Raw genomic sequence first — 144,179 nt, 5'->3', positions numbered from 1 at the left:
TATTGAACTACTTACACTGAACTTGCTTATTCTTATCTCTTAATGACTTAGTGGCCCAAAATCTTTCTATACTAACACATCCTCTTGTTCATTGAAAAGAGCATAAACATAACATTAATGTGAGATGCGTTGCCTGGTAACTATTTGAGAATAGTTGTCATAAATAGCTTTCAGTAAACATACATTGTTGGACATTTATAAGCATTAACATTTTACTTAAAACATTTAAAGCATTTAGAGTCACTCACAAGTCCTTCAAGTTTGCTTCCTTAAGGCTTGATAAGCTTTTCCAATGAGAGTTGAACCTATACATATAAGCATACTACTTAGTGTTAACATTAGCCTTCCTTTTAGGCCTACTCAATAAATCAAGCTCACATGCCAAACCATCACATTGTGCCTCCTACCATTCACTTTGAGGGTCGGACACTTAGCCAATATGAAGGGATTGGGTGTCAAAAGAATGCACCCTTTGATCGCCCACACTCCCTACACTTAGAAAAATTTTGGAGCATCAAACTGCAGATTTAATTCCAACAATTCATAACAAAATTTCCAGAACTGATCTCAAGAAAATTTCTTCTACAAACTTGCTTAGAATCAAGTAGCATTACCTTAAAATTTCAGCTCAAATTTCCCCATCGTTTGACCTGAAGATTCAAACTTTCATCATTGGCCCCAATTCAAGAAGCTGCCTGCTTATTCAACAACTTCCAGTTCAAACTTCAAAAATATATAACTCGCATTCCAGGTCTCATCTTAAAAAGTTTCATTCTACAAATTGTTTATAACTGAGTTAACAATATTACCTCAAATTTTTTAGCTCAAAAATCTTCGTGATTCATCTTAGAGCTTCAATTCTTCACTGATGGCCTAGATTCACCTAAGAAACGAACTCTTTGTCTTTATTTTGCTCCTCTGGCCTTAATCCGACAAGTTTTCCCTCCCATTGCACAGCCACAGAAAATGGACACACAGAGCTTTCAAATGCCACTGGAATTACACGAATAGCCCAAGTAGTTTGTTCAAACCAATTAAATGAATTCGACCTTCCTGCTAACCACCACCCAAAATCCTGCATGAAATCTCCTTGGGCCACTTAGCCCACTAATGAAGATTAATGGCTGAAATTTAACAATTTTTTTTCTTTAAATTTGATATCCTAATGTAGTATTTAACAGTTTACTTGATGGGTATAACATTTTTCATTTGAAAGAAAAATTCATAATTTTCCACTTTCTCTATTTTGGGAATTTCAACAAATTTAATTCTACATTTTAATTAACCTCTCTCCTTAGTATAGTTAACTCACATTCAAAATTCTTTACCAATTCGTGTTTGATTTCTCATCTCCAAGCCCATTACGTGAGCTCCATCCTTAGCCAACATTTAGTGAAATTCAGCCGATCAATTCACCCTTCATTTACTTTGCCACCTAGGACATCTACCACATCATGGCTTTCTTCTTTCTTCCATAATTCCTAAGACATGATTTCATCATAGCTCATTAGAAGACATCACATTACCTACTCTTACTTAAAGTAATTAGGGTTTGGGTTTTACATGCGAACCCACCCATTCGCTATCTGGGTTTCACGGAAATCCTTGCTATGGTAGCAGATAGCGATGTTGAGGATCCGTTGTCTTATAAGAAGGCGATGGAGGATGTTGACCAGAATGAATGAGTCAAGGCCATGAATCTTGAGGAGACGATTTATATGGTGCAGCCCGAAGGATTCATAGCCCAAGGTCAAGAGAAAAAGGTTTGCAAACTGAATCGGTCCATTTATAGACTGAAACAGATGTCTCGATCTTGGAATATACGGTTTGATACTGCGATCAAGTCGTATGGCTTTGACCAAAACGTTGATGTACCTTGTGTCTACAAGAAAATCAACAATGCTTCAGTAGTCTTCTTAGTGTTGAACGTAGACGATATCCTATTCATTGGGAATGATGTAGGTCTACTGATTGCAGTTAAGAATTGGCTAGCGATCCAATTCCAAATGAAAGATTTGGGATAGACTCAGTTTGTTCTAGGTATACAGATCTTTCGGGATCGTAAGAACAAAGTGCTAGCACTGTCTCAAGCATCGTACATTGACAAGATGTTACTCAAGTACTCGATGCAGGACTCTAGGAGGGGACTACTGTCGTTTAGGCATGGAGTCACTTTTTTTAAGGACATGTGTCCTAAGACACCTCAAGAGGTTGAGGAGATGAGACGAATCAGTCTAACCCGGGCATTTTAATGTTTCTGACCCGTTTACGAAGGCTCTCATGGCTACAGTATTTGAAGGTTACCTATGGAGCATGGGTCTATAGGATCGCCCGCGGCTGGACTAGGGCAAGTGGAAGATTTTCTTGTACTGGGCTTTTATGCCTTAGTTTATTGTTTTGTACTAGTTTTTTGTATACCCCACTCTGCTTTCAGATAAGTGGGAAATTGTTGGGGTTGATGCCCTAAGGTCTCATGTCCTGTAGTTTGTAAACAGTTTGTACGAAGCTTGTGTTGTTAATATATGATATTTACTTCGCATCTTGTATTTTGCTCAATTATTGTTTTATTTGCTTTACCACAAACCAATAAACATGAAATCCCTGGTTACCTGTATGTGACTCAAGGTGACATACAAGTGGATCATGTCTTGAGTGATAACCAAAATGGTTTGTAGTATATGGATATAAGAGGGAAACCTTATCTTGGCAATGCTACGGATGCGGCCAACTTTGTGGAATTGTCACAAGTGTTGTGACTTGTCACAAATGGTTTGATCCTGATTATTCGTGTTGGGGAGATGCGAGCGAGGGTGTCCTATACAAAGAGTTTGTATAAGACCTGACCATGAAGTGTTAATGTCTCGTTATATAACACCGTTTATGACAGAGACTTCACTTCACTAGGATGACCATAGGTAGCACGACCTCAATCCTGAGTGAGTTGAGAACTCCTGCCATTGAGGGCGATCTTTTGATTTGTATGGGTGTGAGTGGCAAGGTTGCCGATTCAAACCACCATTTTTGGGATTTTTCTGATTTGAGAGTTGGGAACTCAGCTACACAAGATGGAATTCACTTCTTTAAGGGCTGATTCCAGGGCTTGAACGATGTGGCGACACACACGCCTTCTCTTTGCCCGAGAGGTGTTCACACATAGTTGGACTATGTTGTATTGTTCATTAGAGGAATCAGTGATACTTAAGGAACGGAATGTAACTACAGGGGAAAATGGTAATTTGGCCCAGTTGTACTTACGAGCATCTGTGAAGGGTCATCGTACTCATGATTGGTTATATCCGATGGATACAGAAATATATATGTGGTAAGAAGAGTTCAGTTTTTGGTCTAGTGGAATGTCTGACAGTTAATGGATGGTGGATCTCATAACTAAAGAAATTAGTCAGCTATTCATGGACTATTGGAGCTTCGAGCCACAGGTCTATTAGGTCCCCTGGGTAGCTTGGATAAAGTCGAGAACCAGGGTTTGGGTTAATTTGAAATGTTCAAATTGACAAGAGGAAGTTCGATTATATATGATATAATTGGACTAGTTAATTATATATGATATATTTGGCTAAATTTATGAGATACATTATTTTGGAGGAAATTAGATATAAATATGATTTATATCAAGTAGAGGAGAAAATACTATAGTAGATATGTGATATCAAACTATAGGATAAAAATATAATATGATTATATTTATTAATTAATTAGTTGGTTAATTATATGATAATTAATCCAAAAATCATGTTTGAACGTGGGTTAGTAGGAATGAGTCGGTTATTATAACCGATGAATTAAAATGAAAAAAAATTTCATTTTGATCAATCGCCCAAAAGAATTCATGAAGCGCGCATTTGGAGAATTATAAACGATCACTTAAAGAATCGAGAGCCTATACGACAGTCGCCTCGCACCTAAACGATCGCACATTGTCCCCTACACGATCATATAGCTTCTCTAAACAATCGCATAGTGTGCCGATTTTGCTAAACGATCGTTCAGTAAAATCTAAACGATCGTGTAGCTTCTCTAAACAATAAGCAGCGTGTTAAGCGATAGCGCCTTTTTCCCTCCTACTTGCTTATTGCCTACACGATTCGTGTTTCCTTCTTCCTCTACTAAATTCACCAAAGACCACCCTTTGGGTTTTCACTCCGAGAATACTTGGGGCTCTTTAGTGGTGGTGTCGTCCTCGAGGCGTTCATGTTCGTGCTGCTATTGTTGACGTTGCTACTGGGCGTTGGTAGATCACTTGGAGGGTTCCGCTGCGTTAAGTTCCAAAGTGTGAAGATTATCTTCAACTGGTATGGCACTTATTCCCTTGTTATTTTCTTATTCTTAGCATGTCGATAATTAATGTTTGTTTGTATAACTGTATGTTGAATGTATATTGTTGTATTTCGGTCACTGTGAGATCGGAGCGATCTGAACACGCTCATGGAACTCTTTGGTATGAGATCCTTCAGGCTACTTCCCCACTATTGTCTCGGTATACGGTGATGGACAAGTCCATATTTGGAACCACTCCCAAATCACTTAGGAACTTCCTGAGCCAAACTGCTTCTTTTGTTGTTTCCTAAGCAACTACATATTCAACCTCCATAGTGAAATTTGCAATGCATCCTTGCTTGATACTTCTCCATACTATGGCTCCCTCGTTTAGGGTAAATACTAATTCTGATGTGGATTTCCTAGAATCCTTGTCAGTTTGGAAATCAGAGTCGATGTATCCTGTAAGGATCAAATCCTTAGCTCCATACACCAACTTGTAGTCCCTCGTTCTCTTAAAATACTTAAGGATGTTCTTAACCACAGTCCAATGGTCTATTCCTAGATTGGACTGGTACCTACTGTCTATTCTCACTGCATAACAAATGTCTAGCCTAGTATAGTAAAGCATATATTAAGCTGCCCACAGTTGAGGTATAGGGAATATGTCTCATGTCCTCAACATCTTAAGGTGTCTTTAGATACTGTTTCTTAAACAAATGAACCCCGTACCTGAAAGGTAATAAACCCTTCTTAGAATTCTGCATCGAATATCGAGTCAACATTTTGTCGATATAAGTTGCTTGAGACAAAGCCAATATTCTGTTCTTGCGATCCCTAATGATTTGGATCAAGTACAAATTGCATCTCTCCACAATCTTTCATTTGGAATTGGGCTGCCAACCATTCCTTAATGTCGATAAGGTACCCTACATCATTCTCGATGAGTAGGATATCGTCCACATAAAGTACTAAGGAAGCTACTTTATCGTTGATGATTTTCTTGTAGATACAAGGTTCATCAACGTTTTTATCAAAACCAAAAGATTTTATTGTTGTATCAAATCTAATGTTTTAAGATCTAGACGCTTGCTTCAACCCATAATGGATTGATTCATCTTGCAAACTTTTTGCTCCTGACCTTAACTATGAACCCCTCAGGCTGAGATATAAAGATGTTTTCTTCAAGATTTCCATTCAGAAAAGCAGTCTTGACATCCATTTGTCATATCTCATAGTCATAATATGTGACTATGGACAAGAGAATTCTTATAGACTTAAGCACAACAACAGGGGGAAAAGTTTCCTCATAGTCAACCCCTTCCCTCTATGTATAACCTTTTGCTACAAGCTTAGCTTTGAAGATCTGTACCTTTCCAGCTACATCTCTCTTTCTTTTATAGATCCATTTACACCCTATGGGTTTGACCCTTTCAGGTGGATCTACAAGCTCTCATACTGAATTGGAGTACATAGACTCCATTTCAAGTTCCATGGCTTTAACCTATTGGTGCTTGTCTACGTCCTTCATTGCCTGTTTATAGGACAACGAATCCTCAACGCCATCATCTGGTATGACAACCTGAATTTCAGTTAAACCCAAGTAACGGTCAGGTTGTATCATAACCCTCCCACTGCGTCGAGGCACTCTCAACGATTAAGAAGGACGAGACTGACCTGAAGTGCTGGCTTCTTCATTAACTTTTGATGAAGGACCAGCTGCATAAACAACCCTTGTTGATTCTTCAGTAGCTTCACTTAATACTATTTTGCTACGTAGTTTATGATCTCTCATGTGGTCTTCCTCCAAAAATGTAGCATTTGTCAAAATAACATCTTATTTTCTTAAGCGTCATAGAACACACCACCTCTTGTTTCCTTAGGGTAACCAACAAATTGGCATAACCTTGAACGAGGTTCTAACTTCTAAGGATTTATCACTAACACATGTACATGAAAACCTCAAATTCTAAAGTATCGGAAACTCATTTTACTCCCCCTCCATAACTTGAAAGGTGTTTCAGAAATACTCTTCGAGGGAACATTGTTCAAAATGTGAACTGCAGTCTCTACTACATACCCTTAGAACGAGTTAGGCAATTAAGCATAGCTCATCATAGAACGAACTATATCTAATAAGGTTCTATTTCTCCTCTTTGATACACCACTCTACTAAGGTGTATCAAGTGCTAAAAGTTGGGATTGAATTCCATGTTCTATCAAATAGTCCTGAAATTCTAACTCCATGTACTCTCCATTCCAATCAGATCAAAGTGTTTTAATCATTTTACCTAACAGGTTTTCAACTTCAGCCTTATACTCTTTAAACTTTTCAAAGGCTTCAGTCTTATGTTCCATTAGGTATGAGTAATCATACCTCGAATAATGATGTATGAAAGAAATTAAGTATTTGTACCCTCATGTAGTCTTTACATTCATTGGACCACAAAGATCTGGATGTATGAGCTCTAAGGGCTCTTTGGCTCTATAACCTTTTCCACTAAAAGGTCTTTTAGTCATTTTTCCTTCAAGACATGATTCACACGGAGGTAATGAATCATCTTCTAACTTGCTTAGAAATCCATTCTTTACCAATCTCCCAATCCTATCGAGATTTATTTAACCTAATCTCAAATGCCAAAAATACGTATCATTGTTACTTAGAGAAATTCTTCGCCTTTTTGTTTGAGTTTTTGCAGTTTTAAACATCTCATGATTTAAAAGTGCTTTTGATTCAGTTAGTCTTAACACATATAAGTTGTCTTCTAGTTTAGCTGAACAGATAGTCACACCATTTTTCATAATGAATGCTTCATTAGTTGAAAAAGAAACAAAGTATGATTTTTCAATTAAACAGGAAATAGAAACAAGGTTTCTCCTCATTTTAGGAACAATGTATAAGTTTTCTAAAAACAAAAATCTATTTCCAAAAAATAACTTAGCAACTCCTACTGCACGACTTGAAATGGCATCTCTCGTTCCAACCTTAAGCGTCATTTCACCCTCATCGAGCTACTGGAAGAAACTAATTCCCTATAAATAAGAATAGACTTGATTAGTGGCTCCTGAATCAAGTATCCAGATATTGTGGTCATTTTCCACTAAATAGGTTTTTAGGACTAGTAAATCTCATTTATCTTCCTTCTCTTTCTTCTTCTCGGCGAGGTACTTGGGACCATTACATTTCTAGTGACCATCCATATTGCAACAAAAGCACTTGCCCTTGTCGGTCACCTTGGCCTTATCCTGGTCTTTTCCAGTAGCAGGAGTTTTCTCCTTCCCTCCTTTCTTTTTCTGGATCTTCTTAGAACCAGAGGATGAAGAAACATACTTGATTCCCAAGAATGAACCCTTGTGGAAGTTCTTGGAATGGAAAATATTTGCTCTCCTTCTACCGGTCCCTTACCTTTCATAAGGGACTGATAAATCTGTAACTCACTAAGAAGGGTAGTTATGGTGTATTGTATTTTTTTCATAACTGCATTGCTGCGAAATTGAAGGAAAATCTTCAAAAGAGATTTTAAAATAAAGGACACCTAACTCTGCTCGTCGATGACTGCATCGTTCATTTCGGTGACATTGAACTAGACCATCAGGTCGAGAACATGTTCTCTCACTGATTGCCCTTCCTTTATGCATGAATTATAAATGTATTTAAGTGTATGAGGGTCACCTAGTGAGTCTAGGACTACAGGTTGTATAATCTAGGACAAGTGAGAGAAAAACCCATAGATATATGATACCTCACACCCCGCTTCAGATTACCCTTTTAACCTGGAAGAAGATGTGACTGCAGCAGTTACCAACCTTTTTGCTGGCACTTACTACCTAACTAACTTGTTTAACCTATCTTAAACCCTAGTATACATACATTTCATCAACATACTGAATAGATTAACTCAAACCTTAACACACTCTTAATCTTTACTTAGCATGCCTAGTACTCACCTATGTAGGAAAAATGGAGTACGGGGTTTACAATTACCTCCCCTTTAAAGAAATTTCGTCCTCGAAATTTGCTCAGACTTACTTATAATTAGAGTTTCACAACATTCTTTGGTTGTAAAACTTCATAACCTTTCTTCTTTACTACGCTTCCATTGCACTACTCTGATATTATTTTTGTTCATACTAAGCAATACTAGTATGTATGAACAACCTAGTCATAATAGTTTATTATACTTGTTACATCATCTGTGACTCTTCCATTCTCTACTGAGTCATAGCATTCATTTTATTACTAAGGTGGTCCTATTTTCCTTTTCTTGCAATGCCACTGGAACATTCTTTCCTAGTTTTCATACCTTTGAACTAACCTACTAGCTATAAAATCACTTCTTGTGTCGACTAGACTTCTCAACTTAACTAAGGGCATTCTTCCTAAAATGTCCTGTCTATCCATACTTGGAGAAGGTATTCTTTCTACTATAACATTTTCCCAACTATGGCTTATCACACTTTACATATAAGGTTTTCTTAACCGTACTAGTCTTTAGCTCATTAAACTTCAAGCTATTACCTGGACCATTAGCAGACTTGGACCTTTTCCTTTTCACCTTCTGCTAACCACTTTGTTTCTTCTTTTATACTCAACGTATCTTTGGTACCTTCTGAGCTCACTGTTGCTCATCTTTTTCCTTCCTCTTAGGACTAACCTTAACTATGGCTTTCTCGATATCATACCTTTTTCCTAAATTCATTAGAATAAACTCCACATTTACCACAAACCTCTAGGCAAACCTGCTAAACATTCTATCTCTAGTGAAAAGTCTATTCTTACCTATATGACTCCCAACTTCCTTTCCCAAAGTCTCACTTCCTGAGCCACTGAAACCTTATCTTTCACTTACTAGAATCCCTAGTTTATTTTGAATCTCAAAGCTTCTAAAGGTAGGGTCAGGGTCCCCATCGTTTGTCTGTTTGCTCTACCTACCACTTTCGCTCAACATCTTCCTTTTACTTAGGTAGTACACATGCTAGGGACTCACTTAGGACTCAAAATTATACATAGACTTTCCCTTTTTTCCAAAATCTTATGCTTTGATACCAACTTGTCACACCCCGCTCCAGATTACCCTCCTAACCTGGAAGGAGATGTGACTGTAGCAATTTCCAACCCTTTTGTTGGCACTTACTGCCTAACTAACTTGTTTAACCTGTCTTAAACCCTAATATACATACATTTCATCAACATACTGAACAAATTAACTCAAACCTTAACACACTTTTAATATTTACTTAGCATGCCTATTACTCACCTATGTAGAAAAAATGGAGTATGGGGTTTACAATAACCGCATTGCTGTGAAATTGAAGGAAACTCTTCGAAAGAGATTCCAAAATAAAGGACACTTAACTCTGCTCGTCGATGACCGCATTGTTCATTTCGGCGACATTGAACTGGACCATCAGGTCAAGAACATGTTCTCTCACTAATTTTCCTTCCTTTATGCACGAATTATAAACATATTTAAATGTATGAGGGTCACCAAGTGAGTCTGAGACTACGGGTTGTATAATCTAGGGCAAGTGAGAGAAAAACCTATAGATATATGATACCTAAGGTATATGATACCTAGTAAAGACAAACTATGGGTATATGATGTCCTAGTTTATTATATTTCTCTCTAAAAACTCAAAAACTCAACATTATGTGTACAAATGTGTGTAACCACTGAAGTTTTAGTCCAAGTAGGAATTTGTTGGGTTTTATGTATTAAAACTCGTGGTTTATAAACAATAAACTTATTCAGTTATTAATATAGATGTTATTGAGGTTTACTCAATAAAGTTGTTATTGGATGTATGAATTGCTCATTTCATTTTAGAAAGAATCTAAATCCAATAAACTAAGATCCATGGTTATTACATGAGTATTTGGACTTTATGTGGAGACATAAGAGTCAATCAAGTTCGAGTAGATAGCCAAAACGTTCTATAGTATGCGGATAAGGTTGGGTACCTTATTCTGGAGAGACTATTGGATGCGGCCAACTTTGTCACCTAAAAACGACTAGCATGTGTCACCTAAAAAATGACAAGCATATGCAACATAAGAATCTCACGATCCAAACTAATGGAAGAGACCGCAAGATATATTAACACACACCCTTCACCCACTTACTATGAACTACTTCCCTTATTCACCTTGTTGTTGACCCATGCAAACACTTTTCGAATAGAGGTCACTCTCAGGGTGACACGAAGCCAAGCATGAATCTCATAGTGTGAACTCTTAGAGACATAAGAGCTAAGAATAACATATCGTATATATTATTAATCTTCCACTGAAGTGTTCTATTTGTTTTGGATAAATATTTACTTAGGTATATTCTAGCTAATAAACAACCGATGTCTAGGTATTTATCTAAGTATAATGTTCATATTTCAATTTAACCTATGATGTTTAAGTGATAAACCATTTTATTATCTCACATTGCTCATGCATGCTCATAAAACTGGGTTAACAACGCTCAATTACCAACTAAAATCCCCAGGTAGCAAGTGTTCTATAAACCGTCAACTTAAATACCTCTAGCCTTAGATAGGATTTTAGCCCGGTTGAGTTTGTAACCAAAGTTTTACAAGATAACGACCTATTTTAACTATTAAAACAACTTTTTGTTTGTTAACCCTAGGTGAGCTTACATCTTATCTTTGTTATGGATTTTAAATGTCTAATTCATTTTATCACTTTATAAATATAGACATGCTTTCAATCCATAACATTCATCAAGCATTTCACAATTTAATATAACACTTTATATTAAAACATGAAACCTTAACACATGCATACTATATATTATAACCATTTATAACATACTTTCAATGCATGCTACATGCTTCCTATGATGAGATTTTAAATCTACATGGCATACTATATGCACATACAAGATTTATTTAATTATACCATACATTCATAATGCATAAATAATTAAACACACACTGATATGGACCAGTTTTTAATAACAATTAACAACAGCTTCTAACAACCTCTGGACTGCACGAATCGACCCAAATTGGACCCGAACTGGCCAAATCGAACCTCAAAGGCTCGAAATTGGGCTGAACCGATCAAAATAAGGCTGAACTGGACCTCCACAACCCAAATCGACTGAACCGGTTCACCCCAGAACCATTCAAGTCACACGCGCACGTTTCTGGAATGGATGAAGCACAACGTTGCAACTCTTCGAGGAATATCTTCATGTTGTTGGGTTATCTAAAGAACAGCATTTCAACACTCCAAGGGTAGCGTTGCAATGCTGCGAGGCAGTAGCTTCAAAAACGTTTTTCTACTACTGAGCTTGTTTCCTCCTTTCTTCAATTACAACCTAATTTCAACTCTATTGACTCTACAATTACAACCTAATTTCAACTCTATTGACTCTAACAAATTTATAGATACTTAATCATGCATTAAGACCCATAAACAAAGAGCCAATTACAATAATTGCAATAGAATTGAAGATAAATCTAATGTCGAAACTGGAATTATCCATATCAGCACCCGTATTCATACGACTTATGAAAATCACCCACCAAGCTAAATTAACCTGAATTGAGTGCTTAAATCATGCTCTGATACCAATTGTTGGTATTGACAATCAACAAGCAAAAGAAATTTAGATCTTAAGCACTCTAATTTCATTATTTTTAGCGATCAAGCAAGCATGTTCATATTAAGAAAATAGGGTTTCTGAAGTATACATTTGATGAATCCACTTCCAAGCTTCAAATCTAACTAAATTTCCTCCCTTCGGCTACAAGACCACCATTTAATCTTCCTTACTATCCTTTTGGACTATAGATTAAATTGTGGGATCCAAAATGAGAATGAAATTGAGGGAATTTTGGTGAGGTTTTCTAGTTTTGGTGTTAAAATGTTGAAGAACACTTCTTCATAAATTTTTCAGAATTTCATCAATCCATTTAAACATTTTTCAACTGATAAAACTTCTTTTTTTTTATTAATAATCACCATGAAATCATATTGCTTATCAGCTTGACACCAAAACACTAAGAGGATAATGAAATTGGGGGTGGAAGATGAACGGGAAGAAGTGGGAAAAACCCACTTCTTTCCAATTCCATTTTTTTAATTTAAAATGAAATTTCATTTTTAAATTGTTCTTCCCTAATTTTTTTTTAATTAAAATCAATTCTTTCAATTTTCAAAATGAAATTTAATTTTTGTAATATTAAAAAATCAATTTATCAAAATTAATTAATTTAATTTAATTTAATATCAAATATTAGATCAATGAAACACCAATTCCTAACATGAATTCCTATTCATGCGATTAATATTTAAATCAATTTTAAATATTATCTAACTCTCCAATTTCATTTAATTTGATAATTAAACGTTTAATTATATCATATATAATTAATAATTATCTTAATTCGAATTTGAACGTTTCAAATTTTCTCATCAAGCTATTCTAAGGTTTAGTCCGTTTGTGAGCTAGTAGGGGGACCTAATAGACCTACATATCATGGGCACCAACGATACGAGATTAATTGGCTAAACTTTTTTAACTGAATTAATCAACATTCGTTAACTATCGGATCACTCCACTAAAGCTTAGTAGTTGCACTCCCCTCACTATAGATATATTTCTATCCACTCGATATAACCATAATCAGTAAGTCAACTCTTCATAGGCTGTTCGTAATAACGGCTAGGTCAAAAGTTGTTTTACCCCCAATATTACATCTTACTTCTTAAGTCTCATTGATCCTCTAATGAACAATTGGTTTGTGATCTAATCATCAAATGGAGTCCCTCTCGAGCCAATGAGAGGGTGGGGCTCTTTGTTCAGGACCCAGATTCAGCACTTAAGAGAACAACCTTTCTACTATCCTTAAAAGTGAGTAGGAGTGAATTTCGTCTTGCACCCTATGTCCCCTGCTATCTATCCGGTCTTACCCTTGAAATGAGAGGCTTATTGAGTCGACGCTATTGAGTCAACCCTCATCCATGCAAATCTAAGGATAATCCCAAATAAATAAGAGTCCATAGTTAGCTCAGGATTAAGGTCAAGTTACCTAGGTCATCAGTTTGAAATAATCAGTCTTAAATAGTAAAGAACGTTATAAAGTAAGAGTGACTTATTTTTTGGTTTGATCTTATATAAACTCTTTGCACAGGACGATCTCACTCGCATATCTCCACATGAAGGATTCGGGATCACATCGTTTGTACTAAATACAAAGTGGGTCGCATCCAATAGTGTACCCAGAATAAGGTACTCAGCCTTATTCATATACTATATCTGTTTTAAAAAATGTGAAGTTCAATTAATGGATTCTTGACGTTTTAAAAACGTCAAAAATCGTAAAATATACAAGGTAGTGTTGCAACGCTACGTATTTTGATGGAAAATGAAAAACGTGCGCGCCTCATGCACGCAGCGTTGCAACGCTACAGGTTTTGATGGAAAAATTGTGCGCCGCTTAAACAGCATTGCAACGTTCTTTTAGTAGCATCGCGACGCATCAGAAAGATTTAAAAGAAACTCCAATAGTCGATTTGCAGTCTATGCAATTGATTTTTTGCGCAATACACTTGAAATCTTCTTGGTTTTTCACTTCCCTTTGATGCATCTTTGTTATTCCATCAATCTTGAAGAGATTCTTCATTGAGGTAAGTAGATTTGAGGCATGAACTTTTAAAGTTAGGGCTTAATCTTGATTTTCTTGTTTAGACTGGGTTTAAGTCTTGATTTTCTTGGTTTGATTAGGCTTAATCTTGATTTTCTTGTTTAGATTAGGCTTAATCTTGTCTAGATTAGGTTTAATTCTTGATTTTCTTGGTTTGAGGCATGAAGTTTCAAAGTTAGGGCTTGATTTTCTTGGTTTGAGGCATGAACTTTCAAAGTTAGGGCTTGATTTTTTTGGTTTGAGGCTTGAACTTTCAAAGTTAGGGTTTAATCTCTCATGTATATTCTTGAATCTCATAATAAACTCTTGTTTCATATTGTTCTTGAATGAGATTGAATTTTAGAGAACTTGCCAAAGTTAGGGCTTTAATTTTAGAGAACTTGCCACTTTTCTTTAATTAAATGCTTGCCAAAGTTAGATATCTCAATGTGTCTAATTTTTTAGGGCTTTATGAACTAAGTAATGCTTTGCCAAACTTGGGTTCAATTTTTAGTTATTGGAATTAATATATGTTTAGCACATTAGAGCACATGCACACCTTGGGTTCAATTTTTTTGGTTTGATTACACCTTGGATTCAATTTTTTTAGATGTGTTTGTCTTTGTTCTTTGATTTTCCTTGAGGTTTTCTGATTTGTCTGAATTTCTTGAGGTTGGAATCTTGTAGAGCTAGAAATGACAAGTTGTATGTATTGGGAACTTGTTTGTTTTCCATAACTTTTTTTTTTTTTTTGAAGTTGATCATTGTTTTTCATCTTTTCTTGCTAGATTTACAATCATGGATAAATCATAGATGCACAAGAGTAGATTATCCAAAGATTATGAATTGGGTGTAGAAAACTTCATTAAATTTGGATTCTCTAATAAAAATAGCTCCTATATTCGTTTTCCTTGTTTGAAATGTGGGAATTGTGAAAAGCATAGTAGGAAGGATATTAGAGATCATTTATATGTCATTGGGATTGATGAAAGTTATAAATTTTGGTTTTGCATGGGGAAAAACTTCCTAACTCATCATTTTGTTTTTATCAATTTCCATTAGCAATAAAAATAATAATTATATTTTATTAACTAGTGATCATTGGGCACTACTTGCTATAAATGTATACAATGATACTGTGTCTTACCTAGGCTCAATGGCAACATCACGGGTAGATATACGATATATAACTGAAACGTAAGTTAACCTTTTTCATTTGTAGTGTTTGTTTTAAAATGTACTTTATTTTAGAATAATTTGTGATTATTTCTTGACAAATAGGGCAATTGCGATGTTTCAATCTCAAAAGAATATTATAAAAAACCAGAAGTAAACCTTATGGAGAACAGTAAAGGCAAGTATAAATTAACAATGACTACTTATTCATCATATTAAGTAGACATCTAGTGCTTAAGGATTACTTCATTCTTATTTATTGGTTTTTTCTCTGTGGTGTCCTCTACAAGTTAGAAGCACCAAATGTGGATACTACATCATGAGGTATATGAGGGATATTGTGACCAAAATAAGCATTGTCTTCTCAGATTTGGTATGTTATCATTATTTTAACATTTCAAATAGCATAGAGAAAAATAGAATTCATTATAATATTTGGCTTTTATGTTTATAGATTGATACAAGGAAACCATACTCACAAATCGAGTTAGATGAGGTGCGGATGGAGTTAACATTGCCAAGTTTGGTGGTTTTTTGTTGATATATAAGTTTGTCAATGCGTGTATATATTGTTTATTTGTTTGATGAATGTATGTCATATATATACCAAATGTGGTTGTTGGACCAAAATACAGGAGCAATTATAAGTAAAAACTCTAACATTGTAGATTTTTCTTAAAAATCACAAGAAAATTTCTTAACCTTTTTTAAATGTCAAGTTCACAAAATTTCTTGACCTTTTTTCCTTGTCAAGAATGCCCATATTCTTGACATTTCAAAAATGTCAAGTGTCTGTGTTTCTTAACGTTTTTTAAATGTCAAGTTCACAAAATTTCTTGACCTTTTTTCCTTGTCAAGAATGCGTATATTCTTGACATTTCAAACATGTCAAGTGTATGTGCTTCTTGACGTTTTTAAATGTCAAGTGACACTTTTCTTGACCTTTTTAAAACGTCAAGAAAATCGACATTCTTGACACTGGCTTCCTTGACATTTTTAAAAACGTCAACAAAAGTCATTCTTGACATTTAAAAAACATCAAGAAACATTGTTTTTGTAGTAGTGTTAGAGGATCCATTGACTTTTAAACAAATAATGAAAGATGTGGATAAAGATCAGTGGATAAAATCCATGGACCTCGAAATGGTGTCAATGTACTTCAATTCAGTCTAGGAACTTCAATGTACTTGGTTGCAAATGGATCTACAAAAGAAAACGAGACCAAGCAGGTAAGGTATAGACCTACAAAACTAGACTCGTGAAAAAAGGGTTTACCCAAAGAGAATGGGTAGACTACGAAGAAACCTTCTCTCCAGTTATCATGATTAAGTCTATTAGAATACTCTTGTCCATTGCAGTCTTTTATGATTATGAAATTTGAAAAACGGATGTCAAGACAACTTTTCTAAATGGCTATTTTGAAGAAAGTCTCTATATGTCTCAACAAGAGTGGTTTATTGAACAGAGTCAAGAACAAAAAGTTTACAAGCTTAAAAGATCTATTTATGGGATAAAACAAGCATCTTGATCCTAGAATATGAGATTTAACACTGCGATCAAATCTTATGGCTTTAAACAGAACGTTGATGAACTTTGTGTTTACAAGAAGATTATCAACAAAACTGTAGCTTTTCTGGTTCTATTTATTGATGATATTCTACTCATTGGAAATGAAGTAGAATTTCTAGTTCATATTAAGTAGAGGTGGAATAGGTTCGGTTCGATTCGGTTTGATGGCCAAACCGAACCGAACTGCTTTTATTTATATATGAAACCGAACCGAACCGGTTCTATTCGATTCGGTTCGGTTTCATGAATCGGTTTCAGTTTTTTTGCCTTTTTTTTAAAACTTTTTTATTTGTTTCTTCTTCCTTTTATTTTCCTTCTTCCTTCCAAGTTCCACTCTCTTTTATTTTCCTTCTTCATTTTTTTTAAATTTGTATATTCTCTTTTTTTATTTTACCAATTTTTCACATAATTTAAATTACCTTTTATTTTCCTTGTTCCTTTTTTTGAAATTTTTATATTCTCTTTTTTTTTATACTCTAAACATAATTTAAATATCAATCCAGTAATCCACAATAAGAACATGTCCAAAGTACATAATACACAAATTTCTTAAATATCAATCCACAATAACTCATAAAAACATATCAATCTAAATGACTACAATAAAAAGTTAAAAACTAAAAGTTCTCCAAAGTACACATAGCACAAATTTCTTAAATATCAATCCACATTCACAATAATTCATAAAAACATATCAATCCACAATAACTCATAAAAACATATCGATACACAATAACTCATAAAAACATACCAATCCAAATGACTACAATAAAAAGTTAAAAACTAAAAAGTTCTCCAAAGTAGAAGTACACAATACACAAGTCACATAAAAGCAAATAACAAGCTAAAACACTAGTGCTGAATTCCAAAAGTCCAATCAATACAAACAAATTTGTTCGCTTGTCAATCATGATTCTCCTTCTCCTTGTTTTTTGCATTTGCCGCTCCGTTCAATCTCGTTAGTAGTTACTATAATAAATATATGAATAAATATGTTAAAATATATATATATAAATATGTTTAGAATATACGAACCTTCTTCTTCATCTTCAATTTCCTCCAAGTATTGTCATAAACCAGTGCTAATTTGTTCAGAACGTGACCAATTTTGTGCACATACAAGTGCCTCAACAGTGGTTGGAGATAATGAGGTACGAAAAGGATCAATTACTCTCCCACTAGTGTTAAATGCAGACTCAGAAGCAATTATGGCGGAACTGCTAAAAGATCTCGTGCAATTTTGCTAAGAATCTTATATCTAGAAGAATTCCCCTTCCACCAATCTAAGATATCAAAGTTATCTTCACGTTTAACACGAGGCTCCAGTAAGTAAATATCAACTTCTGAATCCACATTTTGCGAATCATCTTCATCCAAATCTTCAAAATCAAAACGGAAAATCTCTAAAGCACTTTCACTTAAAGTTCTAAATGGAGAACTTTTAATGGTATATGAAGATTGACCCTTATTAGCAACTGATAGTGACAAATTGTATTCATTGAACAATGCTCTCAAAACACCTTCTAACTTACTTCCCATGGCTTTTGCCACATCAACATCAAATAATTGATTTAGGCAATTCAAAAGAAATTTCATCTTATAACGAGGGTCCAAAACGAAGTCAACATATAAGAATAAATTTGTTCTATCTTTTTTTCCCCAATACTTATCAAACTTTTCTTGCATTTTCATTTCCATTGATTGCAAAAGCACATCATTAGGACCAGTTGCACTTGAATATTTTCTGATACAATTCTAAACAATGCTAATCTCATGGGAGATTGTATTGGAAGTAACATACAAAGACCCTGAAAGCCTAACAGTTACTTCATAGAACACTGACAAGAATTTGGTAAATATTCTCACAATTTCCCCAATCCTTGGTGGTTGGTTTTTCCTCCTCATTCATGTAGACTGTGTCATAGTCTTCTAACCTCTCAAATGCCTTTTAGAATTTTACAGCGGCCTCAAGCATCAAATAGGTAGAATTCCATCTAGTTGGAATATCAAGACACAACATACTTTTACTATCTATGTTCTCCTCTATGATACACTTCTTAAATGTGACAAGTCTAGCAGGAGAAAATCTAACAAACCTCACAGCATCTCGAATTCGAACCAATGAATCATTAATATCTTTTAGGCCATCGCATACAATTAAGTTCAATATATGTGCACAATATCGAACATGTAAGAAATCACCATCTAACACTAACCCATGCTTAAAACACTTCTTCAAATAAGCAATGGCAGTATCATTTGACGAAGCATTATCAACTGTCAATGTCATAACCTTTTCAATACCCCACTGTTTTAGACATTTCTTAACCTCTTTTCCTATCGTCTCTCCTCTATGATTCTCAATTTAGGTGAAATTCATAATTCTCTTATGTAATTTCCAATCTTTATCAATAAAGTGTGCAGTCAAAACCAAATGGTTTATATTTTGGATTGATGACCATGTATCGGTTGTGAGTGACACTCTATATCCTTCTTTCACAAAAATGCCCTTCAACATCTCTTTCGCGCTATCATAAATTCTCAAAATACCCTTACCAATTGTTTTTCAAGAAGGAAGAAAAAATTAGGTTCTATTAACGTCAAAGTCCCATTCACAAACCTCTTCAACCCTTGGTTCTCCACGAATTTAAATGGCAACTCATCTATAATAAACATCTCAGCAAGTAGTCTCCGAGCACTCTCAATAGTAAACATCTTGTAACTAAGGGATGAAAGTGATTGTGAATTATCTCCAATACCCTCATTGTTCTTAAAAACCAATTTAGTTTGTGTTACATCTAACTTAGACTTGTTAATCTAATAAGGATTTTTTTTACAGTAGCATTCAATATGCATTCTCATAGTTGAATTTCCATTCCTTTTAGGATGACATGCATACACCATACCACAATAGTTACATTTAGCATGCAGATCATCATCATTATATTCAGAACATTTAGTAAAGTGATCTCATACTATAGATGAATTTTTCCTCTTTCTTCCACTTGTAGGCTTTGAAACTGTCTCCTCACTTTCGTTATTACGTGGTGGTGATGGTAGTGATGGCATCACAACAACATCATCATTGGAATCGTTGTTCTTGCTCAAGCTCATTGTGATAGACCGATGGTACCCATAAAAGGGAAAATACAGAGCACTTATTACCATCAAACAAAATCATTTACTTAAACTAAAAATTCAAACACAACAATAACAAATTATTTATCTAAAATTTTATTTTATTTACCTAAAATTTCAATATCAATCAGATGCGGACTGGCTCGACGAGCTGCGGCCTGCGGGTGGCGATCTAAGCACGAACAAAATTTTATTTACCTAAAATTTCATTATTAATATGGTACTAAAGTTAAATGAGGGAGAAAATTTTTACATGTACTAGAAGCGAAGTCTTTCCTTTGGTTCACAAAGCGAACGAAAGCAGCGGTCTACGAAAGAAGAACGACGATGGCGAAATTCTTTCCTCTGGTTCACGAAAGAAGAACAGCGAAATTTGTAACAACCAGATCCTTACATACTATGGCCCGACTGCTACGACATACATACTTAGACTTTTCTATCATGAGATGAGTTTTGGCAAAAATCTCAAAGGAACATACCTAAGATTTTATTAATTAGGTAGAAAACTATATAAAAAGTTTATTTTACAAAACACCAGGATCCATAAAACATTAGTGTAGTGATACAAAAATGCATATGCCTATAATAGTGAGTTTGATGGTTAGCCATTTGAGCGACGTCCAGTTCTGCCACCTACGTTGTGTCCTTACCTACAAAGTCTGTAAAAATAGGATGAGTATATAATATACCCAGTAAGTAATTCTCACATAGGGTAGTGACCAAATGCACAATCACATGCAAGATATTCTGAAAACATATGATTGGGACCGAAAATATATAATAACATGTGGTGGTCGGTTATGCTTCTAACGTAAATTTCTCCACCCTGATAGGAAGATGAGGACTTAGGCGGAAACTAACCCATCTGATGATTAGCAGGTCATGCAGTCAGTAAGGCCAGAGTCGCATCCAACATCAACCATTAACATAAACGTAAGATTGGACTAGAAGGGTGCAACCATACATGCCCTAGCATAGCCCTAGAAGCATAATTTTTATCTAATTAAAATTTAATCTTATTTCATCGTTGTGAACAAACATAATGCATGGGGTCCCTTGTCAATAAACGTATTTTAAACATGTAATGCAACATAACAATAACATAATTATGCAACATATTAAAGGTGTACTACCATGAAACACTTAAAGAGAGGGTGAGATAAACTACTTACCTTGGCTGCGATCCTAGTTATTCCTTATTATTCCTTATGGTTTAATCAGTAGAGCTTTCCCCTCTTAAACCAAAAGGAAATTTGGGCAACACTTCCCTCGCGTTTCCTCCTTCTAACTAACAGAATTACTTCACCCTTTTCACATGATTTTTTTACTACTGATTTTTGTTTGAGAATGAGTTTAACTTCCAGCCCAAAGCCTCCTATTTATAGCAGTTTCCAGCTCTTCTCTGTGTGACAACTCATCCTACAAATGGCTTCTTTAAAATTACTTAGGTTTAAGAATTTCTCTTCATAAGACACCTAATTTTGGCTAACGTTTGCCCTTACGTCTTCAACCTTTTTTGATTCAATTTTAGGGTTCTCCATGTATAATCTATAAAATCGTGGCCAAATTCAACGCATAATCCATGCTTCTGTCCAAATCTCGCTCTCTCTATTCTCAGAATCTCGTTCTCTCCAACTTTTTCGCTGGTTTGGCTCTCGCTCTCTCCTGCTTTCTCGTTGAGAATCTCACTCTCTCCATTCTTGCTCTCGCTCTCGCTAGTTTTACTCTTGTGGCTCTCGCTCTCTCCTACTTTCTCATTGAGAATCTCGCTCTCGTTCTCGCTGGTTTTACTCTCGTGGCTTTCGCTTTCTCCCACTTTCTCGCTGAGAATCTCGCTTTCTCCAATCTCGTCAGTGTGGCTCTCTTCTTCTTTCTCTCCAAATTTGCTCTCTCCCAGTTTTCTCTCCAATATTTCTCTCCACTATTTCTCTCCAATCTCGCTTTCACCAGGTTTCTCTCCACCAATCTTGCTAGTTTTCACACGTGGGTTGCCTTCACCGCTTGTGACACGTGGATTCCACTTCCCAACTCTTCAAATTTTAACCGTATAATTAATTCACCTCCAATTTTTTCAATGAGCAGTGCCCAAACAAAAATTTATCTACTGCTCTTTGTCTCCCAAATTAACTAGCGTCCAACTTTCATTAATCCTCCCTGATTTTGCCCCCTTATTCATTATTTTTGGATAATTAATAAATTTCTTATTTTTTTTCAATTCTAAATTTCCACCTGATTTTCCTACTAAACTTATATATTTTTCATTCTTAATTATATATTTTATTTGTTTTCCTACTTTCTAAATTAGGGTTAGGGTATTACATTTACCACCCCTTTAAATAAAATTTCGTCCTGCTTAACATTTGACATTTAATTTCCTGTAGTGTATGCATACAAATTTGGGTTGTTACAAAAGTTGTGCATCCTCTGGTTCACGAAAGAAGAACAGCGAAACTTTCCTCTGGTTAACGAAAGAAGAATGGTGAAACTTTCCTCTAGTCGACGAAAGAAGAACGGCGACAGCGACGGCAAAAAAAAAACCCTAAAAGTTCTAAAGGAAGAAATCGTGCGTACTCGCTTGGTCTACTAGTCGTCTCGACTTCTCGTTCAATTCTCGCTTTAGTTTTAAATTTAGGTTATTTATTATTAAATAAATATTAATATTATATATATATTTATATTTAAACGGTTCGGTTCAGTTTAGAAATCGGTTTTCAAGCTTTGAACTGAACCGAACCGTTTAAATTCGGTTTCAACAGCCCAACGAATTGCATCGAACCGAAAATTTTGGTTTTATTTATAAATCGATTTAGTTCAGTTCGGTTTTGCAATTTGGTTTGGTTTGAGCAGTTTTGTTGTCCACCCCTAATATTAAGAGATGGCTAGCCAAGCAATTCCAAATAAAGGATTTGGAAGAAGCACAGTATGTCCTTGGGATCCAAATAGTTCAGAACCGCAAGAATAGAACATTAGCATTATCTCAGGCATCTTATATAAACAAAATGTTGTCTAGATATAAAATAAAAAATTCCAAGAGAGGTAAGTTACCTTTTAGGCATTAAATTCATTTGCTTAAGGAACAATGTCCTAAGACACCTTAAAAGTTTGAGGTTATAAAATGAATTCCATATGCATCAGCAGTTGGAATTGTCACCAGGTATCAGTCTAATACTGCATATGATCATTGGACTTCCGTTAAAAATATCCTCAAGTATCTTCGGAGAACGAGGGACTATATGCTCATGTATAGTGCTAAGGATTTGATTCTTATAGGATACATTGATTCTAATTTTCAAACCGATGGGGATTCTAGAAAATCAACTTCGGGATTAATATTCACTCTAAATGTAGGAGCTATAGTATGGAGGAGTATAAAGTAAAGTTGTATTGTTGACTCTACGATGGAAGTTGAGTATGTAGCTGCATCTAAAGCAACCAAAGAAGCAGTATGGCTCAAAAAGCTCTTAACTAATTTGTAAGTGGTTTCAAATATGCATTTGTCGTCACCCTCTATTATGACAACAGTGGAGCAGTTGCAAATTCCAAAGAACCAAGAAGCCATAAGTGTGAAAAACACATTGAGCACAAGTACCATCTCATCAAGGAGATCGTACACCATGGAGATGTGATCGTCATGCAGATAGCTTCAGAAGACAACTTAGCTGATCCATTTACAAAGACCCTCTCGGCTAAAGTGTTCGAGGGTCATCTAGTGGGACTAGGACTACGAGATAGATAAATCTAGGGCAAGTGGGAGAAATATTGGGTATCTAATGCTCTAGTTTAGTAGAATTTATTTTGGTTAAAATTAAAATTGAATTGAATTAATTTTAGAATTTTAATTTTAATTTAAAATTGAAAATTAATTCAAATTTAAACAAAATTGGAAGAAAGTGTGGTTTTCCCACTTTTTCCGATTAAGACTTTCACCTCCTCCTTATTTCCAATTAAATGCAACTTTAGGTGTCAAATTTAGGGACAAATAAATTTTATGCTGAAATTGACTAAAAACCTGCAAAGATTGAGCTGAGTGAAGGACATGCATATGATTCTTGGGCTGGAAAAAAAGGTTGAAGAAGTGTCATTCAATGGCAGCAAGAAAACCTGTCTTCCTCTCTAAAAATTCCTTCTATTCAAGCTCATTTTGGTTCCCACAAGCCAATCTAAGGTCCTAAAGAATAGTAAGGAAGATCAAGTGGTAGTCTACATCTATTTGGAGTGAAGAATCAGGCAGGAACTTGACGAATTTGGTGTTCTTCAAATGTATGTATTCTGAAACCCTACTTTGTTTTATGAACATGTTGACTTAAATGCTAAAATTGATGAATTAGAGTGCTTAATGATCCTAATTTCTTCCGATAATTGCATGCCAACTCCATCATTCAAACTATAGGTAATATGAGAGAAAAATAATTAAATGTGATTCAATTATAAGGTGAAATTAAATATGTGATACTTAATTTAATGATTAATTGGAGAATTAATTAATTATTTTATTTAATTAACTTTAACAAAATTTGATTTAATTTAATTAATTGAATTAAAACTATAGGTTATGAGAGAGGGATGTATTAGAATATGATTCTAATGCACATTTAATTAAATACGAGATATTTAATTATTATTATTAGTTCATTTGATTAATTAATAATTATTTGATTTATTTTAATAAATTAAATTTTGATTTAATTTATTTTTTAAATTAAATGAATTTATTATTATTTAATTAAATTTTATTTAATTTATTAATTAAATAAATAATGAATTAAAATTAAAAAAAATAGTTATAACAAACTCCCCAACGTGGGGGAGTTATATGGGAGTGGGTGAGAGATCTTCTCCTAACCACCTCCTCTCTCTCAAAATAGCTCTCTCAATATTACAAAATAGTTTTTTTTATCTCTCTGTCTTTTGGTCTTCTGAGATTTTTTTTTGAATAAAATTCCCTCCAAGGATTTCACCTTCTTCTACCTCACTAGCCTAAGGAAAATACTGGTGAAACCATTTTGGTGGTGTTCACTTGTTTTTGCAGCAAAGGAATCAAGATCGCAAATCTAAAAAGTTGGTGAAGCCCTCTAGAGTCGTCAACGAGAGTAAGGGTTTCTATATTTTATTTCCTCTGCTAATTTGTTATTGAAATCTGAAGATGGTCTGAAATTTTTTCTATTGCGCTTGAGATTTCAGCCCAACAAGGTGGACTCCTAGGGAAGAGTTGATTAAGTATTGAACAAATCATGCATTTAACGATGCATCACCAATAGAGGTTAGATGCATACCTGAAAGAGAAAAGAGGCAAAGTGGATGCATAGTTTGTGGGGATTGATGCCTTAAATCTCATAAGGTCCTATAGTTTGTAATTGTATTGTACAAACATTTTAGTTATTTAATAAAATATGAGATGTTTTATTTGACATTTAGTAGCATTAAACCCAAAAACTAATAAACTAACACCCAAGGATATCATCTGTAGCTTAAACATGTATGTAGAGATATACGAGTGGATCAAGAGATAACCTAAATGGTCTGTAGTATATGGATAAGGCTAGATACCTTATCCTGGTGACACTACGAATATGGTCCGCTTTGTAGATGCTACAATTGTTGTAAAGTGCTACAAATGATCTGATTTTGATCATTCATGTGAAGACATGTGAGCGGGGGTATTCTATACAATGGAGTTTGTATAAGACCAGACCACGAAATGACTAGTCTCATTATATAACGTCGTTTATAATTGAGACTTACATTTCACAAGGATGACCATAGGTGATATGATCTGAATCTTGAGTGAGTTGTGAACTCCTGCCTATGAAGGCGGTTCTTTGATTTGTATGGATGAGAGTGGCCAGATCGCCGACTCAATAAGCTTACCATTTTGGGGATTCGTCTGATTGAGGAGCTGGGAACACAACTACGCAACTCCTTCCCTGACGTTGGAGAAAATAGATAAATTACTCCCTTAAGGGCTGATTCCGCTTGAACAATGTGGCGCCACACCATTTCCTGGCCTGAGAGGGGTTTGGTCATAGTTGGACTATGATTTATTGTTCATTAGAGGGATCAATGGTACTTGAGTTTGATGTAACTATAAGGGAAAAACGATAATTTTGGCCTAGATGTATTTACAAGCAATTTGTGAAGGGTCATCATACTATTGACTAGTCATATCTAATAGACACAAAAATATATCTGTAGTGCAAAGAGTGCATGTATTTTTCTTTACTGAGTGTCCGACAGTTAATGGATGTTGAATAATTTAATTAAAAGAGTTTGATCAATTATTCAAGTATCAAGAGCTTCAAGCTACAGGTCCATGAGGTCCCCTTTGTAACTCAACAAGGAGAATCAATTTTGGATTAATTTGAATTGTTCAAATTATTTGAGGGAATTAATTATATGTGATATAATTAATTTAATTTAATTATATATGATATAATTATTATAATGTATGTGATACATTATAATATAAAGTTTATTTGAGAGGAAATAAATATTTGAATATGATTCAGATATTAATTATATGAATTTATTCATATAATTAAATTTGATATAAATGAGATTTCTATTAAATACCATTGATGAGAGAAGTAAAACTATAGGTTATATTGTATGTGATACAATATTAAACCATAGGTTATATGTTTTATGTCATGTAACCTATAGTTATATATATATATATATAATAGTTCTATTTAAATTAAAATTAATTTATTTTTTATTTTTATTTTATATTTGAACTAAATGGAGGGAAATAACTAAAGGATCCCAAACTAAAAGGAACTGTAAGTGGAAGTAAGATCGTCCCAGATCCCATTTTTCATTGAATATAAATTTTACAGTAAAACAAATAAACAAGATATGCATTTATATGTAAATTACATCATGCTAACAAAAGGTTTTAGAAACCTTACCTTTGAAGACTTTTCTTCAAGATTCCCTCGAACAACACATGAACAACTTGACTTTCTTCAAGAAAATTTCTAACAAGAACGAACACAACCACAAAGACTTCCTCGGTATTCTCAGGTAAAGAACCCAAGAGTGGTGGGCTTTGGCTATTTTGGATTGTGGGAAACTTAGTAGAGAAGAGAAAGAAGATTTGCAAATTGTTCAGCAACCATTCCAAAACACAGAACTCTTCTGTCTCTTTTTTCACCGTCAATCTCGATAATCAGATTATTCGAAGAAGGAGACTCTTTCCTATCTTTCAAAGAACCAAATACCACAACCACCCATTTACGTGGGTGGAGAGAAAATAGACTCCCTCCAGATATCAAAAGAATCAATTTCATTCAACGTTTGATTCAAAGAATTGCGCTTAGCCCCCCTGCTCATGAAACGGCTCCGCTGCAATGGATGACAGAGGGTCCGTAGTACCCAAAGCACTGGAGTGATCCTGTAGCCGGGAAGGGGCCTAGAAGTGCCTACTACTACACCACACTACACTTGGCTCTACACATTTACAAAGCAAACCCCTGCCAAGTCCCTGGCAGAGCTAAGGGGGCTTCAATCTTTATTCCTTATCCCCATCTTCGCCCAGGCTAACGGGGCCTTACGGGGAGAGTGGAGCCTCAAGAAGCATTGTTGAGAGGAAGATGTTTGGCGCCCCTCTTCATTCTCTATCTACAGGGTTCCAAACCTTTCTTCAACATAGGTGACAACAAGCGAGGCAGAGATGGAAGAGATCGAACACGGGAATAAGAAGTAAGCTCGCCTTTTTTTTTTATTTTGATAGAGGGGATGGAGAAAGTGGACAAAACAGACTCGCATTTCTTTTATTTAAAATAAAATAAAAAATATATTTAATATATATAAATATAAATATGATAACTAACTTATCATATATATATATAATTATATGTTATATCACATATAACCTATAGATTTAATATTGTATCACATACAATATAATCTATAGTTTCTTTTATCTCTAATATGGTATTTAATATAAATCACATTTATATTAACTTTAACAACTATGAATCCAATTCATAGAATAATATTTGAATCATATTCAAATATTTATTTCCACTCACTAAACTATAATACATCAAATACATTATAATAATTATATTACATATAATTAAAACAACTTAATTATATGATATATAATTAAATCCCTCTACTAATTTGAACAATTCAAATTAATCCGAAAACTGGTTCTCAATTAATCCTATTGAGCTATCAAGGGGACCTCATTGACCTATAGCTTGAAGCTCTAACGGTACATGAATAATTAATTAAACTCTTTAATTAAATTATTCACCATCTGTTAACTGTCGAGTACTTCACTAAAGACCGACAGCTGCACTCTTCGTACTACATATATTTCTGTGTCCATTGGATATAACCAATCAACAGTACGATGACCCTTCATAAATTGCTCATAAGTACAGTTAGGCCAAAATAACCATTTTTCCCCTGTAGTTACATCTAACTCCTTAAGTACACTGATCCTTTTAATGAACAATAGATCATAGTCCAACTATGACTAAACCCCTCTCGAGCTAGGAGAGGGTATGGCGCCACATTGTTCAAGACCTGAAATCAACTCTTAAGGGAGCAATTTATCTACTTACCCCGACCTCGGGGAAGGAGTGGATTCCTTCTTGTGTAGTTGTGTTCCCAGCTCCTCAATCAAACGAATCCCCAAAATGATAGGCTTGTTGAGTCGGCAATCTAGCACTCTCACCCATACAAATTAAAAGACCGCTCTCATAAGCAGAAGTTCACAACTCACTTAAGATTCAGGGCCTGTTACCTATGGTTATTCTGGTGAAATTTAAGTATCTATGTTATATAATGAGACTAAACATTTCGTGGTCCGATCTTATACAAACTCCTTTGTATAGAATATCCCCGCTCACATGTCTATACATGAATGATCAGGATCAGATCATTTGTAGCACTTTACAACAATTGTAACACCTACAAAGCGAGTCATACTCGTAATGTCACCAGGATAAGGTACCTAACCTTATCCATCTACTACAAACCATTTAGGTTATCACTTAAACATAATTCACCTGAATGTCTCTACATACATGTTTAAGTTACAAGATAACTTTGGATATTAGTTTATTGGTTTGTGGTTAATGCAACTAAAATATCACATATTTTATTAAATAGACAATGAGTTTGAATAAAATTTCATATATTTTATTAAATACACAATGAGTTTGTTCAATAATGTTTACATACTATAGAACCCTACGAGATTTAGGACATCAACCCCAACAACAACTTCCCTCCCCTTAACTCTCTCAACTCACGTAGTGAGTAGGTATATTAGTTGGAGTTTTTCTGGTTCTTCATAGTTTTTACAGAAAAAAAAAAAAAGAAAAGTGGATTTTTTTTTCTGTGTGAATAGGAAAAACTCCCAAATTGTTTCTCCTTTCAAAAATTTTTCCCATCTCTTCTCCAAAAGTCACAGAGCCCACAAACTCCTGTGATTCTCATTCCAGAGAATACATAAGGCTCCAATTGGTGGTGGCCATCAGGATTTCGAGTTCGCTGCAGTACGTGGCCATTTCAAAGAAAAGGATTAGTGAAGAAGGTTATTCTTCAAAGGTAAGGGCTTTTTGTAACCCTAAATTTCCTTTTCTTATTCAATGTGCATGCTGTAAATTTAAGTTCGATGGCATAATTTTTTCTGTAAAATTCTTTGTTTTGTGAAAATAATTTTTGGAACTGATCCCTGATTCTGCACTGGACCTTCACCGGTTCTTTCATAGCTATGTTATGAACTCAAAGGAGGAAGTTGTTTCATGAAGAGGGAATAAAAACCAAGAAAGAATGAAATTGAGGAAAGTTGGATGCATAGGGGAAGAAGTGGACGCATGAAGTGGTCTAGGGAAAAATGTGATTAAGTATTGGGTAGCTTGTGGCACACCAAGTAATGAAACCCTGGAAGTTGGGCGCATAAGAGGGAAAATGAGTGCATAGTGGATGTATTTGCACACTTAATGTATAACTAAGGGAGGATATCATGCTACGAAAAGGAAGCTAGGGCTAAGAACGAGAAGATGGAGGGGAGTTGGACACATGGGATAATGGAACGAACATATGTGTAGCAGAAGAAAGATGGATATAAAGTACTCTAATTAGGTTAATTTCAAAGAATAAGCATGCAATTAAATTAAGAATAAAGAGAAAGAATTTATACAACCTTTGTAATCTCAAATATTCTCCAAATTAACTCCAATCTTCTCATGAATGGTTCGTAGACCATCAGGAGATTCTTCCTGACTATTCTCTGGCTTTAGAACGAGATGGTGGAATTCGGTGAATGACTAATTTAGAGAGGAAAATATTAAGGATTTTTGTGAGAAAATAGGTTTGAGATTATCAAATAGTCTCATAAAAATCCACTTGGCCAAGAGTTATAAAAATCATAAAACTCTTCTTTTATAGGCCATATCATGCAAAACATGCAAATTTGAGTTTGATGAGAATTTAACACTAGAAGATCCACTAACTCAAAGTGGGATTAATAGGGCAAGTGTCTTCAATTGAAGACAACATTTAGCAATGCCAATGTTGGAATTTTCTACTCACAATTGTTGGATCTTTCCACTAACTTGGTCAAAGGTCAAAGTTTGACTTTCAAAATCCAAAGTCAACAAATATGACTTGTTTTACTCTCAAAGTCAAAAGTCAACCTTTTGACTTTCATTGCATTTTTTACCTAGTCAACAATTTTAACTTCTATTGCAATTTTGACCAATTTCATTTACTTTTAAAATGAATTATAATAATTAATTTTAAAATTAAATTAATATTTAATATTTAATTAAACAATTTAATTAATTTAATTTAATATTAAATCCAACACTAATTTCAATTAATATGAATCCCTATTCATAATCTTGATATATTTAAATCTTATTTAAATATCTCATATTTTCTCTCTCTTTATGTTTAATTCACAATTAAATATTAGGTTAAATATATCGTATACATTTAACGCTTTGTTCCAAAACCCGAATTTAAACACTTCAAATTCGTTTGTCGCTCTGTTCTAAGGTTTAATCCAATATGAGCTAGTAGGGGGACCTCATGGACCTACAGATCATGGACTCCAATGATTCGAGATTAATCGACTAAACTCTTTAACCTAATTAACCACCATTTGTTAGCTACCGTGTCACTCCTCTAAAGCATAATAGTTGCACTCCCCTCACTGTAGATATATTGTGTCCACTCGATATAACCATGATTAGTAAGTTAACCCTTCACAGGTTGTTCATAATAACGGTTGGGTCAAAAGTTGTTTTACCCCCGAGATTACATCTTGCTCCTTAAGTCCCATCGATCCTCTAATGAACAATTGGTTTGTGATCTAATCACTAAATCGAGTCCCTCTCGAGGCAATGAGAGGGTGGGGCCCCTTGTTCAAGATCCGAAGTTAGCACTTAAGAGAACAACCTCTCTACTATCCCTAAAAGCGGGTAGGGGTGAATTTCGTCTTGCACCCTATGTCCCCAGCTATCTACCCGATCTTACCCCTAAATGAGAGGCTTATTAAGCCGACGTTGTTGAGCCAACCCTCACCCATGCAAATCTAAGGATAATCTCGAATAAACAAGAGTTCATAGTTAGCTTAGGATTAAGGTTAAGTGACCTAGGTCATCGCTTTGAAATAGTTAGTGTTAAATAGTAAACAGCGTTATAAAGTAAGAGTGACTTATTTCTTAGTCCGATCTTATGCAAACTCAATGCACAGGATGCCCTCACTCCTCATGTCACTACATGAACTAATCAAGATCACTTTGTTTGTAGCACTTTACAACAAATTGTAACAACGACAGAGTGGGTCGCATCTGAAAGTGTTACCAAAATAAGGCATCTAACCTTATTCATATACTATAGACCGTTTTGGCTATTTACTCGAACTTAATCCAAATTTATGTCACCACATAAAGTTCAAGTATTCATATAATAGTCATGGATCTTTAGTTTATTGGATTTAGTCTTTACAAGTGCAATTTACATATTTAACAACAGTTTTATTGAATAAATGTCAAAATAACATCTTTATTGATAATAGAATATGTTTAACATTATGAACTTCGAGTTTTAAGACATACAACCCGGAAAACTACCACTTGGACTAGATACCCAGTATTTCTCCCACTTGCCCTAGTTCTATCTATCTTGTAGTCCTGGTCCCATTAGGTAACCCTCGAACACTTTAGCCGAGAGGATCACTGTAAAATATCAGTATACAGTGGGCTTCCTAACTGTCAATATCAAATGTTAGTGGCTTGAGTTTCAACTAAACTCATGCTATGGGTAGTTTGTCACACAACCCTCCCACTACATCAAGGCACTCTCAACTCCTAAGAAAGATGCATTTGACTAGTTCTAACAACTCTTGTTATAGGACCAGCTAAATCAACAACACTTGTTGATTTCTGTCACTTCTATGGAAACTTTAACACAATACTAGCTTATCACAAGATTGTGATCTCTCATGTGATCTTCTTCAAGAAAAACAGCATTGGTAGATACAAATAATTTATTTTCTTTGAATAAGTATTCAACTTTTGGGTAGCCTACAGATAGGCATACTTTTGAACAGTGTTCCATTTACTTAAGGTTGTGCACCAACACATGTGTCGGTTGTCTCCAAATTCTAAAATAACGTAAACAACTTTTATGTGTCATAAACAACTTTTACAACCTCTCCATAACTCATATGGAGTTTTAGAAATCATCTTAATGGAAACTACGCTAAAAAAGTATATAGCAGTTTCTACTATATATCTCAAAACTAATTAGGCAACTGAGCATAGCTTACTTATCAACTGAATCATGTCTAACAGGGTTCTGTTTTTTCTTCCCAATAGTCTTACTGAGGCACCAGTGCAGAGAGTTGTGACTGGATTCCATGTTCTATCAAATAGTCCAGGAATCTAAGGTCTATGTACTCTCCACCTCAATCTGATCGAAGTGTCTTAAATGTTTTACCTAACAAGTTCTCGACTTCAGCTTATATACCTTGAACTTATCAAGTAGTTCAAACTTATGATGAGTTTAGGTAAACATAATTGTACCTTAAATAACCATCTGATAAAATATCCATACCCTCCTTATATTTTTTACAATTATCGAACCATAGAGGTCTAAATGCATAAGTTCTAAGGGTTCTTTGACTCTAAGACCAGTTGTCTTCTAACTAGTTTAGATGACCACTTTTAACCAATTTCTTAATCTCATTGAGACTAACGTGGTCAAGGTTTAAGTGCCAAAGATATGTACTTGAAGAAACATTTTGCCTTTTGTTTTGCATTTCAGCCGTTTTAAACATCTTGATATTTAAAATGGCATTTGCTTTGGTTGGTTTTAACATATAAGTTGTTTTCTAGTAGAACAAATAGAAATACTTCTTTTGCTAATGAACACTTCATTTATGTCAAAAGATAGATATAAGATATAACAAGAGATAGATATAAGATTTCTTTTCATTTTGAAAACAAAAAGTACATTGTCTTGTTGGGATTGGTGTCCTAATTCTCCCAAAGTCTCATTGTTTTGTAAAGATACACACTGTTTAATGAATAAAATAAGTGTTATTTAATTCTGGCATTTACTCATATCCAATAAACAAAGCTCCTTGGTTATCTTATGTGAACTTAAGCATGTATATGTGATATACAAGTGGATCATGCCTTGAGTGATAACCTAAATAGGTTTGTAGTATAAGGATTAAGGTGGGATACCTAATTTTGGTGACCCTACGGATATGGCCCGCTTTGTAGAGGTTTGCAAGTGTTGTAAACTACTACAGATGGTAGATCTTGACCATTCATGTGGAGACGTGCGAGCGGGGGTGTCCTATACAAAGAGTTTGTATAAGACCTGAACCACGAGATGACTAGACTTTGTATATAACGTCGTTGATACTAGAGACTTGCATCTCACCTAAACGATCATAGGTGACACGACCTTAATCCTGAGTGTTTTGAGAACTTCTGCCTTTGAGGGAGGTCTTTTGATTAGTATGGGTGAGAGTGGCCAGATTTCCAACTCAACATGCCTACCTTTTTGGGAATTTGTCTGATTTGAGAGCTAGGAACTTAATCCACAAGATGGAATTCACTCCTTTCCCGAAGTAGGGAAAAATATAGAGATTGCTCCTTTAAGGGCTGATTTCGGGGCTTGAACATAGTGGCCACAACTTCTCTTTAGAAGAGAAAGCTCAGTCATAGTAGGACTATGACTTATGTTCATTAGAGGGATCAATGGTACTTAAGGAGACAAATGTAACTACAGGGCATAACGGTTATTGGCCTAGCTGTACTTACGAGCGATCTGTGAAGGGTTTTCGTACTGCTAATTGGTTAAGATGGACACAAAATATATCTGTGGTAAGGAGAGTTCAATTGTCGGTCTTTAATGGAGTGTTTGGCAGTTAACGGATGGTGGATTCTGTAACTAAAGAGTTTAGTCAGTTATTCACGTACCGTTGGAGCTTTGAGCTATAAGTTCATAAGGTCCCCTTGGTAGCTCAATGGATTCAGTTGAGGATCAGTTCTTGGTGTTGATTTGAAATGTTCAAATTGACAAGAGGTATTTTGATTATATATGATATAATTGGTATGATGTATGAGATACATCTAGTGGAGGATTGATGTAAATGAGATTTACATTAAGTACCATGGAATAGAAAAAGAACTATGGTTTATATGTTTCATGAGATGAAATATTAAAACTATAGGTTATAAATATAGTATGATAAGTTGGTTATCATTTATATTTATAATAATATTAATTATTGGATAATTAATTCTTTTTCTTTAATAACCAATTGAGTGGGTGGTTATTGTTGATTCATGGTAATCGTGAGTTAAAAGGAAAATTGTTTTCCTATTTTTAGGAAGTTTTTGAAAAACATTGCAAAATAGTTTTGAGTTTTTTCTCTCGCAAAAATAAAACTCACAGCGCTTGTAAAAAAAATACGGATTTGCTAAGCGACAGCGTGTTTTTAGTAAACGGTCATGTAGTGTCTGTAGGTGACAGACACTGAGCTATGCGATGAGCTAAACGATTGGACATCGACCTATGCGATAGGTTTCTGTCTTCTCCCACAGACACTGAGCTATGCGATGAGCTAAACGATTGGACATCGACCTATGCGATAGGTTCCTGTCTTCTCCCACTTGCCCAATTGTGTACACGATTGTTCTTTCCTTCTTCGTCTGCCTCATTCCAAGTCCAAACAGAGCCCACCCTTTGGATTCTCACACCGAGAATACCAAGGTAACCTTCTTGGTGGTGTCATACTCAACTCGACACCGTCGAGGTTCCGTGAAGGTCATTCGTGTTGCTGAAGAGTTCGTGACCAAGGCAATCGCTGAGGACGAGCGCGAAGTGTTCGTGCAGTGTTGTGATCGTGTTGTTCGAGCATTCGAGGTTTCTGAGTTCAAGCGTTCGTCAGCAAGGAGCGTGGAGACGAGTCTACAAATGTTTGTAGAGTTTTTTCCTTGTTCATTTGTAGTTGTTCATGCTGTAATTTCTGTAATAATTGCATAACTGCATATTTTATTTTATGACTGTAATTTGTATTGTTTATTCATGATTGTAATTTGAAATGATCTTATTTTCACTGCTCATGGAAATCTCGAGTTCGATTTCCTTCATATCTAATATAATGAATCTATCTCCGGATAACAACTTAAGAAACTCCCTGATTTTGCTGAGATAATCTTTCATGTTCAAAACTTGGAAAATTATCTCTTCTTCGGCAAGCAATCTTCAAGAACTAATTTCCTTGTTTTGCTTTCTCCGCTCTCTTCTCTGAAGGTACTTTGGGCAGTTTCTTTTCCAGTGCCCATCTTCGCTGCAGTAGAAACATTTTCCTTTATCTGCAACTTTGGCCTTGCCTTTGCGGTTAGTAGAAGCCTTTTTTTCCCTTTACTCTTCTTCACTAGAATACTTTTATTCTTGGATGAAAAAGTAGCGTCAAATTTATCTTAAAGGACAATCCTCTATTATCTGCAGTGGTAACATTTACCTCTACTTCTTGTTCCTTTGTTTTCATGAAGGACTGAAAAGCATGTAGCTCATGAGAAGAGTGGTCAAGTTGTATTCTATTTTATTCATCATCGCATTGGTGGGGAACTATAGGAAGCTCTTCGGAAGAGACTTTAAAATAAAACTGACCTAACTTTTCTCATTTATGACAGTTCTGTTTACTTCTACCATATTAAAATGGACCATCACGTACAAGACATGTTCTCTAACAGAAACTCCTTTCATATGACAGTTGTAAACATAATTGATGGCATCATGTCTAAGGGAGAAGGACGATTGTTCGAACATCCTCCGCAACATAATTGATGGCATCATGTCTAAGGGAGAAGGACGATTGTTCGAACATCCTCCGCAAAGATTCCATAATCTCTTTAGCGGTATGCATGCGATCGTGTTTCTTGGCCAAAACATCAGATATGCTGGCAAGAATGTGGGCTCGGGCTTTTTCATTTGCCTTTAGCCACTTTTCATATGCTTCCCGAACAGTTCAATTTGCATTTGAACCAGGGTTTGGAGGATATTCCTCAGTTGAAACAAACCTTAGATCATCTATCACCAGTATCATATTTAGATTCGATTTCCATGTAGCATAATTGTCCCCAGTAAGTTTATCAAAAGCTAATAACTGTATTAATGAGCTAGTCATTATGAAAAAGTAAACAAATTCTATTAGTGAATTGCTTTTAAACCCAATCAAATTTTTAGCCAAGTAATAATGTACCCAAATTTCATTATTTTATTTACAACGATACTATAGAGAATCAGAATAAGTGCTACCGAGGGGCAGTCAAATACTCTTTCACTAAAGTAAAACATTCTTGACTAAATACTATCTCCAGAATAACTCATATTCCAATAGTCGCTTAACCATCGTTTTCAATCAAGAACCTACTAACACTTAATAATTCTGTAAGTGTAACCCTTCATTTTCAGATCTCAGAGATTAGTAACCCCAATGATGCTATCGAATTGGAGAGTCAAGGTTGGGAAACGATCTAAGAAATCTTATCCATTTCTGGAGTTTGAGTTGTTCTAAATCCTATGTTACAACCCTCCGAGGGGATAGCCATGGTTAGCAACTAGCTAATGCCGCTCAAAAAATGACAACAAACATAACATAAGAATCTCACAGTCCAAACTAACGGAAGAGACCGCAGGACACATTGACACGTATCCTTCACCCACTTACTATGAACTACTTCCTCTATTCATCGTGCTATGAACAAATTTGGTCAAAGGTCAAAGTTTAACTTTCAAAGTCCAAAGTCAACAAATTTGACTTTTTTTAATTTCAAAGTCAAAAGTCAACATTTTGACTTTCATTGCATTTTTTACCTAGTCAACAATTTTGACTTCTATTGCAATTTTGACCAATTCCGTTTAATTTCAAAATTAATTCTAATAATTAATTTTAAAATTAAATTAATAATAAATAATTAATTAAACAATTTAATTAATTTAATCTAAAATTAAATCCAACATTAATCCTAATTAATATGAATTTGTATTTATAATCTTGATATTTAAATCTTATTTAAATATCTTCTATTTTCTCTTTCTCTGTATGTTTAATTCACAATTAAATATTAGGTTAAATATATCGTATATATTTAATGCTTTGCTCCAAAAATAAAATTCGAACACTTCAAATTCGTTCGTTACCCTGTTTTAAGGTTTAATCTGATATGAGCTAGTAGGAGGACCTCATGGACCTATAGATCATGAACTCCAACGATCCGAGATTAACCGACTAAACTAGTTAACTACCGGGTCACTCCTCTAAAGCCCAATAGTTGCACTTCCCTCACTATAGATATATTGTGTTCACTCGATATAACAATGATTAGTAAGTTAACCCTTCACAAGTTGTTCATAATAACGGCTGGGTCAAAAGCTATTTTACCTCCGAGATTACGTCTTGCTCCTTAAGTCCCACTGGTCCTCTAATGAACAATTGGTTTGTGATCCAATCACTAAATCGAGTCCCTTTCAGGCCAATAAGAGGGTGAGGCCCCTTGTTCAAGATCCAGAGTCAACACTTAAGGGAACAACCTCTCTACTATCCCTAAAAGCGGGTAGGGGTGAATTTCATCTTGCACCTTATGTCCCTAGCTATCTACCAGATCTTACCCCTGAATGGGAGGCTTATTGAGCCAACGCTGTTGAGCCAACCCTCACCCATGTAAATCTAAGGATAATCTTGAATAAACAAGAGTTCATAGTTAGCTTAGGATTAAGGTTAAGTGACCTAGGTCATCGCTTTGAAATAGTTAGTGTCAAATAGTAAACAGCGTTATAAAGTAAGTGTGGCTTATTTTTTATCCGATCTTATGCAAACCATTACATAGGACGCCCTCACTCCTTATGTCACTACATGAACGAATTAGGATCACTTTGTTTGTAGCACTTTACAACAAATTGTAACAGCTACAGAGTGGGTCGCATCTGATAGTGTTACCAGAATAATGCACCCAATCTTATTCATATACTATAGACTATTTTGGCTATTTATTCGAACTTGATCCATCTTTATGTCACCACATAAAGTTCAAGTATCCATATAATAGCCATGAATCTTTAGTTTATTGGATTTAGTCTTTACCAGTGCAATTTACATATTCAACAACAGTTTTATTAAATAAACATCAATACCATTTTTATTGATAATAGAATATGTTTAACATTACAAATTATGAGTTTTAGGACATACAACCCAACATGGGAAGGGACCTATGTGCCTAAGGTAAGTGCCTATGCATTGACTTGATGGATGGATTGCAAGGTGAGGAGCATGGCTCAATCGGGTGAAGTTTTGGTTAATCTAAGTAGGAAATGGAAGACGAGGATGCAAAGTTGAGCATGGAAAATGAGGGATGACCACTTCAAAGGGGGGCATACATTGGACATGATAAATGATGACACAACATGCTTAAATGCAAGTAGGTGGTGGCAAAAGCTATGTGTGGCTCAATTTTGGAAGGACACTTAGATTGTATGAAAGGAAGCGGTGTCATGCATTGAGGGTAGGAAAGGATAACGAGGATAGTTTACCGAATCCTATAAATACCCTCGGAGGATCTCATTTCATTCCACAACTCAAAAATCCTCTGAAAAAGACTCAAGGTGTATGTGATTGGAGAAAGTTGGGAATGACCATGCGTTAAAGAAGCCATCCTTACATTGAGGAGGATCATCTATGCGTTGAGTAGGAGCTGCCTTGCACCCAACATCAAGCTGTCCAACCTACCTTGCACCCAACTGTGTTGTGGAGACAAGACCCTGTGCCCACAGCTATTATTTTCCATCCAAAATTTTAAGATTCAGATAAAGTTAGGAGACCGAGGAACTTAGAAACCGGATTGGAGAACTGTGAGTGGTTTTACTTTCTATGTCTTTGTGAATTTATATGTTTATATCGTTATATATCTACATATCTATATATATATCTATATATCTATATATTTATGTATGTATGTATGTATGTATGTATGTATGTATGTATGTATGTATGTATGTATACAAGTATAATTTGGAAATATGTGGCGTGATCGGAAAGTATGTTTTCTTCTTGTGATTTTCTGATACTTTGACTATTTTATGAAATTGTGTGGATGCATGTATTTTATTGGAAACTAGAACTGTATCCAGGAAATTTGTTAGCATATCTCGTGGACGTCTAGTTAGGATTGTCAGTGTACCCGGGTATGATTAGCGGGAATTGTTGACATGTGCACATTCAGCAGGTTGTATTGGGTACTAGAACTATTTCCTTGAATTTATGGTTGGTTGACATATTTCATTTATGAAGAAACATATGATCATGACAATGTCATCTCAATTACCAGACTGAGGTCATTCATACTTTAGTATGATCCTGTGATTGACTGCCTGTTCAAATGATTTCCAAAATAAATTTAAAAAACAAAACATATTTTCATACAAAACATACCACTCACTGAGCTTTCCCAGCTCATATTTTCCAAATGTTTTATTCCCCCCTAGGTAGCAGAAGAAGGATGTTCTGAAGTGCCACTAGAAGATAGAGTCTATCGACAAAATGATTAATGGAATCATTTCATCCTAGGGGTTAGGTTTGAAATTGAAATATGATTATACATGGTCTATAACCATGATCTTGTGTGAACATTAATATTCTAAATAAAATCACTTCTTTCAAAAACATTTTTGGCAAGATGTGATTGGTAAGAATAGGATAGTGAACAGCAAATAGTACAAAAGAGTAATGTTCGCTGTCTTCACACTTTCTTTTAGGTAAAAAGGTTAAGCTCGGGAGAGGGTGTGATATTGAGACTTTCTCTCACATATCCTTTGGCAAGCAACTCATCAACTTGCTTTTGAATTTATTTTGTCTCGGTGGGGTTAGCTCAATAAGTTGGCCTATTTGGAATGGTCGCTCTCGGAAGGAAGTCAATTTAGTGTTCAATCCCCCTAAGTGGTGCTAACCTACTTGGTAGATCTTCAGGATAAATGTCCTTAAATTTCTCCAACAATCTATGAAAAACATTAGGCAAAGAAGTTTTTTAGTCACTAGTTAGAAAACATGGTCCTTTGCACAAAAGTACAAAATTTAGTTTTATAGAAAACAAAGCTTTTCTAACCTTACTATTTCTAGCTATTTGACTATCCGTTCTTTCTTTTCTCTCGTTGGGATGTTTTTCTTTCTTTCTACTCCTTTCTTTTTCTTCACAATTATTTTTCTCACTCTCATCAGGAATTTTCTCTTTCTCTTTCAAATTCTTTTCTCTTTTGATTTTGGCACTCAAAGTATTTTTTTTTCCTCTTTCTCATTTTTTTCAACTTCCACTCTCATTTTCTCTAACTTGCATTGCTCATCATACACATCTCTGGTTGACAAAGGAAGAAAAATAGTTTTTCTTCCATCTTTAATGAAGTTGTAGCAGTTAAGATAGCCATCATGAATTGCTTTTCTATCAAACTGTCATGGCCTTCCCAATAAAATCTCTCCAACATGCATAGGTGCAACATCACATAAGATACTATCATTGTATCTTCCAATAGAAAAAGACACAAGACATTGTGTATTGACTCTCACTTCCCCACTGTTGTTCAACCACTGAATTTTGTATAGTCTAGGATGTGGTATCATGGTCAAACTCAATCTTTTGACAAGTAATGTATTAACAACATTAGTACAACTTTCACCGTCAATGATCACACAACAAGCCTTTCCATTTACATAGCATCGAGTATGAAACAATGTTTCCCTTTGCTCCTTCACTATATCTTCTTTATCTTAAGCACTTAAAGCTCTTCTAGTAACAAACACATCTCCTACAATTGGTTCTTCATAACTTCCATCACTAGTCTCTCCTTATTCCGCTATTTCTTCCTTATCCTCCTTATTTTCACTTCCCTCTCCCTCAGTCACTACCTCACCATTATGGATGATCATTGTCCTTTGTTTGGACAATCTCTACTAACATGTCCTAACCCTTGACATTTCCATCACTTAAATCTCTATCTCTCCTTAGGCTCTTCTAATTTAACCTTCCCTTTCATAGAAAACTCACATTTTCTTTGAATTTTCTTTCACAAACTTATCTCTACTTCTAAAATCACTTATATTCTCCATTTTTTCATGACGAGTTGAAAGAAGAAGAAGATTTAAAAGAAGTGTACCTTGTTCTTTTGGTACTCAATTGTTTTTCCATTTTGATGCCAAGATGCAACATCTCCTCTATGTAAAAGTACAACTGTAAATCACCTTGTCAACGATCTCTTTGTAGAGGTCATTCAAAAATCATGTCATGAGAGTCTCCATGTCTTCATCAAGATCAAGTCGATCCATCAAAGTGTGCATCTCTTTGTAATAGTCTTCCACACTTTTGTTACCTTGCCTCAATGCTTGAAGCCTTTGTGCCATATCTCTTTGGAAATGATTTGGAACAAAGCACTTCCTCATAAACTCTTTGAATTCATACCATGAATCAATTGGTGCCTCAAGATTTCTTCTCCTTCTTGACATTAACTTGTCCCACCAAGTTTGAGTGTAATCCTTAAATTTGACAACACAAAATCTAACCTCCTGCTCATCACTAAAATTATGGTAAGAAACATATTCTCCACCTCTTTCTCCATTTATTATACTCCTCTAGATCAATTTTGCCAAAAAAAAACTTTGGAATTTTAAATTTGATTCCACCCATAGTACGATCAACTAAAGCTGCTTCTCGTTGAGCTCACCTTTGGAAGTTTGATAACCTTTCCCTCGACCTCTTCCTCTAATTACTCAATGCTCAACACGTCTTTCTCATCCTCTTAGCGCCCCAAGTAATGTAACTTGGTCATCGTCTAACCCTGGAACCATCACCCTCATATTGGTCATCATTATGGTGAATTACCACAAGTTGTGGTGGAGGAGGCGACATTCTTTCCCTTGCCCGATGCTCAGTCTCCAACCTATCAAAACTAGTCAATGATTCCATAGTATGGATCATTCGCGCCATAAATCCTTATGGTGCCTCTCTCAAACATACTTCGTTAACTTCAATGTCATCTTGATTATCCATCTTGCAAAAGAAAAACAAAGTAAAAGAAAAATGGACCTCAATAGCACTCCCTAATGTGATTACTCTCAAGAAGATGAAAAGTCACTCGTATTTGCATTCAATATATATAGAGAATTACTCATAAGACTAGAAATATCTCAAACTTCAGCAAGTCTTATAGTATTCTTATGAGAATCATGCAAGAACAATGTCAATTTAGCTAGAAGGTGGAAAGTTACAAAAATCTCCAATTTAGAAACACGAGTGTGACGTAACGGAATGAATTTTTAAGAAGCAAATAAGTTATAGGAAGTTAAAAGAAAAATGAAGACAAAAGGATCACAAAAAATATAAGAATGGACAAAAGGTGTCAATGAAAAGATGGAAATGACAAAAAAGATGTAGATATGATTTTTTAACTCCTTTTAGATAATCACAATGCTTAAAAACTTGCTTGATATTTTTTAAAAAAATACATAAAACAAGTGACGTAGAATATGAAAAGTCACAATAAGATGATAAGTCACTTTTTTCCTTTTTTGCTATTTTTTTCACTTCTTCTTCTTTTTTTTTTTTTTTCTTTTGCAGTAAACACAAATAACGTATGAAGCAAGAAAGATGAGAAGATGAAGAGTTATAAGAAATATGGAAATAGATGAAATTAAAGAAAGAAAGATGACATAAAAAAATAAAACCAATAGGATATAATTTGTTTAGAGCCAAAGCTCTGATCCAAATGATAAAGCTGTTGGGATTGATGTCCTAAATCTCGTGGGTTCTGTAGTTTGTAATTGTAATGTGATTTATTTATTTAATAAAATATGTGATATTTTATTCGAAATTTAGTAGCATTAACCTACAAAACCAGTAAACTAACATCCAAAGTTATCTTCTGTAGCTTAAACATGTATGTAAAGACATACAGGTGGATCATGTTTAAGTGATAACCTAAACAGTCTGTAGTAGATGGATAAGGTTGGGTACCTTATCCTGGTAACACTATGAATACGACTCGCATTGTAGATGTTATAATTGTTGTAAAGTGTTATAAATGATCTGATCTTGATCATTCATGTGGGACATGTGAGCGAGGGTTGATACATTTTTACTATGCGATGAAATGAATGCTAAAATGTTGATTTATAACGCACTGTTTTATCTAGTCGAACTCAAGTGTAACAATTAGAGTCCTGGTGAGTCCAGAAGTCCAGGGTCAAACTCAAGGATTTCTTTGTAAGTGTGCATTCAAAACTACTGTTTCGATCTTGACGCGTCTAATTTACTAAATGAGTGATGAGTTGGTTTTATGCTATTCTAACACTAAGGTTGGTTAAATGACAAATGCGATGGACAATACAATCTATGTGAGACAGTATGTGCAATAAGTGTTAAATTTAAATGGATAGAAGTAGGGTTGAGAAGAATATTCATTAACATTCCTGAGTAAATGCATAAATTGTCGGAAATGTCCTAAAACTTGCAATTTGTAAACTTCAAACATATTATACTCACAATAAAGATATTATTGAGATTTCTTTCAATAAAGATGTTATTAAAGATGTTATTGAATTGCATTCATTACTAAATCTAATAAACTAACCCATGGTTATAACTTGAATACTTAAACTTTATGTAGAGACATAAAAGAGGATCAAGTTTTAATATATAGCCAAAAAGGTCTATAAATATATAGATAAGGTTGGGTACCTTATCCTAAGGACACTGTGGATGCGACCCGCTTTGTATATTGATATAAACGAAGTGATCCCAAAGTCGTTCATGTAGAGACATGTGAGTGGGGGCATCTTATGCAAAAGATGTTTGCATAAGACTGGACCACAGAATAATCATTTTTCTCTATAACAACTGTTTACTGTTAAAATTGACTATTTCAATTCGATGACCTAAGGTAACTCGATCTTAATCCTGAGCTACCTATGAACTCCTGTTTAGGGTTAGGTGAGAGTGGTTCATACCGCTAGGTTGTTCCCTTAAGTACTAAGTCCTGAACTTGAATAAAGGGGCGCCACCCTCTCGTGGCTGAGAGAGATTCGGTTTATTGGTAGGACCATAAACCAATTGTTCATTAGAGGATCAGTGGAGACTTAAGAAGCAAGATGTATTATAGGGGTAAAACGATATTTTTGACCTAGCTGTAAATACGAACGACCTGTGAATGATTGACTTACTGATTATAATTTATCAAGTGGATAGAAATATATTTACAGTGAAGAGAGTGCAAATACTAAGCTATAGTGATATGTCTTTGTAGTTAACAAATATCGATTGATTCAGTTTAAAGAGTTTAGCCAAATAATCTCAAACCATTGGAGTTCATGATCTGTAGGTACATTAGGTCCCTCTACTAGCTCATAAAAGCTCATAAAAGAATTAAACCTTAGAATAGCATATTGAGAGAATTTGAAATGTTCAAACTCGATTTAGGGTTTGGATTATTATATTTGATATAATTAATATTTAATTAACGAATTAAACATTATGGTTTTTAGAGAGTTGATAATATTTAAATATGATTTAAATATTTGATGAGGTGTTTTAAATAATTTAATATTTGATACTATATTAAATTAATTAAATTGGTTTAATTAATTATCCTTTTTAATTTATTTTGAATTTGTGAATTTCAAAATTTGTGAAATTGGATTATTGATTTTTGAATTTTTGAAAATCAAAACTACAAATTAATTTAATCAAATTTTGATTTTGATAATTTAATTTTAGAATATTCCAATTTCAATAATAAAAATAGAAAAAAAATTGAAAGTGGGAAAATCCCATATATTTCCACTATTGGATAACATCTCATGCCACTTTGATTCAATGTAATTTGAAGTGACATTGTCTTAAGAAATCTGATATGCATGATTGACTATTATAAATTGATGTTTAGAAATTAATTTGACTCTCATGCAAACTGAATTCTGAGACTGAAATAAAGAAAAATCATATTTTTCCACCCCCTTCAAGCTCTCAAAACCAACACTCATTTCCTCTCAATTTGAGTTCCACAATTCAATCTAAGGCCTGGGGATAGTAGAGAATGTAATTATCTAAAATTGATGTAGTTAGAGTGCTTAGATCCTTAATCGCTTCCATTTATTGAATGTCAACTCTATCATAAATCATGTGTTCAAGTAGATCACCCGAAATTATAACCTACACCTTTCAGTGTACAGAGCCACAATATCCTACCTATGACACCCCAAAATATATATATATAATATCGTTTTGTTATTTTGGGAATTAGGGTTAGAAGAGGGAAAGTTTTTTTTTAAAAAATAGGCCTCTTTATCTCCTTGGTATGCATACAGGTCAAAAGAAAAAACAATAAAAAAAAAATAAAAATAAAAAAAAGGAATATTTTTCCTCTCCTTCTCCTTCACATCGCTAGCCACCCAAGATCGTCGCCGTCCAACCCAGGCACCCAAGACCAGTGCACCATCATCGTCCAACCCAATCGTCGACTTCCTCCGGACCAGCCGCGCCGCTCGACCCCGCCAACTGCCTCACCGTTCGCGTCATCACCGTACGAGCCGCCCACGCTGCCAGGAGAACCCACACATCTCCAAGGTTCCAGTTGTGCGTTAACGCCGTTTCAGTCGTGCCTCAGCTCGTTGTCGACACGTCCCTTCTGTCCAGCACCCCATTTGCCGGATTCTTGGATTTTTAGGTGAGATTTAAGGTTTATTTGGGTTTTTTTTTTTTTTTTGTATGTGGGTTTTAAAATGTCCATTTTGGTTTGGTCTAATTTGAACTATCCGCTATGTTGGAAAGGTTGAAGGTAGTTTTGGAAGCTACAAGCGTGCTGTCCAGTAGTGCCAAGGGCAATTCTTGGTCGTTTTCTTTTATAAGTTTTAAGGTGTTGCGACTTGTGGAGTTTGGAAAAAGGGTTATAAATGAATTATGAGTATTTGGTTCTTGTTTATGTTTATATTGGAGTACTTAGTGGAATTTTATGGTGTTTTGGAGTAAACCACGTCTTGGGTAGATGGACTACGTTTTGGTAATTTATGTATTTGAACTGAGCCTTAAAGTTGAAATTAAAGTTATTTATGTTTTATGTTTAGGGGCCTTGATTCAAGAATTTCATAGCCAAGAGGGAGGTGTAATTGCTTGATATTTGGGCTTAAAATCAAGGTAAGTGATTTACTACCGGTTCGCGCCCGAACCCAAACTGATTTGAGTTTGTGAATGCACTGATAACATGGTTATGTGTTGATCGATATAATTGCTATGACTTGCCACAGTGGGCTGTTGAGTGTGTTTGTGGAGACTGTGTTTATGTGACGGGAATTATGATATTATGTGAACGTTTTCTATGTTTGATTGATGAATAGATTTAGAGATTGTTTTGAAATATTTGAAGCATGAATTGAGACTATGCCTGTATGCTTATGATTATATTGGATTGATCATGGTTGTTAGCTTTTTTACCGGGCTACGCACTTTGCATGACTTGAGCCTTCGGGTTCATACCTTATACCTATGCTATAGTGTTCCATTGGGATCACCAATTATGCTTGTGGTTGTGCCCTCCAGGGTCACTACTTATGAAAGCGTGCTTTCGAGTTCGCCCCTCAAGCTTATGCCTATGCCTATGCCTATACCTACAATGCGTGATGTGCCTCTAGCCTCGATAGAGAGTCTAATAGTTCACTCAATGGGCCTAGTAGTGGGCCGCTTTCTAGGTATATCTATATACTCATTCTTTTCATTTCCTATTTTTCAGGTAAAAGTAAGGATAAACTGGCGAACGACATAAGAGATCTGTGACCCAGCCATTTGGATATGTCATCACTTCCGCACTTAGGTCACATTTGATAGGATCTGACTTAGAAGGCTAGCCATCGTAAAATTCATGATCATTTCAATTATCCATTGGTTAATTTGTTAAATTGTTATTTATTCTAAATTTTGGTCAGGGGTACCCCGAACAATATTTTCATAATTTTTATTATTTGAGTTTTATTTAATGAAATAAAAGTTTTATTTCTTTAATTAATTTTTTCTTCAAGAAATTTATTGACAAGCTTATGCATGCATATAGTAGAGACCTAGGGGTATAATGGAAAGTTGGGTTGGTACACTATCTCTAAGATGCATGCGATGAGTGTTCATTGCAAGGGATATTTCTTTATTTCTAAAAGAGCTCTCTTCTTGTTTTATGAAATCTAAACCCTTAGTTCTTCCAAACCTAGGTTTAATCTACTCGGAATAATCTTTCAATTTGTTCAAGTATTCAATAAGCATACTAAAATAAGTTGAACGCATAACTTTATGTTTTTACTTAGTTCATATTAGCTAAATGCTTCTCAACCCATAGGTGCTTTAGTTGCTCATGATGACAATAACAAAGATGTATAAATGATGAGCTAAATATGCATTCATATTGGTAAAAGATGTTTCTCAACGTTACACAATACAACTACAACTAAAATAAATGAAAAATAAAGAAAGAAGGTCAAGTCGTAGTATGTAATCTCTTGCTTCCTCCCACTTTTCAATGATTGCTTCGCTTAGATTGTGTTGAAGACAATGCTCCTCTTCTGCTTTCAAGGAAAACTTAAGCTCTCACTTCAGGTTCACAAATGGTTTGAAAGAGAAGTAAGGATTTTGACAAAGTTTCTTTCAATCTCTTTGTTCTCTCTCTCCTCCCTTCTTTTTTTGCATGGCATTCTTGTGGAGTATTTATAGGCATCCAGGAGCAGCTTTTTTTCTCTCACTAGATTGTGCTGATAAGGTACATTAAATGTTATACCCTGATGCACCACCAACTGCGCGTCAGAAGTTCATTGGTTCTTCTGTGAAGCTTTCTTATCAACTACCAACCATTTTTTTTATTTGACTTCCGTCGCCCGTGTCGCATCACTTTCCATCACAAGAATCCATTGAATTGGTTAACTATGCGATTTCCATTTTGGCGTTAAGACTTTCCACGTGATCGCATAAACAAACTTTCTGCACCAAACAAAGCATAATTTATAGCTTTTTGTATGCAAATAAGTTTTATGTGAGTGTGATTGCATGATATTATCATCTTTATGAATTTTTCTTTAAACTGTCACATTTTCAGCGCGTTTTCCTAATTGTTTTAGATAAAAGAGACAGAATAACTTATATTTCTACAAGTTATCAGGGGTGTTCTATACAAAAGGGTTTGTATAAGACCAGACCACGAAATGAAAAGTTTCTTTATATAACACCTTTAATAGTAGATACTTACATTTTACCAGGATGAACATATGTGACATGACCTGAATCCTGAGTGAGTTGTGAACTCTTGCCTGTGAAGACGGTCCTTTGATTTATATGGGTGAAAGTGGCTAGATTGTTGACTCAAGCCTACCATTTTGGGGATTCGTCTGATTGGGGAGCTGGGAACATAGCTACACCAGACAAAAATCACTTCTTCCCTAATGTCGGGATAAGTAGATAAATTTTTCCCTTAAGGGTTGATTCCGGGGCTTAAACAATGTGACACCACATCTTTTCTTGACCCGAGAGGGGTTTGGTTATAGTTGGACTATAACTTATTATTCATTAGAGGAATCAATGGTACTTAAGAAGTTAGATGTAATTTGACCCAGTTGTACTTACGAGCAATTTATGAAGGGTCATTGCACTGTTGACTAGTTATATCTAATGGACACAGAAATATATCTGTAGTGTGAAGAGTGCAGCTGTCGGTCTTTAAATGAGTGACCGAGAGTTAATAGATGTTGGATAATTTAATTAAAGGAGTGACCGAGAGTTAATGGATGTGGATAATTTAATTAAAGAAGTTTAATTAATTATTTGAGTACCATTAGAGCTTCACTTTACAAGTTCATAAAGTCTCCTCTATAACTCAATAGGGATTATTGAGAATTAATTTTGGATTAATTTGAATTGTTCAAATTAATTGAGGAAATTAATTATATGTGATATAGTTAATTTAACTTGATTTAACTTAATTATATATGATATAATTAATATAATATTTTTGATACATTATAATATAAAGTTTATTCAAGAGGAATTCAATTTTTTAATGTGATTCAAATACTAATTATATGGATGAGATTCATATAATTAAATTTAGAATAAATGTGATTTATATTAAATACCATGCATTATTGAGAGAAATAAAACTATAGGTTATATTGTATTTGATACAATATAAAAACTATAGGTTATGTGTTATATTTGATATAACATATAGTTATATATACATATAATAAGTTAGTTATATATATGTGTGTGTGTGTATACATATAATTATTATTTAATTTAAATTTAATTTCAAAATTAAAGAGAGGGAGTTACATCTTCCCTCCCTTTAATTTTCTCTCAGTTAGACGATCGTGGTAGAGGGGTTGTTCAGTTTTTACATTCTTCATCTTCTTCACAAAAGAATACAGTAGAGAGCTCTCTGGAAAAAAAAAAAAAAAAATCTCTCTTCAACGGAACGTAATTCTCCCAAGAAAATTTCCTTCCTCTCAAATTATCTCTCTCTTCTCAAAAGGACATAGATCCCACACCTCTTGTGATTCTCATCTCCTACAGAGAATACAGAGGCTTGCCTTTTGGTGTTGTCCGTTTGGTTTGCTGTGATTTTTGGAAGATCGGTGTTTCGAAGTGATCGTGACCTTTTGGGAGGATTTTCATGAAGACAAATTATTTCTTCAAGGGTAAGTCGAATTCTAACCCTTCTTATTTTCCTCTTATTCTAAAGCATGTTGTAAATTATTCTGTGTATATGCATAATTTGTTTGTATTGCAATTTTAGTTATTGTGAAAAACAAAATTGGGAATGATCTGTGCTTCCGTATCAGACTTCACGGTTCATTCAAAAAGGAATTACCTCAATCAAGTTTAAGAACTCTCTTTATTTTGGGTAACAACAGTAATAAGAATAACTCCGACTAACTAATTGGTAAGTAACCCCAAGAAAGCTAAATAGTTTTTTGCTTGGAAGATTAAGTGATGATAAAAAAGAAATGAGAACTTATTCCTAACTTCAAGATTTCGAACTTTCCACTATCTAATTAATTAAACTAGACTGAAAGTCCTAAAACATTCATTCTAAACATAAGAATACAAAGAAAAAGCATAAAGCTCAAGAGAATAAACTAAAAAAATTTCATTCAAATTCAAAGTCTTGTTCAAATGACAAAAGTACATAGTTATTTATACTAATTGAAAAGACAACATGAAATGACACAACCTTTCGCCTAATTGACTATGTTCAACAAAAAATCTTCAACTACATATATGAATCTTCATAAATGTATTGAAATAAATTAATACATCAAGCATTAAATATCCATATGAATATGAATTTCCAGAATCATTATGACTTTTAGATGTCCAAGTGACTCTTAGAGCCTCAAGGGTTGCAACTCTTCATGATGGGCTGGAAATTTAGCTTGGAAGCAAGCATTTTAATCCATCTTGAAGTCTTCTAGCTCTAGCTTTTGTCATTAATCCTTGAGGCATAATGATTGTCACATATTGGATTGACTTGGAAAATTTTATCATGGATTTGCAATATGAGCTTCACTTGAGCTAGTTTGAGTTTGGTAAGCTTCATTTTCCTCTTCTTTTGAGTTGGTTTGAGTTTGTTGAGCCTCATTTTCCTCTTGGTTGGTCAGCTCCTTATCACATGGGCTACACTTTTTTTTTATTATTTAATTTAGAAAGTTTGCTGCTTAATTTCCAAACACCACCTCTAGTGATCTCTGTCGGCCAACTTCGACCAACACCTTCGATGACCGCTACCGGCCACCTCTGGTCTCAACTTCTAGCGACCCTGTAGGTGAACTTTCAGCCATCGACTTCAGCTAAACTTCGACTGATGTCGGTCAACTTCAATTGCCACCTCCGGCGACCGCAATCGACCAACTTCGACCACCACCTCCAATGACCATTGTCGATCAACTTCGACCGCGACAGCCACTTCCAGTGACCCCTGCCAAAGAACTTCTGACCACTGACTCTAGCCAAACTTCGTTCGCCATCGGCCACCTTTGGAAAATATTAATAAAAATACTTTACTAAACAAACTTGTATATAAAAATACTTTTAATAAAGAGTTGCCAAACACATGTATGTTTTTCTTTTAAGGAGTTCTTTTTAAATCAAATTTATTTGAATAAAAAACAATTTTTTCTAGGTCTTAAAGACCATTAGTTTAACAATACTGTTTTTTTTTTAAAATACACTTTCTTTTTTTTTCCTAATATTTTTTTATTTGAAGTTTTTTCTTGTTAATTATTATTATTTCTTAAATTATTTTTTTAATTCTCTATCCTTCTCTGTTTATATGTTTCCTTTATTTTAAGAGATTTCATTTATTTTCTTCTATTTTTCCTATAAATCCATCATTACGAAAAAAAAATCCCCTTATATGATTATTTTCTTGTTCTTATTATTATATAAACACATTTTTAATAAAAATTGAATAGTAAGGAGGACTAAAAATTAAATTGAACTAGATTTTTGTGTAAAATAATAGCCCATTAAACTGCAATTGTGCAATTAAGTATATTTATTTAAGCAACCTTAATTTAAATTAGTTTAGATGACAAAAGTATATATAATAATTTATTTCAAAACCTAGTAAAATTAAAATAATAAATTAAATAAAATGATAATTTTAGTCAAAATCACTATTTCAAAATTAAATATATAATTTGGCATGCGGTATTATTGCAAGCGTCCCCTCACAATTCCGAACCAAATAAAAGGCCATCGATGTTCCATAACCACTTGTGGAGGTCCAAGTTCTGATGGCGATTGCTCTCCTTCAAGGCGTGCAGCTCCTGCTCGAGAGAAAGTAGAAATAGACAACGTCGAATTCAAATTTCAGAACCACGTTGCTGAACGGACTATCCGATAGCAAAAAGAAGAGGAACGGTTACATGTAGGTGATCTTTTAGGGTTTCTTTCTTGGGTTGCATGTTCCTAAAATTACCACCAAAGATCAAAGCAGCAATTTCTATTTCCAGAGCTCGGTTTTCCAGGTATGAATCTCGAAGTATGCCCCTCCTTCTCTCTTCCAGATTAAGCCCATGAGCATTTCCCGTATCCTCCCCCTTCACCAACATCCTCAAAATGCCTTCTCTCTTCTCGTTACGCCATTTCATCTTTGAAGCCTTGATGTTTTATGCATTTCAGGAAAATGTGCATGCTATTCCGTTTACTTCATTCTCTTGATAGGGGTGGGCTGGGAGATTCGAATATTAGGGTTAGGTTTTTCCAGAAAAAATTAAGATGAGGATCATGGCTTCAGCGTTTTGGGTAGGAAGTTACTCCTATCTAGCGAGTTTTATTAGTCCTACCACTTTCATGTATTATTTCTCATAGACGCCCATTTTTTTTTTTTTTTTTCGGGATTTCTGGGTTGGGTTGAGTTTCCATTATATTCAATGTAGCATTCTTTCTTTCCCTTAACTGTTTTCTGAAAAACCTAAATTTCACAAGTTGCATTCTTTCCTTCTTTACTTAAACTTTCTTCTGAAAACCTAACTTCCATTAGTTGTAGGATTCTCCCTTTGGAACTGGAGATGTGTGACGCGATGGAGAAAGAGGAATCTGCACAAGATGTTTCAGTTGCATTAAGTGAAGGCGACCAAGTTAATGCAAAAGATGAGCTCCATGAATCTCTCTCTGTGCCAGCTGAGGCAACTCCAAACTCTTGTGAAAAAGGGTTTGGTTCACCTGAGACTCATGTACAGGAAGTAGATAAACCTACGATTCCTCAGCAATCAAATCAAAATTCTGCGCGCTCACTTCCCTTGGATCATGACCAAGAGTTGGACAAGCCTGATGCTGAACCTGCTTCTGATGTCAAGACTGGCCCTGATGAGATGCCCCCAAGGGAGCTAGATGCTGGTATTTCTAACTCTCCCCTAGAAACTGTTCAGTCCTCCATGGATGCCAAATCTGAGGCCGTTGATATGCCTGAAACTAAAACCGGTTCTCTTGATGATGCTTCAACAGCAAGTCCTGTAACTCCCCATCCAGTGTCATCTTGTGTTAAAGCTGAAACAGAGAATGCCATAGAATTGAAGGTCAATGAAGACAGTGTTACTACACCTCATAATGGGGATTCAAACATGAATCACTCGTTTATTTTTGATGAAAATCATATTGCTGAAGGTAGTGAATCAGGAACAGAAGAAGAGCAATCTGCTTTCATGAAGGAGCTTGAAAACTTCTTCAGAGAAAGAAGCCTGGAATTCAAACCTCCTAAGTTTTATGGAGAGGGTCTGAATTGCCTCAAGTAATATTTTTATTCTTTATTACTGCATCATGATTTACGTCATTCAATAGGAATTGGAGTTCTTAGCTCACATTTTAAACTTTTTATTATAAGGTTATGGAGGGCTGTTACTAGATTGGGAGGCTATGACAAGGTATTCTTTGTTCTTTCTGTAATGGCCATAGTGTTCTTGCTTCAATGAGAATGTGTTTGAATCACGTAAAATTTTGCTATATCTATTTCATAGTTCCCATATGATTATTTGTTAATGGGCTTAAGCAGCCTCATAAATATTGAGGCTAGAAAACACACTTGATATGTATAATTCCATATAAAGCGTTTTAACTGCTCCTCTTCCAACAACCTTAGCACATAGGTAGTAGGTAGTTGGGGTACAACATTACAGGTCTATTATTTATGTTTTTACTATGTTTTCTTCTCATGATATTTTTTGTTTCATTTGATTAAATTTGATTTTTGTGGCTCTGAGATCTTGTTGACACATCCATAACTGGCATCCTTTTTGGATAGGTGACTTCATGCAAGTTGTGGCGGCAAGTAGGCGAGTCTTTCAAGCCCCCAAAGTAAGGACACAATTGGTAGACTTACAATGTCAAAATTACATCTTCCTACGTGTGACATTGTTGGAGACAAGTTGTTGATTTGCCAATTTATATATTTTTTGAATTGTTAATTTGGTTTATGTTCTTTCATCTGTCTTTCTTTTGTTTGTTAAGAGTAAAAGCAATTTCTCATTAAAAACAAAAAAGAGTAAAAACAATTATAATGTCTGATATTATCGAACATTTTAGCTTAATGCCTAACCTGATTTTGGTTTACATTTATACGAAATCATTGCCAACGAATTCTTCACGAAGTTTGAAGAATAAATGGTCTCATAGTATCTAAGTTGTAACACCTCCATTTTAGGAGGAATTTTTTTATCTATTATATTGCCTCATCTTTCAGCCTAGATATGATAAGCTTTTCTCTCTTTTTTTTTTTTTTTTTTTTGTTCTGCAGGACATGCACAACTGTTTCATGGACATTTCGAGGATTTTATGAGAAGGTGATGGTGGAAAGATATTTTCTTTGAATATTGTGTATTTCCATTGATGTATTTATATCTATATTTTGTATGCGCTGATCACTTTGGTCATATGGGGAAGGCATCTTTTGAATTGATGGCTAATGTTATGGGATTTTTAGTCAAATGTTTCTTTTCTTACAAATACGATGTTATGGGATTGTTAAAACGGCTTGTGGGTCATTTAAATTTTTGTAATGAAGGTCATAAATCATAATCTATTACACTTGTTTCATATGGATGAAGTTTTAAGTCCATGTAATCTTTCTTACCATAGTAAGTATTATTTCAATTTATTATCTGAATTCTGTTGCATTTTTTTTAACGTTAGCTTTGTATCAAGACTCAAGTGGGTCCATCTACTGTTTACAAGATCATGGAAAAAGAAACATATATAGTTGTACAAGTTAGTAACACAATACTTTTGGTTGTAACTTCTTGAGTTTTTCTAGGCTCTCCTTGATTATGAGAGGCATAAAACCAACGGTGGCGAACTCAGTGTACCTATTGCTTCCAACTCAGAACCTATGAGTATTGAAAACCAGGTAATACAGAATTTCAAGCTGCTGAACTTACATTATTTTATTTCATCATGACAGATATAAGGCTATGGTCTTCTTGCTTCTAGGTGATAATTTTTAGGCAAACTTTGATTATGTTATAAGCTATTGTGATGTTTTTTGCTCACGAGATGAGTTAAGAAAGAGTTGAAGGTTACAAAGCACTTCAATCGTAGAATTCAGTGCTAGTGACTGTAGTTTCAACTATTATTTAGGAACTAGTACTTTGAAGATGTAGATCAAGAGGTGCTATTACTTTGACCAGGTTGGTCCTATTGCATTCAGTCTCATATTCTATTTGACTTACGTAGGACAATGCCCTTGCGTAAATTCTTCACCTCTGATTGAGAACTCTCGATGCTTGAAACTACTCTTTTCCTTTCCAGACAAATACTTGAATGAATTCCCAAACCAAGCAAATTGTTGTCAAAATCTTTTATCGGGAGCTAAGCTCAACAAAACTTTATTGATACGGCAGCTCTGTGGGGCAACACATGAAGAAAGGAAAGTCATGAACAATGTTTTAAAAACCTGTCGAGGCTTGTGCTCTTTGGCTTGCCTCGAGACTTATGCCTATGTTGAACCATTAGAGGCTTATGGCTTTGTGAAAACACATTGAGGCTTAAGATCTCTATGCCTCAAATGATTAAAAAAACTGATAGTGATGTGCCTAAGCCTAATTCTTCAAGAATATTAAAGTTTTAGTTGTGACAATTTGAATTAGGGCCACTTTTACTGCTGTAACATTCAAAACACCGAAGAAATTTATGGTATAAATCTATTCTATTAATGATAATAGTAGTGATGATAAAAGATACCCTTTTAGAGTTTTTGATTTAGCGAAAATTGCAGGGTTGAATTTTTTTTTTCACACTTTTATATGACTATCATGTTTAGCAATGTTTGGCTATACCCAATTAGGATCTGTAAAATGGTTTTAATTCATTATGCCTTGGAGGAAAAGCCTGAATTTTTTTTTCACACTTACGCCCCATACTGCATCGAGGCTTATGCCTTGGAGGAAAAGCCTGAAGGCCGGCTTAAATATTTTACAACATTGGTCATGTCCCAAAATTTCCTCTGAAATTGTTTCAAGCCTAGGTAGGTGATTGATATCTTTAGAAGCTTACTTACGTAGAAGTACAACAGTTGATCAAAGAAAATTTGCCAGAGACATCTTTGTTTAATGAAATCATTTGTATTTAGTCCTGCCAATAGCCACAAGCTAAACAAAAAGTGTATTTTTCTTTGAATATTTTGACTTTAATAGCTTAAAAATATATTAAAGAAAAAGGAGTCTTATGATTGAGAGGGCATTGAGGGGCTAAACAAAGATTTGGAATAAGACAGTTCAAAAGACATCCAGTCGGAGGTCCAAACTTGAAAACCTCCAGTACCCCGATTGAGTAGTCCTTGTACATTCATAATTGCCTTCATCAACTGAATGTTTTGAAGAATCCGAGGAAGTATTGAAGACAATGAGAAGTGGTTTTTCCATTAAGTTTGAAGGAACCAATGGTTTACCATGTCTACCAAGTTGTCACACCCTCTCCTAGATTACCCTATCAACTTGGAAGAAGATGTGATGATAGCTGTTACTAGCCTTATCGCCAGCACTTACTCCCTTTACTTAACTCCTTTAGTGCCAACCTGATAAACCTTATTAACTTATACAATTAGCCCACATCAGGAAGGCTCAACATTAACCTCCATACAATCACATGCTTAACAAACCATAACACAATATCTAATGGGCCCAAAATGATATTAACAAGTCCCTGACATTCCTCACTAACATGTCCCTGACACTTCTCACAACAAGTGTACATATATACAATAGTTAACCTAGTTTCTCTTCAACTAGTCGGGTCTTGTGTGGCAAGTAGCAGCAGGATCAATCTCGAGGAATCTGACGCTACCCAGGGAAAGAAAAAAAAACATTTGAAAACCGTAAGTTATTCGCCTAGTGAGTGACTACTAGAAATCAGGACATACCATGCTTTTCATTAATATAAAACATGTAAACATACTGGAAAACATTTCAAGCAACTTCCTTTAAAACATGAACATAGTCATAACATCAAGCTTTTGAGAAGGAAACTCATTAAACATCATTAAACCTTAGTTGAGAACGAGCATACATCGTTCTAGCTCCCAACGTCTGTATCTGGCCAAGAGACCCATACTTCGGCCTCAGGGTGCTAGTATATGGCCTAGGAGACTCATACTTTGCCCTCTCATTCAGAATTACCTACGTGCACGTGGAGTTTCTAAGTACCGTCAACATCTTAGGTATTGGATACCTTCTATACCTTCAGTATCCGGCTTACTAAACATATCATGCTTAAGAAAAAAACATATACATTAAGAATCATTCAATCATAGCCCTTAGCATAGCATTTGTAGAAACATAGCTTTTATCTTAAAAACACATGCTTCATCATAGATACTTAGCTTTTATAATGAATTAACATATAACCTTGGCATGCACACGTCGGAGAAGAAATGCTATGCAATTCATAAAACTTGGTTGCTTGAAAACGTATAAACTTATCATCAAACATGATTGAAATCGCATGGTCATTTATGCACAAAACATTGAAAACATTACGTTTATTTTAGTCACTCACTACTCGTCTGGGCTCTTAACGGTTTATAGGCTTCTCCTAGCTCCTCTTGGCTTGAAGCAATATAATTCCTTGTTAGATTCCTTAGAATTCTCATCAAGATGCTTCAAATAATTTGCTTACTAGCGGGATCATCACTAGTAAGACCAACACTAGCGAGATTGTCACTAGTGGGATCTTCACCAATGAGATCATCAGTAGCGAGATCATCTTATGAATGAGACTTAGCATGAAAATCAGTGAGACTAGGCACAAAACTAGCGAGATTTTTCATTCTTAGCGAGACTTCCCATTATTAGCGAGACTTAGGCAGTAAATCAACGAGATTTGAGTGACTAGCGAGATTTACAAAATCCTTATCTCACTCTCATTCCCTTGGGTGAGCTACTTGCTTGATCTTCCCAATTAGCTGCCTGCTTACGCAACAAATTCCTGTTTCAACTTAAAAAAATTTATAACTTGAAATCCAAAACTCATTTCAAGAAACTTCTTTCTACAAACTTGTTTATAATTGAGTTAGCTATCTTACCTTAAAATGTCAGCTCCAAACTCGATATCTACAGCCTGTTATCCTTCGAACATCATATCCTGTCCAGATTACTCGAATTCCAGACCAGCTTCAATTCTTCTTCGAATTTCACATGTTTCCCTTCACATCTAGCTCAGGCATCCTTCACAGAAGTTGTTAAGAAATGAGTTAACTTACTAACCTCAAATATTCAGCTCCAAACTCCATCTCTACAGTTTGTTATCCTTCGAACATCATACCCTGTCCAGATTACTCGAATTCCAGACCAGCTTCAATTCTTCTTCGAATTTCACCTGTTTCCCTTCACATTTAGCTCAGGCATCCTTCATAGAAGTTGTTAAGAAATGAGTTAACTTACTAATCTCAAATATACAGCTCCAAACTCGGTCTCTACAGCTTGTTATCCTTCGAACATCATACCCTGTCCAGATTACTCGAATTTCAGACCAGCTTCAATCAATTCTTCTTCGAATTTCCCCAAGTTTTTCTTCAAATTCTACCCCACTCAACCCTAAACCACCTTCTTCTTCTCCAATTCGATGCCTAGCTGAAGTACCCTCACTTGTTTCGGTTTGGAGGAGGTATGTTGGCAGTAAAAATGGGGAAAGAGTGATCCCTCATCCCACTTAAACCTCCCCACCGACTTGCACCTTTTTCTCTTTTCCTTTCTTTCTTTCTTTTTTTTTTTCAAATAATCACAATTATTTAACTCCATACTTCCATTCAGCCTTTAGTAACAAAATAATGATAATACTAATGATAATAATAATAATCATATTATGCTTAATAGTATTCTTCCACCCTTGTTCAACATAAATCCCAAACTCAATATATCTCATAAAGATTTAGAATTTGGCTTACCAAAAGCACTCTCGGCTAAGTTCACAAGCCTACCCGAGGTGTTTCAACACAACACTTAGAGTTTTCCCTTCTACTTTTCCTTCATTCTTCAACTTTTCCCTACAATTTAACATTCCTCATAAGTAATCCTACTTAACATTGTAATCGGGAAAGTAGGATTCAGGGTTTACACAAGTAGTCATGGTTTATTATTGGGAGGGCATCACAGCGATTGTTGCAAAAGTGCTAATGTGTTGATCCAAACCTAATGAAAACGATAAATAAACTTCAAAAAACAATAAATATTAGAATTATATAAAATAAACTATACTTCTATTCAGCAGTATGGTCTACCAAGTTGTGAACTTGTCTGCCTGTTTAATTTTTGGTGCCTCTCTTTGCATCTAAAGGGAAGCTTCCAATTATCCTTTCTAGCCTCTTTCCAGTGTAGGGAAACAGGACAATTTGTGGGACCTTGATTTCTTGAAGTTCAATTTCCCAAGCTTTATTGTGTATTCAAAAATTAAAATGTAGCATCCATTAGATCATCTTATATGGTGGGTGCTGGTTTTAGGAAGGGTTGGTGTAAATAATGTTGGTGTTATTAATCATGCTCGTGTTAGTATTATATTGCCCGGGGAAATACCCAAGAGGTATAAACACGATAAAAAAATGTACTTGGTCAGATTAATTTCTATGTTGGTAAATCCTGGCATTCTCTCTCTCACACACGACTTTCATCAGGGATCAGGATCAGGTAGAGCACGAAGAGATGCTGCAGCACGTGCCATGCAGGGTTGGCACTCGCAACGTCTTTTGGGAAATGGTGAAGTTAGTGACCCCATTATCAAGGTCTGGTGAATGCTGAGAGTTTCATGGATTGATTTCTCTTGTGCATCCTCGATTTATTCCATTACTATCTTTTCCAATGGGGTACCATTTTAATAATTTCTGTAGGATAAGAACTCACTTTCAATGCAGAAAAGGGAAAAACAACTTAAAAGCATTGGTAAGCTTCTTTTGTGTTCTTTACAGTATGGATAACAAAATAGCTGCAATTTTTCCGTCATCTGATTATAATTATTATTATCAATTTTTTGGTTGATGTAGGCTTTAAACGTAAGAAACCCGCTTACATGGAACATGCCATGAAATCAACACGTACAAAATCACCAAAACCACAGTTAGTGACCTCACTTTATTTGGCTTTCTTTTTTGCGCATTTTTATACAGCTAAGTATTTTATGACAATTGTTGAACTTGCGTCGAGAACCATGTAAAAAAACATTAGATGGAATGTTGGAAAGGAATTTAGCATTTTGCTGATTTTTCTGTCTGGCTAGGTTGGATGTAGCAGTAGTTGATATTGGACAACCAGCTGACTGGGTCAAGGTCAATGTGCAGAAAACTGTAAGTTGTGGAGTATGTTTTAATGAAAAACACCTGTAATAATGATCATAGGACCAACTTACAGAGCAAGTTACATTCTTGTGGCAGAAAGATTGTTATGAGGTCTATGCATTAGTTCCCGGACTACTCCGTGAGGAGGTACATCATTTCTGTTCTGCACCTTGTCATTATTTGCAATGTGTATGGTTCTCATGAAGAATCTGGCTTCATTTTTTCTTTCATAGTACTTATTTCAATAAAAAAGAAGTATCTTTTTCAAAATTACTTTTAAGAAGCTCAATTGACAACGCTGCTTGGAAACTTTTTATTTCTTGCAATGGCTAAGAGATGAGCATTTTCCATCTGTTGGCTACTAGCAACCTTTAGCTCGTGAGGCCTTGGGGCTACGAACTCAAGGCATCTATACGACAGTTGAAACAAACTGTAAATATTCTCCCAAATTCCTGTCTGTATCTGCAGGTGCGTGTCCAGTCTGATCCAGCAGGACGCTTGGTCATTAGTGGTGAACCTGAACATCCTGATAATCCTTGGGGTGTCACACCCTTCAAAAAGGTTCTTACCCCCCTTAAGTTGATTCGGACTCGGTTTACTTGAGTAACCTTTCTTAGATGTAGAATATAAATATTCAATTTGTGTGGCAGGTGGTTAGCTTACCGTCAAGGATTGATCCACATCAGACTTCTGCCGTTGTCACCTTACATGGGCAGTTGTTTGTTCGTGTTCCATTCGAACAGTCGGAATGAAGTTGCTACATACTCCACTCGAATCTCAATGTTCAGACCGATCTTGTAGTTTGATATGTTAGTCTGTTTTATAATGTTAATAACAGTGGCATAAACCGTTTAGCTAGGCAGGAAATATGATTTTGTTTTGTAAGATCTTTGGTAGTGGTTAGCTGGCATCGAAGAGCTATTATTGTATCTTATGTGGAAGCCTCTTCTAATCTAAGGTAGTTAGTTCACAAATCTGCCGTCTAATTAGCCCCTTACTGCTTATTTATAGTATAAAGTTCATTTATTCTTCGCAACAAGTGTGGTGCCCGTTATTCATTTTATCATTATGCGTATGTTTTTCAGAAGATAAAGTTGCAATTTTCATTTGCTAGCTTGTAAATGAAAATGAAGTGGGAAAAGTTAAAACACAAGGATAACTGAAAATTCTTGCAGAGTCGAGTTCCTGACAGGAAGGGAAGGTTCAAATCGACGGAGAGGATATCCCCACACCGTCCCTATACCCGACCCCGATTATCTTTTTTTTAATATTTATTTATATAATTAATTTGTCTCCACTGTACCGTATAAATTTTATAAATATTTATATATATTACAAAAAGTGCCCAACCCTAGATAATAGGAAAAGGAATCTTTGACCTTCCTGAAACAAATTACAACGTACCAAAATATGGTGAAATTTTCATTTTCAACTTACCAAAAATTATAGTATGATTTTTTGTAATTTAAATAGAAATGTATAGATTTTATGATACGTGAATGAAATCAACCAGAAAAAGGATACTTCCTCTTGCAACGACATACATAATTTAATGATTCCAAAGATTGGATGCAATTTACATTCATGGATCAGTTGCCATTGAAGCCAAGTCTAATTCTTCGTCAGAATCAATTACATCCTCAAAATCATAATATGCATTGACCTGCATGTAAAGCAATAACAGTTAGCTCCATTTTCATAGTACGATACTCTTTTCCTTTCATTATAAAATAAGATAAAGGACTACAACTACAAATGCGAGGTGGAATGCTACAAATCACCCCTACCTCCAACTGAGGCATTCAGAGCCTCTTTAAAATGAAACCTGGAGGGATATTATTATGCTAAAAGATCTGATTGGCCATATCTGATTGGTCATCAGGCAGAAGAACAAAGGAAAAATGGTTTACATCTTTTCCATCTTTCATGCTGATGATTTAAAAAAAGAAAAAAACCAATACTATGAACGCGCAAGTTTTTCCATCAGAAAGTCCACCACCAAAACTAGAGGTATAGGGTACACTAAAGCAAAGTGGGAATGGAGATTTTGTCATGAACTATCTGATTCGTGGAGAACGTTGATGATTTAAGCCACCTTCTTATGACTCTCCCTTTGCTGCTACTACTATTTAAGTTTTCAACAAAACTAACTTCAAACTTCTTGAAACAACATTCTAACCACCGCTGCAAAAGGGACAGAATTGCACAAATAGGGTGATCAAGGTGTCCAACTTTTACTTGGATAAGGGTATATGTTCGCAATCTGAATTTTTTTTATGTTTTCAGATTCATTGAGTTAAGCAAATATATGTTTGATAGACAATCCTTCCATTTTTTAAAAGTGTTCTCAGATTTTGTGATTGATTCAAACAATACAAATTCTAAAAACAACAGTTTTATGTTTTCTTTTAATCAAGAATTTGAATTTTAAAATTTAAAATGTAAAATTATATTAAATAAAAATAAAAACATGAGAATTTGTAATGGATGACCTTTTTAAGATACTATATGACAGCCTATCACCCATTTTTATTATTTTATAAATATGACAAATTTTTTCCTTATTTCACGATAATCTCCTTTTTCCTCTCATGTTTCCCGTGTATCTCTCCTTACGATTTTTTTCTTATGCGATTGACGAGATTTTTCTTCATTTTTCTTCTATTTTTTCATCATCTGCAAAATCCTCCATCAATATTTAGAAGTTTTTTGTTTTTTTATTTGATTTCTATGATTTATTCTTCTTATTATTGCAAAACCCTCCAATTTCTTCGATTGTTTCAATTTATTTCCTTTCCTTTTTGCTTTGATTTCTTCGTCACCTTCACTATCTTGCTCTACATTCAATATTTTTTCCTTTTATATTTTTAGAATTGGGTGGTTGAACACACTTTGATATATTTTTCTCTGTTTTTCTTAAGATTTATTTTGTATTAAGTTAAGTTGTGAGGATCAACATCATAATGTGAAACGCAGTTTTTCGTTTTTTTTTTTAATGTTATTTTCTTTCTTATTATGTTACCATATATGGGAAAAAAAATATTTGGCAACAAATTGAATGTCTGGGTACAAATATGGTACAACAAATCAGGAGAGAAAAGACTGGGTGTCGAGTAATATTATAATGTCCAGTAAACCAGATTTCATGTATTTTGATTTCCCTTATTGAAATTTAATGCGTTTTTGTTAGTTGATTGAAAAAGTAGAGTGGGGATTGTTAATTGAAGTAGAATAGTGGGAGTGCATTTTTCAAGACTTCTTAGATCATTTTTCAATATTTTGTATAAAATAACAATTGGATTCTTCCCCAACATTTTTTTTCCTATTTTCAAATCAACAGCCTTACCTGATTGTTGTAATCAGACAACAATTAGGTAGCAATTAGTATCATTCACAATTTGACAATCATTATTACATAGCAATCTGTATCATTGACAACCAATATTAGACAACAATCAGATGACAATTGGTATCATTGACAATAAAAAACATTCAATATCAATTAGCAATCAAACAACCATTAGACAGAAAATCAGTATAAAATAGCAATTAGATAACAATCAGTATCAAATAGCAATCAAACAATAATCAGACAACAATCAATATCATTGACAATTGGTATATTATATAGTAATCATATAACAATAAATATCAAATGAAAATCAGATAGCAATCACATAACAATCATATAGAAATCAGATAACAATCAAATTCCAAGCGAGAGTTAGTGAACCATGACCGCATGGGTGGGATTTGCCATGTTTGCAAAAAAAAAAAACCATAAACCAAGGACACACTCCAAATTTTCAATTTGTTTTTTTTATTAAAGTTGCAATTGCCCCTAAAAACATTTAGAAATATAATATGTCATGTTATAAATCCAACTCATTTTTTTAAATTAAAATATCTATTATGTAATGTATTTTAAATTAAATTAGGTTAAATTCCAAATTTAGTCCCGTCTATATGATTTTAAAATTTAGAATTTAGTTCCTGGTTTGATAGTCCATATGGTTTGTTAACTCCTCTTAAATAGCCCCTACCATAGGAACTATTTATTATGAAACTTTTATCAAACAATAAGGGTAAATTCTAATTATAAACTATAAGGCTTAGATTTTAATTTACTCCAAACCATAAGGACCAAAATTTCAATTTTTTCTATAAATTATATAATATTATAAAACTATAATTATACATTTGTTTTAACATAAAACATGTTCATAAATAAATTAACAATAGTTTATTGTCAACTAATATTTAGTGGGTAACTACTAGGGTTGGCAAAAAACCCGACGGGGCGGGTCCCCGTCGGGACGGGGATTCCCCGATTTGACCGGAGATGGGGTCAAACCAGGGAATTTAATTGGGGCCCCGTCTGGGGACAGGGATAGTATCCCTGCCTCGACCCCGAATTTATACATATAAATTTTATAAACTTATATATAAAAAGACCCAAAACTCAAAAGCCTTTCCCTAAAATTAATTTCCTCCCCTCTCCTCTCTGTCGAGTCAACTGTCTCCTCAGTCTCTGTGTCATGTGTGAATTGTGAAGGTGAACTTGAAGTGTCTAGACTCTACACCACACCACGGCACCACCTACTCTACTGCCTTGCCTCAGCCTCACAGCGTTTACGTTCAGAACTTCAGTATCCCTTTCTTCCATGCCGACCCTCTCGAGTCTCGCTCTCTGCCTGTCGAGTCCCCTCTCACCCAAATCCCTCCCCTCTCAGTCTTGCCCAAAATCAAATCCCTCCCGGCCTCTCGCAGTCTCGCCCAAATCCCTCCCCTCTCCCTCTTGCTCATAGTTTCGTCCATCCGCTCTCGCTCTTGCTCATAGTCTCTGCAGCCCTCTCGCTCGTCCATCCGATCTTGCTCTCACTCGTCCCTCCACTCTCGCTCTCGCTCGTCCCTCCCCTCTCGCTCATCCCACTCCATAAAACAGGCCCTCTCCACTCCATCCTTTGTTGAAGTTTGCCTCAGTTGAGAAGTCCGTCTGGCGACGTTTCAAGTGAAGATCTAACTTTTGTGTTTGGCCGTTTGATAATGAGTCTTTGTTTTTTTATACCTATTTGATTGTTCTGAGAAATATGTTTGTGTATGTTTGATATTTGAATGTTTTGAATTTTAGGCTTGAATATGTTTGGAAAATATGTTTGTGTATGTTTGATATTTGAATGTTTTGAATTTTAGGCTTGAATATGTTTGGAAAATATGTTTGTGTATGTTTGAAATTTGAATGTTGTTTTATGGTAGGTTGAAAATTTAAATTAAATTTTTGGTAGGTTGAAAACAATATCGTCATCACCTTCTACAAATAAAGATTCTTCAAATCCAATTCCAAGTCCAATCCCAAATCCAACCCAAGATTCAACCCCAAATTTAACTCCATGCTCATCGAATGATGATAATTTGAATGTTGATAATTGTGTTATTCTTGATGAGGATATTGAGAAGGGATCTTTAAAGAGGAGATTGACATCGATTGTTTAGAACCATTTTAAGAAACAAAAAATAGATGGAGTAGACAAGGTGATTTGTAATTACTGCAAACGAAAATTAGGAGGTGAAAGTAAAAATGGAACCAAACATTTGCATGAAAGTTTTAGGGAGTTTTGCAATGTCATCCAACCATTATTTAAGATGGTGTCAAGAAACACAATAAAGAAGGAGATTTTGAAAATTTATGAGACTGAAAAGTTGAAAACCATGGTATTGTTGAATGGGATCAAAGGGAAGATTGCCTTGACAACCGGACATGTGGACTTCCAACTACCAAATAAAAGGTTATATGGTCGTCATTGCTCATTTTGTTGATGATAGTTGGGTTTTGCAAAACAAAATAATCAGGTTAATATATGTTCCTTCTCCACACACTTCTGAGATGCTTCATGAAGAAATAATGGAATGTCTGTTAGATTGGAATATTGAACGAAAATTGTCATTAGTAACTGTAGATAATTGTAGTACCAATGACTCTATGGTTAATATGCTTGTTGATAGTTTGGGTGGACATTTAATATTGGATGAGAGTTTATTTCATATGCAGTGTTGTGCTCATATTCTGAACTTGATTGTGAAAGATGGGTTGGTAGTGATAGGAGATGGGATCAAAAGAGTACGTAGTAGTGTGTCTTTTTGGGTGCATACACAAAAAAAGAAAGAGAAATTTGAGGAAACTGCTCGACAATTGAATGTTTATGATGATCAGATGTTGAGTCTTGATTGTTGTACTAGGTGGAATTCTACCTATTTTATGTTAGCCACTGCATTAAAGTACAAAACGGTTTTTTATCGATTAAAACAACGAGAACCAAAGTATAAGTGTTTGCCTTTGGATCAAGATTGGGTATTAGCAAAAGAGATATGTGAGAAATTGAAAATATTTCATCACGTGACTGAAATATTTTCTGGATCCAAATATCCTACCGCTAACCTTTTTTTCCCAAAAATTTGTAAATTGAAATTGGCTATTTCTGAGTGGACTAATTCTAGTATTCAAGAGAACAGAGACATGGCTTCAAATATGATGTCAAAGTTTGATGAGTATTGAAAGACAATTCATGGGATAATGGCCATAACTGCAGTTTTAGATCCACGTTATAAATTAAAGTTGATTGAGTTTTACTTCCCTAGAATTTATGGAGATGGTTTTTTTCTTGAAGTGGAAAGGATTAAAAAAATTTGTTCAGATTTGGAAGCAGAATATCAGCTGAAGCATGAAGGTGAAAGTGATGATTATGTTAGAAATTTAGGTGGAACCTCACAGAATATCGAATTTGATGATTTTAATGATTATGACTTGTTTGTATTAAATTCCAATAATATGAATCAGAAGCAACAATTTAATGCATATTTGGATGAACCTGTCTTACCTCGAACATCCGATTTTGACATTTTGAGTTGGTGGAAATTGAATGGTGTCAAGTATCCAATTTTACAAGAAATTGCAAGAGACATATTAGCCATCCCATTATCTGATTGTAAGCCCACATCGTAACAAACTTCATCCAAAGACGATAGAGGCTTTGATGTGCGCTCAAAATTGGATTGCAACTGAAGTTTTGACAGGTTAGTTTGTTTATTTTGTTTTACATCTTTCTATCATTTAATATATTAATAAATATTTTCTTTTATTACAAATATTTGACAATGTAAGGTACAAGCACGAGAAAAGAAATGGTTACACATTTAGTAACTGTTCTAGAAGATGCAGACGATTTTGATGAAGATGGCGTGGTGACTAAGGTATATGTTCAAGGATTAACATTATTTCATGGTCTAGTTTTTATTTTTTTTTTTTTTTTTTGTGACATTATTTGTTTATTTATTACATTTTAATTTTTAAATGTAGGAATGAATACAACTAAGGATGGGATGATGCCAAGAAAAGTGATGGTGAAAGATTTGATTGTGAAGTCGTTGAAGAGAGAAGGACGAGCTCACTTCAAGTTCACCTTCACAGTTCACACATGACACAGAGACTGAGAGACAGTCGACTCGACAGAGAGAGAAGGGGAGGGAATTAATTTTAGGGATTTAGATTTTAAGGAAAGGCTTTTGAGTTTTGGGCTTTTAAATTTTTGGGTCTTTTTATATATAAGTTTATAAAATTTCTATATATATATATATAAAATTCGGGGTCAGGGCGAGGATACTGTCCCCGTCTTCGCCCCGTCCCCAGACGGGGCCCCGATTAAATTTCCTGGTTTGACCTCATCCTCGATCAAACCGGGGAATCCCCATCCCGAATAGGGTCCTCGTGGTCCTGCCCCGTCGGGTTTTTTGCCAACCCTACCACACATACATACATATATGTGTATAAATACTTGAGTAGGTTTTCTTTCTTTTTGGCATGAAGCTATGCTTTCATTGGGAAGGAGTGAAGGAATACAAAGGACGCACAAGAAGACAACCCAACAAAGAGTCAAACTAAAATGAAAAGAGACTTCAATATAACAAAATGAGACTTTAAGAAAATTATAAATGTACTCATGCACCAAAATCAAAGAGAAACTTAAAACCGTGCACGAGACCACACCTCCAATCAAAGGTCTCACAAGACAACACAATTGCCTATTCTTTCTGTTTTTTTTTTTTTAAAATACAAACATCTTTAATTGAGAAAAAAAAAATGAAAGAATACAAGGACAACAAAAAAACAACTCTCAAAACTCCTCTAGAGAAAGGGTTTCCAACTAAGTAATATGCTACCGATAGGATAATTACGAAAAGTCTTCGAGATCGAAGCCCAAAGAGATACATGGAATCTAACCAAGAACCAAAAATCATCAAGGTCCTTTTCCACACCCTTAAATACTATGTTATTCCTCTCAATCCAAATATCCTACAAAATAGGTCTCACAAGACAACACAATTGCCTATTCTTTCTGTTTTTTTTTTTTTAAAATACAAACATCTTTAATTGAGAAAAAAAAAATGAAAGAATACAAGGACAACAAAAAAACAACTCTCAAAACTCCTCTAGAGAAAGGGTTTCCAACTAAGTAATATGCTACCGATAGGATAATTACGAAAAGTCTTCGAGATCGAAACCCAAAGAGATACATGGAATCTAACCAAGAACCAAAAATCATCAAGATCCTTTTCCACAACTTTAAATACTATGTTATTCCTCTCAATCCAAATATCCTGCAAAATAGCACAACCCCGACTAACCAAAGAAATTGACCTCTCTTTGAAAGGTAAATGGAGAAAGAACTCCTAGATTGTCTCCTGAACACATCTCTCTGGCAAGTAATCTCGAAACCAAACTCCTGAAAGACGCAACTCCACACCGATCTCGCAGATTGACAACATTAGAGAAACATTAGAGAAGGTGATCCATGTCTTCCTCTGTCTTTCGAAACAGAAAATACAGTAAAAAGGTCCCATAAGCGAAGATTTCTTCTGTAGAAGCCTATCCATAGTGTTCAAACAACCAAGTAAAATTTGTTGGGTAAAGAATTTAACTTTCTTAGAGATCTAATTCTCCAAAGTACACTAAAGACCAACTTACTATCAGGAGATGGATCTAATAACAACCCAAAAAAAACAAAAAAAACCCTTAAGAAGGTTAGGCTTCTAAATGCGAACATCTTCTCCCAAGCCTAAAATCGAACTCCTCAAGTAAGGACAACAAAGACAACCTCTAACGTTTCCCTATTGAACAAAAAATGATGGAAACCAGAGGAAAAAGACATCGAACTCCTTGACCAAACTAGGACGGTTTTTGTCGGAAGAAAGATGAGGAAATACAGGGCAGAGGGGTCTAACCCCCACCCACTAATCTTCCCAAAATTAAGTAGTCTTGCCTTCCCCCACCATACAAAGGATATGAAGGGAGAGGGAATGGAGCTAAAAAAAATATCTTTCCACAGGTTCCAGAATGTACCTTTAACCCCTTTGGACAACCATTCAAAGAAATGGGCTATGTTTACTAACAATAATCCTTGCCACAAAGATTCAGGCTCAGAGTAAAAATGCCAAAGTCATTTAGCCAATAGAGCTTTTGTTGCGTAACCTTGATTTCTGAGCTCTAATCCTTGGTTAACGAATCTCTTTATAACCTCCAAATTAACCCAATGAAAGTCTTTCCCTTCATCTACCCCTTCCCAGAGAAAATCTCTCATAAGTTTCTCCATCCCTTGTACATAAACTAGGGGCATAGATAAGGGAGAGATAATAAATAGGAATGTCACTCAATGTCGACTTGAAAAGAAACTTTTCTTCCACGAAGCCAACATCTTCCTAATCTTCTCAAGGGGGAATTCTAGAAAAAGATAACCTTCGGATTCCTCTTAGGGTGGAGACCAAGGTAAAAAGAAGGAAAAGACCCCACCTCACGACCCGATCATACCAGCCCAACTCCTTAGTTCCTCTTGATAACAATTGATTCCTAGAATCTAACACTTGTTCGTGTTTTATATATATATATATATATATAAACAACTACTTGAAAAAAAAATGAAAGAATACAAGAGCATACAAAAGACCAAGCCTGAAGAGACTCCCTAGGTAAAAGGTTTCCAACTAAGGGAAATAATACCTAGAGGATAATTACAAAAGGTCTTCGAAATCGAAGCCCAAAGAGAAACATGAAACCACACTAAAGACCAAACATCACTATAGTCTCTCTCCACATCACGAAACACTATTGTTTCTCTCCCCCCTAAAGATCCCGCAATATTGCACATACACCCCCACAAGCCAAAGAAAGCAGTCTTTTACTTTGAAAGGCAGATGGGGGAGGAACTCCTTGATTATCAAACGAATATCCTTTGACGAGCAATCGCAAAACTGAACTCTTGAAAGAAATCATTCTACAACGATCTTGCAAAAGAAGGTGATCAAGGTTTTCCTCTGCCTCCCGACAAAGACTGCAACATCAAGGGCTCATTAACAAAGGCATTTTCTCATAAGCTCAGACACTTGTTCCTGTTGATTTTAAGCCTAGACATTTCCTCAAAGAACCCCAAGTAGTAATTAAGGATCCTAAAGGAGTCCTTGTTGCCGGAGCAAAAAATATAGTATCATCAACAAACTGAAGATGACACAAATTCATCTCCTCCAATTCAACCTTAAAAGGATCGATAATGTTACCTACCACTCCCTTCAGGATGAGTCTACTCAAAATGTCCACAAGTAGTAAGAACAAAAAGGAATAAAGAGGGTCTCCCTCGCTTAGCTCCTTGTGGAAGCCTTGATAGAGCCCTTCAGAGTACCATTCACAAGGGTTGCGTAACTCACATCCTAACACAGTTCCACATCCACATTTACATCCAAAACCTTTCTTATCCATCACCTTATCCAAAAATTTCCAATCAACATGGTCATGCGCCTTTTCGAAATCAATTTTTCAGATCACATCTTCCTCCTTTTTGGCTCTATAATCCTCAACAACTTCGTTGGGAATGAGGGCCTAGTCAAGAATCCTTCTTCTTGCTTATGCACCTTGTGAGTTAGAAATAGTTGAAGGAAGCACTTTGCAAGGATCTTAGCTAGAATCTTATAAATGCTAGTGATAAGAGTAATTGGTCTGAAATCCTTGACCCTATTAGCATTATCCTTCTTTGAGATGAGGCACACAAATGTTTCAAAAATAGATCTTCAAGATGCTCCTCTTAAAGAATTCTTTAAAGACACTTCCCAGCTCATCCTTGAAAAGGTCCCAATTATCTTTATACAACGCCATAGAAAAACCATCGGGACCCAGCGATTTGCTCAGTCCTTTGGGTTGGTTTTTTGCCTTCTAGACAGCTCATTAATTGCTAGAATTCTAAGAGTTCCTCATCCTTTAGAGGCCTTCGAAATAACAGATTCCAAGAACAAATTTCCAAGTCCCAATGTTCACTAATGTTAGCTCTAGGCATTCTAGCAACACGGTAGAGACGAGGGAAGCTTTCTTTGAAAGCAACGTGGGAACACCATGGGTCAAGCCAAAAATAAATGTCGGTTCCATTTCCCAATTTGAAAGTTGCAAATTCAAACTTGATACATGTCTTAGATGTGCTAATCCAAGGGCTCCTTAGACTCAAGCCATGTTTCCCCGAGGTATGCCAAAAATGAGGGTCAACTCCATGAATGCTCTTTACAACTTTGCACCATAATGAGTCATATTCTCTTAGAAAGCGCCAATTCCATTTAAATAATAATGCTAAGTTCCTGTTCTACAGGTCACCAATTCCAAGACCACCATCATGCAAGGCTATAGAGACTTTCTCCCATTTAACTAAATGATTTATTTTGCTACCCTTCTAACGTTCCTAGAAAAAATTGTTCATTATCATCTCAATTGTAGAAATTATGGAGCAAGACATTTGGAAAATGGACATGTGATAGGTTGGCAAATTTTTCAAGACTGCATTACATAAGGTTAATCTTCTCCCTCTAGATAGATTGTACCTCTTCCAACGATCAAGCTTCAGATGGATCTTGTCCGCAATTGGCTGCCAAAAAAAACTTTTGTTTCATATATCCACCAAGGGGTAATCCTAAGTAAATAAAAGGTAGTTTTCCAACTTTGCAATTGGGTCTTGTGGAAGTTGAAATCAGTGTATCTTCATCAATGTTGACTCCATACAAAGCGGATTTATCCCAGTTTACCTTTTGTCACGAACATCATTCAAAGAAACAATTGCTTGAATAAAAGTTTGTCCAACATGTTTCCATCATATTTGCAAAATAATAGTGTGTCATCCGTAATTTTTAAAATTGACAAATGAACCTTGTCTTTTCCTACCAAAAAAAGTCTTCAAACAAACCACTATCATGTACTCTATCAATAAGAGCATTAAGAACTTCACTTACTATGATGAATAAGGGTGATAAGGGGTCCCCTTGGCGAATTCCCCTTGTGGCAAGAATTCGACCTCTTGGTCTTCCATTAATAAAGACGGAGAATTTTGGGTTATTTATGCAACCCATAATCCATTCAACCCATTTTTCATGAAATCCCATTATAGCAAGGATTTTTTTCAAGAAATGACCAATCCACACGGTCAAATGCCCTTTCTAAATCCAGCTATAGAATCCAACCCTTCTTCTTTGCTCGATAGTCCTTTATGGCTTCGTTGGCAATGAAGACTAAGTCCAATATTTGTCTTTCTCCAATGAAAGCACTCTGTGCATTTGATATGATGTTGGACATTACCTCTTTTCATTCTCTCAATTAAGACTTTGGTTAGAATTTTGTAAAAGGACGTGGTTAGGCTTATTGGCCTAAAATCTTTAACATAAAGTAATTCTTCCTTCTTTGGGATGAGTCAAATAAAATTTTCCTTGTTACAAGCATTTATCTTCCCATTTTTGTGAAATTCCTCAAACATTTTCCGGAAGCCATTCTTGAAACTAGACTAAGGAAAATTCACCTGTATATCCATTAGGACCGAGGGTCTTGTTTTTTCCAAGGACTGTTAAGGCATGTTTAGTTTCCTCATCTTTAAAATGAGTAATTAAAACTGCATTCTAGGCAGCTGAAACTTGCTTCAATCTGATTTCTGAAGGAAAAAATCTCGGGTCAAGTATTCTAGTGTATAAGGAAGAGAAAAAACTCAAAATTTTCGAATCTATCCCGAAAGGAATGTATGTATGACTTCTCGGGCCAAGTATTCTAGTGTATAACGATGAGAAAAAACTCAAAATTTCTGACTCTATCCCGAAAGGAATGTATGACTTCCCTGATGTTTGATAATATTTCTGTAATCAGATTCCTTCTTCTTTTTGCTGACAGAAATCTGTGAAAAAAGTTGGTATTCTCATCTCCCAGTTTCAGCCAATTCAATTTACTTTTTTTAATTAGGTTTCTTTCTTAAAAAAAAATACAGGTTCATCAGATCCCCTTTGATAGCAATACGTATATCGGGCTCAAATGGTGCAAGAGCTTCTCTTTCAGCCTTTGAGTAAAAAAAATCTAGCTTTGAAAGAAAATCTTTCTCCTTACGATAATTGACCAAATCTTTCTCCTTTCTTCTTTATCCCATAATTAACGGAACAATCGAGCTTCTTCAACTCTCTCGCAAGTTTGTTGCTTCCTTTCCCCTTTTTTCTCTTGTCCAACGTCCCTTTTCCAATTGATTCTGAAACCCCCGAGGCTCTTTCGACCTCCACTAGATGGATACCCACAGAAGCTAAAGTAACCCACCCATGTGAACCAAAGTCCCAAGAACCTAGAGTAATGAGGGGCCCAACGAATTAGAACAGAACAAAGGTTCACCGCCCACCACCGACACCCCCCCCCCCCACCCCCGTAAAAAAGAAGCCACCTCCCCCTTTCCTGTTCGTCGCGACACTAATCACCGAAGTGAGCAAAGTCTATCTCTCTCCCAAAGAATAGACCGGTAAGGTACGTCCAAACATCGAAAAATAATCTAGGAAAAAAGGAGCCTGAATATTACTTTCGAAACAAAACCAACCCAACCCTCCTAAAAGATTAGAATTCAAGGCCAGAGAATGGGAGAAAAGAACCCACTCTCACCCTCAACTAGAACCAGACCATAAAGAGGATAAGAACCCAAAGGAAGAGGACTTACTTGGCAGGCAAAGTTATCTGTTTTGACCGCTTGAGAGGAATGAGGAAGTTGTCCGATACAAGAGCCAAAATGAGTATTCCTACGAAAACCGAAAACTGACTGTCCCTAATCTTAGTCGGATGCCTACCTGAATTATCTTGAAAAGTTAATGCTCCCCATGTTCTTAGCAACTCTCCTTTCCTTATCAAAATATATGCCAACGCATTAGCCTTTTCAACAGGAAGAAAGGAGCCACCGATAAAAGAGCCAAACCGAAGCTCTCTGTCCACCTCCAGGATCTTTGTCTACCAGCCTTGTAGACTACGAGCGATGGGCATCGGTCTCCCCTCGCAGTACTGCCACCAATTTCTCAACCTTTGTCGACTATCTCTCAACTAGAACAATCCCATCTTTACCTTCCCGACTACTCACCTTCACGATCCCCCTTCCTGAAATAACATCTCAGTATTACTCAAGGGATCGACTCTTGGATGACCAGTATAGATAAGGACTCATCTCAGAATAACTAAAGATAGAAGGGTCCGATCCAAAATCCTCATCATCAATTACACAATTTGTCGATCCAACACCCACGGCCATTTCCCACACTATACTCCTTCGACGAATCCAACCTACTCTAATCCACTACAGGCTCCTTTCTACTGGCCCTGGTCGAAGGAGGCCCACATATCAACTTTCCCTTCCTCATAACCTAGGAAACACGGACATAGACACGAGCCACGCGATACAAACACAACACAACATGGCAACACGCCAATTTCTAAAAATGTAGGACACGACATGTTGGGGATGCATTATTTATTGATTATTAAAGGTAACGATTTTTTAGAAAAATTAATAAAGAAAGAGAAAATGGGGCATTTACAAGAAAAAAAACAAATAACCCATTTAAGATAAAGAAACCCACAGCCACATCACATTGGAATGCATGTAATAAGGCCCAAAAGCTCAATTAAAAGTAAAAACCCTAACCCTAACTAGTTTCCTTTTTCCTATACTATTCTCTTCTCCCACGCACAACAACCCTTCTCCTCGATTCTGCCCTTCTCTTTCCTCCCCGATTATGCTCTCCCTTCGTCGCCGATGTCAAAGTTGCCGACACCGACCACGCATCTCTGCCATTGTCAAAGTTGTTCGATCTCCCTCCGTTTCCCGACCACCCTTATCCAACGCCATTTGTTGGTTTGAAAGATTTGGGTTTTTATGTCTTTGTATGTCTGGTGGCATGTCTATGCGTGTCATCACGTGTCCAAACTTAATAATAATAATAAATAAAAGGGGACACAGATTTTCGCATCTTTGACACTTGTCAGGAGTTGTCTGGACGTATCCATGTCCGACACTGACACTTCGCCAAAAGTGAGGTGATCGTGCTTCATAGCTCACAACACTACCATCAATAGGCTCTAAATACCCCTCTGAGATTTCGAACAAGGCATTAAAGGCCATGTAAGCCTTTGAAAGAGTGAGCCTATTACCACTAACGGACTCTGGGCTCCTAACTAAGAATTTGACCTGAACTTTTAAGGGCTCGTGGGCCTTCGAAGAAATGGGCCCACTAAAGGCCAACCCATCAACAACAAGCTTCTTTCCTAAAGTTTTTGTCGTTTTCCCCAGGATCTTCATGTGACCATCTAACCTTTACACAAACTGACTGGACATCATTCCCTTGGTCAAACTCAATGACACTTCCAGCTTTCTTCAAACCTCCCGAAAGACTAATCTGCTTCTCCTTGCTCCAACTCTGACCAACTAAGAATCTCGCCTAAAATGAGCAATTCTCATGATTAATGAACAATCCAATGGAATAACGCCTTTCTGATTTCCTTTTGCCTCAAAGCAAACTTCTTCGAGCCAATTATCTTCCCCTTAGATAAAAACATTCGATCAAACTTCTACATCACTCATCTAACGAATAAATTAGATGTCTAGTCCTAAGGAAAGGCATAATGTCCAACACCAAAACCCAACCACCATTGGATTCGAGCTTTCTTCCTTCCATTGCAGCTTTGAAAATCCCAACCCTAATGCTTAAAGCTTCCAGAACACCCTCTGCACTGCTTCTGATGAGATTCGCCACCTCTGCCTTCAAAGTGCAAAGACAAACCACGAAGTTTTCACATAAGGGGTTAAAAGACAAAACTCTGTTTTGGACGCTTCTACTAGCTAAATCTTAATGTCTTCCCAAGTCCTTCATGCTCTAAGTTTTTCAACCAAAACTACCAAATTACAGTTGAAAGCAAACTCACAATCCCAATAGTTAGCCTCCTCTTCCCTTTTCTAGACTCTACTCCCATCGTCTAATGCTTCCCAAACCCTTGGTTCTCTTACATTCCTCCTTATAAATCGAACACCCAAAAAACTCTCCTATTGAGAACCCTTACTCCTACCAGGGACAGGGGAGGGAAGAAGATTAGAAATTCCTTTAGCAATCGCACTCCAGCCCCTACCCTTAAGGCTTTCTAGAACAAAAATTCGAGATCTCCTACCTTTAAAAGAAGATTAGAAATTCCTTTAACAATCGCACTCCAGCCCCTACCCTTAAGTCTTTCTAGAACAAAAATTCAAGATCTCCTACCTTTAAAAGATTCTAGCAAGAAGAGAGCAAAATGGCCCCTTGTGCTAGAGAGAACATGAAAAAAAATTATCGCAAAATCTAATCTCCGTCTTTGCCAGAAACCCAAAGGATTGCTCAGCTCCTTAACAGCCACCAAACAATCTCTAACTAAAGCTGAAGTACCTAGCACTAGATAAATCTTTCCAACCTTAGCACCTCTCCGCTCTTCAATAAATATCCTCCTGCCTTTTCCACTCTTCCTGATAGAAAGCTCCTTCCAATCGACAGTGACTCTCCCCATCCCTTTAGACTTTTACATTTCAGAGAAACAAAATAGAGAAAATTTTAACCAACATGTTCTTTTAAGAATAATTCACATTTTTAGCACAAGTGCCCATTCTTGAACATGTTTTGGTCTACAGGTTATACCTTTGTGTCCTTAAGTTCTAAGGATCAAGGTGTTGACAAATTTGGAAATTTACATTATTTCAATTATTATAGAAATATTGAAAAGTTCACGTTCTGATAAGTTTTTTAAGCTATTGGACAATTGTGTTGAGCCATAATTCATAGGATACTACGCAAGCACCTGAATGGTTTTATATCGAAGTAGGAAAGATTCAACAACTTGAAAATAATCTTCTAAACAAAGATAATAGCTTCTTACCTTCGGTCGTGGAGTAATGGCTTCAAAACTATGAATGATTGGAACATCAAAATTCGGAGGTTCCAGAACAATATATGCACCTTTGTTTTTGTATCTCTCCTCAGTAGCCTGCAAGGGGAAAACAGAAAGGAAAAAATAGTTCTCTCACTTCAGGTAAATAAAAGGTAATATCAACTTTACTCATTTAACAAGACAACGAAATGCCTTTGTGTTGCATTATTTTGGCACAAATTATCTCCTACTTAAAATATTAAAATTGTCTCCTCTCAACCATCCTATCATGCCACCTAAGGTGAGAGGCACAAAAAGCATCGCCTAACTGAAGCGATGCACACTTAATAAAATAAAAGATAATATTATTATAGATAAGAAAATACTTAAGATTAGAAAAAAAAAAAAATAAAAAAATAACTCAAATAATGTTGAGGAAAAAAATATTTGAACAAAATATTTGAAAAAAAAATATAAATAAATAAGCTTTTTAAATAGGTAAAAAGATAATGGACTGAGTAGTCTTTAATAGAGTAGAAATATTGTCATTTGGCAGTTTGGCTAGCACGCAGCTAGTAAATTCTCTGTTCCTATCAGTCACCTCTTTAATGCTAGTAGCCAACTGCTCAATCCTTCTAGGAATGTAGGACAGAAAAGAGAGCTTTTTCATCGATTTTTCTTCTTCCCTTTTGAATTTTAACCCCCCTTCTTCTTCTTCTTCTTCCTTTTCTTCTTTTTTGATAAACTTCTGATAAATGGCTAAACAAAAAAGAGAGAGAGAGAGAGAGCATGTTCAATTCTGTTTATACTCTTTGACTCTCTTTTTTCTTCAACTCTACTTCCTTTCTTCGAATTTTATTTAATTCTACCTTTACATACTTTGATACTTCTTAATCAAAGAATCAGAGAAGGAAATGTTGAATATAGAAAGTCTTCTTCTTTCCCGTCTCTTTAAAATATTATTTTGTAATTAGTATTCACTTCTTTCCTATAACATTTTTTTCTTATTTCCATTCATGTTACCGTTGATTATCTTTGCCATATTTGGCTCTCATCATTGTATATATATTAGGACAATACCCATTTGTAAAGATATAAGAAAAATTCCGAAGATTCAAATATTCAACTTGGTATCAGAGCATCTCGGTGAATTTTCATAGGTTTCACGTTTGAAACCCTAGTAAAGAAAAATAGAAGCATTGAAGCATCAACATATTGATTCGTTTAAACCGTGCATCAGAAAACCGCTATCTATGACCGGGAGCTTCACGTCCGAAGCAAATCCGTGAGGAATCATCCAAAAAGAAGTAAATCGAAGTCAAGCTTCACGTCAGAAGCAAATCGGAGCCAATCAAAATCTTCTTAAACAAATCGGCCAAGAATTGTGGATTGAAGTCGCGGCTGAGCAATGAAAAGCAAGGGTTTTTCATCGTGGGACAATCGGGTCGCGTGTATCCAACAGGTTCGGACATATCCGGTCGTAGGCTGAATCCATGCCGTTGCTTATTCGGGTCATAGGGCCAACCGGGTCGCCTCGTTGCTGAATCGGGTTCACATGTTTGAGCGCGGGCATTCCAGGTCTGGGCATATCGTTTTCCCTATTTTTTTCTTCTTCCACAGTTGTTACGTTATCCAAGCATTTGTCTGTATTGTGTTCCTATTTTTATTATTTCGGATCATTTTTCATCAAGCTTCGGGTTTGAGAACGTATTTTTCTGTTTTTCTTTTGTTACAAGGAATATTTGGGTAAGTGATAAATGTCTTCCTCTATAGAATTTAACATTCTAATATGACATCTATGAATACTATCAGTACAGAAAGGACCACTCTTCCAATTACTAATCACAAACTAAATGGAAGGAACTATCTCCCTTGGTCACAATCTGTTATGATGTTTATATATGGAAAAGGAAAGGAAGATTATCTATCAAGCGAAAATCTCATTCCAGACCAAGTTGATCCGAAATACAAGACATGGAAAGCTGAAAATAGTATGGTTATGCCATGGCTAATTAACTCCATGACGACAGAAATTAGTGAAGGATTTCTACTCTTCTCGACTGCAAGCAACATCTGGGAAGCAGCTCGTGAAACCTATTCCAACCAAGAAAATATAGCGGAATCATTTGAAATTGAAGGCAAAATTCACGAGATACTGCAAAGGTATATGCAAGTTACTCCCTATTTCACCCAACTGTCTCATCTTTGTCAACAAGTTGATGTATTTGAAAGCCACAAATGGGAATGCACTATAGATGGAGCCATATACAAAAAGATAGTTGAGAAGAAACGAGTGTTCAAATTTCTTCTCGACCTTAATAAAGAACTAGATGAAGTACGTGGTAGAATCTTAGCTATTAAACCTTTACCTAACATCAGAGAAGTTTTTGCATTAGTAAGAAGAGAAGAAAGTAGGAAGAAACTAATGTTAGGAGTGTCAGCAAGCTATGAATCTGAAGGATTGGCTTTAATTGCTCGAAATCTTGGTAATGAGGTACGTATAAATACTCATGATAATCGTTACAATCAAAATCAGAGCTACATAGGAACTGATAATCGGCAATGGAAACCAAGACCATGGTGTGAGCATTGAAGAAAGCCAAGACATACTAAAGAAGTGTGTTGGGATATTCATGGCAAACCTCCAGATTGGAAGCCAAACAAGAGAATGGGCGATAGACGTGGAAAGGCCTACCAAACAAGTGCAACAACTGAAGGTAACATTACCCCTGAAAATAATGTGTTTACTAAGGAGTAGTTGGATCTTCTCCAAAAACTCTTTGGTCAACCCAAATCTACCCAAAAAGCATCAGAAACAAATGTGGCTACAGTTGCACAATCAAGTAACTTCCTTTATGCCCTTAATGCAACTAAAGAAAATTGTAGTACTTGGATTATTGATTCTAGAAGTTTTATGTCCACTATCATATTTGTTCAAGATCATCGGCCCATGACAGGTGATATCTCACTTTTAACTAATTATATCCACTGTAGCAGTCAAACCATTGTAAAAATTGCTGATGGTACCTATTCCAAAGTGATGGGAACTAGCAATGTTTTTATCTCTAAAGACTTTATGATAGAAAATGTATTACATGTTCCTAAACTTAGATGCAATCTTCTTTCCATAAGCAAACTAACACTTACAAAAAGGTGCATTGCGACTTTCCACTCACATAATTGCATATTTCAGGATTTGAATTCGGGAAAACAATTGGTAATGCTAAGGAATCCTCGGGTCTCTACATACTAAATGCTTCCAATTCTTATGTCAAGGAGTTAGGTCTTAGCAAATATACTTTTGTTGTTTCTAAAGACAATTATAATAGTACAATAATATTATGGCATATCGCTTAGGACATCCCAATTTTCTCTATTTGAAACGAATTTTTTCAGATATTTTTAATAAAAGTTCTCAGGTTTTTCAATGTGAATTTTTTGAAATGACAAAGTTGGCTCAAACTTCATATCCGATAAGCGCTTATAAACCCTCTCATCCTTTTTCTATAATGCATAGTGATGTTTGGGGATCTAGTAGTGTTCAGAATATAACAAGAGCTAAATGGTTTGTTTCTTTTATTGATGATCATACCAAAACTTACTTGGGTCTTTTTAATGAAAGAAAAATCTGAGGTTACTGTCATATTTAAAAATATGTATGCCATGATTCTCAATCTCTTTAACACAAAAATTCAAATCCTTCACACTGATAATGCTAAGGATTATTTTAACACTTCCTTAGGGAACTTTCTAAAAGAAAAAGGTAGCCCACCTAAGTACATGCCCTAACACTCCCTAGCAATATGGAATTGCAAAGAGGAAAAATAGACATCTCTTAAAAATTTCTAAAGCTTTAATATTTTTCGCTAACACCCCCCATCGTTTTTGGGGAGAAGCTATTCTGACCGCCACATACCTTACTAATCAAATGCCCTCTCGAACATTAGGCTTCAAAACTCCCATACAAAAACTTAAGGAAGTATTTCCACATAATAGATTATTCTCTCAAGTTCCCTTAAAATTATTTGGTTGTACCATTTTTGTTCAAGATCATCAGCCCAATAGGAGTAAACTAGATCTTAAGGCAATCAAATGTATATTTCTAGGTTATGCTCCAAGCCAAAAAGGATACAAATGCTATTCACCAACCACAAGAAAATTTTATACCTCCATGAATGTAACCTTCTTTGAAACACAACCTTATTTTCAAAAGCAAGACCTTGAACCTTCCATTCTTGTTGAAAACAAAGGAACCCCAATAACAACCTTCATGGAAGAAAGTGCTCCCTTCCTACATGAAAATGATATTTCCAACCAAAGCACACTCGAATGTAGGAAAGATCTCATAGTCTATAATGAAACTGATATTTCCAACCAAAACACACTCGAATGTAGGAAAGATCCCGTGGTATATACTCATAGGAAAACAAGCGCCCTTGGACATAAACCAATACTTAGTCAAAATCCGATAGAAATACATGAAAATCATGTCCCCAACTCCACAATAGAAACTCTTACGAAAGACCTCAATCTTCCCATTGCAAAACGAAAAGGCGTAAGAACTCGTACGATGCATCCTATTCAAAACTATCTTTCTTATAAACATCTCTCTCCCAAGTTCAAAGCATTCACAACTATCCTATCCAACATATGCACTCCTAACAACGTCTATGAAGCTCTTAAAGACCCCAATTGGAAGCAAGTTGTATTAAACGAAATAAATGCCTTGGAAAAGAACAACACATGGGAAATAACAAACCTACCTCTAGAGAAAAACACAGTAGGATGTAAATGGATCTTCACCATCAAATACAAAGCTAATAGAGAAATCGATAGGCTCAAAGCTAGACTGGTTGCCAAAGGATTCACCCAGTCCTACGGCATTGGCTACCAAGAAACATTTGCCCCAGTAGCAAAATTAAATACTATCCGTATCCTTTCTCTAGCAGTGAATAATGATTAGATCCTTCACCAATTAAATTTAGAGAATGCCTTCCTTGATGGAGACTTAGAAGAAGTTTATATGGATATATCCACTGGTATAGAATCAATTAAAACCATGAATAAATGCCTTGGAAAAGAACAACGTCTATGAAGCTCTTAAAGACCCCAATTGGAAGCAAGTTGTATTAAACGAAATAAATGCCTTGGAAAAGAACAACACATGGGAAATAACAAACCTACCTCTAGAGAAAAACACAGTAGGATGTAAATGGATCTTCACCATCAAATACAAAGCTAATAGAGAAATCGATAGGCTCAAAGCTAGACTGGTTGCCAAAGGATTCACCCAGTCCTACGGCATTGGCTACCAAGAAACATTTGCCCCAGTAGCAAAATTAAATACTATCCGTATCCTTTCTCTAGCAGTGAATAATGATTAGATCCTTCACCAATTAAATTTAGAGAATGCCTTCCTTGATGGAGACTTAGAAGAAGTTTATATGGATATATCTACTGGTATAGAATCAATTAAAACCATGAATAAGGTATACAAACTCAAGAAATCCCTTTATGGCTTAAACAATCCCCTAGAGCCTGATTTGAAAAGTTTTCCAAAGTAGTAAAGAACAATGGGTACTTGCAATGTCAATCTGACCATACCCTCTTCATCAAACATCCTTGCAAAGGTAAAATAGCAATTATCATCGTTTATGTAGATGACATTATCCTTTCAGGAGACCATGAAGAAGAAATAAGAAAAGTAAAACTACTCTTAGCCAAGGAATTTAAAGTAAAAGACTTAGACAACTTTAAATACATTCTAGGAATGGAAGTGGCCCGCTCAAAGAAAGGTTTGAGTATTTCTCAACGAAAATATGTCCTTGATCTCTTAAAGGAAACTGGTATGCTTGCATGTAAGCCCGCTAATACTCCTAGACACGAATCATCACATAAGCAAAGAAAACAAAATGGTTAACAAAGATCAGTATCAAAGACTAGTTAGAAAACTAATTTACCTAACTCACACCAAAACTGATATCTGTTTTGCAGTAAGCATTGTAAGTCAGTTTATGAATAATCCAACTGAAAAAAACATGCAAGCCATTTATAGAATACTCAGGTACTTGAAAAGAACTCCAGGAGAAGGACTGTACTTCAAGAAATCCAAAAAAAGAAACATTGAAGTATTTACAGATGTTGATTGAGCAAGCTCAAAAATAGACAGAAGATCAACAACTGGATACTGTACCTTTGTTTGGGGAAACCTAGTTACTTGGCGGAGCAAGAAACAAGAAGTCGTATCTAGGAGTAGTATTGAAGCTGAACTAAGGGCACTAGCTCAAGGAATATGTGAAGGAATCTGGCTCAAAAGCATCCTATCAGAACTTAAAATCACATCAGAAGAACCAATGGAGGTATATTGTGACAATCAGGCTACTATAAGTATTGCCAAAGGCTCGGTCCATCATGTTCGCATAAAACATGTGGATATTGATCGACACTTTATTAAAGAGAAAATAGAAAACAAAAGTATCTCCATTAACTACATACCCACCAAGATGCAGATTGCTGACATTCTTACAAAAGCTATATTCAAGTTGAAATCTTGAAAGTCAAGCTGGAATTAATCAACATATACACTCTAGCTTGAGGGGGGGTGTTGAATATAGAAAGTCTTCTCCTTTCTGCCGTCTCTTTGGGATATTATTTTGTAATTAGTATTTATTCCTTTCCTATAATATTTTTTTCCTTATTTCCATTCATGTTACCATTGATTATCTTTGCCATATTTGGCTCTCATCATTGTATATATTAGGACAATACCCATTTATAAAGATGTAAGAAAAAATTCAGAGTATTCAAATATTCAACTGAAAAAAAGGGTTGAGCAATTGAAGAAGGCTAGTGCCAAGGTCACCTTGGAACATATGTTCAAGGTGAGACTGGAAGGCAAAAAAGGCGAGCGCCTTGCTAAAGGTGCTTGCGTTGGGTACTTGCAAGGGGTTAACGTCTCGCCTCTTGCCTTAGCTAAGGGCCCAGTTGGAACATATGTTCAATTGAAGAAGGCGAGTGCCAAGGTCACCTTGGAACATATGTTCAAGGTAAGACTAGAAGGCGTAAAAGGCGAGCGCCTTACTAAAGGTGCTTGCCATGGGCACTTGCAAGAGGTTAACGTCTCACCTCTTGCCTTAGCTAAGGGCCCAATTGCGCCTCAACAACACTGTTTTCAATATATTTGGATTCTATCAATATGGTAATGAAGTTGTTCGATTATGGCCATGGAGTTAGATACAAACGTTCAACTGGGCTAAGGGCCCAGTTGGAACATATGTTCAATTGAAGAAGGCGAGTGCCAAGGTCACCTTGGAACATATGTTCAAGGTAAGACTAGAAGGCGTAAAAGGCGAGTGCCTTACTAAAGGTGCTTGCCATGGGCACTTGCAAGAGGTTAACGTCTCACCTCTTGCCTTAGCTAAGGGCCCAATTGCGCCTCAACAACACTGTTTTCAATATATTTGGATTCTATCAATATGGTAATGAAGTTGTTCGATTATGGCCATGGAGTTAGATACAAACGTTCAAGTAGGGATGGAGCCTTTAATTTTGATTCTCAGTTTGTTCCTAGATCCAAGAAAGAAGAGTTTTCTTGTCCCTTCTAGATGAAACAAAGCATAGTTTCAAAGAAATTAAAGAACATATGGCAGAGGAGCTTATATCAGTGTCTTCTAGGTGGCAAACAGAGAAGGAAAGATTGGAGGTTGATTCTAAGCAAAAAGTGACAGAATCAATTGATAGTTCCCAAATTATTAATAAAAGAACTTGATAGTTCCCAAATTTATTTATAAGGAAGCTCAAGATCTCCCTCCTTTCCTCAATGCTCAAAGAGCAAATTTCTTTATAAGGAAGCTCAAGATCTCCCTCCTTTCCTCAATGCTCAAAAAGCTACAGAAAATATATGTCAAAAGATGAAAAATGAACTCTACCTCCCGACCTCCCTTAAGGAAAAAAACTCAGCTAACGGAATCCCTAGGGCCCACACAATCATACAATTTCCACTCACACGTAACAACTTCCTCATTCCTTACTAATTACATCATTCTGCCCACTTTTCCCTGCTTTCTTATCTTTCTTAAAAGTGATATTATAGCACACTCGATCCAAGCATCTCTTTTGGAAAACTAGGATATGAGATTAGTTAGCATGAAAGTGGAGGAAAAGATCAAGAAAGACATTAACAAAATTCAACAGGTGGTTGTTTAATAAACAAGAACAAATAAGCCAATTAGCACTCGCAACGAACGCACAAAAATGAAAGAGTTGCCGGGAAAAATCAAAACCTTCGAAGTTGTGGAAATTATAGAGATGTTGGGGGGAATTGAAATTTACAAGAAAATCAAGAAACCAGCCCAGTGATAATTTATCTACTCTTGAGCCCCTATGTTCCTCTATGGAGAATTGATGTAAGGAGAAATCTAAAATTGTTCTTGGTAGAATATTTTGAAGGTTGCAGGGTCTTTCAAACACCACCAGTGAGCTTGATTTTTTTTTTTTTTTTTTGGGGGGGGGAAACATTTTTGGTCCCTGAATTTTCAAGAATAGGTGCATTTGGTCTTTAATGTTTCAAATTGGCCAATTTGGTCCCTAAATTTTCAAGAATAGGTTTAAAAGGTCTCTCTACTCAATAAAACTATCAAATCTAAATTAAATTGACTAAATGCTGAAAGATAATATGGAAAAAAATATATTTTTAATATTTTATTTCTCTCTTCTCCTCGATCTCTCCTTTCCCTCCTCTCTCTCCCTCCTCTCATCTTCTCTATCTAATTTAAACAAAATTCGTCCATCTCGGTCCAAAACCTATATTTTCTTCATCTAGTTCTCAAACACATGGTCCCCTTTACTTGTTGCTTAGTAACAACCCCTTCTTCTTTCCACAAACCAAGTAGGAGCTCAAAGCCACAAACTATCAAGCTTTGACCTCACTGAGTATAGTATGGCAATTTGAATCCCACATTCACCGATTTTTAACATTTGGCTCCAAAAAACAATTCCAGATTCACCATCTTATTCATAATTGAAACAGACCCTGAACAAATTTTGTACACAGCAAAAAACAAATCAATGCACTTGCATTCCAACTAGATGTAAATTGCATAATACTCCAAATTGAGACTCTATACAAGAAGGAAATATGAACTAATAGCAGCATGACTAAACTAAATGGAAAAACAAGTTCACAATCAAAATTCAAAGAAATGGAGCTACACCCATCAAAAAATATTTAAAATAGTTTTAATTAGCATCAAAGTAAGAGAGAAATTGATGGGATTGCTTGATATTTTGGTTGTGAATCGGAGTGAGAAGATGAGAGGAGAGAGAAAGAGAGGAGAAGGGAGAGGGAAAACATTAAAAATATATTTTTTTCTATGTCATATTGTCATGTTAACATTTGGTCAATTTAATGATTAAATTTAATAGTTTTATTAAGTAGAGGGACTTTTTAAACCTATTCTTGAAAACTGAAGACCAAAAAGGTATTTTTCCCTTGTTTTTCTTTCTTACGATATTTAGTTTATATTGCAAAAAATTAGGAAATAAAATTAATATATTGTTGACCCGTCACAAACAAAGAAAAAATTATGAATAAACTATTGAATGCTATTAAATTTCTATTTTATAAGTTTCAAAAAAAAAAAAAAACTAATGATAACTGTCTTTCTACTACTTATCCAAACTTGTGCTCACCAAACATACATGATACCATTATGTTTAAAAGGTTATAGAAGTTCAAATATAAGAGCTTCCAAATCGAGAAGAAGATCCAAACACCTTCAAAATAATTGCTTGACTTGGCTAAAAATACATATAGCACAAATAGTTTTCTAATGGAAACAAAAATGGTGCACGGATTGCAATTTTTTTTACTAGGCTACATGTAATATTCTACAAATTTTTTTTTTTTTTTTTTGAGAAACGGAAACAATACTTTTCATTAATGAAATGAAAAGAGACTATTGCTCGAATTACAAAGAGACTAAGTAAATACAATACTAATATTCTACAATTCAAGTTCTTCCCTTTTATCTATTGAAACTCAGCTTGAAGGGATAAGTTTTCTATCCATTAACTTGGCTGATAAAAAATCAGATAGAATATTTGTAGAATATTCTACAAACATTATTACCCAGATTTTTAGAGCAAAACACCACACAAGGCTGACACTGATTTTCTATCTGCCAAGTTGATGGATAGAAAACCTATCCCTTCAAGCTGAGTTTCAATAGAAAAAAGGGAAGAAATTGAAAAGAAATACAAAGATTAAAAACAAATCAATTCCACCTGCTAGATAAAGAGATAAAGAGATTCAGTCCATACCTGAAATTGTGGATAGTCTGGAGCACTAAACAAAGTAATCAGTTTCCCTGAATCTACAACGTGATCTATCGTGTAACCCTGATCCATTCCTGCAAGACCGGATCTCTTTTCTCTAGCATCAGGACCTTCATGGGATCTAATAATTAGCTGAACGCAACCAAAAAGAAAAGGTTACAATCACTGATTGGTCTAGAAAGTTTGCTTTATGGCATAAAATACATCTAGAGTTGAGTAATGTTGGCAGTGTCCAACAGTATATGCCAAGTTAGTTGACAGATGGAGAATTAGGAAGTTGGACAGGTTTATATTTGTTAATTAGTGAGTTCAGGTCTACGACATTAAAGGTACATCCCAGCATCGGAAAAGAATTCAGGAAAAAAGGAATGATATTAAAGGAGAGGAAGAAGAGGAAGCAAATCAGGAATTCAAGAACAGAAAAAGCCTCTCAAACACATGACCTGTTTCGTTCCTTGTTTTCTTCTCTATTTCTGTTGACTTTAGAATTAAAGCACCAAAATCACCATGTTGAAGGGAAGCAACATGAAAGGGAAATCTACGAGGGATAGAGTAAAGCCAGCTGTGGCAGAGATGAAAGAAGACAAAATACGGAAAATTTTGGAATAGAGAGGAGGATTGGGATACTCTTAGAATGACGGAGAAGGAAAACCAGCAAGCAACCAAACATCCTAGAACCATATCATGAGACTTGATCTATACATTAAGTTTCTACATCTATAAGAACAGGAGAAGAAAGCAGAACATACTTCTGAAAATATATTTATTAGGAAAATAAAATAATTGACTTTAGAGGGAGGAAAAAAAAAAGAGAGAGAGACACGGGCATACCAAAAAAACCTACAAAAAGGAGCCAAACTATTAGAAGGGGCTCCAAGGAAGAGAAAGAAGACCAAGCAAATAGTCACAAAAGAGCCTAGAAATAGAGGCCCAAAGAAAAACATAGAATTTAACAAGGAACCAAATATCATCAAAAGAACTATCAGGCCCTCTGAAGATTCTATTATTTCATCCCAAGTTCCAATTTCCACAAAAACCGCCCTTCATCGCAAAAAGGCAGATGAAGGAAAATCTCCTTAAACAACTCCTTGCACTATGATGATTGTTACCATTGGATGAAAGTTGTTGAGTGAGAGATTTTACCATGGATCCTTTGGTATCAACTGTCCACCACCAATGGTCTTTGGGGTGGGAGAAGGATGGTGGATAGGTTGGCCCATTCATCAATCTCATCTTCAGTAAGGCAGCATTTTCCCATCTTGCTTAAGTTATCACAAATTAAATATTGGAGGGATCGCAATGCCAGAGGGAATACTATTAGGTGAATATATCTTACCAATAATGCGTTGGGTGAATTCCAACAACTTTTTGAAGCTTTTCATTGGGGTAAATCTCAATGGAAGAGAATGTAAAAGGTAGTAGGTATTGCATCTAACAAGCTCAAGCACATTCGCATAAGATCCTTCTTCTTTAGATTAACAAACACGATTGATTTTGAACCCCAAAAGGAAAAATAGCAAATGTAATATGGAAAGGCAACTAGAAAAGGAATTTTTTACTTGAATTGTTCACCATGGAAGTGTAACATGGCATTAAGGTTACAATAAAGAAGATGAAGCTTCAATCTTGGTCCATCTCGGAGTGTCTTTTGCATGAGGGAGGAGGAACAGAGGAAGGTATTGGGAATGTGTTTCCTCCCAGTGCAACTAGGACAGGTTGTTGGCAATCATTAAGGCATCATCCTTGCCTCTCCTGGGTCATTGATAGAAAAGTAAGAGACAATATCCTTTAACTGATGTTGAGTTGACACCTTCCAATTGGGGTATAGTAAAGAGACAACAAAAACAATTACCAAGTGGAAGAATTCTTTACTTTCTATATGTGGGAGGCTAACCTTGGTTGGTTTGGTTCTAAAACGAGCTCCCCCTATATTATTTTTCCATCCTCAAAGCACCGGCTGGAGTTATTAGAAGAATGGAGAAAATTGCCAGAGACTTCCTTTGGAATGGAGGAGATTATAAGGCTGGCAGTCATCTTGTTAAGTGTGAAATTACATCCTTCCTGTGTATCTTGGTGGCTTGGGGTTGGGTTTTTTTTAAAAACAGAAATGTTTCCATCCCGGTTGCGGCATTTTGCAACTGAAGAAAATGCCCTCCGAATTTTGATGGTGTGCAGTCTGTATGGGAAGAAGCCCCTTGGGTGGACCTCCTCTCAGCCCAAAGGTTGCCCAAAAACAGACCTTGGTTTGACATTGCTTGTTTGGCCCCCTTGTTTGTTAAGTTTGTTAATTTTAAAGATGGGAGGACAGAGAATTAGATTTTCGAAAGATTAGCTTAGTGATGTCCCACTCCGAGAAGCTTATCCTGAGATTTAAAACATCTCCCTCAAAAAAGATGCTACATGGCTGCTTGTTGGATGACGTTTCTGGAAACTGGAATTTGGGTATCAAAAGGGGAGCTTTTGATAGGGAAATCCTTGCACGGGGTGGTCATTTAGAGTGGCTGGAGTCTTTTGCTTGGGCAGGATGGCATTAGGTGTTATCTGGAGCCCATTGGAGCCTTTTCCACTAAATTCCTCTCCATCAGCCTAGCTGCAAAAAGACCTAGCCTTAAATGCAAACTGTCAAGGTTAATTTTGAAGTTTAAAATCCCTGAGGAAGTGAAGATTTTCTCATGGTTGGTGGCACAGAAGTATTAATTTCCATGATAAGATGCAAAGAAAAAGTCTTGGGACCACCCTTAGTCCCTCGGCCTGCCCCCCGTGTATTGGCGACAATGAATCCTTTAGACCATCTCCATTTCTGCACTCTTTAGTGGCAGGGGCTCCAATTACACATGCAAGTAGTTTGACTATCATCGAGGACAAATAAAGGAATGGGCATACAATAAAGGAAAAACCCACAAAAAATAGCTAAATTACAAGAAGGGCTCCAGTCAAGAGAAATAAGACCAAGGAATGGTTATTAAAGAATCTAGAAATAAGGACCCAATGAAAAACAAAGAATCTAACAAGTGATCAAACATCAAAATAAGAACTCGTGCCTCTAGATTTTGATGTTTCTCTCTCTCCAAAGCCCCACAAAATAGCACACACCCCATATTAATACAGATGGTTTAGTAGTTGATGTCACTTATAATCTACTTGTATAATACAAAATTCATGCTTCTGTTCAAATAAAGATAGGTTTATAAACCTGAGCCCATTCATTACTCCAGAACATTATGCAGTTGAGTGATTTTAAACTTTTATTTAACATTTCAAACAAGTTTTGGACTGATTGACCACCACCACCAGTAAAACTTGTATACTTTATTAGCTAAAATTGGCATTAAAAATGTATAATAAGAAATACTTTGATAGATGATAGGAAATAAAAAAGGGGGAAGAAATTCAAGCCCCAAACCAAGGGAGGGTTGTGTTAAATATATCTTTTAATAAATAAACGTAGATATTGTAATCCAAACACACGCACATTTTAAGTTTTTAACATCTCAAATAAACAGACAAAGCGATGTATTTGTTAAAATTACCTTCAGATTGAACTTTTTCAAGAATTCTTCAGTGCAATCAGGACCCCACAAGAGACCTATGCCTCTCTCTCTATTTGGGGAGAGACCAGGATTCATCGAGGGATCAGACCACAACACATCGCCCGGAATTAAATTCAAGCCTTCCCATGGGGGATCAAGAACCGATCTTCTGGCTTTGGATAGTTCCTCCAAAGAACCAAGAGATAACCCGTTGGCTTCAGGATTAAAGATTATCCTACGATTTTTTTTCCCTTTCGACCTTTTAGACGGAGGAACTGATATGCTGCGGAAAAGTCCTCCATGAGCCGTATATACACATCCAGCAATAATGGAGGCTAAAGGCAGCCCTTCGAAACACCCCAAACACTTCCGATAGACATGCTTACCTTTGTCTCCGTACTTGGTTAGCACCTCCTTCTCAAAACCATAAACGGACGTGCAGTACTTGGACTCGTGGTTTCCACGAAGAAGAAATACTCGATGTGGCATAAACACCTTTAGACATTATCCAGCAGAATTTAATCAAATGAAAACACCCTGTTCAAGGCAAAGAAACACTACAAAGTAGCAAGGATATACGTGATGATAGAGATTGAACAGAGACTAGATAGAGAGAATTAAGCAGCAGGCCACATGCTACTGTACGAATAACATAAAATCCCGGACAATGCACGGAGAATGATTACATGAAAGATTAATAAAAGTAAAATTGATGTTAATTTCGGTTTGAAGCGAAGGTGCAAGAGAGAGAATTAAATTCAGACCAAAAATACCTTCCAAGCCAATAAGAGCAAAAAAGTTTCAAGACCCCAAGCCCCTCTGTCGACGTAATCCCCGTTGAAGACAAAGAAACGGTTCTCAGAAGGAAAACCAGCATCCTGCAGAAGAAAGAGGAGATCATGAAATTGGCCGTGGATGTCTCCAACAACGACTACAGTGGAGTCGCTGCTGGCGGCTGAGTCTTCGAGGATTCTGAGGCAATTGGGTTCTTTGTGGAGGATTTTAGAAGCGGTGAGGATTAGAGTGTCGAAAACGGAGACGGGAAGGACGAAAGGAAACTCGGATGGAGGTAAATTTTTGGAAGACCAGTCGAAGGCGGCCACGAGATGGTGTATCCATTGGAGGGAAAGGGTAGCATCGAGAGGCCAAGAGAGAGGTAAGTGAACGGGAGGTGGAGCGGAGGAAGGTGAAGATGATGTGCAGGGATTTTCTTCGGATTCAGAGAGGGTGGAGGAGGTGGAGGGGGGATGATCCAAGGGAGCCGGAGCGGGAATCGGATTGGACGAAGTTTGAGTATCGAAAGCTGAAGAATCCAAATCCGAATACTTCGACGACATTGTTATCGTCTTCGGTGGATGAAGAGAGATCTAGCAAGGAACCAAAGCCCTAGCAATGGCAGGGGCTCCATTTCTATACTCTTTTAATTATTTTACTCTCAACGACTGCGATCCGCCAGCTGCTTTTTCCACTTCACTGTCCGATTCCATCAGCCATCAGCATTGCAATAATGGGGTGACCAAAAGTTTCCGTTAAACCGAACTCATCCATCGAAACCACCCGAACCAACTTCATATGTCGGTTTTATGGCCATTTTGCGGTCGATATCGGTTGGTCAATGAGCCCAGAAGGGCTCCGCTCAACCGACCGGATCTTTGAAAACAAAAATTTACATCTTTAGTCCTAACCTTTTATAAATAGATCCACAGTGTTAATTTGACCAATTTTGTCCTCACTTTTTTAAAAATATAAGATCATTGTCCCTTTTTAATTAGATATTTATTATTATTCTTTTAAATATTTTTAAATAAAAAATATTAAAACTATTTTTATCTCTCCTCTCCAATTCTCACGGGACCTTCCTCATTTTCTTTCACGCAATTCTACTATTTTTCACGGATCCTTCTTAATTTTCTCTCAAGTAACTCTACTATTTTTCTTTTATTTCTTTCGTGCTTTTTTTATGGGATGCGTCAAATGGAATTAAATTAAAATTATTTTCTAAATTTTAATAAGTTTTTATATCAATACGCACCAAAAATGTTAAATTTTGGAGCCACAGAAATGTATAGTTTTAATGGATGAATTTGGAATGATCAGGAAATGTTTGATTTCAAATGGAGAAAAATGCCACAAATTTTGAAATTTGGAGCGAGAGAGCAAAAACATCTTTATAGTAAGGAAAAATATTTTTTTATCCCTAGGTTTTATATTTTAGGTCTAGTTTTTATTTAGTCTGGTTTCAAAATATTATACATTTAGTCTTTAAGTTTTGAACATGATTTCAATTTAGTACCTAAGTTTCAAATTGCTACAATTTTATCCTTGACATTTGATTTTTGCTTCAATCTATATTTTAAAATTTACACTTTTAACCTCGAATTTTCATTAAATATCCAATTAATTTAAAATCTCACTTCATAAAAATTTGACGTCAATGATTGAAAGTTGATATTTAATGAAAAATTGAGGTAATAAATGTAAAATATTAAAATCAGGGACCAAATTGAAACAAAACTCAAATCTATAAGGTAAAATTGTAACATTTTAAAATTTATGGACTAAATTGAAACAAGATTCAAAATTAAAGAATTAAATGTATAAATATCTTAAATGTTAGAGATTAAATAGAAATTAGGGTCAAAAGGTAGCGACGAAAAGTTGTTATTCCCTTATAATAAACCAGCGAAGTGACTATTTTCTCAAGAAAATGTTTGATATTCTTGAGAGAAAACACGGTGTCAATAATAATAGATTGAGTCCATGTTCAGCAATCGTTAATGAGGGAGGCGAATGAATTGATCGACGCCATTGACGATTTTTTGGGTTTCGAAATAAATAATCAAATGAGTATTTGAATTTAGTTGGGAGTTTGAAGATGTGTTGTGCCGTTGTTGGAGATTTATGGAGAATCGACTAATATCCATTATAACATGTCTTTACTTTAGTTTGTTGAGAATTCTATACTAAAAAGTTTTAAGACCTCACACTCTTTATAAGATAGATGAATTATTCTTCTCATTGTCATATTATTTAATATGGTATTAGAATATGAAAGCTAAGATTTGATACCACAATTAAATCTTATGGCTTTAATCAAAATGTTGATGAGTTTAGGGTTTAGGGTTTATGACTTTAATCAAAATATTGATGAGTCTTGTGTCTATAAGAAAATCATCAATAGTTAAGTAGTTTTTTTAGTGTTGTATGTAACGACCCAAATTTCTAATATATTTCTAGGACGCTACTTTATGTATGCATAGGCTCGACAATACATTTTCTCGAAGAATAGTTACATAAAAGAGATAAGATTTTTATTTCACAAAATAATGCTCAAATAAGCAAAGAAGAGAAAATCTAAAAATATTGTTCGGGGTACCCCTAACCCAACTTTAAAATAAATTACAATTAAATAAATCAAGGAATATTTCATAAGATTTTTAAAATGTCTGAACTCCTAAACCAGACTCTAGTACATGAAACCTAAGTGCGGAAGCAGTAATTCGTCCAAATGGCCAGGTCACGGATCTCTTATCATGCGTCGGTCTATCTTTATTCTTACATGAAAAACATGAAAGGAAAATAATGAGTATAAAAGTATACTCAGTAAGGGACCCACTACTGGGCCCATTCAGTGATATGTTAACTTTCCATTGGGACAGAAGTGCACAAGGGCATAGGCGTAGGCATGGGCATAAGGGGCGAACCTGAAGGCACGCTTTCATAAGTAGTGGCCCTAGATGGCACAAACATAAACATAAGTGGTGGTCCCAAAAGGACACCGTACATAAGTATAGGGTGTGGGCCCGAAGGCTCACAACATGCGATGTGCATAGCCCAATGGCAACACTAACAGTCACTATAATCTCATACAAACATAAGCATTCATCCAACACCATAAAACATGCTAAGACTATAGCCGTTCACAATTCATCCATCCATATACAAACATTCCAAGATATTTCATTCCAAATAGAACCAGTGGTAAGCATAAGGTCAAGGGCAACCGTTAGTAGACCGCTTACCTTGGGTTTAGGTCCACGCAAAAGAAAACGAATATCTGAAACTCCCTCTAAAATAGCAAAGGCTTGAGTCAAAGCCCCTGACACCAACCACAAACACACAGTTCAATTTGTAGGGTGAATCCCCAAAATCTAAACAAATTAATTCATCAATTCTCACACAACTTACCCTTAAAAAATAACCAAACCCTTAACCCCACTTCTTTTTAGGAAAAGGCAAAACAAACAAAAATAAATAATATAAACAAAGTAAATAAATAAATATAACAACCCCCAATCCCTTTTCCCAAAAAAAAAACACAAATCACTAATAAAATATTTAATTCCTAAACTTTGGCCTTTAATTAAAAGAAACGATTAATTCCACGAATTAATTTAAATTTTACCTAGATTTCGGGACGTTACATTGTATGTGAACGATATCCTACTTATTGGGAATGATGAAATATTTAGGAGAGGCGTAGTTTCTCCTAAGCATCAGCTGCTAGATATCAGTCTCAACCAAGATTAGATCAGTGGACAGTATTTGTATGGAGCTAAGGATTTAATCCTTACAGGATATATTGGTTCTGATTTTTAGATTGATACGGATTCTAGGAAATCTATATCAGGGTCAATGCTCATTCTTAACAAAGATCTGTAGTCTGGAGAAGCATAAAGAAAGGTTGAATTACTGACTCTATCATAGAGACAGAGTATGTAGCGGTTTGTGAAGCTACCAAAAAGGTTGTATAGCTCGGGAATTTTTTGACAAATTTGGAAGTTGTTTCTGACATGTCAAAATCTATTACTCTTTTGTGATAATAGTGGTGTCATGGCTAATTCCATGGAGCCTATAAGTCACAAGAGAGGGAAGCTCATTGAGCGCAAATACCATCTCACCTAGGAGATTGTGCATCGAAGGGATGTGATTGTCATGAAGATCCCTTTGAGGCATAATATTGTCGATCCATTTACAAAGGTTCTCATGGCTAAAGTATTTGAGGGTCACCTGGAATGTCTGGGTCTACGAGACATGCATCATCTTGTCTAGGACAAGTGGGAGATAATACTGTGCACGTAGTGTATGCCCTAGTTTATTGTTTTGAGTATTGTGCTTTGTTCTTACTTTGTATTTGCATACCCCACTAGCATTAGGACAAGTGGAAGATTGTTGGGGTTGATGTCCTAAATCTCGTAGGTTTCGTGGTTTGTAAATTATTTGTACACAAATTATTTATTTAATAAAATAAAGTGTTATTTTATTTGATATTTAGTATGCATTAACCCATATCCAATAAACTAAGATCCACGATTATTTAATGTAGCTTAAACATGTATGTGGTGACATACAAGTGGATCGTGTTTAAGTAGTAACCTGAATGGTCTGTAGTATATGGATAAGGTTAGGTACCTTATCCTAGTGACACTACGGATATGGTCCACTTTGTAATTGTTACAATTGTTGTAAAGTGTTACAAATGATCCGATCTTGATCATTCATATGGAGACATGTGAATGGAGGTATCCTATACAAAGAGTTTGTATAAGGCTAGATCACAAAATGATTAGTCTCTTTTTATAACATCATTACTTGAAGAGATTTATATTTCACTAGGATGACCATAGGTAACTTATATTTCGCTTTGATGACCTGGGAAACTCAATCTTAATCCTAAGCTAACTATGAACTCCTATTTATTTGGGATTATCTTTAGATTTGCATGGATGAGGGTTGACTCAACAACGCCGACTCAATAAGCCTCCCATTTCAGGAGTAAGACCGGGTAGATAGCTGGGGACATAGGGTGCAAGATGGAATTCATGCCTACCCGATTTAGGGATAGAAGAAAGATTGTTCTCTTGAGTATTGTATCCAGGTCTTGAATAAGGACCCCACCTTCTCTCTGGCACAAGAAGGATTCAGTTTAGTGATTAGATCATAAACCAATTGTTCATTAGATGATCAGTTGGAACTTAAAGAACAAGGTGTTATATCGAGGGTAAAATAACATATTGACCCAGTCGTTATTATGAACAACTTGTGAAAGGTCGACTTACTGGTTATGGTTAAATAACATGGACACAAATATATCAACAACGAGGAGAGTGCAACTATCAAGCTATAGTGATGTGACTCGATAGTTAACAAATACTTATTAATTTGGTCTAAAGAGTTTTAGCCAATTAATCTTAAACCGTTGGAGCTTATGATTGAAAGATCTCTCAACGAAGAGTATCCCATGAGCGCGTTGGATCTTTCCAATTTCACCATGACCGAAATACACCATATACATTCAAAATACATTTGTACAAATAAATAGTAATTAACAGCATGCTTTAAACACTAAAAAGTAAGGGAAAGGGTTCTCATTCCAGTTGAAGACGCTCTTCAAGCTTTGGAACTTAATGCAGCGGAAGACCTCTACCCGATCAAAAATGCCCAGCAAATGCGTCGGCTTTAGTAGCACGAACAACCGCAAACAAATGAACACAACGGGGACGACACCACCAGAAAGGAGCCCTTGGTATTCTCGAAGTGAGAACCCAAAGCGTGTTCTTCATTGAGTTTGGTAGAGGTAGGAGAAAGAACTGATCGTGTAGACAATAAGCAAGTGGGAGAGAATAGGAAGCTATCGCATAGCTAGATGCTTATCGTTTAGAAGAAACTACACGATCGTGTAGAAGAAACTACACGATCGTGTAGGTTTTACTGAAGGATCGTTTAGAAAAAGGTATACAATCGTTTAGCAAACACGACATACTATACGATCGTTTAGGAAAGCTATCTGAACGCTTAGGAACTAATGTGCGATTGTTTAGGCGCGAGGTATATGATCGTTTAGGCGCTGAGCGACTATCATATAAGATATCGACTTAAGCGATCGTTTACGTTTCCACACCAACGAAAAAACTTTCGAACTTTTTCGAACTTTTAAAATAAAACAAAATTTCATTTTTATTCTTTGGTTACAATAACCGACGCGATTTTCCCAGTAACGCACGTCTGAGAGAGTTTTTAGGTTAATTATCATATAATTAACCAATTAAATTATTAATAAATATAATCATATTATATTTTCATCCTATAGTTTGATATCACATATCTACTATAATAATTTCTCCTCTACTTGATATAAATCATATTTATATCTAATTTCCTCTAAAATAATGTATCTCATACTTTAGCCAATTATATCATATATAATCGAACTTCCTCTTGTCAATTTGAACATTTCAAATTAACCCAAACACCAATTATCGACTTTATCCAAGCTACCCAGGGGACCTAATGAACCTGTGGCTCGAAGCTCCAACGGTCTGTGAATAGCTGACTAAACTCTTTAGATACGAGATCCACCATCCGTGAACTGTCAGACATTCCACTAAAGACCAATAGTTGAACTCTTCTTACCACTGATATATTTTTGTGTCTATCGGATATAACCAATCATGAGTACGATGACCCTTCACAGATGCTCGTAAGTACAGTTGGGCCAATGTACCGTTTTGCCTCTGTAGTTACATCTCACTCCTTAAGTACCACTAATTTCTCTAGTGAACAATACAACATAGTCCAACTATGTGTGAACACCTCTCGGGCCAAGAGAATGTGTGTAGCACCACATCGTTCAAGCACCGGAATCAACCTTTAAGTGAGCTATCTATCTACTTACCCCTATCTCGGGGAATGAGTGAATTTCATCTTGTGTAACCGAGTTCCCAACTCCCAAATCAGAAGAATCCCCAAAATGGTAAGTTTGAATAGGCGATCTGGCCACTCGCACCCATACAAATCAAAGACCGCCTTAATGGTAGGAGTTCCCAACTCACTCAGGATTGAGGTCATGTTACCTATGGTCATCCTAGTGAAGTGAAGTCTCTGTCATGAACAGTGTTATAAAACGAGACGTTAATACTTCGTGGTTAGGCCTTATACAAACTCTTTGTAGAGGACGCCCCTGCTCGCATGTCCCCAACATGAATAATCAGGATCAGACCATCGTGACAAGTCACAACACTTGTGACCATTCCACAAAATGGGCCAAATCTGTATCGTTACCAGGATAAGATTTCCCTCATATATCCATATACTATAGACCATTTTAGTTATCACTCAAGACATGATCCACTTGTATGTCACCACACACATGCTTGAGCTGCATACAGATAACTAGGAATTTTAAGTTTATTAGTTTGTGGTAAAGCAAATAAAATATGCAACTGAGCAAAATACAAGATGTGAAGTAAATATCATATATTATACAACACAAGCGTTCATATAACCTGTTTACAAACTACAGGACACGAGACTTTAGGGCATCAACCCTAACAATGATCTGTAGGTCCATAAAATCCCTCTACTAGCTCGTAAAACATGAATACCTTGAATTATTAAATTGAGTGAATTTGGAATGATATCAATTTGAATTGTTCAAATTGAAATTAAGGTTTGAATTTGAAAAGTTCAAATTCGAATTAGGGTTTGTATAATTATATTCGATATAATTAATGTTAAATTTGTTGAAATTAAAAGAAATTGGAGAATTTATAATATTTAAATAATGATTTAAATATTAATTACATGAATATGACTCATGTTTAAAATTAGGTGTGTGATCAATTTAATATTTGATATTCAAGTAAATTAATTAATTAAATATGTTTTATTAATTAAAAATCAAATTAATTTTCAATTTTAATTCAATTTGAGAAATTGGATTTTGAAAGTCTTGAATTTGGTTAATTGTCAAATTAATTAATTTAGAATTAATACATAATTTGGAGATTGGAGAAAATGGGGGAGGGGGTTCACTTCAATTATTGAAGCAGCTGCTGGTAATGAAGTTGTTGATGTTGCTTGCATATATTCAGTGATTAAAAACACTGAATTATGAAGAAGAAAAGAGAGATTTGGCGAAAAGAGTTTGTTGTTACTTCTTCTTCATCTTCAAACCCACAAAGAACACCTTCACAAATTCACTCAAATCTGAGTTCCACCACTCAAATTCAAGGTTGAGAATATAGAGAAGATCTCTTGGTAGTTCCCAGTCGATTTGGAGCTAGATTAATGTGAAGTGCAACTTAGAATTGGAAGAAATCATGAAAGGTATATTCATCTTGAAACCCTCTTCAGTTTTTCTGAAAAATGCATGCTTTAGAACTCAAATTAAATGTAATTAGAGTGCTTAACAATTCTGTTTGCCTCCGTTGCATGCTTGTGTATCCCATCATTGTGGATATTATGTAATGTTGAAGATGATGTGTAATACTACTTGAGTGTTAATTATGGAAGAAAATTAATTGAATATTCAAGATTTTAGTTTATTTGACTACATTTTAAAGATTTAAATAGGTTTGAGATAAAGTAAACTATAAAAATTTAATTTGAAAAAAAAACCTCCCCCGACACCAAATTTAAGTCGTCGAGAAAAACAACATCAACATAATTTTTTTGAGATTTTCCCGACACTATACCTATAGATCGTCGAGAAAGGTAACCTCTTCCATAGACGAAATATGTTAGCGTCGGGGAGTGTATAGCCTCTCTTGATGGAAATATAAGGATTTTAGCATCGGGATGAATATTATCCACAAAATTCCAATTTCTCTTAATACCCATTGTTTTGCGTCGAAAAAGGTCACTTCTCCCGACCCCAAAAACCAATTTTTTAGCGTAAGGAGAAGACATTTCTCCCGATGCTACCACATGCGTGTCGGGAAAAGTCACTTTTTCCGATGCTAGAAATTTGGTTTTGGGGTCGGGAGAAGTAGCCTCTCCCGACACCAAATGATGGACATCAGGAGAAAGCATCTCCAATTTTTCCATCGTGAAATCTTTTTCGCTTGATAAACTAACTTTTTTTTCGTTGGGATAAGGCTTTCCCAACGACCTTGCCGACATGTTGGAAAAGCCTTTCCCGACATTTTTTTTCATTTTTTCCAATGTTTTTTTTCGTCGGGAAAGGATATATTTCTTGGAGTGGAGGAACATAAACTAGAGTGGCTACGGAGGAGGAGAAAAGGAGGGGGAGAGTTATTATTTTTTTTTAAAAAAAAAAAAATTATATGTCACAACAACAATGAAAATGATAAAAAAAAATTGAAAAAAAAAACCCTTAGCCGTAGTAGATGGAAAGATAACCTTAGAGACCTTTTTAACTCATTTCTCAAAACTTAAGGTCTAAAATGGTCTATTTCCAAAACTTAAGGACTAAATGGATTTATAGATAAAAACTTAGGGGACTAAAAAAGTAATTTTTCCTTATATTTATATTGTTGTTTTACTTTGTGGCCCACCAATGCATGACAAATACCCTCCCCTTTCCATGTCCAAGTATCTACTTTGAAAATTTTATGAGTTGTTTGGATCTCCAAACTCAAGTAGATGGAGTGGGCTATTATAAGTCATCCCATGTTTGAGGCTTTAATTATAATAGTTGTGTTTTTAATTATTATAACCTACCACTAACTACAATATTACTATTATAAAATTCTCTTTGTTATTGTGTTTACTATTTGTTATAGTACCTATTTCTTACTCATCCTCTCTTTGTTATACTGTTTACTATTTATTACTAATATTAAAATAGTTTGCACTCCAAACACAAATGATTATAACTCATACGAAGATAGACTATATCACAAATACAGACTATTATAACCCACTAACTATAATAACTAATTCAGTGTCTCAAACACCACCTTAATTTATTATTATTGAAAAAAAATTTATATACTATTTTAAAATGTTTAAAAATTAACTGTATGAGATGAAGAAAAATTTGTTTTGTATTGAATATGTAAGAGACTATTGAATGCAAAATTAATAATTTAGGAAGGTAAATTATTTTAAATGATAAAACTGTTGAAAATATTTACAGGATATAACAAAATTTTATAACTATCAATGATAGACACTAATAGACTTTCATCAATGTCTATCAATATCACTGACACGGATAGAAGTCTATCAGTGTCTATCAACATCTATCATTAATTGTTCTAAAATTTTACTATATTTTATAAATATTTTAGTTGATTTTTCTATATTTAAAAACATCCTATTTAAATCTATTAAAGACAAAATGAATTGATAGACGAATTAAACATGTTTTAAAGTTTAGTTAATAAATGTAAAAATTTATGGCAAACATCAAACCTCATATAAATGAGTGCCCCAAATCAGCGAGGGGGTATGAGATGAGAAGAGATTTTGATCCACCACAGTTCCTCCCTCCGTATATATCTATATTTTCCCCACCACTTTCAGAGTCCATTTACGCGTATAAATAATCATATTCCGCGAGGAAGTTAATTGGGTACGTTGTTTGATTTCATCATTTCAATCATGGATCCTATTACATACGAGAGGATTAGTAGGCGACGGCGGGGCACCTGGAGAGGCTTCCGGCTGACCTCCAGAAGACTATCTGTGTGGAAGCTGCGGGCGAAGTTGGGGTGGGTGTTGCGGCGGATCTTAAATTCCTGGCGGGGTGGGAGATCGAAGCCAAAGCCTCCGGCGGCTGCTCAACCGAGGTGCGCGTGCAGGCTCAGGTCCTTCCGCCGCTCCAACTCCTTCTACGCCGAAGCTATTGCCGATTGCTTGGATTTCATCAAGAACTCCTCCTTCTCCCCTTCCAGTTCAACTCAACCCTACTTACCTACCTACACTTAGCCTTCTCATTTTATCATCTTTCTTCTTCATTTCGCATCCCATATGTTAATAATAATCATGTTACTCCTGCTATCAATTCTTGCTATATAATACTTCATTTCAACTTCCATTTTTACCAATTCCCCGCCCCATCTTCATTTTTTTTTTTTGGTATATCATTAATTTATCAAACCATTTCAAATACAATTTTTTCTTTTAAAGTATTTACCTACCAAAATCAAATGCCTTAATTGATATCAAATTAATTATTTATGCATCCATGTTTTCACTTATTATTCTCCTGATTAGATCCTAGCCAGGTCGATTGTTTTGTTCTCTTCTAGTTTACCATTGAATTTTGACATTTTTTCTAAAATAAATTTGTGGATTTGCTTCAGTGAGATGATATTAATTTTAGATAATCTACTAGGGAAGAAATGTGGAGTAATTAGTTGTTTTTTTTTTTTTTTGTTTTTTTTTAAAAAAATTGCTGAATTTGAGTAGGTGAAAATTATGGAAATGAAAATGTGAGAAAGCTCCGTGATTAAGCCACCTACTTCATTTCTATCTTTTGACTAATGCGTTCCCGGAATCCAATTAGATAACATTATGAAAGAAGGAAACAACACAACCTGCTCTTATTTCAAAGTTTCTCTTTAATTCCTCCATTTGAATGCTAAATTGTGATGTTTCCTTTCAACTCAATTTAATGGCCAATCCTTTTAGTCCAAACTCTTCAAATATCTAATTTCTTTTTTCGATAATTTTTTCTACTCATTAATAAGTTTGAGAAATTATTTGAAATGATACAATTGTTGAAAATATTTACAAGATATAACAAAACTTTAGAGCTATCAATGATAGACACTGATAGACTTCTATCAGTGTCTATATCAACGTTTATCATTGATAATTCTAAAATTTTACTATATTTTGTAAATATTTTCGTTTATTTTTCTATATTTGAAAAACAACCCTTTAAATTTTGAGTAATATTTAGGTGCATTCAAATTCTAATTACATAAAATAAATAAATAAATGATATTTTAAAAGGAAAGTATGGTACAAAGATGAGTGTAATTAGCGTATAATACACCTAACTATTTTTCTATTTTATTGATCTAAAAAAATTAGATAGAGTAGATGTTACGCGATTTACATGTATTCAAAGATGAATTTGTTCAAGTATTTGAAGATGCAACCTTTAAAAAAAAAAAAAAAAGAAAGAAGTTTGGAGTAAGAAGAATTTGGAGAATTAGTATTGAAATGAACTCTTATAGAGTTATAATGGTGGATAGGCTATATGACCTAGGATCTCTCTCTTCCTCTTTAAATTTGAGCTTTCTCGCATTACATATAACATGAGATTAATTGTAGATGAAAATGACATGTCATTGGACCAAATAGGTCGGCCTTAGCCCTCCTTGGTCTAGGTGAAGGTGGGTCCATGAGTTTTTTGACCCGTGGTTCATTTGGCTTAAGGCTTGTTTTTGGCTTGGTATTTCCATTCTAAATTTCCTTTTTATCTAATTTGAGTCTAAATACTAATTTAGCATACTTTTGTTTGAGACTAAATTTACTCATAATATATCGAATTAAACTCATTAGTAATTTTTGGCATTACATGTAACATCAATGAGTATACCCGATAAAATAAGGGAGTAAATTTGGAAATTTTTACTTTAAATGTATATTATTTATGTGAACCCATTTTATCATTGTTTTCTAACGACTTTTTTTTTTTTTTTTTTTTTTAAAATAATCATTATAACAATAAAATTGAGCATATATATTTTACATGCTCTAAGACCTTTAAAATCCGTTTTGAAAATTCATTATAGTTTCAATCCATAATATGATCTATTATTAATAGATCCCAACCAAAACTTAAGAAGGTCAACTTAAGAAAGTCATTTCAAATTAGGTTCAATAATTAGTTAAACAACTTTAACTCAAAAGGGACAACAAAAACATTGAGAAAAATGAATTTCCTCCTCCCTATAATTGTTGCACACATTTAATTTAATTTTATATAAATTATCAACCACATATATTGATTCATGTATCAACAACATTTTCATTCTTTGATCGTTGAAAATAACTATCATCTTAGGGGATGACTCGGAGGAGATTATTTATTATAAAATGAGGAGTGAATATTCAAAATTAAGGTGAAGCTAATTGTGAGAACAATCCTTATGACACGTCAAATTATTATAAACAATAATAGAATGATGATGAGAATAAACACATATTCAAGTTTGGTTGAAAGTAAAACATTGAGAGAGATAAGAGACGTGATCATGTGAATAAAGTAATGTCACGTAAAAGGTACCCAAGATACTAATAAGGATGTTGTCACTTTCCCTCTCAGGTTACCCCTCTTAATCTGAGGTAGAGTGTGAAGACTAAGTAGATGTCAACCCTCTTATGACACATATTGTTTATCTAGTACCTATAATTTGCTTCCTCGCGCCTATTTAACCTGATAGACAGTTTTGTATTTCAACATCATATCATATTCTGCATTCCAATTACAGCCATGAAGGCATTCAAAATTCAATGTACATCAGGACAAAATAACACTACTTACATACATACTTACAACAAGTAATTATTACATCACTACACACACTAATATTTACAACTTAGGGATCTACCATTTCCCAACTACATGATTAGAAGTTCCAAAACTTAATAGCACAAGACTAAGCTAAGACTCAGACAATGTCAGGTTCTTCATAAATATTGTAATTTTGTGGCAGACTGGCAGCTGTAAGCTAGGCTCCGAAAAATTGACCGCCACCTGAAAGTAAAACATTTTTGAAAGAGTGAACTAAAATGCCCAATGAGTGATTAACTTCAAAACTTAAATTCATAAACATAGGCATACTGAATTAATCAAGAAATATCTGATAAATAGAAATGCTTTCATAATTCAGAGTTATGAAAACAAACTTAGCTTAAGCACATAAACTTTGAACTTTAAATCATAACATTGGCATACTGGAAACCATGAAAACATAACATAAGTTTAGCCAATCTTTTGAAAGAAAAAAAAACATTCATACTTGACTTGGTACTCTTATGCCTTAGTTGAGGTAGAGTCCTGTTTGCCCACTCACCCTCAATGCCAATAACCTTAGCTGATGTGAAGTAATCTCAATATAATCAACGTCGATAATAGTCATATCTGCATGTAGATGAAGGGATCGAATCCCGCAGCAAAAGTGTTGTGAATGCCTTGCATCCCGCAACTCGATTTTTAGATAAACAAATTTAGTATACTAAAAGAATATAAATATGTAATATAGCATGATTTAAGGAAAAATATTAGAACCATTCTTACTTTTGTAGATTCCAAAGCTTCACGAACAATCCTCTTTAAGTTCCAACAAACGACTCCTCCAACGATCTTGATCACGAACGATTTCTTAAACGATTTCTTGAAAAATCTCAAACATTACCATGAGAGTAACCTCGTTAATCTTTAGGATTCCAATAGAGAGATAAGTGGTATCCAACTATTGGGAGAGGGAGAGAAGAAAAGGTTTTTGGAGAGTATAGAAGATTCTCTTTGTGACTTAGAGAAAATTTTGCACAATAACGCTTGTGTGTGTACTGTCAGTGTCTGTTTCTCTCAAAGAGGCCATAGGAAGGCATTTATATAGAGTAGGGTCAAGCCCTTTTCTTTATCATTTTCCTATTTTCCTTTTCCACGATTAATTAAGGGAAATTATTTCAAATGGTAAAACTGTTGAAAATATTTACAAGATATAGCAAAATTTTAGAACTATCAATGATAGACGTTGATAGACTTCTTTCAGTGTCTATCAGTGTCACTGATAGACACTGATAGAAATCTATCAGTATCTATCATTGATAGTTATAATATTTTCCTATGTTTTGTAAATATTTTGGTTCATTTTTCTATATTTAAAAACAACCCATTAATTAATTAAATAACACTTATTTAATTAATTAACCCTATTAATTAAATAACACTTATTTAATTAATTAGCACGATTAAATAACACTTATTTAATTTAATTTGCACATTAATTAAATAACTATTTATACATTAAATCTAAATCTAATGTTTATATATTTAGTTATCATAAACATCGTATATATGTGTGCAATATCTCTCCATTAATTAATTTTTTGTGAATTTAGTTCACTTGAATTAATTAATTAAATCTTTATTCAAATATTACTTTCCAATTTAATTTGAATTGTAGATCATATCCATAATCAATTATATATTAATCACATTAATATATGGTTTCCTCGAATTAATTTGAATAATTTAAATTATCCTTCTTAAATATCTTCTAGTGAGCTAACAAGGGGACCTGGTGGACCTGTAGATCAGAAGTTCCAACGATATGAGATTAATTGGACCAAGTTAATCAATATTCGTTAACTGTGGATACACTCCACTAAAGACCCACAACTGCACTATTTTCACTACAAATATATTTCTGTGTCTACGGATACAGACCAATAACATTAAGTTAATCCTTCACGAGTGTTCATAACTCAAACTGGGTCAAATTGCCGTTTTACCCTTGGGTTACTTCTGACTTCTTAAGTACCAATTCTCCTCTAATGAACAACCTGTTTATGGTCCAATCAATAAACAGAAACCCCTTCCAGGTCAATGAGAGGGTAGAGCCCTTTGTTCAAGTCTCAGAGACACTACTTAAGGGAACAATCATCTACTTACCTTTAAGGCGAGAATAAGTGAATTCCATCTTGAAGTATTATGTTTTCAGCTCCCCACTCGGTCTTGTCCCCGAAATGAGGTATATTGGGTCAATAAATTGGTCACCCTCACCCATACAAATAAAAAACGATCCTTTATGAATAGGATTTCATAATATACTCAAGATTAAGACAAAGTTGCCTAAGTCATCCTATTGAAATAGGAACCTAATTAGTTAACGGTGTTACATCTAGTGGTTACTATTTCACGGTTCAGTCTTATGCAAACTCATTGCACAAGATACCTCCACTCGCATGTCAACTATACGAACGCTTTGGATCATTGTATTTGTATCAAATACAAAGTGGGTCGTATCCATAGTGTTACCATGATAAGATACCCAACCTTATCCCTATGCGATGAACCCTTTAAGTTGTATCTTAAACATTGATCATTGTATGTCTCCATATACATTTCAAGACTTATACGACAACCTTAGATGTTAGTTTATTGGATTTAGGGTTATTAAGACAAAATAGTCAAATAACACAAACAATAACATTTATTGAATTAACATCCATAACTCTTTATTGATGACAGTCAATTAATAACACTTATTATCTACGAGTTTTAAGGCATAAAACCTAACAATATATATGTCCCAAAGGCTAATATAAATCTGTTCATAATGTATGTCTTGGATACCTTCATCTCCTTGAGTATCAGAAAACCCGGATACCTTCATCTCCTTGAATACCGAGTTTCATTATTAGAGTTTTACAACATGCTTTTCACTAAACACACATAGTACTTTATTTCTTAAGCATTCCTTAAGAAACTTGGCATTTAAATAAATAAACATAGTATGAAAAGTTCATAACATATTAGGAATGCTTCCATTGATTAAATCATGCTTAAGACATTGCATAACAACATAGTTTATAAACTTCCTTTAGGAAACATTCATGTTCGAAACATGCTTTGGAACTATTGGAGCATCTAGATCCATAAGGTATAGTCATGCTTTAAAAACACTGGAAAGAGAAAACTCATGCTTTAGCATATATTGAAACTTACTTTGGGTTGACTATGCATCCAACCCTATCATACTTTGCTAAACCATGTGTTGAAATACATTTAAAGTAAACATTCTTTAACTCAAACATTGGAAACATTTAAGGAATAACATCTATTTGTCACTCACTGTTACTTGTTAGCTCACAAAGGATTATAGGCCTTCCCTATCTCTGTTTGGCTGACCGAATACATGAATAAGTTTTATTTAATGACATTGGCTCCCTTTTGAGCTTAAACTTATTTTTAAAAACTTAGCTTTTTATGTCCCATTTTTCTTAGCTTAATTTCATCTTTAGTTTCCCTTTTCAAGTCAACATTTAAGTGTCTAGTAACTTATCACGTTTAACATTCCTTAAGGAACTTCATATTGATTTACAACACTTAGTCTTCAAGACTAGGTGCAATACTAATCATGTTGGGATTGGTGTCCTAATTCTCCCGGAGTCTCGTTGTTTGTAATGATACACATTGTTTAATGAATAAAATAATTGTTATTTCATTCTGGCATTTACTCATATCCAATAAACAAAACTCCATGGTTATCTTATGTAAACTTAAGCATGTATATGTGATATACAAGTGGATCATGACTTAAGTGATAACCTCAATAGGTATGTAGTATAAGGATTAAGGTGGGATACCTAATCCTGGTGACACTACGGATACGACCCGCTTTGTAGAGGTTTGCAAGTGTTGTAAACTACTACAGATGGTAGATCCTGATATTCATGTGGAGACGTGCGAATGGGGGTGTCCTATACAAAGAGTTTGTATAAGACTTGGACCACGAGATGACTAGACTTTGTATATAACGCAGTTGATACTAGAGACTTACATCTCACCTAAACGACCATAGGTGACACGACCTCAATCCTGAGTGTTTTGGGAACTCTTGCCTTTGAGGGTGGTCCTTTGATTAGTATGGGTGAGAGTGGCCAGATTGCCAACTCAACATGCCTACCTTTTTGGGGATTTGTCTGATCTGGGAGCTGGAAACTCAATCCACAAGATGGAATTCACTTCTTTCCCGAAGTAGGGATAAGTAGAGAGATTGCTCCCTTAAGGGCTAATTCAGAGGCTTGAACATAGTGACCACAACTTCTTTTTGGAAGAGAGGACTCAATCATAGTAGGACTATGACTTATGTTCATTAGAGGGATCAGTGGTACTTAAGGAGTTAGATGTAACTACAGAGGCATAACGGTTATTGGCCGAGCTGTACTTACGAGCAATTTGTGAAGGATTGTTACACTTCTGATTGGTTAAGATGGACACATAATATATCTGTGATAAGGAGAGTTCAACTGTCGGTCTTTAGTGGAGTGCTTGGTAGTTAACGGATGGTGGATCCCGTGACTAAAGAGTTTAATTAGTTATTTGATGACGGGAAATTAGATGCCAATTTACTTAACAACTAAGTTTCTCGGGTGATCCAAGGTCAAACACAGGGACTTGTAGCTGGCTGAATGCGGTAATGTGCATGCGGCGGTTGAATAAAAGAATAGATGAGAGGTTTCTAAGCTAGCACTATTCCTACTCCTAACTAACAGACAACGCAATGAGAATATGCATGAGAGTAGATACACGAAAACTCATGACATGAAACAAATGAATGGGAAAATAGATAAAATGTGGAGATGATTTCATTGCAATACTAAAGAGTGACCATAAAGGCAATCTCAGTCAACGCAAGCCATACGATCATGCTACACATACTTGAGCCTAACTCTAGGATGTATGCGATGTGTATGCATAAGTGTCGAGATGACCGCATACAACTACCATATCCTACTTCCTGGACGCATGCAATATCCTATCCGTAGGGTGCATACGTTGTGTGACCCTATGCGTTCCAATCCGCTCTCCCGAGCCTTAGATTTGGATTTTAGACTATCCTTCCATGTATGCCTAAATGATGAATGATGCGCTCATAGGACAAGGTAACCGCATGACTTTGCTGACATAAAATTATTCTTATCTCTAGAGAACAAGGACTTATATTGCTTAATGCGACCAACCACTTACCCTCCTGGGCAGTTGGTTGTTGCTGATTTTACTCATAGATAAGCATTGTGTTGGCCTACAGACAGGCGTTGCTACAGCTTCACACTAAGCAAATAAGGTTTACTCACATACTCACACAACACATCTTTCGGTGGTTTGCTACATGATTCATATCCCTAATCCACATGACTAAGGATGCGATACTCAAGCAATCTCACTAAGTAATGCAATGAAGGTTAAAAATGCTAAATAAAGAAGATGGAGATGGAGTTGAAGGAAATATAGAAATGTATTGAACACAAAATGTATTAATTCCTTAATCCTAAAATGTAGTACAATACAATATAATAAAAATAAGAGAAAAATGAAATGACTGGCTGGAAGCAAAGACTTTCTTCTAGTGGATTGCATCAAAGCTACCGGTGGTGCCATGGATGGGCGGTGGAACTGACTCTCTCGAGATCTAGCTCCGATCGTCACTCGGAATGGATGAAGGAGGTGAAGAGCTCTCATCTTCTCACGTATTTGTCTGGATCACAAGGATCCACCCTAGGCGAACCTCAGGCGAAAACCTTGGATAACTTGAATTTTTTCTTATCGACTTCTTTATATAGAGCCTGGATCGCCGACAACATTAATGGACAGCTCTGATTTTGACATTTGGCGCATTTAGTCCTTTCTGAACCTCTGTTGCCAACGGCGTGGTAGGTGGAACATCAACATCATCTTTTAATTTTCTCGAGGTAGATGCATTGATGCGTTCATTCCACCAACCTTGCGTTGATCCCTTTACCATGCGTTATTGTGTAGCCGCAATCATGTAGTGATCACATTCACTTAATACCGCAACTTTACACGTTGACCGCAGTCGCTTGATGAACGCAACTCCCATGTGATGGACGCATGTGGCTGATTACCGAAACATCCATGCACTGATCGAATGCGTTTACCTTTGCGATGGAGAGTTTCTCCGCATGTGGTCGTCTATGTGGTGGTCCAGTTTTCGTGTTTGCATTCACTTCCTACATTAGCTACAAAAATAGAACATTGAATGGATAATAACGTATATTATTGGGTTAGCTGAGATTCTAAATCTTGAACACCGCAAGCTCAATTTCTCGTGAATTCCTAACATAATTGCCACATATCTGCTTAACAACCCTCATAATTCTAAGTAAAAGGCCTAAGATGACATGCATTTCTGCATATCATCATTATTCACGTACCGTTGAAGCTTCGAGCTACAGGTCCATAAGGTCCTCTTGGTAGCTTAATGAATTCAGTTGATGATTAGTTCTTGGTGTTTTCAAACTGACAAGAGGTAATTCGATTATATATGATATGATCAGTATGATGTATGAGATACATCTAGTGGGGGATTAATGTAAATGAGATTTACATTAAATACCATGGAATAGAAAAAGAGCTATGATTTATATGTTTCATGAGATAAAATATTAAAACTATAGGTTATAAATATTGTATGATAAGTTAGTTATCATTTATATTTATAATAATATTAATTATTGGATAATTAATTATTTTTCTCTAATAACCAATTGAGTGGGAGATTATTGGTGGTTTCATGGTAACCGTGAGATAAAAGGAAAAATGTTTTCCTAATTTTAGTGATGTTGAAAATTGTTGAATTTGAGATTTTTCTCTCTTGGAAATTTTCTCACGGTTGTTGTCAAGAAAATAGGATTTACTAAACGACAACTTGGAGCTAGCTAAACGATCGTATAGTGTTTTGTAGGCGACAGATACTTAGCTAAGTGATGAGCTAAACGATCGCATAGCTTTTGCTAAACGATTGGGCATTGACCTATACGATAGGTTCTGCTTTCTCCCACTTGCTCAATCGTTTACACGATTATTGTTTCCTCCATTTTCTACCTCAAACCAAGTCCATATAGAGCCCACCCTCTGGATTCTCACACCAAGAATACCAAGGTAGCCTTCTTGGTGGTGTCATACTAAATTCGACACCGTCGAGGTTCTGTGGAGGTCGTTCGTGTTGATTGAGGTGTTCGTGACCGATGCGGTCATTGAGTTCGAGTACGCTGTGTTCGTGCAGTGTAGTGGTCGCATTGGACGGGCGTTCGACGTTGCTTTATTGTTGTGTTCGAGCGTTCGTGATCAAGGAGCTTGGCGATGAGTCTACAGACGTGTGTAGCGTTTCTCCTTGATCATTTATAGTATCATGCTATAATTTCTGTAATTAATGCATAACCGTATGTTTTTTTTATGACTGTAATTTTAAAGTTCATATATGATTGTAATTTGGAATGATCTTTCCGTTGCTGATGGGAATCCTCTTGTTCGATTTCCTTCAATTGGTATTAGAGCCGGGTTGTTCTAATATTCCAAATTACAAGTATGTTTTGAACTTCTTTTACAGTCTTGGTGGGTTTCTGCATTTGTATTTAAATGTTAAGTGCATTTGTGGATGGAGTTGATGAATGTTTTCGGGTTTAATTGCCTTTTAGTTAAAGCTTTCTTCAATTACAAAGTGTTAATTTTGTAAGGGCCCCTGTGTTTTTTGGGCATAATTAACTTGCAATCGAGTCTGTAATTCAAAGAGTTTAAGTTAGTCGAGTCGTTCATGATGAAGTTTCGAAGCATGGATATGCGGTTCTCAACGAGGATGAAGACCAAGAGTTGATTGTATCGTGTAGCCTAAGGTAAACGATCGTTGGGATTTATCTACACGAACGTGAAAATTTTTCTATATAATCATGTAGTATTTACTAAACAATCGTTTAGCTAATGGTAAGCGATGAGGTAAATCATTTACTCTATCGCGTAGCGTTGGTTGTGTTGGAATTGGTGTCCTAATTCTCCCGAAGTCTCGTTGTTTTGTAAAGATACACATTGTTTAATGAATAAAATAAGTGTTATTTAATTCTGGCATTTACTCATATCTAATAAACAAAGCTCCTTGGTTATCTTATGTGAACTTAAGCAGGTATATGTGATATACAAGTGAATCACGCCTTAAGTGATAACTTAAATGGGTCTGTAGTATAAGGATTAAAATGAGATACCTGATCCTGGCGACACTACAGATACGGTTCGCTTTGTAGAGGTTTGCAAGTATTGTAAACTACTACAGATGGTAGATCCTGACCATTCATGTGGAGACATGCGAGCGGGGGTGTCCTATACAAAGAGTTTGTATAAGACTTGGACCACGAGATGACTAGACTTTGTATATAACGCAGTTGATACTAGAGACTTACATCTCACCTAAACGACTATAGGTGACACGAACTTTGAGGGTGGTTCTTTGATTAGTATGGGTGAGAGTGGCCAGATTGCCAACTCAACATGCCTACCTTTTTCGGGACTTGTCTGATCTGGGAGTTGGGAACTCAATCCACAAGATGAAATTCACTCATTTCCCAAAGCAGGGTTAGTAAAGAGATTGCTCCATTAAAGGCTGATTCTGATGCTTGAACATTGTTGCCACAACTTCTCTTTGGGAGAGAAGATTCATTCATAGTAGGATTATGACTTATGTTCATTAGAGGGATCAGTGGTACTTAAGGAGACAGATGTAATTATAGGGGCATAACGGTTATTGGCCCAGCTGTACTTACGAGCAATCTGTGAAGGGTTAACTTCTGATTGGTTAAGATAGACACATAATATATCTGTGGTAAGGAGAGTTCAGCTGTTGATCTTTAGTGGAGTGCCTGACAGTTAACGAATGGTGGATCCCGTGACTAAAGAGTTTAGTCAGTTATTCACGTACCGTTGAAGCTTCGATCTACAGGTCTATGAGGTCCCCCTGGTAGCTCAATAGATTCAGTTGAGGACCAGTTCTTGGTGTTGATTTGAAATGTTCAAATTGACAAGAGGTATTTTGATTATATATGATATAATCGATATAATGTATAAGATACATCTTGTGGAGGTTTGATGTAAATGAGATTTACATTAAGTACCATGGAATAGAAAAAGAACTATAGTTTATATGTTTCATGAGATGAAATACTAAAACTATAGGTTATAAATATAGTATGATAAGTTAGTTATCATTTATATTTATAATAATATTAATTATTGGATAATTAATCTTTTTCTCTAATAACCAATTGAGTGAGAGGTTATTGGTGGTTCATGGTAACCGTGAGTTAAAAGGAAAATTATTTTCCTAATTTTAGTAAGGTTTTTACAAACGTTGAAAAATTGTTTTTAAGATTTCTCTCGCAAAAAGAAAACTCACGATCGTTGTCAAGTAAATATAGATTTACTAAACGACAGTTCAGGCAAGCTAAACGATCGTGGAGTATTTACTAAACGATAGCTTGCCTAAAGTAAATGATCGTGTAGTATTTGTAGGTGACAGACATTGAGCTATGCGATGAGCTAAACGATCGCATAGCTTTAGCTAAACGATTGGGCATCGACCTATGCGATAGGTTTCAACCATCTCCCACTTGTCCAATCGTGTACACGATTGTTCTTTCCTCTTTCGTCTGCCTCATACCAAGTTCGAATAGAGTCCACCATTTGGATTCTCACCCTGAGAATACCAAGGTAACCTTTTTGGTGGTGTCATACTCAACTCAACACCGTCAAGGTTATGTGGAGGCCGTTCGTGTTGCTGAGGAGTTCGTGACCAAGGCGATCGTTGAGGACGAGCGCGAAGTGTTTGTGTAGTGTTGCGTCGTGGTGTTTGAGTGTTCGAGGTTGCTGTTGTTCGAGCGTTCATGAGCAAGGAGCGTGGAGACGAGTCTACAGATATTTGTAGAGTTTTCTATTTGTTCATTTGAGTTTTCATACTGTAGTTTCTGTATTGATTGTATAATCGCATGTTTCTATTTCGACTGTAATTTGTAATGTTAATTCATGATTGTAATTTGGAATGATCTGTTTTCCGCTGCTCATGGAAATCTCGAGTTTGATTTCTTCCAGGCTGTCCAATTGTGTAGGCACTAGAGGTAGGCAACCGTAATGGGAGCATGTGATGCTCATCATTTAGTAAAAGGCGCGTGCTAGATGATCGTATAGTTAGCAAGCATCATTGCTTAGTTACTACCTACATGATCATGCGGTATACGATACAGAGGCGCTAGCTAAGCGATCGTTTAGCCGATGGTACTTTGCTGCATCGTAGTCGTTTAGACGATCGCCTAAGGCGTGCGTTGTGCGGAGAGCGCTAAGCGATCATGTACCTCAGGCTTCATCGCTTAGTAAAAGGTACACGATCGTGTAGCATTTGCTAAACGATTGTTTAGCTCTAGGAGCATTGTTAGGCGATCGAGCGCAGTGTTTGTTTTATCGTGTAGATGATCGCAGGGAGTTTAGTACACGATGGTTGGAGACGCGTTGCTTCGCCCGGACGGTTCAAGACCCAGTTCGTCTATTTGAACCAGAGACTCCTTGTTTTTGTAATAGTTAGCTTTAATTTTGTGTTTTAAGGCAATTTTAAAAGTGTTGATTGTAGCTAATTTGCAACTACAAAATAGTATTTACTATAGCAAAAGGTGGTTATTATAGTCTTAGGATAATTCTTGCCTCAAACACACCCTAAGAGTGCGTTTGGTTTAACTTTTCAACCATTAATTTTGAAAATAAGTTGTTTTTATAAAAAATTAAAGTGTTTGGCAGCTATTCAAAATAACTTTTGAAACACTTTTAAATTGTATTTTAAACAATTTTCACCAAAAAAGTTTAAATAAAAATGATTTTTTTAAAAAAATATTTTTTTTGCAGTCAATTCAAACATGCCCTAAATAAATAGATCTAACTATAGTTTTGTCTAAATTTTGCTATTTTCTACATGAATAGTCTAGTAGACTATTATTTTACACAAAAGTCTAGCCCGATTTACCTTTAAGCTCTTCTTATATTCATTTTTTAAAACTAAGTATATAATAATATTAATAGCAAAAGAAGCATGTAAGAGAAGTTTTTTTGCGGTTCTAAACTTCCTGAAATGGTTTTCTTTACAAAACCTACACAAGTAAAAGAAAGTTTCTTAAAAATTTTGAGAATGGTTGCCCTCAGAAATGAAATCAAGGATTGTAGAAGCTTCATAGGAGAAAACAAGTATTTGATATATACATCACTATATATTTGAATTTTCTAGAAATAAACTAGGGTATATTTTGATAAGTGCATGAACAATACAATTTGTACAATATATCTTCTTACATATCGAACAATGTTTGCGATGTATATTTACATTTTTCAGTATATTACCAATATATTTGATATAGAGATCTCAATGGAGAGGTGACCGATTTGGTACCTTCAAGTTTTTAGTTCCACAATTCTAACATCCTTATTCATTGCGTGTGACGAGATCTTTGTTACACACGCGGACATCGTGCAGTCTATTTGATTAGATTATGATCACCTGAATGTGCTATTACAATATCTTCCTCATTGACTCATATTAGAAGTTCAAATGGTAGGTTTCAAGGCATTCGATTTGGTTATGTAAGCCTTAGCTGGAATCATAAAGCACATTCTTTAGCTGGCAAGAGCCTTCCACTTTTGTTTGGTTTTTACGAAAAAAAAAAAAATGACTATAACTCATTTTTAGTCGTTTGAGCTTTCATATGAGTTTGAATGAAAATTTATGTTTTTATTAAAAGAAACAAAGTAAATGGAGAAGATGTGAGATTTAAAAAGAAAAAGAAAAAAAAAAAGGGAATTGTAGAGAGTGAGTAATTAAAGTAGAAAAGGAATATAAAAAATGGTAAGAAAAGAAGGTAAGGGGATGAAGCATATGCATAGTTGAAACTTGAAACTGGGGTATGAAATGGAATAACCTTCATGCCTTGATTAACTTCGGATAATGGGAAATCAAAGGATAAGCATCCCTTGTTTCACACTATAGGCATAAAAAAAAGAACCACTTATTTTTAAGATATGCTCGAATGTGAACATAAACATTGCCATTTGCGTTATAAATATGTTTACTATTGTTTTATTTATTTATTTATTTTAAAAGAGAGGGGAAAAAAAACGCAAAAGTGTAAAAAAAAAAGAGGGTAGAAAATCAGAATGAGTAGTCGCTTTAGAGCCAATGGGAATAATAGGGGCGTGAACACCATTCCCAGTTTACTGCGAAAAGCGCTATATTCTATTTGCCGCACCTCTGTCCCTCCTTCTCCAGTATCTTCCGCTCCGATCTCCTCCAGGTCAACCAGCTCAACAACAATGGCGGATGCTACCGAGACCCTTAAAACCAAGCTTTGCGTTATTGGAAGTGGCCCCGCTGCCCACACTGCTGCCATATACGCCGCCCGCGCCGAGCTCAAGCCTATTCTCTTCGAAGGATGGATGGCCAACGACATCGCCCCCGGCGGCCAGCTCACTACCACAACCGACGTTGAAAACTTCCCTGGATTTCCCGAAGGCATTCTTGGCATCGAACTCATGGACCGTTGCCGCAACCAGTCGCTTCGCTTTGGCACTCAGATCTTCTCCGAGACCGTAACCAAGGTCGATTTCTCATCCAAGCCATTTAAGGTCTTTGCTGATTCAAAAACCGTCCTCGCCGATTCTGTGATTGTCGCCACTGGTGCCGTTGCCAAGCGATTGACGTTTCCTGGCTCCGGTGAAGCCGATGGGTACTGGAACCGAGGTATTTCGGCTTGCGCTGTCTGTGATGGCGCTGCGCCTCTATTCAGAAACAAGCCCTTGGCGGTCATTGGGGGTGGAGATTCCGCCATGGAAGAAGCCAATTTCCTCACCAAGTATGGCTCTAAAGTGTATATTATCCACCGAAGAGACGCTTTCAGAGCTTCCAAGATCATGCAACAGCGCGTCTCCAGTAACCCTAAAATCGAGGTGATTTGGAATTCGGTGGTTAAGGAAGCTTACGGCGACGATAACGGGCGAGTACTGGGAGGTCTGAAGGTCCATGATCTGGTCTCCGGAAAGGTTTCTGATTTGAAGGTTTCCGGATTGTTCTTCGCTATTGGTCACGAACCAGCCACCAAATTCTTAGCTGGACAACTCCAACTCGATTCTGATGGCTATGTGTTGACGAAGCCTGGGACGACGCAGACCAGTATCCGGGGTGTCTTTGCTGCTGGCGATGTTCAAGACAAGAAGTACAGACAAGCTATCACTGCTGCTGGAACGGGTCAGTAAAAATGTTTCCGCTTTCCATACTCATTTTCCTTCTCCCTGTTTTAATTATTTTCTTAACTTCATTTCTCTCCATTGGGAATGAGCTCATACAAATTAACAAACGTCTTCCTTCTGTTAGTGGTAGATTTGAAGGTGGATGTATATTAGATTATGTAACGAAAAGTTAACTCCGAACTGTCTATATCCAAATCTATTGCAAACGTTGCATCTAGTTTCGTAAAGTCCAGTAAAAGGAAATGATTGAAGTCCATGAGGATGAACTTCCAAGTACTTGGTGCCTGTGTTTTGAGCCTTTGCATCTAGTTTCGTAGTTAAGATGTAATCTCAATAGTGAAAGGCATGAGGAACATAACCAGACATGCATACTAATTGATCTAAATAGGAGAAGATGAAGAATCCTCTCCCTAATTTAATCAGGATATGACGTCCAATTAGTTCAAATACTGGTTAGCAAATAATTTAAAGAAGCTACATGCCTTGTGCACCATGAAGACGTAAAATAGGTGGTAATTTTCCGAACATTCTCGAAATTTGTCTCTAACCATTGGAGAAGATGCTTCTATTCCTTTTAACCCAAATCATCCAAAAATACAAATGACTCACATACTTCTTCAACCTCAAAGATTGCGTGTGAGTGTGAATGGAAGAGGGAAATTCATGTCATAGCACCTCAGAAACATGTTTAATCTTGACCTACCATTTTGTAATATTCTCAATAGACCATTTGGCTTATGAGATAGTTCTGTGCTTTTAACATTTTTGCGGTTAGTGGTTCCATTTGTTTGTTTGTTTTTTAAAAATAAAGAAAACTAATAAATTAATTATTTTATTTCTAAAGATTGTTTAATTTTGAGGTTGCTTCATTATTTTAACATTTAAGTCCATGTCAAATGAAATTCTTCTCTCCTTTCCTCCTCTATTATTTCCAGACTGTTATTATTTATCTACCTGCTCATGCCTCTGTGGATGCCCATGAGATAAACATATTGATAGTTCTGGGGTAGTGAACAGAACTTGGTTAAACTCAATATATTAGGAAGTAACGGTACATTCTACATTTAAAAGCTAGTAGGGAATAACTTTTTAAATTGTGAGAACGTGCATTGAAAAAGTGATTTTAGTAGATTCATTCACAATCGATCTTACTGAACTCTCAAAGCTGTACATAATCACTTTTAATGCTCTCAAAAGCAAAATTCCAAACGCAGGCTTAGAAAGCTCCTAATCATCAGGGTTATAAACCCTTACCAAATTGAGTTATCTGGTTTCCAACCCTTCTTCTCCCAAGTACTTGATGCAACTCCTTAGTTAGATTCAGTTTGTTGTCTTCTTTTCTTTTTTCAGCTTTGATTTAGAACTCTACGGTTCTTTAAGTTCTTTAGTTTGAATTCTTTTGTTTAGTTACCATGTGGTAACTTATGTGTGTTTAGGTTGTTATGATAGTTTATTATTAAGCGAAAGCCACCAGCTCTTTAAATATAATTTTTGAGGTATTATTCAGAATTTGAAAACTCTCCCAACTTGATATACCAGTATTCTTTTTGTCTGGATAAATTATATTTTTGATATTTATGTTTTGTTGAGATTCTTTTTGGTTGCAAAATTTAAAAAGCTAGAAGTTCTAGTCTATAGATTGAGAAATTACTCAATTTGAACCAGTGACCTGACATAGTGATATGTTAAACACTAACGAAGGTGGACGTATGTTGTTTTTTAATTAATAATTGGTAATGTTTTTTTATTCAACAACGTTTTGTATTATCTTGGTTTAGATGTCCACATGTTCATTCCTCTCATCCCCCACTCTTCTTCCCGGATTTCCCTCCCAAAGAAAAAGTCAGTCATCAAACTCCCAATTATATCTTTGCCTTCCTCCCAAATCCTTGAATTTAAGTTTTTGAAGGTAAAGGTAAAATTAATCTGGTTTTAGCTTAAAGTATGTGTCTAAGAGCCATTTAGTAGTTTTTGGGTTAAACTATCAGTTTTGAAACAAAAAAAAAGAAAAAAGAAAAAAAGAAGAAAAATATAGAACAAGAAGATGGGGATTTAGCGCGCGCGTGTGTTTGTTTGTTTTGGAAAGTTATTTATTGAAGCTAAGACGATGGGATTTACCTCGTTTTAAATTTAGCCCCCTGTTCCTTTTGCTCTTAAAAAGTTTTCTTTTTGTACGAAAATCATGTATTTTTTTCACTTCCCCTCCAAAACGGTTGATCAAGTGAAGTTGCTTCCTATCTGCTAGCTAAGATTTATTTCGTATGGTACAGGTTGCATGGCAGCATTGGATGCGGAACATTACCTGCAAGAAATTGGTTCTCAGGAGGGGAAGAGTGATTGATTAGGTCGTGCCTGGGTTTCTCAAAGTTGGCTGTTGAGAAGTAATTTGAAGACAATGGCCAATGTTAAGAATGACTGTTGAAGGGAATGCTTGTTATGGACCCTCTCATATAATTATTGATTTGGGAAGTTTACGGGGAGGGATAGATGGAAATATATTAATAGCATTTTCGACGAAGGTTGTTATGTTATTCAGGATAATCTTTGGATAATCTGTAACTTGTGCACTGCATTTATGTTGGTTTAGTTATCTAGATCTTTCATGATTTATTCTTTCCACTTCCAATCTGTTTTCATTTTGGGTTTGCATTGATGGAATGGGTGGAACTGTGGAACATAGTTGCCCACAGGAATTGTGGAGTGAAAAAGTAGTTACCTTATACCTCATTTCAAAGATATTTTCCTTAAGAATTTAGACATGAGGAATGAAGCATTATATGGTAACTACTTCAGAAATTTTTAATGGAACAGGAGGAGTTGTGGTAAAAAATTACCAATGGCAAGTATATAGTGAAAAACTGGACGAGATCTTGTTACTCATTTCATTTCTTTTTCTCAAGAATTTAGTCAACTTTTGGTGTACTTGGTTACTTTCACGACTGAGAAATAAGTGGGGGGCATGGATTTAGGAAGCTTCCTACATCTTTTTTTTTATGTGTTTGAATAGTAAACACTATTATATAGGAATATTTGTTTTAAGGGTTGAGATTAGATGTTATGCATCCTAAGCCTAACCCTTGTTCAGGGCATGAATTTAGGAAGCTTCAGCTTCTTACATCATTTTTCTATGAATTTGAATAGTAAACACTATTCAAATCCATGGATTACCCTTTACTTTTTTTATTTTATTTTTCTAATTTAATCTAGGAAGCACATTAGCCAACCTCCAAACATCACCGACTGCCATCGACCAACTCTGGCCACCACCCTCTGGCGACCATAGCAGGCCAACTTTGGCGAATGTCGCCACCTCTAACTATATTAGAATAATTAACATGACAAATTTAAACTAATCTAAAATCTAACCAATGATTAAATATAAAAAAATATTTCACAAATTAAAGATTTATAAATCTGCACTTCATTTTCAGGCTATTAAGCTCGCACTCCAAACACAGGCTTCTTAAATCCAGACTTCTAAAATCTGCCCACCAAACATAGTTTTCTTAAACCCAGGTTACTTAAACCTCTCAGTCTAATCCCCGGGCTTAATATTCTTAAGCTTAACTTTCTGTTTGTATGTCATTTTCTCTTCTTTGGTTGTTTTTTCTGTTTGTTATCCTCATACACGAATTGAAATAAATGATTTTTAATTTACTCCAACTCAAATCTTACGCTTGAAGATCCTTCAACTACACTACACCTCTTTAAACCTCAAAAGGCTTTGGCCATTTCTTGACGTGTTCTTTATTTGGTACATTTATTCGAAGAAAATTTGATGGTTGGAGTTCAAAATAAAGAATAACCATGGGTGGAGAATTACCTCTGAATACAATTCCTTTGGAGAGCCAACCTGGCATCCTTTTCATTGGATCCTCAAATGTTGTCAAGTGCTCCCTCCTCTCTAGTAATTCTCTTTCTCTTACATATCTAAATTCAAGCTATTTCAATTTTTACTGGTTGCAGTTTCTTAAGCTGATTATTATTATGCCCGTTGGTAGTTGGTACCGTACGGACTCTACTGAAGTTCTCAATCATTGCATAATAAAAGAAGCATAATAAGTTAGTGGGGTTGTTTTCATGTTTGCTCGCCACATGGATACTAGTGTTATGATTGAGGAGTTCCTCCTCGATCTGTCGGAGAAGGGTTGCTTTTTATGGCTTGCTGGGGTGTGTGCGATTTTATGGATTTTGTGGAGGTGAATGGGATAGCAGGAATTTTAGAGGAGTAGAAAGGGACTTTAGTGAGGTTTGGTCCCTTGTTTGCTTCCATATTTCTATGTGAGCTTTGATTTCGAAGGCTTTTAGTAACAATTCCGTAGGTGTCATTTTACATGGTTGGGGTCCCTTTCTATATTGGGAGCTCTCCTTTTGTGGGCTTGTTTTTTTGTATGCTCTTGCATTATTACATTTTTCTCGATGAAAGTTGTTGTTTTCATTAGGAAAAAAATCATATTACTTGGTAGTTTGCATCAGAGAGACTGATATTTTCAGTACCCAATATTTTCCTGAAATTGTAGGATTACTCACTGTGGACTTTGAAGACGCTTTGAATTCATCATCTCAAGTTTCGGCCCATGGGTGAGTGGAAGAATTTTTCATTTTTCTTCTAGCTATCAACATCCTTCTATGTAGGCCAAAATGAAAATTACTAGCATTTTCTAGGTTGCTTGGTATAAATTTGAGCTCAAACTGGATTTATTTTTCCTTGGCAACCAGTTGGACTATCAATACACAATATTACACAGCTGATGTCTCTGTATCGGTGGCTCATTTGCATGAGGAATTATTCATCGAGACTTTGGCTATGTTCAATCAGTTGGCTGCCTTGGTCATGGTCTTTGACACGAACGATGTTAGCCCTTTCTATTTGCATCATTTCATTTTGTTTCTTTTCAAATATCACGTCTCCTGGGAATTTAGTTTCTAAACTGCAATTGTAACGATCAATTTTTTGTTGATGTCATCTGCTACTAATTTTATCATTGCAGCTTTCATCTCTTGTGACGACACTTCAGGATTGGGTCGCTCATGTTGATCTGCAAAAAATTGATGTATTATTATGCAAAGGAAATAAAGTAGACCTTGTTCCAGGTCATCCAGTTCATATTGAGTATAGAAAACTTCTGCAAAAGGAGAGGTTTAATGACTCTTCTATAGAGTATTCAGATACAGCTGAATATGCAGTTCATTGAGGCTAGTGCGTCCAATGAAGATTTTGATAAGTGTAAGATCCTTGTCCAATGAAGATTTTGACAAGTATGTATGTATGTTTGTTTGTTTATGTGGTTTTATTTAAGAAAAAGGGAAATTGTCTCAACTTAATAAGTTTCCACTAGAAGGAAAACAAAGAAAAGTTTCCACTCTAGTCTACATTCAGAATTATGATTATGAAATTTTAGAACGTTTGACCAAAGAATTTCAACCAAGTTTTCATTTTATTCGCTTGGACCAAAATTGATCGGTACATTCTTTACCATATAATCTTGCTGATTTTTGTTAGGAACCAAGATAGTATGGACTACCTTTGTCCCACATTGGTTAGAATGGGATGACAATGTAGTACTTAAGTGGCTTGGCTCTCTCACCTCAATAGTTGGTTTTTGGGGTATGGTTCTCCAAGGTGCTTAAGTACTCAATAGTATCTTCATAAAGTATTTCCAATTCATAACTTATGGATTATTATATGATAGATCTTAACTTGGCATATATAGAAATAGAAATAGATCTTTTGGAGAGATGGCCAAGTTGGCTGTGGGTGGTTGATAGCTCCGGTCTTGGAAACTAGTATAGTTTGAAACAAAGAACTGTCCAACTGTCTAGGGATAATTACTTAATGAAACCTCTTTGACTGGTTTGAATTTGAGAAACCTATCCCTTTCATATCACATATGTAGCAGTAGGAAATTGAAATTATTGCTGGCAAATGCACTGTAGAAATTCAACAAAGCGATAATTTGAACTATCTTATGAATTCAGAGTCACATTCTTCATTCTTGTCTTGTTTTTCTTAAATGACATAATTATACTATTATCTACAGGTTTGTCAATTGATCGTGATATACAAGGAGTTCAAAGGCTTTTATGGTATGGTGCTCTTTCTGCTCATATATGGCCTGGAATGATTCTAAAATCTGGAGATAAGATTACCAAGCCATCATTACCCAAAGAAGAAGGGCTTGTTTATTTGTTTCTTTTTTTTTTTTTTTTTTTGCATCACGTTAGTTTTTAGTACATTCTGTCATCTGTTAGTTAAAATTCTAAGTATGTGGCCTTTTCATTTTATTCAATCAGATTTGTCCGAAAAAGAATCTGATTTTGAAATTGACTACGAAATAGGGAACATGATCTTGAGGATTTAGAGCTGTTGGTGTCTGAGATAGGGAACATGCGTGACATCTTGAGGTTGGCGCCTGATTTTTCAAAGGAGAGAAATAGCTGCAAAATTGGCGATGAAAATGGCCATCATGTTTGGAGGCAGTAGTGATGGTGATGAAGGGAAAACTTGTACGGATGATCCAATATTTGGGCCCAAAATGCCAAATGATCTTCTTTTTGACGTCATTGCCATACCAGATTACGGGAATTCCACCCTCACGATATGGTCTCGCTCTCGCTTCACTCACTCTCGCCTTTCTCGCTGTCGCTCTCGATCTTCCTTCATGATGTGATTGCTTGTTAGTGTATGAATGATTTGACAATTTTCACGAAATAATCTATTTGAAACCTCAAATCGTTAATTTCCTAAACATATAATGGTGAATTCTTTAAAATCTAACTTCATTTCAACTGTGTTTTTGTTGAACGGGGTTCACTTCAACGGTGTTTTGTTGAACGGAGTTTTATTGAACGAGGTTTTCCAGAATTGGGTTTTTCAGACTGAAACAGATTTTTTCCAGAATGTGGTTTCATGGGAGCTGTGTGATTTGTCAAAAAAAGTTTGTAAATAGCACAACGAAAGGAGTGAGAGAGTGAGAGTGAGAGATCATTACCAAGGGTTGACAACAAGAAAGAGTGAGAGTGAGTGAAGGCGACAGCGAGAGAGAGCAATAGCAAGAGAGAGCGAGAACGTGAGAGAGTGAGAGCAGAATTGCAATTGTGTAATGGACTGATATTCATCTGCTTGTACAACTTAATAACAAATGTTCTCTTGCTTTGTAAGATGATAGAAAAGTGTCTACTCATTCGATACAGAGGTGATTGGGATGAAAACCAAAGTCTATATATTGGAGGCGAGCTGATAGGAATCATTGTACCTATTATATTGAAGTATAGAGAACTTAAAACTAACATTTACAGGGTTACAAATGTAAGTTCTTCAGAGTTTGATGTTATCATGAGAGTTAAATATAAGCTTGACTATGAAGTCCTTCCATAATACATACGGAACGATGGTGATGTTCGCTTCTTTCTTTTTCGAGAAGATCTTTTTAGAGTTCAACTATTTGTAATGCTAAAATCGAACCATGATGAAAATGTGAATATGAGTTATAATGATTATACGAGTGTAGACAGACAACACAAGAAATCATATGAGTTTAATCTAGAAGAGGAAGATATTTCATTGTCTATGAACACTCAACCATCAACATTATCAATAGACAATGACCGCATTGATCCATGAGACTTGGAAAGAGAAACTCAGAGTAATCGACCAGTGTTTGGTAATGAGAGGTCAGTAGGATTGAATTCAATGGATTGTGTCCTCCAGAAGAGCGTGGTCCTTTCATAGTTGGTAATGAGAGATCAACAGGATTGGATTCTATAGATTGTGGTCCTATGTAGTGGATTCAATGGTTCCACAATCCAGGTATTCATTTCATAGAGGAGAATTGATTATGCTTGGTACTTTTCATCTGGGACAGATGTTGAAGTTGGTCAACTTTTTTTTTTTTTTGAGTAAAAGTGACTTGAAAACGAGATTATCTACTTTGTCCATAAACCATAATTTTGAATATAAGGTAAGGAAGTCAAGTAAGTCTTTGTTCATTCTCAAATGTATTGAGGAGAGTTATAAGTGGAGCCTTCGTGCAGTGAAAAATATCAAGGTATAATATATTCAAGATCACAAAGTATATGCGGACGCACACATGTTCTATTGGAATTTTGAATCATGACCATAGACAAGCAACAACTGTGGTAGTTGGCCAGCTAATCAAAGACAAGTTTATAGGCATAGGACGTGTTTATAAACCTCATCACATCCAAGAGGATATGAAAAAAAAGTATGACGTAAACATAAGTTATGACAAAGCATGACGTGCAAGGGAAACTGCCTATGCTCTCACTAAGGGTACTCTAGAAGAGTCATACACCATCTTACATGCTTATGAGGAAGCATTAAAAAATGGAGAATCCAAGTACAATGTTTGAAATTGAATTTGAAGATGATGTGCATTTCAATTATATGTTTATGGAATTAGGGCCTTGTATTGAGGGTTTGCAAGTTGCTGACTTGTGATAATTATTTATGGGTCGCATTTGAAAGGAAGATACAAAGGGATCATGTTGGTTGGCGTTTCCATGGACAGTGACAACCAAGTATACCCACTAGCATATGCCATAGTGGATAATGAAACTGATCGAGTATTGAAATGGTTTATGTCGAATTTGAAGTGTTCCATTGGAGAACCCCCTAATTTGGTGTTCGTGTCCTATCAAGCGTTATCTATCAACAATGCCATTTGTGCAGTTTTCCCCATGAAATTTCATGGATTGTGCACGTACCACATAGAAAATAATATCATTTCAAACTTTAAGGACAATACGATTGATAGGATGTTCAAGGATGCAGTCAGGGCATTCTGCATGTCAGAGTTCCAATCACATTGGGACTGACTTCGTAGTTTTGGAGATGGTGTTGTAACGAAATATTTGGAGGATATCGGTCTTGAAAGGTGGGCACATGTTTACCAAACTGAACGAAGATACAACAACATGACGTCGAATAGTGCAGAGTGTTTCAATTCTTTAACTAAAGAATATCGATTGAAAGGTGGGCACATGTTTACGCTCCTCCTCAGGCTCAGGATGTATGTGAGCCACTAGCACATCATGAAACATATCCTCACTGGAGGTGTAAATGGACTCATGGATGTCTATGTCATCCTCAGATTCGCCATCCCTCTCTCCACCTTGAGCATCTTCTTGCCCATCACCATCCCCACTTTCTGAACTATCGTCCCCATTTGAAATACCGCCACTTTGTGAACTACTATAGCTTCCCAAACTCTCAACGTCGGAATGTACTTGTCTTACGACCCGTCAATCGACTAGGGTGTCCCGAAACTTCTTCTTAGCATCGAACATGATAAGACCCTCTCTGACTTTTGTTTGAATTAACACAACCCAACCCAGTAAGATGGTTAGTGCCAATATAAAAACCAAATAAACATACTGTGGCTAGATTACACATACATTTTGAGACTAAAAGATGTCTCTCTCCAATACTTTGAATGATACCGAGTAGGAGCATGAACACCGTAATATACGAGGCACAACTACCTTAATCTTTCGAGTGGCAATGTTTGCCGCTACCGATGATAGGATCTTGTACGTCCATACCTAAATATGAAACAAAACATATTCAAAACTATGTTAATGGTAAACCAAAGATAAACTTATGTTAAAGAACATCTACCTAGAATGTTTGGGAAAATCCACGCAGAGAGTACTTTAGGATGTAAATTTTTATTTCCTTTCACCTTCTCCTAGTATAGACCAACCTTATCATTCAATGCAGTCTTGAGGGCGTCGAGGGTCCTCTCACAAATAACTTTATCCCAATCTAGAATGTTGTAATAATCGAAGTCTTCAACGTCTAAAAATAATGTATGATAGACTGCACTCTTCTTCTTGTTCTTTCCCATCATTGCAACCTCTGTATAATACACTAAAGTGATCTTAACAAAATTATCATCATTTTCGAACTCCAACTTCTTGTATTCTTCTTCTAGTAAATTCAGGTGGAGTGAGTTCGAAGTCGATTGATTACCAAAGTACATAATTACAAGTTCTTTTGAGGACTCATCACTTTGAAGAATTCACTTAGGGGACCGCCACAGACTAGTAATCAACATAAAATCATCTTTAAAAAATGTGACAACCTTTCCTCTAACAAAGAAATTGACGAGTTAGCTCTCTTCACCTTCACTTCCCTCAATAGCATATGGTGGACAAGTGGGTTGTTGAATACAATGTCCATGTTTACGAATTGCCCAAAAATTGTTCTTTTGAACATCTTTAACTATCCTCAGGTAAGCTTCTCATTCACAATCTTGTTGGCATTCACAATGTGGGCCAAGCTTGTTACTTGCTCAGAAAATCGATCAACTTTATGTATTTTCAAACCTTTAGACATCTTAAAGTACTCCTGCATGAAATGAATGTTCAATCTATCAAATGATAGGTTCTTAAAAAAAATCAATAACCATACATTATGTTTAAGTTTCGTTAGACTCGCTCTTGCTTGTCTCACTCTTGCTTGGATCGCTCTCGATTGTCTCGTTCTCGCATATATCGCTTTCACCTATTATGCTCTCTCTTTCGCCTATATCGCTATCGCAAATCTCGCTTTCTCTTTCGCCTATATCGCTATCGCAAATCTCACTCTCTCTTTCACCTATATTGCTGTCGCAAATCTCGCTCTCACCTTATCTGGCTCTAACTATAGCTCATCTTCGTCCTTAATGACATATAACACATTGAAACCCAAAATACAAACAGATGCGACCGATTACTAAACTCCGAAACTCACAGAACGTGTCGACTGATTCCAACCCAAAACCTAAACATACACAACATGCACGGCGAAGATTAAATTCATTTGCCCAAGAGCTTTGAATGTCGGCAGCAGATGGACAATTTATCAAAGCGAGATTGAACGACACTTCCATGCAAGAATACCGAGTGACACTTCCACACAAGAGTACCGTTATGTTTGAAGGGAGAAATTTCGTATGGAAGACAAAAGGGGAGGGTAATTTTGTAATCTAGTATGACGATGATGTCGACAGAGATTTGACATTTTTTTTAAAGAAGTCGTTTGACATTTTGAGCCCAAATATTGGGTCATTGGCCCAAAGTAGATGAGAAGAAGAAATTAGGTATGGAATTAAGTTTGGTGACGGTGTCACGGGAGTAAGTCATTGTGAGTTGGGAATGGTTTTCTGATAAGATTTGTCCATTCCCTTGGCCTTAATCAGTTTGCCTTTTTGAACGCTTGAATTTTGTATTCCTTATAAGAGGCAGAGGCTACCTATGTTTACACCAAGTCGTTTTCTCCTCCAAATTTCTATATTTAATCGTATAATAATTATTTTTTGGGTCTAACGGTAGGTAATTAAGGTGTTGAAGGTACTCATCATTTTCGCCTTTTGTTTTCGCACATATTATCATTTTTTCATGTCCATTATTTTTAGAAAAATGCACAATATTTGTACAAGTCACCCAAATGTATGATAATAAATTGTCATGTGACAAATTTTTTAAAATATTATTTTTCTCACATATATATATTTTCTCTTTTTGATTGAAGGAGGTATGAAAATGAAATGCACTTAAGTATTACTCTAATTTTTATTAGACTAGTTAAGAGTACACGGTTCATGGATTTCGTAATGAATTTATGTCTAAGAGATAAGTTTTACGTATTCATGTTTCGAGTTTGTTAATCTCAGTAGTTAACATTTAGCTTAATTAAACTCTAGAAAGGACATAGTTATCCGTAATTATATTGTCCATATTCCGAATTTGTTAATCTCAATAGTTATCCATTTAAGTATATGACGATGTTAAGCAGAAGTATGAAACCAAATGTAAATTCATCAAGCCCTAAAAAGAACATAGCATCGTGATTTAATTAGAAGACGACTTTTACCTACACTAATGTCCCCCACCCCACCATTAGGACATTATTTAATTTAGTTGGGAAAAAAAAGCTATATTATTATTGACAAGTGGTATGAGGTTATATGATGAATATGTATATTTTCTAATGTCACAAACAATGGTGTAGTTGTAACCACGTGGAAGATGGTAATAAGCACACGAAGTAGGAGGAAAAATGGGAGATGTTTTAAAGAGAGTCAAACATAAAGGTGAGGTAGATGAAGATACACCATCAAAATATTCATATCCATTTGAGAACAACCTTCCTCATAATCTTCTTATTTGATTGAACTCACTCGTAATCTTCTTATTTGATTGAACTCATTCAATATATAGTAGAGGGGAGATTGTATATTTGTTGATTGCAACCAAAAGTTCCCTCTAATGAGATGTTCGATATGGATAATTGATATCTATCTAATAAATGCACACTAAATATTTTAATTGTACATGAGAAGGTATCTCTATCTTTTCTTTCTTTATCGTCTCTACACACGACATTAGAGATGTCCATGAAGCGGGCCGATGCCGGGATGTCATTCCCCATGCCCATCCCGTTTCCCATTTCATTCCCCATCCCTGTAAAATTATCCACAGAGATTGGGGTGGGGATTTCACACAGGAAATTTGCAGGGATCTGTTCCCTACGGGGATTTTTTTCTCGTTATCTTTTTTTTTCCCTTTTCTTTTGTTTTTCTTTTTTTTTTTTTTAAAAATCAATTGATTTAAATCACTAATATGAGTAAATTTTAATTAAATAATTAACTCTATTACTAAAATTGTTTATTATGGTTTGTTTTACCTGAAAATTTGAATTTAAAGATAAATTACTCAAATTTTGACTTAAAAAAGCTAATTAATTTTTTTAGTAGAAAGAAATAAATATAAATCAAATTATTCACATATATATAATCTAAATTTAAATATTCAATTTAAACATATTCATTATTTTTCCCAATAAATAATCAAATTTGAAATTTAAATGTAATATTTATATAATAATAATAATAACATAACATTAGATAACTAGCTAATCGGGACGGGGACGGGAAACAGGGCGGAGCAGGGGCGGGGACGGGAATGCATTCCCCGTCTTTGTCCTCGTTTAGCTCATGGGGAATTTTTTTCTTCCACTCCCTTCCCCATTCCCCGCCTAATGGGGAAATCCCCGTCTCTGTAGAAAAATTGGACATTTCTTCCTATTCCCATTCCCATGGGAAAATTGGACATGGCTAGATGACAACTTACTTAGAGAGTATTTGACTCACCGAACTTCATAAATTGATGTTAAATAATCAACTCTACAAACTTTTCAATAATGTTGATATAATTTTGTTGAGTACTGACTTAAGAATTATAGACACCCCAAGCATTATTATATCAGTCAACTTACGAATACCTTTTAAATTAAAAAAGAAAGAGAGAAAGAAAGAAGTATAATTGTAGGGAGGAATAATGAAATATAATAGAGCTTTGAATGGCTCCAAGTCTATGAGTGGCGATAAGACATTAGTGCCTAATATCTGTTTTTCTTTGGGTGGTCTAAGAATTTTGTTTTACAAAAATTGGGAACAATATTGATTAAATATACAAATCCAAAGATGCTCTATTTTTTTTTAATATAAATAATTGATAATTAATCAGTCAAACCATAAACTATACTGCTCATTTTTAATTTAATTTTTAGCTCCACTTTTGTTTTCGTGATCAAAATTAGGTAAATATGTTCTTTTTTAACCAAATCATTCTTTTGGGTGTAGCTTTTAGGAGATGTTTTGTTAACAGTGTTATAAAAATATGAGTCTATATAATATGAAATTAACAAACTAAGGAAAATAAGATTAATATTCTTTTGACAAATTTATCAACTTTTTAAAGTTTGCCATTTATAAAAATTTCTCTCTTTAAAGGTAAAGTTAAGACATATTGGGCTCGTGTAATTCAAATCATCATGCTTTTAGACAAAAAAAAAAAAAAAAAAAAAATTATCGGAGTATCATGTAATTAAGTGTACATAACCATACCTAACAACTTTTAACTTTTTAGTTGATTGATAATTTAACACGAGCATACTTATCAAATATAGTCTTGGTATTTCAAATTCTATAAAATAAGTTTTTAATCTAGGAACCGAAATTAAATAATAGTTTTGGTTACTTTCAAATTTCAGTTCAACGACGAGTGAGCTTAGGAGGATTCAATATCTAACATTTTGGGTTACAGTGACATTTTTCAATGATTTAATTCTCGTAATTTTAAATTTCATATTATAATTTGTGTATAGTTTTAAAAATGTAATTTCTAATCACCAAGGCTTCGTTTGATGACCATTTTATTTTTATTTTTGTTTTTGAAAATTAAGCTTATGAACACTACTTTCACCTTCAAATTTCTTCATTTGTTATATATTTTTCATCAATGGTTTGGAAAAACAAACCAAAAAATAACTTTCAAAAAGTTGTTATTGTTTTTTAAAATTTATCTAAAAATTTAATCATGGTACTTAAGAAAGATGCAAATTATTGTAAGAGACGTGAATGAAATAGATATTTAAAAAAAACAAAAAACAAAATAGTTATCAAACTGATGGGAAAACTTATGTATAGTTTTAAAAATGTAATTTCTGATCATTAAGGCACTGTTTGATAATCATCTTATTATTTATTTTTGTTTGTTAAAATTAAACCTATGGATACTACTTCTATCTCCAAATTTCTTCATTTGTTATCTACTTTTCATCAATAGTTTCAAAAATCAAGCAAAATTTTGAGAACTAAAAAAAGTAACTTTAAAAAAGTTATTGTTTTTTGAAATTTGACTAAAAATTTAATCATGATGTGCAAATTATTATAAGAGACGTGGATGAAATAGACTTAATTTTAAAAATAAAAATAAAAAATAAAATAGTTACTAAACAGACCTAATTATTCCTCAACCATAAATTTGATAGTATGTTATTATATGTAAACTGACAATGTACTTGAAAACGTAGACTATAATATCAAAGTCACATCAATTTCCTATGTAATATTTTGAATAGATTGTGCTTTCATAAATTAAAGTAGGACTAGATTATGTGAGCCTAAAATGTTAAAAAGTGATAAAGTAGCCAAAAGGAATAAGAATCCTCTAACTCATAAAACTTTAAATTTTGATTTCTTTTTAAAAAAAGAGAATCTAGGTTTATTTTCAATATATTTTATGTGTAGAAGAATAAAGGGAAGGGTTCTCTTTTCTTTTTTTATGTAAATAATTTAAAAACTTAAATTAAATAGAAAAGAGTAATTAGATTAATGAGAGTGAAGAAAAGGGATAAAAATGAATGAGTGCAAACAGAGGTTGGAGGCATCAAAGGAAGGAATCATCCACAAAAATATCAGAAAAAAGGGGGAAAAAAACCCAAATTTGAAAGAGAATTGAGAAAACCTAAAACCCAAAGAAAAGAAAGTAATCATCTAAAAGTATAAGGAATACATCACAATACCTAAAGCAAAATTAAATTTCTTTTTCTTTTTCTCATAATATCAAATAAGAATCGATTTCGTTTGTGAATCTTATTTTACGAGTTTTTGGTTTCGTTTTTATATTGTTCTTAGTGAATTTGGAATATATATATATATATATATATATATATATGGAGAAACGATGAAACCTATATTGTTTGGTTTAGATGCTATTTTGAAAATTTTGAAAATATTTAAATAGCACTTTTTGACAACTTAGACACTCTAATTTCATCTTAGATGCATTAAATGTTTCTAATTAGGTTTATACTATTATAAAATGCCAAAATGCAATAACAAAAGGATCAAAATGAGCTTCATTTGGTCGTCATTCTCTCTCATCTTTTAGGTTATAAGTTCGATTTTCTATCTTAAAAGTTGACGTATAATTAAAATACATTTCATTTGAAAAAGCTTTACAAGGATATACCGATTTTTAACCTAATCTATCAATTTCATCAAATTCCATAACTTTGACGAGTGTGGCAATGTTTCTCTTGCCATCCAATCTCTCTAGGTCTCACTAGGAGCCATTCAACGCCAACCTCTTGAACACATTCCATTCTTTGTGGGCTCAGTATGTCCCTATGCCATTGCCACAACACTTGGACCTCAGCTCCATGATCATAGTGCTGTTGTTGGTCGTCGTTTTGGAGCACCAGTCGAGGATAAGTTCCTCAATTTGCAAACCAGAAAAACTGTATTAGGTTTTGATAAATTTGCAATTTCACGTCCAAAAGGTTTAAGAAAGTAGCGAACTTAAAACATTTTAATATTCCTTTACAAGAGGCAAGTAAAAGACAATCGTCTTTTCCAAATCACCATAGTTTGAAACAAAAATTGGGTGTACTAACTTAAATATTTTTACCTAATGAATTTTTTTTATTAGTGGACCATGGTTTTTGTTTAATTAATTGGAATTTGAGAGCTTTTCATGTAAGTTCTTATATTTTCTATTTTTGTTGTATTTACTTAGTTTTCAATTATTTTGAGGTAGTAGACCGTAACATCACAAACCTTTTAAATAGATTCTTAAAACTCAAACGACATATGCTACAATGTTTCTTTAAAAAATTCAAGATTAAAATGCCCGTGATATTTAATTTAAAGTTAAACTACTAGTGAAATTTATGTCTATTCAGTTGTTCAACTTTAGAAAAACATATTTAATAGGTCATATATTTTCAATTTTAAGTCAGCATTTATTTTTTTAAAAATTGACCCATTAAATATAAATCTAAATCTCATGTGTATTGATGTCATAAAAGAAAAGGTTCAATTTTGTAGGTGATAAATCTGAAAATTGACCCATTAAATATAAATCTAAATCTTATGTCTATTGATGTCATAGAAGAAAAAATTTAATTTTGTATATGATAAATCTGAAAATTTTATAAAATTTAAAAGCTCAAATATTGAATTTGTAATTTTAAAAGCCAATAGACTCGAGCATAAAATTTGGAATTTAACCTTAATTTAACTAAAATAAATGTAGAACGCCAAAAAACAAAAAACAAAAAACTTTGAGTCAAATTCATCACAAAAAAGAGTCAAAGAAGCTAGAATTTACAAGTGCAGTTTTTTTTAATTAGGGGATTGTTTACATTATGGGTGAAGATTTGTTTTTGTATTAAGAAAAAAAAAAGAAAAAAGAATTCACACAAAACTCAATCTTGTGTGTGTGATGAAACCAGAAATAAATAGAGGTTGAAGCTAAGCTTAGTTTGAATTTTATGAAATGGCGTTGAGTCAAGGCAGAAATCCCAAACCCCTGTTGTTATCTTCCACCTCCTCGTTGTTGTGAGCAGCGCCGCCTTGCACCACCGCCGGAAACTGCCCGCACTTCTGGCATCTCGCCACTACCAAAATCTGGCGGCAGGAAGGGCATGAGGAGTGGGACCCCAGCCACGTGTCTACGCAGCTAACGTGGAAGCAATGCCCGCACTGCGGCAGCTGCCGGATCTCCTCCCCCTCCAAGAACTCCGCCAGGCAGATCGCACATTCCGCCGCTATTTTCCCCTCTCCCCCCGTCGACTTGTACTTGAATTTTGGGAGCGACTGCAGGATCTTCTTCTTCAGTCCCCTATTCGCCGACGCCTGATTTCCTGCACTGCCTCCCCCACGCCGGAGCCACGCGCACCGAGCCACCGCTATCAGCCCTACCATACAAATTAGGGCACACAGCAACGCCGCCAGAATGACCACGAAGTCCGACTCCATGGCCACCGCCTCCGGCGGAGGTGCCAACGAAGTATTCCCGGCGAGAGCTCTGATATAGCGAGTCATGACACACACACACACACAACGTTGAGAAGAGAAGGGATCGGTATTGAGGGTTTGTGGTGCTTTCTTTGGAAAAAAGGAAAATCTTAAAGAGACTTTTGGTTGTTAGAAGGGAAGAGGAGAAGAAGACAACTTAGGAGGGAGGTGGGCCACTCCATATTTTGGTTTTGTGTTACTCATACTTATCTCATAGTTTAAAATCCAATTCAAGATTCTTTTGTGCAATATAAAGAAATGGTAAGAACACAAAAATTATTTTAATTAATTTTTTTATAAGTTCTTTAGTTATACAAAACTTACTAATATCAAATTTTCAGTGTATCATAGGATCGATTTTTTTACTTATTGCCTTAAGTTCAAAGATGTCATTGCCAAAGTCAGGTGATCTAGAATGCCCACAAGAACAAAGTCATTTAAGAAGCTACTGCTAATTATCTCCATGATATAATCAAGCAAAATTGTCTTTCTTTTCATCTCTTTACATACATATTTCATAAATCACAACACATTACATCTTTGCAACTGTTCTACCAAACCATGACTTTATGTTTTATGCTTTATGGTACATTCATATTTTTTTGGTGACCTCAATCAAAACTATATCATATGTGGAAGCAAAATCTTAATACCTTTACAAGCTCTCAGCTATGGCCACCAAGCTTATTTATTTCAGTGGTGCTGCAGGCTTTATAAATGAGAACTCATCTACTTCTTCTTTAGTTTGCTTTGGACTGTGGGGTTGGTCTGTTTCAGCAATTTGTTGTATTTCATCTCCATCTACATCAATGTTAATCGATTCGCTTGTTGATACTTGTTTAGGTGTTGCTAATGGATCGCCCTCGTAATCAGACGACTCAAGGTCCTCATATGCAGGCACACGTATGGAGTGTCCCGTAGTTTTAAACCGTCGCAATGAGCGTCTAAAGGAGTGTAGAGGTGAAACATTCGAACTACCTCCAAGTGTTTTAGTTGCTGAGGGTCGTTGAACCCGCTTCTTCTTCTTCTTCTTGGCTGTTTCATGCCATTTCTTGAGTGCCTTTGATGTCTGTTCATCAAAGATGGACCTCTTCATACTCGAACCCATCTGCATTAATCCATAAACGCCATAATACGATCAACCCTTCTGCCTCACAACAGTATGTTTGAGTCATAGAGAATAGAAGAAGAAAAGATATACATATATACCTGAGTTACAAGGGCGTATATTGGAAGTGTAACATAGCTGCATAGAAATAATGCTACTACCCTACGAAGCAGATGCAAACCTTGTGGTCAAAAAGCTCTTATATAGAAGACAAGATAATTATAGCTTTCGTATCATATGAAGGGAAGAAAAGCAAACTTACCCTATACCAACTTTTACAATTGTAAGGATCAGACCATCAGAGAAGCAGGAATTCGGGCCAAAAGAATACTGCACATGACAACCATATCGTTTAATGTAGCTTATGTATTACATAAAGTTGTTGTATAAATCTCAATTGAAAGTACCGTCGTTGCTCTTAGATACTGTGCAATGATTTGTTTCTTTCCCTTTTCTTCACACTCTAGAAATCTTATGTGAACTTTTTAAGCTCAGGGCCACAGAACAGTATGTTTTGATTGTCACGTTCATTATTGTCTCATCAGATAGTTATTTATATTCACATTATATGTCATTAAACATGACTAATTCAGACTAATAATAATTATAATACAAGCAAAATGAACCTTCTTAAAGTTCATGAACCATAAATAGAACTTAATTCTTGGTCAGAGAATTGAAAGGGGTCGATATAATGGTTGAGAAGAATACCATTGTAGACAAAATATAGGTGGTCTGGAATGCATTCTGCATGTAGCAAATGAACTAAAATGATCAGACCAACACCAAAACACAGTTTTCTCTAGATATAGTCTCAACTGCAACAACTCCTAAGGTTATGTGCTACATATGGGAGATTTTGGTTACCTGAAATAAAGCAAAATGCATGAGATGAAGAATCAGTTGAGGTCGACAGAACCAGAAATATTTGTCGGATCCTTGCACGAGTGGAATTCCCTGGACCACTGCATGTTTCTCAGAGATTTCAAGAGCCATCCTAATCAAAATGCCTTGAAGCTTTGATCCAACAGCTAAGATTATCTGTGTAAGGTTAAAAGAGCCATTATCGAATAATAACTAACTAGCCAATCTGGTGAATTTCCCCTGAAGAAAGAGATTTTTCTTACAATCAGAGGGATAAATGATGCCCAGAACAATGTATGCCATCCTGAAAATGAAGCAGTTTTCTTTATAATCAAATTTTATCAAACTATTTGTCAAATCAGAATCATTAGATAAAGGAAAGTTATCTTACCAGCCAGATTAAGGAGAAGGAAGATCACAAATGACAACCACAGAACAGGACTGCCACCAAAATCATTAAAGAAGACAAGTTATTGATCAAGGCATATAATATGTTGAATTGATCGAGGTAAGATAAGATCATGTAAGATTAAATGATATCTTGTTCCAAGTTAAAATGGATTTAGATGACAGACTATTACCTCACACCGACGACTACCTTGAAGTCATCTTCTAAAGACCTTTTAATATATCTCTGGAAGTTAAATTTACTTCCAGGTGCTAAATGAACCTACAAGAGTATTATATCACTATTTAAAAGTTGAAGCTGTGATCAATATAGAGTTTTGCAATCGAGAAGATGAGAACGCACTGTTATGAATCCATTGCGCAGCGTCAAGTAATCAGCCTTACTAACAGACCCATAAAATTGCCTGAAGAAGCAGCCCTGCAACATATAATCAAATCTGAGTTATTTCATTCTCCCTCCACTGCCTTCAAATTCCTATCTGTTGATTAAGCGTCAAGCTCTCAAATTCATTGAAATGTTGATCAAAATATTGAAAAATATAGATATCGAAAGAAATTTTGAGAAACTTCTCTTACAATGTAGAAGAAGAAAGGAAGACGTGTCCAAAAGCTGGTGTGAGCTTTCACAAAAGATGTCTCATGAGTAAGCCTAAATCTTGCAGGATCTGTACAAAGAAAATAACCAATTTTACATCAACAAGGATGTGAAACTATAAAGTTCATGGAATGAAATTGGAAAATAAACTGTGATCTGAATCCATGAGATAAAACAATCACAGAATTTATTGAAAGTGAAAAATGACATACCGTTGAAAAACTCATAGTTATGGGTTGCAGTTTCCTGCTCCCACTCCTTCCAGCCTCGAATCTGAGCAGAAACACTTCCGTTAATAACAACGTGATAAAGTAGGCTAAAATTCGCACCTCAATGATCCCAAAAGTTAACTACATGACATAACTAAGACCACTTGTCAGATCGATCATTTTCCTGCTTTAATACGCTGCATTTTGCTTTATATGGGACTCAAGTCAGCATAATGAGATGCTAAGCTGAATTGAATTAAAGAAATTCTAGTAAGCTTATCATTCCCCAACATGATAAAAAGTTTTTTTTCTTTTTGCAAAAGGCCGAACAATTCGATACGAATGTTATAGCAAAGAGAACGATATTAACACAAGAGTACCTAATACTTGTTGCCCAACTTTATTATGTATGCACTTTACCTAATGGAAAGAATTGATTCAAGTAGTTGTATGAAAGACTTACAAGAAATGCAAAATCCTACAAAAAATAAATAAATAAACAAGACCTTACCTTCACCCTTCCAAGTGTCATTGTTATAACACTAAAGAGGACATGAAACACAGCTAAGAAGAATATGAGAATGTGTAACTGATGCAATCCATGAATAGATATAAGAGACACCTTACCCTGTTTGAAAGAATGAACAATGTTATAAACCTTCCACTATTTAGCAACAATTAAGTTTATAGAACCAAGGGTAAGAATCATGGGACAGTGCTCTTACATCCTTACACGAGGCGACATTGTGGCCTCCTGCCAACGATCTTCGAATTAGCCATTGTAGTCTCCGGTGATGTTCGTCTTCACCGGCTGCAGATGATGAGTCATCTTTCTCTTCAAGGTGACAGGGCAACATGAAGTTTGCCATGGCCGGAGGAATACAAATTTGGACTATATATGCTTGTGCAAAAGTCAGAAGCAGGGAAATGAAACCCAAAATCATCAACTCTGCACAAATTTTGTGGAATGTCAATCCTTTTTTTGTTTTTGTTTATCTTTCTCATACTCGGAATGTTTTATGTATGAATATTGTAGTACCAGCCTTAACCTTCTCCAGAGCTTCAAACAGAGAACTCTTGTGCTTTTCTGTCAACCACTAAGAGGACAAGAACAAAACAATCAGAAATGAAGGGACTAATTGCCAACAGAATACCTTGCTAAATTACCAATTGACTCAGAAAGCTAGGGTGGAGAAAACATATTCATAGTGATGAGTTAGTGAGCAGATGGTTTGAGAAAACACCCCAAATGAAAATTGAGAGAGCATGCACAAGAGTAAGAAGAATGGAAGCCAACAAAAAAAAAGGGCGAAATCCATTGCAACCAATCAATTACCGTTCCAACTTTGTGAAGAACTTTTTCCAAGACAATGGAAATAACAATGAAAAAGAAACAAACACCAGCAACTGCCCAGGTGGGTGTGTTATCGAGCTCCCGGGAGTGGCCGCCGCCGTCTCCACCGCCCGCGGCGGCGCCACCAAACAGAAGGTAGAAGCAGAGACAAAAAACAGACATCATAAGAAGAAGAAGAAGAAGGAAGCGGAAGCTGGGAAACAACAGTAAACGGCTAAAATAGCATTAAAATGGGAGAGTTTAGAAGTGGAATTAATTGTGGAGAGGGTGCAACATTATTGAAGAGAGTAGACAAAAATGGGAGTGGCCCTATGGACGGTGGACATTCATTTGTCATTAATGAAATTCTACGTTTAAGCCCAACTACACAGCTTATTTATTATGAATGCCTGAATGTACTTTTTAATTTCTAACCAATTTAACAAAAGCATATGTTAAAAAAATTAAAATGCCTTTATATTTATTGTAACATCCCCCATTCTGGATAAATTAGGATTAATTATGTTAGATTGTTTGGCTTTAATTTTCTTTGGTTTTTGAATTTTGGAGCTAATATAAAACAATTGAAGAGATAATTAATTTTATGTGATTTTAAATTGATTTAAATATTTGAAAGAATTTAATTTGTATCAAACTGATGAATTTTATATCTTTGATTTTGGTTTTTGGAGTCTAAACTAAGGTAATTTAAGAAATTAATTGATTTATTAGTTTGATAGAACTTTTGGAGATTTTGGAGATATTGTGACAAAATATTTTATTTATCTTTTTAAAATTTGAAAAAAAAAAATTGAAAGAATTGAGATATTTAAAATTAAAGGAGAGTAAAAAAAGATGGAAAATCAGAGAGAAAGACAGCAGTTTGAATTTTGAATGACAGCTTCCACAAGATTGTTGATTGTCGGAGTTTGAACCGTTGGATCGTACTGAACTTTGGTCAGTCTATTAGGGACATATAGTGTCTCGTTTCAAATGGTTGGATCGTTTTTTGGAGCTCTAGTTTGTTTGTAATTGCTGCTGAATAGAATATGTAAAACTGGGAACTCCCTTTCTCTTTCACTCTCGCAAATCCTCCTCATGCAAGACTCACTATCAGCCGCTGGCATAAACAATTTTTCCTTTGACAGCAATGCCCGCCGCCGCCCGTCTATGGTTGTCAGTGCCATCGTCGCTAGCACCATTGTCGTCGGAATTGACATTTTGGGTAAGTTATTTGGTATTTTATGGGGTTTCTTAGAAAATCTTGAATACCCATCAAATTTTGGTTTAAGTTTTGGCTTACCCATATAGTTTTTGTTGGGGTTGATGCCCTAAATCTCAGTAGGTTCTGTAGTTTATAATTTTAATGTACAAATAGATTATTTATTTAATAAAATATAAGGTATTTTATTTGATATTTAGTAGCATTAATCCACAAAACCAATAAACTAAGATCCAAGGTTGTTTTCTGTAACTTGAGCATGTATGTGGAGACATATAAGTGGATCATGTTCAAGCGATAACCTAAACAATTTGTGGTAAATGGATAAGGCTGGGTACCTTATCCTGTGACACTCGAATATGGCTCGCCTTGTAGTTGTAACAATTATTATAAAGCGCTATAAATGATCTGATCCTAATCATTCATGTGAAGTGTCACACCCCACCCCGAGCTTGCACTCCTGAGCCCGAGGAGAGGCGTGAGGGACTATAGATACCACCCTTTTGTGATACCTACAATCCATTTAAACCTTTTTACTCTCAGTAAACTTTAAGTCAATGAGATAAACAACAATTGAATAAGTAGGCCCATTTTATTACAACAATGTAATGTTTATACAACTCCAAGACTTAACTACAAAGTTCACAAAAACCACTCTTAAAACCCTTTGGAAATGCGACGGTGGCATGTGGCAGACCTTGACCTTAGCAATACCCTGGAACTCCTCACCTTTCACTACCTAGGAAAGAAAACATGAAAGAAAAGAACGAGTTTCACAAAACTCAGTGAGTGGTAAGCAATTTCTAGAGTCTATTTCAACTCATAAATAACAAGCATATCATAAATACGAGGTTACATTCAAACCTCAGCTTCGAATGGGTCTATTCTCAACTTTATCTACGCGCATGGTAGATAGCTAAACTGATAACTACTTAGAATGAGTATGTTACCTACCTACACACACACGGTAGATAGTTAACTATTACTAAACATAAATGCTTACTCTTTTGCGTTTCCTTTTGTTTCTAATGTCTTCTATGTGCACATAGCTCCCAGCTCATGGGCTCAAAAGCTATGCTGTCGACCCTCTGACCATCCCATACGAGGTTCCTCCCAAAGGCTTAGGAACTAGACCTCTCGATCCCCTGACCATCCCGTGAGGTTTTGCTTTTGGGCTCAGGAACTAGGTCTATTGACCCCCTGACCATCCCGATCACATAATCTCATTTTCATGCTAGGTACTCATTCATAACATAAGAATACACAATTTACTCTAAAAGATATGCTTAAAGACTTAAAGGAAAGTACCACTCACCTAGGTAAGGATAGGAATTTTTCTTTAGAAGTTACTTGATCTTCCCGGGCTTCTCTTTTGAACCCCTAAATTCCAAATTCAACTTAAAGCTTAGATTACTTATAGTTCCAAAACTTATTTTAAGATTCTT

General features: G+C 35.3%; 4 protein-coding genes, 1 long non-coding RNA gene and 2 pseudogenes across 14 annotated transcripts; 4 read left to right on the top strand and 3 right to left on the bottom strand.

Annotated features, from left to right (window-relative positions):
• Positions 1-45,770: 45,770 nt before the first annotated feature.
• Positions 45,771-47,387, top strand: LOC120092029 (uncharacterized). The gene is made up of 3 exons (XR_005485885.2): positions 45,771-46,059; positions 46,457-46,526; positions 47,119-47,387. It is a non-coding gene; the product is annotated as an uncharacterized LOC120092029 (long non-coding RNA).
• A 4,690-nt stretch (positions 47,388-52,077) lies between these two features.
• LOC120091028 (AT-rich interactive domain-containing protein 3-like) lies at positions 52,078-61,652 on the top strand. Of its 7 annotated transcripts, none has more exons than XM_090307537.1 (14): positions 52,078-52,393; positions 52,915-53,264; positions 53,373-53,655; positions 53,749-53,788; positions 54,166-54,218; positions 54,658-54,703; positions 55,174-55,266; positions 60,022-60,129; positions 60,235-60,286; positions 60,388-60,460; positions 60,621-60,687; positions 60,775-60,825; positions 61,147-61,239; positions 61,329-61,652. In XM_090307537.1, the coding sequence occupies exons 1-14, from the start codon at positions 52,329-52,331 to the stop codon at positions 61,428-61,430; spliced, it is 1,476 nt and encodes a 491-aa protein (XP_090163663.1). In that variant the 5' UTR covers positions 52,078-52,328; the 3' UTR covers positions 61,431-61,652. The 7 variants fall into 7 exon arrangements, with proteins under 7 accessions (XP_090163663.1, XP_038904747.1, XP_038904745.1 ...); XM_039048819.2 differs by having other exon boundaries at positions 52,909-53,264; XM_090307538.1 differs by having other exon boundaries at positions 52,142-52,407.
• A 427-nt stretch (positions 61,653-62,079) lies between these two features.
• On the bottom strand, positions 62,080-93,484 carry PP7 (serine/threonine phosphatase 7). The gene is made up of 5 exons (XM_039048820.2): positions 92,562-93,484; positions 91,789-92,283; positions 88,244-88,390; positions 77,933-78,040; positions 62,080-62,341 (listed from the first exon to the last, which is right to left on the bottom strand). Exons 1-5 carry the CDS (start codon positions 93,123-93,125, stop codon positions 62,261-62,263), a joined length of 1,395 nt encoding a protein of 464 aa, XP_038904748.1. The 5' UTR covers positions 93,126-93,484; the 3' UTR covers positions 62,080-62,260.
• A 24,636-nt stretch (positions 93,485-118,120) lies between these two features.
• LOC120091506 (thioredoxin reductase NTRB-like) lies at positions 118,121-121,963 on the top strand. The gene is made up of 2 exons (XM_039049573.2): positions 118,121-119,342; positions 121,615-121,963. Exons 1-2 carry the CDS (start codon positions 118,256-118,258, stop codon positions 121,683-121,685), a joined length of 1,158 nt encoding a protein of 385 aa, XP_038905501.2. The 5' UTR covers positions 118,121-118,255; the 3' UTR covers positions 121,686-121,963.
• Positions 121,964-123,036: 1,073 nt separating this feature from the next.
• On the top strand, positions 123,037-125,661 carry LOC120090540 (uncharacterized; annotated as a pseudogene). Its single transcript, XR_016524840.1, has 5 exons — positions 123,037-123,251; positions 123,865-123,925; positions 124,064-124,199; positions 124,336-124,571; positions 125,386-125,661. The product of XR_016524840.1 is annotated as an uncharacterized LOC120090540 (transcript).
• A 10,635-nt stretch (positions 125,662-136,296) lies between these two features.
• Positions 136,297-137,223, bottom strand: LOC120090520 (RING-H2 finger protein ATL80 pseudogene; annotated as a pseudogene). The gene has a single exon (XR_016524650.1). The product of XR_016524650.1 is annotated as an RING-H2 finger protein ATL80 pseudogene (transcript).
• A 208-nt stretch (positions 137,224-137,431) lies between these two features.
• Positions 137,432-141,882, bottom strand: LOC120090519 (MLO-like protein 8). 2 transcript variants are annotated; one of them, XM_039048233.2, is made up of 15 exons: positions 141,516-141,882; positions 141,219-141,276; positions 140,905-141,128; positions 140,691-140,807; positions 140,183-140,243; positions 139,952-140,040; positions 139,719-139,793; positions 139,549-139,637; positions 139,359-139,408; positions 139,231-139,271; positions 138,971-139,144; positions 138,815-138,850; positions 138,366-138,433; positions 138,205-138,265; positions 137,432-138,103 (listed from the first exon to the last, which is right to left on the bottom strand). In XM_039048233.2, the coding sequence occupies exons 1-15, from the start codon at positions 141,696-141,698 to the stop codon at positions 137,684-137,686; spliced, it is 1,746 nt and encodes a 581-aa protein (XP_038904161.1). In that variant the 5' UTR covers positions 141,699-141,882; the 3' UTR covers positions 137,432-137,683. The 2 variants fall into 2 exon arrangements, with proteins under 2 accessions (XP_038904161.1, XP_038904162.1); XM_039048234.2 differs by having other exon boundaries at positions 141,219-141,266; positions 141,516-141,735.
• Between the last annotated feature and the right edge of the window lie 2,297 nt (positions 141,883-144,179).

This window comes from Benincasa hispida, chromosome 11 (genome assembly GCF_027475165.1).
Source record: "Benincasa hispida cultivar pf3 chromosome 11, pf3_genome.v1.1, whole genome shotgun sequence".
NCBI classification, from domain to species: domain Eukaryota; kingdom Viridiplantae; phylum Streptophyta; class Magnoliopsida; order Cucurbitales; family Cucurbitaceae; genus Benincasa; species Benincasa hispida.
Note: the sequence above shows the minus strand (reverse complement) of the source record. Positions and strands in the feature narration are given on the sequence as shown.

Coding starts and splice junctions, on each gene's coding strand:
- LOC120091028 (XM_039048816.2), top strand. CDS start 52,329: ATGTTCCTAAAATTACCACCAAAGATCAAAGCAGCAATTTCTATTTCC. Junction 54,219..54,657: donor GAGTCTTTCAAGCCCCCAAA/GTAAGGACACAA, acceptor TTTGTTCTGCAG/GACATGCACAACTGTTTCAT. Junction 60,461..60,620: donor ACAAAATCACCAAAACCACA/GTTAGTGACCTC, acceptor CTGTCTGGCTAG/GTTGGATGTAGCAGTAGTTG.
- PP7 (XM_039048820.2), bottom strand. CDS start 93,125: ATGTCGTCGAAGTATTCGGATTTGGATTCTTCAGCTTTCGATACTCAA. Junction 92,284..92,561: donor TGCTCTTATTGGCTTGGAAG/GTATTTTTGGTC, acceptor TAATGTCTAAAG/GTGTTTATGCCACATCGAGT. Junction 88,391..91,788: donor TGAAAAAGTTCAATCTGAAG/GTAATTTTAACA, acceptor GGTTGCGTTCAG/CTAATTATTAGATCCCATGA.
- LOC120091506 (XM_039049573.2), top strand. CDS start 118,256: ATGAGTAGTCGCTTTAGAGCCAATGGGAATAATAGGGGCGTGAACACC. Junction 119,343..121,614: donor TATCACTGCTGCTGGAACGG/GTCAGTAAAAAT, acceptor CGTATGGTACAG/GTTGCATGGCAGCATTGGAT.
- LOC120090519 (XM_039048233.2), bottom strand. CDS start 141,698: ATGATGTCTGTTTTTTGTCTCTGCTTCTACCTTCTGTTTGGTGGCGCC. Junction 139,794..139,951: donor TTCCTTTCTTCTTCTACATT/GTAAGAGAAGTT, acceptor TATATGTTGCAG/GGCTGCTTCTTCAGGCAATT. Junction 139,272..139,358: donor CCTTCTCCTTAATCTGGCTG/GTAAGATAACTT, acceptor CTTCATTTTCAG/GATGGCATACATTGTTCTGG.